At 44.6% G+C, this 144,179-nt stretch overlaps 2 protein-coding genes across 5 annotated transcripts; one reads left to right on the forward strand and one right to left on the reverse strand.

The window, feature by feature from the left end:
- Positions 1 to 22,048: 22,048 nt before the first annotated feature.
- Positions 22,049 to 97,984, reverse strand: ZCCHC17 (zinc finger CCHC-type containing 17). Of its 4 annotated transcripts, none has more exons than XM_040337924.1 (8): positions 97,960 to 97,984; positions 93,850 to 93,947; positions 89,854 to 89,911; positions 89,526 to 89,626; positions 69,247 to 69,338; positions 69,073 to 69,173; positions 48,340 to 48,461; positions 22,049 to 22,366 (listed from the first exon to the last, which is right to left on the reverse strand). In XM_040337924.1, exons 2-8 carry the CDS (start codon positions 93,889 to 93,891, stop codon positions 22,190 to 22,192), a joined length of 693 nt encoding a protein of 230 aa, XP_040193858.1. In that variant the 5' UTR covers positions 93,892 to 93,947; positions 97,960 to 97,984; the 3' UTR covers positions 22,049 to 22,189. The 4 variants fall into 4 exon arrangements, 3 of the variants coding, with proteins under 3 accessions (XP_040193858.1, XP_040193857.1, XP_040193859.1); XM_040337923.1 differs by lacking the exon at positions 97,960 to 97,984 and adding an exon at positions 97,847 to 97,952; XM_040337925.1 differs by lacking the exons at positions 22,049 to 22,366; positions 97,960 to 97,984 and adding exons at positions 34,585 to 35,161; positions 97,847 to 97,952.
- Positions 97,959 to 113,452, forward strand: SNRNP40 (small nuclear ribonucleoprotein U5 subunit 40). The gene is made up of 10 exons (XM_040337922.1): positions 97,959 to 98,235; positions 101,255 to 101,384; positions 102,151 to 102,244; positions 103,208 to 103,373; positions 105,348 to 105,470; positions 105,853 to 105,973; positions 109,412 to 109,494; positions 109,577 to 109,638; positions 109,757 to 109,860; positions 113,057 to 113,452. The coding sequence occupies exons 1-10, from the start codon at positions 98,152 to 98,154 to the stop codon at positions 113,104 to 113,106; spliced, it is 1,017 nt and encodes a 338-aa protein (XP_040193856.1). The 5' UTR covers positions 97,959 to 98,151; the 3' UTR covers positions 113,107 to 113,452.
- The last annotated feature ends 30,727 nt before the right edge of the window (positions 113,453 to 144,179 follow it).

A 144,179-nucleotide genomic window follows, 5' to 3' on the forward strand; every position in this document is an offset into this window, starting at 1 on the left:
ATTTTAAAATATACATAAAAATCAGCCAAATGGCTCCTTACATTGGGGGGTGCCCACCCGGCACTGAGGCTGCGGACCTGTCACCGCTCAAAGCGGTTTTTAAGTGGGATTCGCTGGAGAATGGAAGCCGCCGCTCACATGTATATCCAAACGATCTCTCCAACAGTCCAAAGCATGGGGGGTACGTCACGTGACCAGGCTGCCTCCGACGTACGTTTCGTTATGTTAACGTCATCAGGGGGCGTGCCTGGTCACAAAGCATGATGGTATATGTAGTCAAGAAAACACAATGATTGGTGGGCTGAAACTAATTGCGGATACAACCTCGGTGCCGTGTGTCATCAATAAAATATAACACCTTAAGTAAATTACATTACATTAATCGGGTTTAAACAAGAAATTTAGAGAGATATACAGAAATATAGAATGGCCAAATAACATGAGTTCAAAAGAATTCCACTGTTGAAATACATATTAAATAAAATACAGATCTCGCATCCCTCCGGACGTGCAGATTCAACAATAAGTGCCAAAAAACAATATGACTTAACTCCATAAAAATTCGATCGTGATCACTAAAAATGATTATTCATAAAAAATCAACTTAAATAAACCAAAAATAAATATATATAATTATAAAGAATGTATAAAAAATATACATATATAAAAAATGTTCTTTGTATATATAAAAACCGAATTCAAACAGGGTAGGAAGAAATTATCTCACAATAATTGGTGATATATCACAAATGTCACTGGATCCCTCCAGACATGTATTATGAATGAATGGAGATTGGAGAGTATTCAAATTGATTAGATCTAAACTCCAATTAGATATGGAGTATTTAAATATAATAATGGTCTCTACAAGAGGGGGATCACATTATTAGCTGGCCCCAACTAAATTCCAGCGTACAAAAATAAATTATATAAATAAAACCTGACAATCCTAAGTAGTCACTGACGACTATAGATAATTAGATAAGAATAAACATAATTAAAAAAATTATTACATAAATAAGGAAAAGGAAATGAATAAGAAGGGGTGAGGGCCTGTTAACTGAAAAGAGGAGAGAACACTCAATCATCCGTCAAAAAACAATTGAGGTCCAACTCCACGTTCAATCCTAAAGGTTGCATGGTACATAGTCTGTGTACCCATTTCATTTCGTTTTGGGAAACACTACGTAACATATGTGTACCTCGCCAATTTCTTTCTATTTTGTCTATGCCGTAGAACTTACATAAACTGGGGTCACTTCCATGGTAATTGGCAAAGTGTCTTGAGACACTATGGTTAGGGAAACTTTTTCTAATATTTGTTAAATGTTCATTAATGCGAATCTTAAGTTGGCGAGTAGTCCGGCCAACGTACTGTAAATGACATGGGCATTCGAGCACATAAGTAACATGGTCAGATCCACATGTGATTAGGGGTTTGATCTTAAAAGATTCGCCTGTTACATTAGAACTGAACTCAATTTTTTTCTTTTTATCACCAGGATTACGTGTAGTTCTGCACGCTTTGCACCTAGTGCAATGGTGAAAACCAGATCCATCCAAAAAGGTCACCAATTTCTTGGGTGGATCAGGAACATTGGGAGCAATTTTGTTCCTGAGGCCTGGAGCTCTCTTATAGATGAACTTTGGCACCTTTGGGATGGATGTGATCAGGTCTTTGTCCTTCCTCAAAATATGCCAATGTCGTTTAAACACAGATTCTACCTGTCGATATTGCCTATGAAATCCACTAATAAAAGGTACTTCATTTTTATACTCTTTTCTCGGTTTGGGGACCAATAGAGATTGTCTATCGAGAACTGCCACTTGGTTATACGCTTGGTTTAGTGTAGTTTCAGAGTAGCCTTTTTCTAAAAATCTGGTGGTTAGTATGTTAGCCTGAGTCTCAAAATCATTGTTATTATCACAGTTCCGTTTTAACCTCATATATTGCCCTTTCGGGACTGCTCCTATCCAGGAGGGATGGTGACAACTATGAGTGGGTACAAACCCATTCCGGTCCGTAGATTTAAAGTAGGTAAGTGTTTCAAATTTCAGGTCATTCTTTTTAATAGTAAGGTCCAAATAGTTTACCAGACTTTTGCTGGTTTCAGCTACAAAAGTAAGTCCATAATTGTTTGAATTCATTTGGGCGATGAATATCTCGAGAGATTCCTCAGAACCTTCCCAAAAAAGAATAATATCGTCGATGTAGCGTTTGTAAAAATGTAGAGATTCTGGTCTATTTGAAAAAATTGTCTCATGTTCCCACTTATTTAAAACAATATTTGCGACACTTGGAGCATATCTCGCTCCCATTGCTACACCGCCCACCTGATTAAAAAATTGATTGTTGGCCCAAAAGTAATTATTTTTCATTGCTAATTCAAGTCCCCTTATCAGGTAATTTATTTGTACCTTCTTTAGCTTAGAAAATTTACCTAACGCCCATCGAAGGGCCGTTAAGGCATCAGAATGTCTGATATTTGTATAGAGGGATTGGATATCCACAGTAGCCATAATGGTTACTCGAGTGGCTGGTAAAGTTTGAAGTGCCACAATCAGATCCCTACTATCTTTTAAATAAGATGGACTTACTGAAACCAGTGGTTTAAAAAAACCATCAAGGTACTCTCCTAGACGGGAAAAAAGGGAACCTATTCCACTAATTATCGGTCGACCAGGAGGGTTAACCTTGTCTTTATGGATCTTAGGTAGAGTATATAAAACTGGAATTTTGGGTGCATGTAAGACAATATAATCTGCCTCTTTGGGGTTAAGGATACCTCTTTCGAGTCCCTCATTAACCCAAACAATCAGCAGATTTTTCAGCTTAAGCGTGGGGTCACCCCCAAGAGGTTGGTAAGTATTACTATCATCAAGTTGATTTTTCATTTCACGATAATAATACTCTTTGGTGAGAATTACAAGGCCTCCGCCCTTATCGGCTGGTCTAACCACTATATTTCTATTGGTTTCTAAATTTTTTATTGCTTCCCGAAAATGTTTGGTGGATTTGGATGGAAGGACTGTCATTGCACGAATGTCATCCTGAACTAAGGTCCGAAAAACCTCAATATAGTGATTGGAACCATGCCGGGGGTTGAATACCGATTGGTTCCTCAATCCACTATGAACAAATTTATCAGGTTTTGGTGGTCCAGGTGTCTGCGTATTTCCTGCAAAATGTTTTTTTATGTTAAGTTTCCTAATATGTTTTTCTATATCAATAAAGACTTCAAATTTATTGATATCTTTATTGGGTGCAAACTTAAGGCCTTGTTGTAGAACCTCCAGTTCAGATTTAGAGAATTCTACTCCTGCCAAGTTAAAAATGCCCTCAGTTAATCCAACCTTTTTCTTTTTCTCTCTCCCTCTTCCTCGTCGTCCTCTCTTTCTAAATACTCCAGATGGTGGATAGGTGATTTTGGGGGGATACGGTATGTATCTTTCCACCCCCTCCCATCCCCCCCCCCCTGTTGTTGGTTATAGTGAGGTACCGGCCTACCTCGAAAATTCCCTCTGTGGCCACCCCGAGGTGGTCTGGGAGGGTAGGGTGGGCGATAGGGTTCATAATAATGATAATCCTGACTCCTATCATCCAAAGCCCCAAACCTATTGTAGGTTTCAATTGGCTGGGGATACCCATAAGTATTGGGTGGAGGATAAGTAGATGGTTTATAATAAGGAGTAGTATGTTTAGAATTTTTAATAGCAGATTTTTTAGGGGTACTCGATATTTGTACTGTTTTTTTCTTCTCAGCACTTTTGTTAGGCTGAGGAATATGGTCTCCATCTCTACTCGATTCCAAAGGTGCACCCTGTCTGAGAGTCTCTTGCCATTTGTAAACTTTGTTTTCTTCTAAATCCTGTGCATCTCTCTGATATTTCTTTAATTTTTTATTTTTAATTTCACTATCATATTTAAGTAGGTGTATCTGCAAAATTTTAGATTTATCCTTATATTCACTACTGGAACTAAATGGCTCCATCCGTTTTTTAAGGTCTGCAATTTTGGATTCCAGAAGTGTATTTTTTGTTTTCCGTCTCTGGACCATCAATTGCATAAGTTTCTGCTCACAGGCATTAAAAAATTGGTACCATTCTTCAATAGATTGTAAATTATCATTCCCATCATTGGGACTAATATCCCACCTGAGGTGCCTGGGGGTGAGATTTTTGCTTATATAGAGTTCAAATGAGGCAATATCCCACCACACTCTGATCTGTTTCTCCATATCAAATTGTAACTCTTTAAACCCTTTATCTAGATCAATGTTGGAACTTGGGGTTTCTTGAAAAATTTCATCTAAATTAATATGGCGTTCTCGCATATAGTTGAAAACATCCATGGCTGCGTGAAAATATGGTTCAAAAAGCAAAGGTTATTAAACCTAAAAATGTGTAAAGTGAAATTCCGCGCCTGACTAATATATATATAAAGAAAAATTAAAATTATATATAAATATTTGTAATTAAATACAGATATTGAAAATGTATATAAATAAATAATAAGCTGCTCCTCAATAACACAAGTAATATGTGGACATGATAAAATATAAATAGAGGGCGCTAGGCCCATATACAATAGGTATAGTGCCGTGTTCCAGTGTCTAGTTAACAATAAAATTGCAACATAAAAACACAAGAAATTTATATAAATGAGTCCCAACAATTGCAGCCAAAAGCTGCACTTGAAGCCACGCGAGTGAATTCAAATATGATCAAAAAATAATATATAAATCAAATAAAACAGTGAACAAAGTCCAATTGTAATGATGATTCTGTGAAAGAAGAAATGCCACCACCGCTTCAATATAATTATCTATTCCACCCAAGGTGCTTTGGATAAGGTTTGCTCTTACCAGAGCTCGTTGACCCCTTTAACGAAAAAGATGGTCAACTGAGCTTATGCAGGATTGTGCCTGCAACACATGGAGATATGGACAGACCACTTTGCAAATCCAGGAACCTCACACGGGATTGTATGTAAAAGAAGAGAGGCCAGACAGCCAAATAGCGTGATACCGTTTTAATTAAAATTTTAAAATATACATAAAAATCAGCCAAATGGCTCCTTACATTGGGGGGTGCCCACCCGGCACTGAGGCTGCGGACCTGTCACCGCTCAAAGCGGTTTTTAAGTGGGATTCGCTGGAGAATGGAAGCCGCCGCTCACATGTATATCCAAACGATCTCTCCAACAGTCCAAAGCACGGGGGGTACGTCACGTGACCAGGCTGCCTCCGACGTACGTTTCGTTATGTTAACGTCATCAGGGGGGCGTGCCTGGTCACAAAGCATGATGGTATATGTAGTCAAGAAAACACAATGATTGGTGGGCTGAAACTAATTGCGGATACAACCTCGGTGCCGTGTGTCATCAATAAAATATAACACCTTAAGTAAATTACATTACATTAATCGGGTTTAAACAAGAAATTTAGAGAGATATACAGAAATATAGAATTTTTTTATATATGTATATTTTTTATACATTCTTTATAATTATATATATTTATTTTTGGTTTATTTAAGTTGATTTTTTATGAATAATCATTTTTAGTGATCACGATCGAATTTTTATGGAGTTAAGTCATATTGTTTTTTGGCACTTATTGTTGAATCTGCACGTCCGGAGGGATGCGAGATCTGTATTTTATTTAATATGTATTTCAACAGTGGAATTCTTTTGAACTCATGTTATTTGGCCATTCTATATTTCTGTATATCTCTCTAAATTTCTTGTTTAAACCCGATTAATGTAATGTAATTTACTTAAGGTGTTATATTTTATTGATGACACACGGCACCGAGGTTGTATCCGCAATTAGTTTCAGCCCACCAATCATTGTGTTTTCTTGACTACATATACCATCATGCTTTGTGACCAGGCACGCCCCCCTGATGACGTTAACATAACGAAACGTACGTCGGAGGCAGCCTGGTCACGTGACGTACCCCCCGTGCTTTGGACTGTTGGAGAGATCGTTTGGATATACATGTGAGCGGCGGCTTCCATTCTCCAGCGAATCCCACTTAAAAACCGCTTTGAGCGGTGACAGGTCCGCAGCCTCAGTGCCGGGTGGGCACCCCCCAATGTAAGGAGCCATTTGGCTGATTTTTATGTATATTTTAAAATTTTAATTAAAACGGTATCACGCTATTTGGCTGTCTGGCCTCTCTTCTTTTACATACAATCCCGTGTGAGGTTCCTGGATTTGCAAAGTGGTCTGTCCATATCTCCATGTGTTGCAGGCACAATCCTGCATAAGCTCAGTTGACCATCTTTTTCGTTAAAGGGGTCAACGAGCTCTGGTAAGAGCAAACCTTATCCAAAGCACCTTGGGTGGAATAGATAATTATATTGAAGCGGTGGTGGCATTTCTTCTTTCACAGAATCATCATTACAATTGGACTTTGTTCACTGTTTTATTTGATTTATATATTATTTTTTGATCATATTTGAATTCACTCGCGTGGCTTCAAGTGCAGCTTTTGGCTGCAATTGTTGGGACTCATTTATATAAATTTCTTGTGTTTTTATGTTGCAATTTTATTGTTAACTAGACACTGGAACACGGCACTATACCTATTGTATATGGGCCTAGCGCCCTCTATTTATATTTTAACACACCAGGAGGAGCAGGAGGTACAAAGCCACCAACATGAGCTTCGACGAGATGGTAGAGATGGTGGCTGTTCTTAAAAAGGAGGACTACGACGGCAAAAAAGGGCCTTACAAGAACCCCAATAAACTCAAGGACCAGATCATGGAGAAGGTACGGAGGACTCTCCATGCAAAATTCGGGGTGCAGAGGTCCAGGGAGCATCTACGCAAGAGATGGTCTGATTTGAAAATCAGAGAGCCGGACCAGATGGAGAAAATTAAAAAAGTTTCAGAAGACGTAAGTAATTTTCATGTGTACTCTGAATATTTGTTTTTATTAATTTGCGTCATTTGCTTTTTCTTTCAGGTTGTGTATATATACAGTCCAAGAATAGATGTTTCAAGGTTCATGTTTGTGGGCATAATAATTGGTTGTTCATTCTATTTAAGATCTTTATATGTGAGACCAATTTTTTATTTAATGTAGATGTGTTATTAACTAGATTTAAATAATCCAACTTAAGTCAATATACAGTAAAAGGAGAGTATGCTCAGCACAGCAGTTGATTACACATATGGACTCAGTAGCACAATGGTTGGCATGGCCGATCCGCCCTATAGGCTTGCTATGCAAGCCGCTTAGGGCCCCGCAAAGCTGCGAAGGGCCCCCCAAATAACTAGAGGCCCCCGCCTAGTAAGAAGTCATTTTCGCCCCCTCACCCTGCTTCTCAACTCGCTGACTGCATGGGAGAAGAGGCAAGAAGTCAGCACCCCTTTCTTCTCAATTTAATGTAAAATGTCATTCCCGACAGAAGAACACCCCCTCCCCCCACTTCTCAACTTTCTTTAATGTGACATGTCACTGTCGTCAGCGCCCCCCGCTTCTCATTTTTAATGTGCCATGTCATTTTGCTTCGGGCCCCCAGGGAGGTCAGGATCGGCACTGAGTGTTGGTCACAAGAACAACCTAGTTAGCGTGTCACACAGAGATGATCCAGTGTATACTTGTTGTTTTTCCATGTAGGAAACATGTTCAAAGATAGAGAAATGCAGCAGCTTCGGTAATGGATAAAATCCTGTGTTAAGCTTAGAAGGATTGTAAAAGCAGACAATTGTAACACACTTTTTAAAAAGAATGATTGATATTCCTCTTTCAGGCCTCTAATCTTTTTGATTCATCTATCCCTTTTTTTACAATCTCATAGGCCGCAATCAAGCTGCAGAAGTGGAGCCGACCAACCCCACACAGTGCCAAGCCCCACCCTCGCCGGATGTGCAGGAAGTGCAAAATGCCATCAGGTCAGTGTCATACAGCACAGTTTCAGGAAATACATGTAGGCCTGCATAATTTTAATACATGTTTTTTTCCCAAATTTCAGGTGTACGAGCTGTTGGTGGCGGCTTAGACATCTACAGTGCCCAGGTGCTAACTGGGGAGATAATGTCCTGCAGGGCACAAATAGAGGACACAAACATCGCCCTCGAGAAGATCATAAAGAACAACAGAAAGGTGGACCAAAACCTCAAGAATATTATTGATGTTCTGGGGAGGGTTAAAAAAAATAGATGTAGACAAGTATTTAAAAGCAAAAATATAGTTATTCAAAAAATAAACAATTTCTATTAAGATATTTAAAAAAAAATGTAAATGACACATTTTAAGTGTGATACAATAAATATTTTTGGATACTCAACAATGTCTGGCTTATTATATCAATGCTGCTTAAAAGAACAAATCTAGATTTGTGGTGTTTACATTGACAAATGATGAGTATTTAGTAAAGGAAAATAAACATGACACTATGATAACGTAGGAGAAAGCTAGAATGAACTCAAATTAGAAAAGAATCAAACCAAGAAAATTACTAGAACAGGGGCAGAAAAATTGGGCCTTAGGCACTGGTGGCGGTGTCACAACACTGCAACCCCTCACATATACTGTAATTGGAGCTCAGCAAAGAGCCACATGCAAAGTATTGCATTAAAATTGTTATTAGACGCCTCTGTTCAACAGGGGCAGAAACATTGTGCCTTAGGCACAACACAACACTGCAACCCCTCAGATACTGTAATTGGAGCGCAGAAAAGAGCCACATGCAAAGTATTGCATTACAAATTGATATTAGACGCCCCTGTTAAACAGGGGCAGAAAAATTGGGCCTTAGGCACTGGTGGTGGAGCCCAGAAACAACAATTTTCTTACTAGCTATCAGCAAGATCAGTGAGGAGGAAAAGGATATTCAGTCAGCAGCATAACAGGACAGTCACTCAGCATGAGGGATCTGTCATTTTAAAAAAATTATTCAGTTACATCTGCATCAGGTGCTTGGTAGCTGGTGTTGATCCAAGCCTGATTCATTTTTATAAATGTCAGTTGATCAATGGAGTCGGTGGAGAGGCGCACCCTGTGATCGGTCACAAAGCCTCCAGCAGCACTGAATGTGCGTTCTGAAAGAACGATGAATGCAGGGCAAGCCAGTAGCTCAATAGCGTACTGTGCAAGCTCTGGCCAGTGATCCACCCTCAAGACCCAGTATGCCAGAGGATTTTCGGTGGGGAAGGTGTCCAAGTCTGATCTTGCCCCTAGGTATTCACGCACCATGCAAATCAAACGCTGGCGATGGTTGCTGGAACCGGTCAGACCTTGGGGCTGTGGACTAAAAAATTGTCTGAACGCATCGGTCAGACAGCCACCTTCTCCACCGCTCCTTCTGTGACTCACCGAAGCCACAGCAACACGTTGTCCAGGAACAGGATTTGGTAATCCCCCAGGTTCTGGGAACGCGTTGCACAGAGCCTTCTGCAAGGCCTCCCGAAGATGTTTCATCTTCTGCTCCCTCTGCGACAGCAAGGTAAGCTCCGCAACCTTACTCTTGTAACGTGGATCAAGGAGAGTTGCCAGCCAGTAATGATCCCTCTCCTTGATACCACGAACACAAGGATCCTTACGCAGGCTTTGCAGGATCAGGGAGGCCATGCAGTGTAGGTTTGCTGAGGCATTCAGGGCACAGTCCTCTGGGTCACTGAGGACGACAGGATCCGCAGCCACCTCATCCTAGCCACGTAAAAGTCCACGGGTTCCTTGGGACTGTAAGTTATCCCTTGAAGACTGCTCCTGCTGAGTGCTAGGCTCCACCTCCATGCTGCCGATACAATCCTCCTCCTCCTCTTCCTGTGTGGTAGGCGGGCATGCAGGACCACTGTCTGGATAATGGGGGCCTTGAGAGGTAAGGAAGTCCTCCTATTCCTCCCTCTGTTCTGCCTCAAGGGCCCTGTCCATTATTCCATAGAGTGTGCTCCAACAGGTGAATAAGAGGGACAGTCTCACTGATGCATGCACTGTCACTGCTCACCATCCTTGTGGCCTCAAATGGTGACAGGACAGTGCATGCATCCCTGATCAAGGCCCATTGGCGTGGGGAAAAAACCCAAGCTTCCCTGACCCACTTCTGCTGCCATATTGGCACAGGTACTCATTGATGGCCCTCTGCTGCGTGTGCAGCCGCTGCAGCATGGCCAATGTAGAATTCCATCTGGTGGGCATGTCACAGATTAGGCGGTTCTTGGGCAGGTTGTATTCCCTTTGTCCCTTTGTCTGTCAGCCGAGCAGTGGCATTGTATGACCTTTGGAAATGCACACAGACTTTCCTGGCCTGCTTCAGGACATCCTGTAAGCCCAGGTACCTGCCCAAGAACCGCTGCACCACCAAATTGAGGACATAAGCAAAACAGGGCACATGGGTCAGTTTTCCCTGTCGCAGGGCAGAGAGGAGGTTGGTGCCATTGTCGCTAACCACCATTCCTGGCTTAAGCTGGCGTGGCGTCAACCACCTCTGAGCCTGCACCTGTAGAGCTGAAAGAACCTCTACCCCAGTGTGGCTCCTGTCTCCCAAGCACACCAGCTCTAGCACCGCATGGCATCTCTTGGCCTGCATTCCTGCGTAGCCCCTCGTACGCCTATGGAGCACGGCTGGTTCAGAGGAAACATCAGCACAGGAAGAGGCCACAGAGGAAGAAGAGGAGGGGGTGGAGGAGAGAGGTGTGTCACAACCAGTAGTAGTGTTTTGGAGGCGTGGTGGCGGAACAACCTCCAACACTACTGTACCTTGCCCTGCGTCCTTCCAAGCTGCCAGCAGTCACCCAATGCGCCGTGAAAGAGAGGTAACGTCCCTGTCCATGCCTGCTGGACCATGAGTCAGCGGTAAGATGCACCTTACCACTGACCGCCCTGTCCAGCGAGGCATGGACATTGCCTTGCACATGCTGGTAGAGAGCGGGAATCGCCTTCCGTGAGAAAAAGTGGCGTTTGGGTACTTGCCACTGAGGTACCGCACATTGCACAAACTCACGGAAGGGGGCAGAATGAAGTGCTAGCAATTGAAGTGAAGTGCTAGCAATTGAAGTGAAGTGCTAGCAATTTCGCTAAGCTAGCATTCAACCGCTGGGCATGTGGATGGCTGGGAGAGTACTTCTTTCGGCGCTGCAGCAGCTGGGGCAGGGAAATTTGTCTGCTACCATCAGTAGATTTTCCGCATGTACTACTAGGTTGTGACACACCTATTTCTACACCTTCAGTCCTATCAGTGCAGGCTTCAGAGAGGACTAGGGGGCTTGTGGGGTTGGAGCTCCCAGCTGATGAGGGGCAAGGGGAGGTCCGCTTTGTTCTTTGGTGTGGGTCTTTCTGGTATGCTTGCCAACAAACTAAATGGCAGGTCGACATATGTCTGGTCAAGCATGTGGTGCCCAAGCGGGTGATGTTTTGGCCACGCGAGATACGCTTGAGACATATGTTGCAAATAGCAATGGTGCGATCTGATGCACGTCTCAAAAAAGGCCCACACCAAAGAACTTTTGCAATACTGTTGAGACGCAGCAGCGCCCTGCACAGGCGTAGCTCTGTGATGTAATGCAGTTGGTGTGCTGCCCTTAAGCTGTCCCCTGGAGGGCATCCTGCCTCTTTGGAGTTGTGCCTGTGCCTCATCCTCCTCCTCTCAGGCACCCAAGTAGTCAGTTACCTCATCATCCCCTCCCTCCTCATCACTGTCGAAAACCTGGCAGTATGCTGCAGCTGGGGGAACATGACTGCCAGATTGCTGTCCCGCTCGGGCACCCACTCTCTCTGGGCTCACATCAATGCCTTCCTCTATCTGTGTTCCGTCATCGGAGCCTTCAAAACGCTGCGCATCTTCATGTAGCATGTACCCAATACTGTGTTGAAACAGTTTGGGGGACTCCTCAGGAGGACATGGTGGGACTAGGGAAGGATTGTGTGATGCCATTGTACAAAAGGAAGAGGACGCCTTGGCAGCTGCTTTGCCAGATAAACTAAGCTCAGCCTGGGTGAGAGAGGATGAGGACGGCTTGGTCATACACTCTACTAATTTCTCTGCATGTTGAGGCTCAACACGGCCGGCTCCCGAAAAGGACGAGCGTGTCAGACGGCAACGTCCTGAAGAGGATGCATCGTGTCCACCACCAGCGTTGCCTCTAGATGCAGAGCCTGCTTGCCCTCGTGACTCTCTGCCTTTCTTTGTTTCCTTCCAGACATTTTAATAGCCTGCACAGGACAAAATCAGAAATAAACAGCACCTGTCCAGTAGGAGCAACTGCGTTTATGGGCAAAAACACAGAAAACGTGCAGTAAGATCAACTGTGTTTATGTGCAAAAACACAGCAAACGTGCAGTAAGATCGACTGTGTTTATAAGCAAAAACACAGCAAACGTGCAGTAAGATCGACTGCGTTTATGGGCAAAAACACAGCAAACGTATAGTAAAATCGACTGCGTTTATGGGCAAAAACAGAGCAAACGTGCAGTAAGATCGACTGCGTTTATGGGCAAACACACAGCAAACGTGCAATAAGATCGACTGTGTTGATGGGCAAAAACACAGCAAACGTGCAGTAAGAACGACTGCGTTTATGGGCAAAAACACAGCAAGCGTATAGTAAGATCGACTGAGTTTATGGGCAAAAACACAGCAAACGTGCAGTAAGATCGACTGCGTTTATGGGCAAAAACACAGCAAACGTGCAGCAAGATTGACTGCGTTTATGGGCTAAAACACAGCAAACAGGCAGTAAGATCGACTGCGTTTATAGGCAAACACAAAGCAAACGTGCAATAAGATCGACTGTGTTCATGGGCAAAAACACAGCAAACGTATAGTAAGATCGACTGCGTTTATGGGGGAAAAAAGCAAACGTGCAGTAAGATCGACTGCATTTATGGCCAAAAACACAGCAAACGTGCATTAACAGCGACTGCGTTTATGTGCAAATAAATAGCACACGTGCAGTAACAGCTAATGGCCCAGATTCAAGAAGCACTTGCGCGGGAGCAAGTGTGATTTGCGCCGCGCAAGTACTGATTTGCTCCCAGGCAAATTTGCGGCTGATTCTGTAAACCAGCTAAGCCTGAAATTCTGCCTTTTTCCCGTGCACGCAGCCTCGCTGCTCCGGCGCAATTATTGCGCAATTTTGCGCGGGGTGTAACTTGCGCATTCATGTTATTCCCTCAGCTAATATGCAAATTAGGTACTGCCGATGATTCTGAAACATGCGCGTGTGATGCGCATCTTGCGCTGGAAGCGCGCAAGCTTTTTTCCCCACGCAAACTTGCTCCTTCTAAAAGCAGGGGCAAGTTAGCAAAAGATGGCCACATGTCAGCTGCAGGAGCGCGCAACTTCAGCAGCACCTAGACAGACGAGCTGAACAAGCAGAGCACCCACATTTTCGGGACCTCACATCTGTGCACCAACATGCCAGGGGCAGCTATGGTTCTTGATATTCTATTGACTGAGCCGACTCGTAGGAGGGCACTGGAAAGGATTTACAGAGGGCGCTACAACCTTTTTGATATGAGTGATAATGAGGTGTATCGCATGTTTCGCTTCAGCCCTGAAGTCATCCTTGAGTTGGTAACAATCCTGCAGGATGACATCAGCAGCCCGACCCGTCGGGGACAGGCAGTGCAGCCACTGGTGAAGGTAGTGGCAACCCTTAATTTTTTGGCAAGTGGCTCATTTCAGCGCACAGGTGGAATGGTGGCGGGGATGTCCCAATCCAGCATGAGCAGGTGTGTGCACCAAGTGATCCCTGCAATACTCAGACGCATGGGCACACAATTTATCAAACCAACCACGGCTGACCTGCGCAGATGGCAATCAGTGATTTTTATGAAATAGCCAGATTCCCACGCACTGTGGGTGCAATAGATTGTACCCATGTGGCACTAGGCCCCCCCGGCACCTCGAGCATATCTACTGCAACAGGAAGCATTGGCATTCGATAAATGTGCAGGTGATTGTGGATGCACATGGCCTCATATGGCATGTCCGTGCCAAACACCCAGGGTCAAGCCATGACAGTTTTATTTACCGACACAGCCCCATCCCAACCGAGTTTGACCAGAACATGTATGGAGACAGCTGGCTGATTGGTGAGTGACATGGGTGTCAGGTATGACTGCCCCCCCCCATGATGCAGACATCACAAGGGGCACATGCACGACTAACATCCTCCTGTCTTTTCCCTTCCAGGTCCCAAGCATATGCCCTGGGACCTCACATGATGACCCCATTTCATAACCCTCAAACACCAGGAGAGGAAAGATTTAACGAAGCCCATGCACGTACCCGTGCGGTGGTGGAGCGCACATTTGGCATCCTTAAATCTCGATTCAGATGTCTGGATAAATCGGGGGGGACCCTGTTGTATTCACCCAACTTTGTGTGCCAAATCATCGGGGCATGTTGTATTCTCCACAATTTTGCTGAGAGAAGGGGCATGCACATTGAGCTACGTAATGACCTTACCCCCGAACCACGCAATCCCCCCCCCCCAATAAACACTACCGGATCTTCTGAGGGAAGAGCAATCCGGAATGGTCTTGTGGAACGTCTCTTTGCACATTAAACACACCCTGATCTTGTCACAAGTATAATGCATGTATGCACACCACTGTGGTCCCTAGCACACACACGACACATGCACCCCAAATTGGATTAGACCCAACAATACCACATGGTATTAGGGAGCAGCAACGCCGCGTCAAGGCTCCAATTATGTTGCTGTCCATTCATACACCTTTCACATGGCAGAGGGTGACACCCCTTTTCCAGCAGGAGTGCCACCCCCCCCCATTCACACTGTAGTATACACTCCTCACCGTGTGTAGGGACTACAAATAAATATAAAAGCTCATATTCTGAGCATATATATTAAAAAAATAGCTCATATTCTGATCATATAATAAAATAAAATAGCTCATATTCTGAGCATATAATAAACAAAAATAGCTCATATTCTGAGCATATAATAATTGTTCAAAATTATATTATTTTTTTTATTTCTTCTTTGGGCCAAGGGTGCTCCGGCTCCTCAATCTCCGTGGTGCGGAGGAGGCATGGGGTGGGGATGGAGGGGGGGAGGAGCATCAACCCCTACTTCCAGACTCCTCGCAGGTGGTGGCTGCATGCCCTTCATGGCGTTGGCCAGGCGGGCGAGGATGGTGTTGGTCTGGGCCAACATCCGCATTTGGCGGGTGGTGGTGTTCCGCTGATGACGGCGGGTAACTCTCCCCTCCTCCCGCACTGCAGCGGTGTTGGCCTGCACAGCAGCGGTGTGGGCCTCCACCGCAGCTGCCATCCTGCTGACCTCAGCGGTTAATAAAGCGGGGGCGTTCTGCTAAACCACCAAGCAGGTAACTATGGCCTTGGAGTTGCCACTTATTTCATCCAGGCTCCGTGAGACATGTTTGTCCCGGTCTGCATGCAGGGTGAGGGCATGCTGCACAGAGGTGGAGGTGGATGCCATGCTGTCCACCATACATTTGACATCTCCCACCCCTGACGGAGCCTGGAGGGTATATCCCTGGTTTTGAACAGAGCCTTCCTGGGAGGAGAGGCTCGGGCACGGACAGAGGGAGAAGGGGAGGGGTCCACAATGGAGGGGCTTGCCCTGGAGGGTGATGACGTGCTGGCCGGGGGGGTGGTGGGTTGATCAGGGATGGTGGTATCCTCCTGGAGGGAGCCAGAGTCCTCCTGGATAATGAAAAAGGACTCCTCCTCCACCATACTTGGCCCCAGAAGGATCTCCTCCTGTACCAGCATTGCCATAATGTCCATGGGGCCTGACTAGACCCCTGGCTCAGGTATGGATGGCGTGGGTCGCCCCGCAGCCGAAGACGGCCCAGCTTCATCATCCTCATCACCACCTGTGGATGACACCAAAACTAAAAATGTTGCTGGTGCAACACACTGCTCACATGTTCACTTCTACCCCCTCCCATGATGCACAGCAGATATGAACCAAAAATAATAGTTCCATGTTCACTTCTACCAACAAATATGTTCACTTCTACCCCCTCCCATGATGCACAGCAGATATGAAACAAAAATAATAGTTCCATGTTCACTTCTACCCACAAATATGTTCACTTCTACCCCCTCCCATGATGCACAGCAGATATGAAACAAAAATAATAGTTCCATGTTCACTTCTACCCACAAATATGTTCACTTCTACCCCCTCCCATGAGCAGATATGAAACAAAATAACTTACCAGTCCCCAAGTTCCCAACAGTGGAGTCGTACCCTGCAAGTCCCTCCACCTGCTCCTGCACTAGAGTTTGGGCAATAATCTCCTCCTCCTGATTTAGTCGGATCTTACATCGTGGTCCACCTCCCGTGCCACCGGTATGTTTGCGGATAAGAGCCAGTTTCTCCCGGACCCTGCGCCTCATGTCATTTAGTTTTTTTCTGGATGTCATCCCAGGAACGCTCTTGATTACCCAGGGCATTGATGTCCAGGGTTATGGCTTCATAGATAGCCCTCCTTTGGGCAACGGTGGTGTTTGGCCGCTGGGCACCATATAGGACTTCTTTATGGCGCTGGAGTGCAGCAATTAGGATGTCCATCTCCGCAGCCACGAAGTTGGCCTTTCTTTTTTTAGTTCCTTTGGGAGGTGCCATCTCTTCAAAATGGGCTAAATTTCCTTGCTCAGGGGGGGTTGGAAAAAGCAGGATGAAATTCAGCAAAGAACCTGCGCAAGTCTGCTCCTATTTATTTGCTCAGTGCAAGCAGCTGAGCAGGATTTGCCCTGAAAGTATGATAGGCGCAGTTTGACGCATGCGCAGACGGAAGCACCATAACTGCGCATGCGCGCGCCCGGCGTAAACCTCTGCTGAGCGCGAAAAATGCTCATTTACATAGGGGCACACCCACTTTCACTTGCGCGGCCTTGCGCCCTCAGCTTTGCCTTAAACAGGAGCAAATTAACTGAACAAACGATTCCTGAATCAGGTGGCAATTTGGCTAAATTGCCCCAGCGCAGAGAAATTCAGCTGAGCAGCTCATGTGTAAGTAATGGGCAAATCTACCTGAATCTGGGCCAATGTGTTTATGTGCAATTATATAGCACGCATGCATTAACAGCGACTGCGTGTATGTGCAATTAAATAGCACACGTCCACTAACACCGAGTACTATGTTTAAGTTTAAACTAAACTGCATGCAGGCAATACAACACGTTAGGCAATTTCTTTGTGCTAGCTGCAGTGCTCCAACAATAGGAATAGGTGATCTAGCCAAGCTATACAGTGTATAAATATATGTACAACGCTAGGATGTATATATATCCTCTACACACTGCAAATTTAACTATACTGACTAGCCTTCCTGCTCTATCTATCAGGTAGAAAAGACAGTGGGCCAGATTCACAGAAAAAGTACGCCCGAGTATCTGCTGATACTCCGGCGTACTTTCAAATTTGCCGCGTCGTATCTTTATTTGTAATTCACAAACAAAGATAAGACGGCTTTTGGCTAAAATCCGGCAGGCGTACGGCTTCGTACGCCTTCGGATCTTGGTTGTAATTCTCCGGCGGCCGCTGGGTGGAGTTCGCGTAGTTTTCCAGCGTCGGGTATGCAAATTAGCTGATTACGGCGATCCACGAAGGTACGCGTGTTCGTCTCATTCTCTTACGTCGCTTTTTCCCGTCGTAAAGTTAAGAGTGCTATTTAGATGGTTTAAATTTACACCATCCATGTTAAAGTATGGCCGTCGTTCCCGTGTCGAATTTAAATTTTTTTTTTGCGTAAGACGTTCGGGAATACGAAATTACATTACGCACGTCGCCGTTCAAAAAACACGCTGGAGTGCCGTAATTTCGCGCAAAGCACGGCGGGAAAATTCCTAACGGAGCATGCGCAGAACGTTCAGCGCAGGAACACGCCTAATTTAGATGGTACACGCCCCATTTAAATTAGGCGGGCTTGCGCCGGACGGCTTTACGCTAAGCCGCCGAAAGTTTACACGCAAGTGCTTTGTGAATCAAGCACTTACGCTGAAAACTTGCGGCGGTGTAATGTAAACGGGTTACGTTACGCCGCCGGAAAAGTACCTGAATCTGGCCCAGTGTTTCTATCTATCTCTCTCTCTCTAACTGACTGTCTGACTTGTCTTTAACAAAGCCGGAACACACTACACGAGGCCGCCTTGCAGGCGGCCTTATATGGTGTGGGGCGTGTACTAAACCCCCTAAGCCATAATTGGCCAAAGCCACCCTAGCTTTGGCCAATTATTATTCTTAGTTTTTTGCGCCTTGTGATTGGCCAAGCATGCAGGGTCATGGTGCATGCTTGACCAATCATAAGCGCGCAACGCCGCAGTGAATTATGGGCCGACGCGCGTCACTCGAATTTGGCGCGAACGACACATTTTGTTCGAAATTCGTCGAACGTGCGAACAGACGATGTTAGAGTCGAACATACGTTCGAGTCGAACACAAAGCTCATCCCTACTAGGGATTATTGAAATGAATGTGATGTGGTTGAGAACTATGTATATGGCTCGCAAACTTATATTACAAAAATGCATATCAAACTACCCACCAACTATAGATCAATGCAATTAATCTTAATTTAAGATGAGAGGAACTGACATATAAACATAGGTGTCTTAAAAAAATTGAAAATATGGCATTGATGATTAATCTCCAACCTATTTGAGCAGTCAGCTGACTGCTGATACTGATTGATGATACTATGGAAAGTTAATGACACAGAATCTTGAAAGGAAAAAACTTCATATGAATATATGTACCATCTAGGACCAATAGTGTGATTGAGGGGTCTGAGAAATAATTGAAGCATAGTTTGGTGAGCGCAAACATGAAGGGTTTCTTTTGAGTGATAAGACCAAGATAAAATGTTTTTGGAACTGATGGCTTCAAAACTATGGCGTCACAAAGGTGAGGGGTACAAAGAAAAATGCATGGTACCTAGGGTGAAACATGGTAGTGGCAACACCCTTCTGTGGGGCTGCATTTCATTGATGGCATCATGAATTCACAGATGTACTGCTCTATATTGAAAGAAAAGATGCTACCATCACTCTGTGCCCTTGGTCATCGTGCACTTTTCCAACAGGAAACTATCCAAAACACACATCTAATGCCGCGTACACACACAATCGGAAATTCTGACAAAAAAAACTTGAATTTTATTGACGGAATGTTGGCTCAAACTTGTGTTGCATACACACGGTCACACAAAATTCCGACCATCAAGAATGCGGTGACATAAAACTCTACAATGAGAAAAATTAAGTTCAATGCTTCTGAGCATGCGTCAAATTGATTCTGAGCATGCATGTTTTTTGGGCGTCGGAATTGCATACAGACGATCAAAATTTCCGACAAGAACTGCTCTCAAATTTTTGCTGTTGGTAATTCCGACAGAAAAAGTCAGATGGAGCCTACACATGGACGAAATCTTCGACCAAAAGCTTACATTGAACTGTTCTTACCGTACCGTGTGTACGTGGCGTAAGCCCATAAGCTGCGGGAAGTAAGCCGTGCGAGTTTAGCTGAACTTGCACAATTTCACTCCCACGTCAGTCCCCAGTTCGGCCGCAATTTCAGAGACATCTGTACAGGTTTCTTCACAAAATGTCAATCGCAGCTCGAAATCACAAAATAGTAGTACAGAAAGCTACTTTTTGAAATCGTTGCAGCGCCACAGATGTGGCGTCGCACCGATTAGGACAGCGCCATTAATGGCAACTGCCGCCAATTTGACATGTCTACAAAGAAACTAAAACAAAAAAAAAGTTCATACATTAACGTTGTGTGATCAAATGGAATGGCACAGGGAAAAAGTATTGAACACGCAAACTGAAATTTATTGAAAACTTCATACAGAATCCTTTGTTGGTAATAACAGCTTCAAGACGCCTGTATGGAGAAATAAGATGCATTGCTCAGGTGTGATTTTGACCCATTTGGACAAACCGTCTTCAAATCTTGAAGGTTCTGTGGACCTCTTCTATGAACTCTGATCTTTAGTTCTTTTCATAGATTTTCTATTGGATGCAAGTCAGGTGGTTGGCTGGGCCATTCTAGCAGCTTTACATTTTTGTAAATGGCAGCAGATTTTTATCAAGACAAAATCATTTTTCCATTCATCCTTCCTTCAATGATATAAGATTTGAAAGCACTGTATTATGAAAAACAGCCCCACACCATGATGTTTCCACCTCAAAACTTCACTGTTGGTATCGGGGGGTGTTTTTGGGGTGACGTGCAGTGCCATTTGGCCTTCAAACATGGTGTGTATTATGGCATCCAAAGAGTTAAATTCATGTCTCAACTGACCAGACTATATTCTCTCAGTATTTCCCAGGCTTGTCTAAATGTTGTGCAGAAAACTTTAATCAAACTTCAACGTGCTTTTTCTTCAGCAATGGAGTCTTGCATTGGGAGCATGCATACAGGCCATGGCGGTTGAGGGCATTACATATGGTTTTGAAACAAATGTACCTGCTAATTCCAAGTCTTTCAGAAGCTCTCCACAACTGGTCATTTGCTCTTGGACAACTCTTCAGATAATGCTTTTCACTCCTTCGTCAGAAATTCTTTCTACTTCCTGATTATGGCCCCAACAGTGCTCACTGGAGCAATTAGAAGTTTAGACATCCTTCTGTAACCAATGCCATTAGTATGTTTTGCAACAATAAGATTGCAAAGGTCTTGAGAGTCCTTTGCTTTTACCCATCATGAGAGGTTTCTTGTGTGACACCTTGGGAATGAGACACTTTTATAGGCCATCAGTTGAGACTGAACCAGCCGATATTAATTTGCACTTAGCAATAGATTGCAGTTAGTGCCTTTGCTTTAAATGCATTTTTTTGCACCTCTCTTTCTTCAGGTGTGCAATACTTTTCCCTGTGTCATTTTAAATTGTATTACACATCATTACTGATTTTTTTTTTATGTCTTTGTATGGATTGTTATGCCGCGTACACACGATCGGTCCATCCGATGAGAACGGACCGATGGACCGTTTTCATCGGTTAACCGATGAAGCTGACTGATGGTCCGTGGCGCATACACACTATCAGTTAAAAAAAAAACGATCGTGTCAGAACGTGGTGACGTAAAACATAACGACGTGCTGAAAAAAAAATGAAGTTCAATGCTTCCAAGCATGCAACGACTTGATTCTGAAAATGCATGGATTTTTAACCGATGGTTGTGCCTACTAACGATCGTTTCTTTTCCCCCCATCGGTTAGGAATCCATCGGTTAAATTTAAAACAAGATTGCTTTTTTTAAGCTATGGATAAATAACCGATGGGGCCCACACACGATCGGTTTTGACCGATGAAAACGGTCCTCTGTTTAACCTATCGTGTGTATGAGGCCTTACTGACCACGTGGTGAAAATTTTTGATGTAAATAGCACCTTTATGCCAAGTCAAATTAAGATACGCTCACTGCATTCACTTAAAAACAAAAACATGCAAGGATTATTTAATTACAGAGCCGCAAAAACATGTCTTTTCAATCTACCTGTGTTCAGCTTTCATGAAAAAGTGTTTCTTATGATCATCAGCAAACATTGATTTGCACAAATATATCACATTACCAACTGGTAATAAAAAAAAAAAAGGGAAGTTCATTTTATTTAGAATATAACCTTGCATCACCACTATGGGAAATGATGGAATTTCACATCTACATCCAGCTTGTGTGAGGAATATATTCTTGTAGCTTTAGAGCCGGTTCACACTGGGGCGACACGACTTCCAGCGCGACTTTCAGAGGCGACTCCGACACGACTTGAACATGAACCACAGGGCGATCTGGGGCGATTTACAACACAACTTGAAGTCGTCTCCAGGACAGGAGACTTTCCAGTGGCCAATAAAACAACAATCAGCTCTGGGAGAGGGAGGGGGAGGGAGAGGTTTGCCTGAGAAATGTATGTTATCTTCCTGGAAAGTCGCTTCAGTTAAGACAGTGATCAGACTTGGAGGCGACTTCCATTGAAATCAATGGGTACAAATCGCCTACAAGTCGGATCGAAGTAGTATAGGAACCTTTTCTGAAGTCGGATCGCCTTGAGTCGTGTGTATTAACACCGCTCCCATTCACTTCCATTGTTTTTCTCTACAGCGTGACTTGAGGCGTCATGAAGTCGGATCGCAAGTCGCCCCAGTGTGAACCGCCTCTTACATAAAATGTTGCCACACAACAGAAGAACATAAATGTAAATAAACAGTGACCTCTTATTCAAGGTCTTCGTTTATGTTTTTTATTCTTCTTTTTCTTTGAGCTTTTTTTTGCCTTCTCTGTGTGTCGTTTTTTCTTTTTGGCAGGCTCAGAGTTGCTATCAGAGCTGGAAGTAGATGAGCTCTCAGATTCTGAGGTTTCCTTGTCCCTGCTGTGCTTTTTTCTCTTCTTTTCCTGCTGTGAAACAAAACGGAGGGATAGGTCATATGTCAAATACATCACACAGTCTCCGATGTTTCTGTGAACCAAACTAAAACCAGTACAAAGTCTTCAAAGTGCACACCAGGACAATTACATACATATAAATCCTCAATCCCAGGCAGGTGCTGGAAATGTGAAAATGAGGCAGAATAAGTATTCAGGACAGTAACCTGATGACACCCCCCATACAGGAAACACATACCTGAACATTTTAAAAACCCAACACCATATCCTTCAGCTTTTTTTCTCTACACTAATAGAATACTGTATTGGCATTTTCCCTCGTCATTTTTCCTGGACCGTAATGCCAACAATCTGCAGTCTCCACCACCCCTTCAAGCAGAGCAGTCACTTAATCACCTGCTGCTGGTAGGCTATAGAGAAGACACTGTGGGGTTGATATACTAAAAACTTGAGAGTTCAAAGTCTAGTGCAGCTCTGCATGGTAGCCAACCAGCTTCTACCTTCAGCTTGTCCCATTGAAAGGGAGTTCGTCTTTTATTTTCTAAATAGGTTCCTTTAAGCTAGTGCATTGTTGTTCACCTACCTTTTCCTTCGATTTCCCTTCTAAATGTTTTTTTTCTTTGTTTGAATTTCTCACTTCCAGTTTCTCCTCAGTAAGCTTTCCACCATCATCCAAGCGGTGGAAAGTCATTTAGAACAGCTTACTGAACACCTTACTGAGGAGGAACAGGAAGTGAGAAATTCAGACAAAGAAAAAAAAACATTTAGAAGGGAAATTGAAGGAAAAGGTAAGTGAACCAACAATGCACTAGCTTAAAGGAACCTATTTTGAAAATAAAAAACAAACCTTTACAACCCCTTTAAGCTAGTGTATTGTTGGTTCACTTACCCTTTCCTTCGATTTCCCTTCTAAATGTGTTTTTTCTGGTCTGAATTTCTCACTTCCCGTTTCGCCTCAGTAAGCTTGCCCCCATCATCCGAGCCGTTCTGGCTGAACAACTTATTGAGGAGGAACAGGAAGAGGAACAGGAAGTGAGAAATTCAGACAAAGAAAATATAGGAAAAAAAAAAACATTTAGAAGGGAAATTGAAGGAAAAGGTTAGTGAACCAACAATGCACTAGCTTAGAGGAACCCATTTAGAAAACTACACTGCAGAGTGCATGAGCATCATGGGAAATGTAGTTCCAAAACATCTGGGGTGCCAAGGCTCACCATCACTGCCATAGAGTAACATGACGGCAACACATCAATCATTCCTACTGTATGTGCCCGTGTAAAAGAGCTCTTTTTTTGTTAAATGAGTTAAAACGCATTTTTTTTTCCCTTTTCAAACGCTGTTTGGGGGGGGGGGGGTGAAATATTGAAATGAATCGCAGGACTCGCCATTATTTGTCTCTGCAGCCTCAGCATTGGTAACAGACTCCTGTTCCTTTATAACCTGAAGCACTCATTTATCAATGGATACAGGAGCAATCAGTACCAAATCGCTCAACGTGTCCATTCATAAAAGGAATGGGTTGGTAAATTACATATTTACTGGCCCCTTTCCCCCCGCTCTCAGTCCTGACAGCTGACACATCCCCCCATGTGCCTGCAGCGCCCGGCGGGAGAGGAAAGTTGGCAGCTCTGAGGGGGGCCCAGGCACACAAGGGATTATGATCAGATGTGGGCAGGACAGGGAGGAGGATCTGTGTGGCATGGTTGGTGGCAAATTACAGGAACTAGTTCTAGCAGCTAAAAGCCAGCAGGAGGAGAAACCAACTCTCAGTTTCTTCAGGGAGAACACCTCTGTCTGGGCCGCCCTGTGTGCCCAGGCCCCCCTACAGGAGGACTGATGCACCCCCCCCCCCCCCCCATCAGCAGCTCTGCTTGTACACACCATGTGCAGAGATGCCTGGATTTAGCATGTATGTTTCTGAAAAGACAAGGACACAAAGAAAACAACTGTTCTCCACGTGTCCTGTTCATGTGTTGAGGTCACATTTTGTTTTTTGTGTACTGCATACACTTTGCCGATTTCTGCACAGAAAAAAAATTTGCACCCTTGCAGAACACATGCAGAAAGTCTCATGTCTACACATGGTATGAACAAGGCCTAATAGAGAATTATTGGGGACCATGGAGACTAGGAAACATTATTACCTTTGTACAGGACTTTGGAAACAAAATTATAACCCAAAATTATAACCCAAGCTTTTTAACTCCACAAGAGACTGCTTTGCAAGTGGAATAAGTGTCTAGTATTGAAATCAGCATTGTGGTAGCTGGAAGCAATAGCATCAAAATGGAAAACAGCTTCTGCCTCTTAAAGTGAAGTCAAGGCTTTTCTGAACTATGCTTAACCCTTTCATGCCCAAGGCCATTTTTGACATTTGTTGCTTACAAGTTATAATCCGTATTTTTTGTTAGAAAAATTACTTAGAACCCCCAAACATTATTTATATATATACATACACACACACACACACACACATTATGTATGTATGTATGTATGTATGTATGTATGTATGTATATATATATGTATACATATATATATATATATACATATATACATATACATACATACATACATACACACACACATTATATATATATATATATATATATATATACACACACACATACATTATATATACATATATATATATATATATACACATATTATATATATATATATATATATATATATACACACACACACACACACACACACACACACATATACATATATATATATATATACATATACACAGTGGAACCTTGGACTACGAGCATAATCAGTTCCAGGAGAATGCTTGTAATCCAAAGCACTCGCATATAAAAGCGAGTTTCCCCATAGAAGTCAATGGAAACAAAAGATAATTTGTTCCACATTGACTTCTATGGAATACAATACCGCATAAGGCCAGAGGTGGGGGGGCAGGTGAGACTTGGAGACCGCTCGGCTGCACTCGAAATGTTCGGGAACCGAGTATTTCTGAGCGGCTTTGAGTGTCACTGGCGCCCCCGCTACTCTGGCCAAATACGGTACTACACACCGCAGAGGCTTGAATCCGGCTCGTGTTGCGAGACACTCGCAAACCGAGTCAGGATTTAAAATAAATTGCTTGTAATTTTTTTTTAACAGAGAATAAAATGGCGATCATTGCAATATTTTATGTCACACTGTATTCGCGCACCGGTCTTTCAAATGCAATTTTTTGGGAAAAAAGATACTTTCATGAATAAAAAAAAAAAACACACACACACTAAACAGTAACATTTTTTTGTATAATGTGAAAGATGTTACAAAGAGTAGATAAACATATCATGATTTGAAATTTGGCACACTTGTGGAATGGCAACAAACTACGGTACCTAAAAATCTCCATGGGCAGAGCTTTAAAAAAAATTAAAAAAAATTAACGGTTACCAGGTTAGAGTTTCAGAGGAAATGTAGTGCTATAAATATTCCTCTTGCTCTGACGATACCTCACATGTGTGATTTGAACACCGTTTACATATGCGGGCGCGACCTACGTGTGCTTTTTTTTTTTTTTTTAAAGTGACAATGTAAAAAAATTTAAATAAAGTAGTGACAATGGAAAAGCCTGAACTTCCACTTACAAAACTCAACCCCAGAATACATGAGACATACATTTGGCTGCAATGATTAACCACTAGCCGACCAGCCGCCGCAGTTTTACGGCGGCAGGTCGGCTCGGCTGTGCGAAATCACGTAATTTTGCATTTCAGCCAATAGGGGCGCGCGTGCCCGATCACCGCCGGGCACCCGCGATTGCTCGTTACAAAGTGTGAACCGGGAGCTGTGTGTGTAAACACACAGCTCCCAGTCCTGTCAGGGGGAGAAATGACCGATTGTCTGTTCATACAATGTATGAATTTAGGTAGTGCTACCAAAAAACAAGAATAAATGAATAAAAAGTGTTAAACCAAAAAATGAGCCACTACCTGTCGTGATTAGCTGTGGAATATATACAAAAGCTGAGTATATCAGTAACTGTCTGATAATGACCAAACGTATACACTTAAAATACAAAGAAATAACATTAACACAAATTACAATGTCAATGAGATAAAAAAAAGTCCATAGAACAATCCCAAGTGTATAAAAAAAGATTTGTGAGAGGTGAAATCCAAAAAGTCTTCTTATAGTGGGTATTATGATATATAGGAATGGCACCACCTTCCACCAAGTGTAAAAGATGTCTCCTTACCAGACACAATGACCACAATGAGGCGGTCAGACCAGGCACAGGGAATTTTAAAGTCACCCAATCGACTATAAGCTGAAGCTGGTTCTGGTTCGAATGCAAACAATCAGATGATGATGGATATCTCCTCTGCTGCTTCTTCCAGCAACGTCTTCTCTCTACTTCATCCCGACTCACCTCTCACTCACCGAGAGGTGAGTCGGGAAGAAGTAGAGAGAAGACGTTGCTGGAAGAAGCAGCAGAGGAGATATCCATTATCATCTGATTGATTGCATTCGAACCAGCTTCAGCTTATAGTCGATTGGGTGACTTTAAAATACCCTGTGCCTGGTCTGACCGCCTCATTGTGGTCATTGTGTCTGGTAAGGAGACATCTTTTACACTCGGGTGTACACTTGGTGGAAGGTGGTGCCATTCCTATATATCATATTACCCACTATAAGAAGACTTTTTGGATTTCACCTCTCGCAAATCTTTTTTATACACTTGGGATTGTTCTATGGACTTTTTTTTATCTCACTGATATTGTAATTTGTGTTAATGTTATTTCTTTGTATTTTAAGTGTATACGTTTGGTCATTCATTATCAGACGGTTACTGATATACTCAGCTTTTGTTTATATATATATATATATATATATATATATATATATATATATATATATATATATATATATAATCCACAGCTAATCACGACAGGTAGTGGCTCATTTTTTGGTTTAACACTTTTTATTCATTTATTCTTGTTTTTTTTTTTGGTAGCACTACCTAAATTCTCACATATATTGGTTTTGCGGTGTACCTCATCTTTCACCATATTTTCCAAAATATTTGTATCTACATTTTTTGGTACTGGCAGCATTTCCACATTTTTTGTTTAGCACAGTGTTTTATTTATTTTCTTTAGTCATACAATGTATGAACAGCAAAGGAAGGTTTGTAGAAATACCGTTAACGGTAAGTCTAACGTAGGTTTTTCTCCTATCACCTTCCAGGACGGCACACCTGAGAGGATAATAAAGGAACCAACATGCCTACTTTAGGGTGGGACCCTTGCCTGGAAAAATCAGTGATCGAGACCAAGAAAGGAAAAATGAACCGAGACCGAGCCGATTATGAAAGCGGCAATGTTTATACATGGAAAAAACCAAAAAAATCAATTCTTCACCAACCGGTCACGCAAACCTTCGGGTAAGCGGGTCAGCTTTTCAGATCAGGGGAGCGATGCGGCAAATGACACCATGGCCACCTCTGTTTCAGAGTCATCGCCCGACCGACCCTCAACATCTATGAACCGCACAGATGGAGGACGAGCCCCGGCACACCCTCGGAAATCCAGCATAAAATCAAAGAAGAAAAAATCCACTACAAAAAGACCCGAAGAGGAGGAAAAAGGAACCACAAATCCTATCTACACCTTACGGAAGAAGAAACAGTGAGCAACGTCCTTAATATCTCAAACATGGTTTTGAGTGTTGGCGAATCCAGATTACTCTCTAAAGGACTTAATTTCTGCCCCACTAAGCATTTTGATTTGTTTTCTACACTCTTGGACATCAACAAGTTTTCCCGCAGTCTCACACTTAAAAAATTCTACTTTGAATCTTCAGACAACTCCGGTGACAGTCTTTGTGAAGACACGGATGTGGGTGAGTCTCCTCTTTCTCCCATTTTATTTAGAGAAGTATGTGCTCTATATGATCTAACTGAACTTGCCATACAGTCAGATCCTAGCCCTGTGGACCCTACCAACACAGGTAACACTGTGTCTTTCAAACTCAGGTCCAACTTCTACCCGGTGGACTCCAGGGGTAAGGAACTAGACCTCTTTCAGAAATTGATAGAAAAAGATTTAACCCACCTTGCCCGTGACTGCCATAGGAGACCCTATCCCCACAACAATCTTACTGACATGGAAAGAAAAGCCTTGAATGACCTTGAATCAGACAGAGACATAGTCATCAAGAATGCGGATAAGGGGGGGACTGTGGTAATTTTAAATGCTGATGTCTATAAGAATGAGGCACTTCGCCAATTGTCTGACACAGACACATACCAGGCACTCAAATCAGACCCCACTGCAGCTTTCACCAAGGCCCTTACATGCCTTTTGGATAGAGGCACATCAGTTGGGATCTTTTCTGTTCATGAGAGAGATATTTTTATTCCAGATTGTCCCATCATGCCGGTATTCCATCACCTACCCAAGATCCACAAGGGGCTAGATCCCCTTTTGGGGAGACCCATTGTGGCTGGTATAGGCTCTCTTAACGAGCGTCTTGGGGAATGGCTTGATGGGCAACTACAACCATTAGTGGTGGATTTACCCGGTTACCTCAAGGACACAACACAGCTTCTGACCAAACTCAACCAATTTCAATGGCATGACAGCTATCGTTGGGTCAGCTGTGATGTGACACGTTTATACTCCAGCATTCCCCATCATCTTGGTATCAGAGCTGTGGCTACTTTCCTGAGGGAATCGGGTAAAATGTCCCTGGTACTTCAAGATTTCATTTTACTTGTTTTGGAATATTTACTTACCCACAATTTTTTCATGTTTGACGGGGGCTATTATCTCCAAAGATGCGGGGCCTCCATGGGAGCCAAGTTTTCTCCCTCGCTCGCCAACCTATTCATGGGCTGGTGGGAGAGGTCCCGCATCTTTGGACATGATAGCCCCCGCAGGACTGATACAGTGTTCTATGGTCGCTATATTGATGACCTCCTGTTTATCACTTCAGACAGCGAGGCAGATCTCACACTTTGGCTTGATTATTTCAACAATAACTCTCTGAATTTAAAGTTTACCGGTGAATTAAATTCCAAATCCATAAACTTTCTGGATGTTAAGTTGACAGGTGCGGGCAATACAGTAGTTACTAGCCTCTACAGAAAACCAACAGCGGGCAATGCCATTCTAAGAGCAGATTCTGCCCATCCGAGACACACCATCAGGGGGTCCCGTATGGCCAGTTCCTCAGACTCAGGAGACTTTGCAGTGCACCTGAAACCTTTAACGAGGAGGCCCATAATATGGCAAGCAGGTTTAAAGATAGAGGGTACCCTGAACACATCATTACTAAAGCCCTGCTGGCTGCCAGCTCTGTTCCCAGAGATAATTTGCTACAAAGTTCCAAGAGAACAGCTTCCAAATTCTCCAATAATACTCCAGTTTTCTCTACTCCATTCAGTCTAGAGTTTCAGAAAATTAAAAACACAGTGATGAAGTATCTGCCCATACTGTATAGTGACCCAGCCTATAGTGCCATACTACTCAAGGGCATTAAAACAGTGTCTCGAAGGGCACCCACGCTTGGAAGCTCCCTTTCACCCAGCCTATTTAATAGCAAAATTACCCATCATGGCTGGCTGAGCTTTAAGGGCACCTTCAAGTGTGGTATTAAAAGCTGCATCTATTGCGGCTTCATCAAAACAGGCCAACACGTCATTTCATGTAGCAATCATAGAGAATTTGAGATTAAGAGTTTCATGAATTGCAACACCAAACACATTGTGTATGTCATTTCTTGCACACTGTGTAATATACAGTATGTGGGACGTACAATTCGTAGGCTTAGAGATCGCCTCAGGGACCATCTTTATGATATCTCCACCAATAAAAACACCAATGTGGCACGACATTGGAACAACATACACTTTAAGGACATCACCAGTCTTGTTATACAGGGTGTAGAACAGGTCAAAACCCCCATCAGGGGAGGCGACAAGTTCCGGTCATTGTGCAAACGTGAAGTGTTCTGGATCTTTTCACTCCAAACCAGAATTCCGTCTGGAATGAATTTTGAGTGGGATGTGTCCCATTTTTATGACTGATCAGTATCAGTATCCAGTTTCACGTTTGCACCATTGTCCATTACTGCCACACTTACATATTACACAGCTTATCACATCTCCTTGGAGATTTTTCTCTGATTTTGTGTCTCCTAATTTCCCCCCCCCCCTTTTTTTTTTTTTTTTTACTCTAGACGTGTCCGGTTCTTGAGTGCACTATATATATATATACATACAGAACTATTTCGCTGATAACTGATATTTCTCCAACATGGATTTTACATTATACCATCTTCACGCTCTCCCATACATGTCTTCACAACACATGTGGTAGCTTTTTGGTTTTTGAAGCGTTCTAATTACACATTCAGATTATGTATATGTATATCTTATTCCTATTCCTATGTATCCCATCTCACTGTATATCTCACTCTAGGTATTTAAGAGGCTTATCATACTTCATTCTATATGAGCCCGGTCCTAAACATACATTAAGCTCCCTCGATCTGCCGGTTGTCCCTGCCCTATGTTTATTTTTACATTTACTTTTATCTTTTCTCATTTTCATTTCCAAAATAATAATTTTTTTTTTTTTTTCTCTCCACTTCCACCTTTTTTTTTTTTTTTTTTTTCCTCCACTTCCACCTTTTTTTTTTTCACTACCACCTTTTTTTTTTTTTTTTTCCCACTTCCACCTTTTTTTTCTCCACTTCCACTTCCACCTTTTTTTTTTCTCCACTTCCACTTCCACCTTTTATTTTTATTTTTTTTTTATTTATTTTTTACCACTTCCACCTTTTTTTTCCTCACTCTTCCTTGCGCACATTTTCCCATTTTTCTCCTTATTCCCTTCCCCCTCCCCCCCTCTCTTTTCATCTTGCCTTTTTTCCTAACCTTATTTTCTTACAAGCACCCTGGATGTTTTTTCCCCGATTTTTACAGGATCCATAAATACAGTATCTCCTTCTTTGTAAGAGGATTACAAAACACCTAGGCTCTTGGCACCCTTTTCAACAAGATCTCAGTATCCTATATACTCTCTTCTTTCTTTCTTTTTGGGTTTCATTAGAGAACCAACCAACATACATTGTAAGATATGTCCCACGATTACAGTTCTGCTGGCTTCCCAGCCATCCATACGATATTGCTCGTTATCTTAACATGTTTATCGGGACATTTCATATGCATATTGTGTGTTTTTTGTTCTTATTACTGTATTAACTGTTTTTTGTATATACAGCTGTCAACAGCAATGTTCGGCTTCTCCGTTTTATCGAATTTTATTTGTTCCTTGTAAATACACATTTAAGTATTTAATTCATGTAGATCGCACAGTCATCGCGACATGTATGGCGATGTCTTTGTTGTCGGCGAGATGTGGTGGCCTCAAATGTGGCTTTTTCTGTAATTGGATGTGTCAAGACAGAGAATCAGATAGTGTATTTTCGATTTCAACACATGTTTACCTACTGCCTAGGGAGTTTTTCATTAACCCTTCACTAACCTTTTGGTTTTACTTTTCCCTTTCCAGTCTAACATTAAAGCATTAAAATATTGTAATACCAATATATCGATTCCGCTATGCAACCTGACACACACTCCATGCCCATACCCTGATCGCTATCATTCTCTAGAGAGTTTCTCTATTTAGATTAAGGTTCACATGTTGGCAATTGTCCGCTAATAGCAGTTATTTTTCATTAGCCTCATATAGCCACAAGTGCCTCTTTTTTACTATCATTCCATACTACTCTGCATGTTTACTCATTTACTGATTTTTAGGATATTTTAGAACTCTTCTATAAACGGCCACACATGTTCACATCTTTTTGTTTTTGTCTTTGTATTAATGGTTCAGCTCACAATGAACGTTTAACCAGTCCAGATAGATGCCCGGTGTCTCAGTTATTATTTCAATAATGAGTGAGTACACAAACACATACAGGCAACAAAAATACAAAAAACAAAAATAATATAATAATAATCATAAAAATAATAAAAAACACAAGTTAATATACTATAAAACAAATAAGACCATTAGAATTAAGGTGCACCTTTACACTATGCTCAATCTTTAGGCATTTTTTGTTCACTACATTACACCATATTATTTTATGGTTTATGCATCGTCCTTTATATGGTTCACCGTCATATTCACCCCTATTTTTTCCTTTTTTTATTTTCCCCTTTTTCCCCCCCCTTTTTTCCCCTTTTTTCCCCATTTCACTTTTTATTTGTTTTCCTTTCTTCTTTTGTAATTAATTTCACTTTACTTTATCGCACTTCAATTCATATCATATTTTTTGTTTTCTTAATTTCATTTTATTTGTTACTTATACAAGTTATACATGTTTTACACATATCATTCCATTTCCTGTCCACTTTAATTCACTTCTCTTACACTCAAATATATTTCTTCACACTTACACATACTCCTACACTCTCTTTCACATTTTTCTGCACCCCACTTCTCTATTGGGTCAACACATCATTCTATCCAATGTTCACTATTCACCATGAATTTGCATGAGACATAGTCCACATGAGACACTCTCTGATTGTCTGTCGAGACACACCTAAACTTCACAGGGGACCCTGTTTAACTTAATTGTTTCCAGAGCCCCCTCCCACTCATTGGGTTGTAAGGTATATATTCACTTATTTTACGGTTTACACACTAGCTATGAAGAAGCACTAAGGCATAGTGCGAAACGTCAGCTTTTCTTTTGTTGTGCTGTTTTTTGCTGTGGCATGTATTTTGTGATTTTTAATTAAAGGAGGAGTTTTTTTGGAGTGCGGCTGTCCCAGCTTTTTTCCTTCATCCTAACCTATATATATATATATATATATATATATATATATATATATATATATATATATATATATATATATATATATATATATATAATCCACAGCTAATCACGACAGGTAGTGGCTCATTTTTTGGTTTAACACTTTTTATTCATTTATTCTTGTTTTTTTTTTTTGGTAGCACTACCTAAATTCTCACATATATTGGTTTTGCGGTGTACCTCATCTTTCACCATATTTTCCAAAATATTTGTATCTACATTTTTTGGTACTGGCAGCATTTCCACATTTTTTGTTTAGCACAGTGTTTTATTTATTTTCTTTAGTCATACAATGTATGAACAGCAAAGGAAGGTTTGTAGAAATACCGTTAACGGTAAGTCTAACGTAGGTTTTTCTCCTATCACCTTCCAGGACGGCACACCTGAGAGGATAATAAAGGAACCAACATGCCTACTTTAGGGTGGGACCCTTGCCTGCAAGGTCTTTCTGCTAAATGTCAGAGTCTGACTTAAAAAACATTTTTTTCCCAAAACCTTCACTCCCTAGTGTGTGATGAAGGTATCCTAGCTGGATCATGTAACTGACCTGCAGGTCTGCTCCACCTATGCCCCTATCTTCTCTTCACATACAGGATCTAGGTGGCATGTGCTCTTCAAGAAAAATTCTGAGAGCCTGTGAATTTTTTAAGATAGAAAGATTGACTGTGCCAATATTCTAGCAATCGTGGTCAATAATGTCTGCAACTGCTGCATAGGACCACCAAAAAGATTAATCAGAGATTTGTTCTGTGAAACAAGGAACTGCTTTGATCAACAAAGAAACATCTGGTTTTAAACCACTAGTCTGTTCAGGAGAATGGTTTAGAAAGAAAAAGGCCTCCTGACGGACAGTCCTTGTGGGTCCCCTTTTTGTTTGCCATAGCCATGGTGAAAAAGGAAAGAAACCCCACTTAAGGATACTAGATTAATGGGAAGCTTATTCCCTGGACTCAAATGACTGAACAGGTATGTAACCAAGCAGGGCGTTTGGTGTGCTCCTGCACCTTCAAGGAGGGGTGGCTCCCCTTCAGTCCACCTGCCCCCATCCATTCATCAGAATGCATGTGCCTCTATAGCGAGGACACTCATTGGTCAGTGTCAGGACCACAGGATGCCTTGGCGTGGCTCACTCATGCGCCCGGACAAAACCCCTGTCTCCAACGCACACTGCTAGACAGGTCAAAATGGCTGTTCTGCAAGCCGGTTGGCAAGTAGGTCCAATCTTCTCCTGGGCATTCCCAACTTCTGGTTTTCTTCCCATCTGAATGCCGACATGTCAGATGTGAAAGTGTTCTATATCCCCAGGCTCCTTATAGCCCTGTGGGTAGATGCATTAAAACTACGCAGAAAGGAGCCTGGTAAGAACTGCGAGTAACCACCGCATTTATTGGTATATAACAGAAAAACCAAAAGTGTCGGGGAAAGAAATTTTCCACAGCCCCCTGCGTATAACACGCAGGCACAGTTTACCCTACATTTTCAGGGTAAACACGTGAGTGTTATACACCAACAAAATACAGTATTTCGTAAATATCCGGTGTTTGAGATCATAATCCACTCCAGGCACCAATGAGTGTTAAGTTAAGCAGATCCCTACCACAAGGAATTAATTCTATAGTAGGAGTAAAAGACGAATATTGGTTAGTCACATCCAGTTCGTCCACCGGGGTGACATGAAGGATACATACCGAGCTGTAAACGCATCGAATTGGGTGAACTAGTCAGATAAGCTCTGATGCTGTATCTTCAAGCAAACAATTCCTAAGAGCGTAACCCTTTTCCTACTAAAAAAATCATGATAGGTGATTTTATGACCTTCTTCCGGTGTCCTATAACCCTACTGGGTTCAGGTCTAGGGAATGTCTCTGGCATGCCTAGATGTAAAGGACTGAATCTTTTGCAGTCAGAAATCCTGTTCCTTCCATGTGCATGGAAAATAAGGTCTGAAATAAAGTGACAAATATATAATTAATATCACAGATATACAGGTCATAAATCTTGTATTTCTGAAGGGTAGCAAGCTCCGACCTAATATGGAATACAAAACAGGAAGACACACCCAGCCTTCACTGTTGTATTTTCTGATATACAGTCACCTGTAGGACAGAGAAGACACAAACCAAGCTTAAAATGTTGTGTATTTCTAATATGTAATAAGATACCATATAACCTAAGCAAAGAGAAAGGACAGAAGCTTCAAATGTGTGCTTCTGATGCTTAATAGGTTAAGGTCCTACATCCAACAGAAAGGACACTAGCAAATATGGTGTTTTGTTTTGTTCCGAGTAATTAAACACAGAAGACACAGACACCTTCTACTGCTGTGTTTTTCTGATGTACAGCAAACTAAGGTAATAGATTCAAGACAGGAGGACAAGAACAACTTCAGTGTTGTGAATTCCTGATACCGACCGCAGTACGGTCATATAACCAACAGAAATAATACTAACACCTCTTGTGTATTTCTGATGATCACGAAAACCGGAGTTAGGCTTACCGGTAACTCTGTTTTCAGGAGTCTTCCAGGACAGCCCTGTAGATGTAGCTCCTCCCTCCGGGACAGGAAACACAATCACCCCCAATTATAAAAGGCGGTCCTCCAGGCCTTCGCCTCAGTTCATCCAAGAATTCCTGAAGGGCTCTGAAAAACATAATCTACCAACACATCGTTAGTACAAACTTCCATTTCCAGTTTAGAAATATAAACACCGGGTGGGAAGCCAGGCTGTCCTGGAAGACTCCTGAAAACAGAGTTACCGGTAAGCCTAACTCCGGTTTTACCCTTTCGTCTTCCAGGACAGCCCTGTAGATGATTGACAAGAAACTTACTTATCAGGGTGGGGTTACTGCTTGGAGGACCCTCCTACCAAATGCCTGATCCTTCTCAGACATCAAGTCCAGGCAATAGTGCTTGGCGAAAGTAGTGTAACTTGACCACGTTGCCGCCTTGCAAATCTCTTCTGGTGAGGCTCCGGCCCTCTCAGCCCATGAACTCGAAACTGCTCTGGTCGAGTGTGCTTTAACAAATGGGGCTTGTAGGCCCTCTAACTCATAAGCCTTACCTATTGCCATCCTGATCCATCTAGCAATGGAGGATTTAGATGCTTTATGTCCCTTTTTACTTCCTGAAAAATTAACAAAAAGGGAATCGCTCTTCCTAAACTCTTTGGAAGCTTCTAAGTAAACTAAAAGGCACCTCCTAACATCTAATACGTTTTGGGGTGCTCCCTCTGAGTCTGAGGTGGAACAAAAAGAAGGAAGGACAATGTCCTGTGTCCTATGGAACTTGGACACAACCTTAGGAAGAAAACTGGGGTCTGTTTTCAAAATAATCCTATCATCAAAAACTAACAAAAAAGGCTCCAAAATTGAAAGAGCCTGTAGCTCACTCACCCGTCTGGCTGAGGTCACTGCCACCAAGAGGACTGTTTTAAGTGTAACCCATTTCAGGATGGATTCCTCCAGAGGTTCAAAAGGTTTGCCTGAAAGTGCTCTGAGCACCAACGAAAGATCCCAAGAAGGACAGGTCGAAACCCTTACTGGCCTTGATCTTGATAAGGCCTTGAAAAACTCTTAACGAATGAATTCTGCTGAAGGGAACACTGCAAGAAGACACTCAGGGCTGCTACCTGTACCTTTAGGGTGCTAGGGGAGAGACCCAGATCTACCCCAGCCTGTAAAAAATCCAGAATAGCTGGAATCCCTGGATGATCCAACTTCTGTTCTTTCATCCAAGAACAAAATCTCTTCCAGAATTTGGCATAGATTGCTCTCGTAACTGGCTTTCTGCACTGTAATAGGGTGTTTATTACCTTCTCTGAGAAACCCTCTGCTCTCAATAACTGTTCCTCAGATACCACGCAGTTAGACTCAGTCTGTCTATCTGCGGGTGTAGGATTGGACCCTGCGAGATCAGATCCTTCCGGATTGGAAGGGGAAATGGAGGAAGAATGCATAGTTCCTTCAGGATTGCGAACCAGGGCCTCTTTGGCCAGCAGGGCGCGATCAAAATCAAGTCTGTCTCCTCCAACCGAAACTTCTGGAGTACTGCTGCTATCATCCTTACTGGGGGGAAGGCGTAGCAGATGTTGAACCTCCAAGGACTGGTAAATGCGTCTATCCTTAAGGCCTGGTCTCTGGGATGTATTGAGAAGAACTGGGTTACTTTCCTGTTCTTTTCTGAGGCAAAAAGATCTACTTCCGGAAGACCCCACCTCTGTGTTATCTGAGCGAATACCTCTTCGTTTAGGGACCATTCGTCCTGCTTCACTGGCTGGCGACTTAAGTAATCTGCCAGAGAGTTTTGAGTACCCTTTAGGTGGACTGCTGTCAGTGAAAACAAGTTGGTCTCCGCCCAGGAGAGGATTTTGTTGGATATTTCTTGCAGAGCCGGACTTCTTGTCCCGCCCTGCTTGTTCAAGTACGCGACAGCCGCCGCGTTGTCCGAGCGAACTTGCAGATGACGTCCTACCAACCTTTCCTGGAATGACTCTATTGTCCTTAGGATTGGCAACAGCTCTCTTTGGTTGGAAGAACCAGGCACTTGCGTCCGTTGTCACTATTACTTCTACCGGGAAGGACCAGTCTAGACCCTTGCTCAGATTGTGATGTTCTCGCCACCACCACAATTTCCTCTTTACTTTGGCTGAGATTGGAATCAGTGACTCTAAATCCTGACTTTGGCCACTCCAGAGACGGAGCATAAGTTCCTGTAATGGGCGTTGATGATGTCTTGCCCAAGGAACTGCAGGGAAACAGGATGTCATGAATCCCAGGACTCTCATTACCTCCCTGATTGAAATCCACTGATTGGACTGAAGCTGGGCTACCGCCTGACTTACTTTGGTAACCTTTTCCTCGGGGAGATAAATTTTTCTCTTTACCGAAGATATCTTGTACCCTAGGTATACCACCTCCTGGGATGGCACCAACTGGGATTTGTCCCGGTTGATTATCCACCCGAGTGAGGAGAGAAACTCCTGCGCAACCAGTAAATCCCTTTCTAACTGCTGAGCCGATCTTGCCACAAACAGTAGATCGTCCAGATATGGGATTACTGTGATCGCTTGGTCCCTGAGAGGGGCAAGAGCTTCTGCCAGAGGGCAGGGCTTGGAACTGGAAGTGTTGAATCCCTAGAGTTACCCTTACTGCTACCCTGAGAAATTTTTGGTAATCTGGATGTATAGGGATGTGCAGGTAAGCATCCCTGAGATCCAGGGTCGCCATGTAACACCCCGGGAACAGACATCTTGATACTGTAAAGATCGACTCCATTCTGAACCTTTTGTATTTTACAAATCTGTTCAGGGGCCGAAGGTTCAGGATCATCCTGAACTTCCCTGATGGTTTCTTTACTATGAAAACATGGGAATATACTCCCTGTCCCTGCTCCTCCAGGGGCACCGGAATTAGGACTCTCTGATCCAGTAATTCTCCTAGAGACAGCATGAGAGCTTCTGCCTTTGCCTTTTCCCTGGGTGGATGAGTCACCCTGAAGTTCCAGTGAGGCAGTGACGCAAACTCCAGCTTGTATCCGTTCTCTATTAGATTTAGAATGAACGGGCTTGAAGTTGCCTTGGTCCATTGTGGGAGGAACTGCCCCAACCTTCCTCCCACGGGGACACAGGAGTCATTGCGGTTTTGGGGCGGGTTGAGGAGGATTAAACAGGATTCCTCCTCTACCACGCCCCTTGTGACCTGCCCAGTGCTTCTTGGGTTGGCCTTCTTTCTTCTGGTTTTGCCAAAAGTTGGATCCCTTGAAGCCACGAAAAAAACTCTTTCCCTCAGACTTTTTCTTTTTCTCAGGAAAGGCTTTCTTCCTGTCCCGAGTACGTTCCAAAGCCTCTTGGAGGCCGGATCCAAAAAGGTGGTCTCCTGAAAACGGAAGACCACACAATTTTAATTTTGAGGCGGCATCGCCCGTCCAGATTTTCAGCCATACTGATCTTCTGGCTGCATTGACAAGGGCTGCTGACCTGGCAGCCAACTTTACTGACTCCTCTGAGGCGTCAGCTAGAAATCCCACTGCCTTGAACAAGAGTGGAAAAGATTTTAAAATCTCCTGTCTAGAGGTACCGGCCAAGATGTGTGCCTGTAACTGGGTGAGCCAACACTCCAAGTTCCTTGCTACGCAAGTAGCTGCTAGAGCTGGTTTTAAACTGATCGCAGAGGCTTCCCAAGCTCTTTTCAATAGTAGGTCCCCCCTTTTGTCCATTGGGTCCCTAAGGGAACCTAGGTCATCAAATGCCAAATCTGTCCTCCTGGAGACTTTGGCTAAAGGGGCATCCAGTCTAGGAACCTTGTTCCAAGGATGAGACACGTCTGATTCAAATGGAAACCTACGTTTGAGGCCGCCTGAAAAAAAAGGGTCTTCTTTCAGGTTGTTCCCACTCTCGCAGAATCATATCTGCTTTGAGAGCTGAACCTGTTCCTCTTGGATATCTAAAGTATCATAGATAGCATTTAGAAGATCCCCCACATCATCTAATGATAATTTGTATCTGGCCGCCCTGGAGGAATCCTCCTCTCCCTCTGATTCAGATGCTGAACCTGCCTGAGAGGAAACAACTGATCTGGGAGTTCTGTCTCTAACCTCCTCCTCTTCCTCTTGAACTGGTAAGGAAGGAGCACTAGAGGCCCTAGTTAGGGACGGGGCTGGGCCCTGCATCCTGTCTATCAGTCCTTTAAACGACTGAAATGTGGATGTCATTTCATCTTTAAAAGATAACATTTGGTTACAAGTGGTTAATGAACTTTCCTTAACCAAACTATTAACAGTCAGGACATAAAGGCTTATCCCAGTTAGAACTTAGCTTTATCCCACACACTGCACATTTCTTCCTAGGAGGCTGGTTCTTATCATGGGCCTTGACCTGTTAAAATAAACAACACAGTTGACCACATTACAACCAGCTAGACCTGCATTCACCCCTGTGAAAAGGTACCTAGAAGGTGCAAAAAACCCTCCACCAAACAGGTTCACCACCTAGGGGGGGTATCTGGGGTAACAATCCCCTACCTAACAGAGTAAGCCATGTGCCATCACCAGGCCTTACCTGAGAGGTACCGGTGCCTGTTGGACCAGGATCGGAAATAGCCGCTGCTGCATCCATGGTCCTGTGTTATTCGTTTCAGTCTGACTGAACAAACACTAGCGCCGGGATCCTTCGAGTCTCCTCCGCGCCCTTTTTTGAAGTAGGAACGATACTTCCGGGCGCCCCCTGATGACGCGCTTCCGCCGAGAATACACCTTCCTCTCTTTGGAACGCACGGAACCCGCCCCCTATCGAATACCGGAAGTGGTGAGCCGATTCGATGGCGTCTCTCACCCTCGCAGCCATACCATCCGGATGCTTCCGGGGACGGATCCCGCCGTCAACGGGGTCCGACTCTCGCCGAGCTCACGGCGGGGGAGACTCCAGCCACGCTCTCTACCCCTAGGGCCAGAGGAGTGCTGAAGGTCTGAGGTAGGTTCTCTCACACAAAAAAATACGTTCCCTGATTGTATCTCCTCCCGTCCGGCAGGAAACACAAAAACCTGAGGAGAAGGCCTGGAGGACCGCCTTTTATAATTGGGGGTGATTGTGTTTCCTGTCCCGGAGGGAGGAGCTACATCTACAGGGCTGTCCTGGAAGACGAAAGGGTAAAATGCAGTCGCATAGCCAGTATGACAACAAAAAAAGGACATATGCGACCTCAACTGTGTATTGCTGGTGCTAGACTACCTGCAGTCATAACCAGCAGAGAGTGGCACTAACACACTTCAGATAAACAACAGGGTATAGGACATAAGACAGAAATGTTACCAACAATAACATTGTGCATTTCTGATTAGCAACACTACACAGTCATATACCCGGCAGAAATGTCACTAGCAAAAACTCAATGCTGTGCGTTACTGAATAGCAACTGTATACCGTCACTGAACCCACAGAAGTGTCATTCCCAGTAATACAATGTTGTGCATTTTTTGATTAGAAAACTTGTACAGTTATATGACCAACAGAATGTTGCCGACAACTCAATGTGTTACTTAATGCAACCTTGTAGGGTCATCTAATCAACAGAAATTACACTAGAAAAAAGAATACTCAATGCAGTGCATATCTGAATAGCAACTGTGTAAAGTCACTTAACCTACATAAATATCACTACCAATAATACAATGTTGTGCGTTTCTGATTAGCAAAATTGTACAGTCATATAACCAGCAGAAATGTCGCTATCAGTAACTCAATGTCATGCGTTTCTGATAAGCAATAGTGTACAATCATGTATCCAACAGAAATTTCACCAACAGTAATTCAATGTTGTGTGTTTCTGAATAACAATAGTGTACAATTCAATGTTATGCGTTTGATAAGCAACAGTGTACCGTTACATAATCAATATTATGCATTTCTAGTGAGTCATAGGATATTTATATAACAGAAAAGACACAAGATAAACTCCCAATGTTGTGCATTTCTGATGTGCGGTCAGACCAACAATCTATCCTAGGCATAGCCTGAACTCCAGATACCAATCCTTCATCCACCAGTGAAGGAACATAGTTGTTCCGAATAATGTAAGTCTGAGGTGTGTGACTATACCACAATAGTGGTAGCTGCTATTCTACTATTGCCAGGGGAGGGCTGGCAGCCTTAGGCCTGGGGGGCAAGTCCAGTCAAGTGGCCCATATAACCGGTGGTGACAAAGTGATTGATCAGGGGAAAACAGTCTAAGGAATTCCATGATCACAAACAAGTCCCTGTATTAATCTCTTAGAGCTGAGGACCCCCCCCCCCCTGTAACTAGTGAAGGACTACAAGTCCAAGCATTAACCCCTGGGATCCAAGAATGGGACCACCCAACTAGTGACGGACTACAAGTCCCAGCATAAACCCCTGATATCTGAGGATGTTGCCCCTTTGATCTCACGGGTTCATGCTGTGACCTGTAGTCCTTCAATAGTTGGGGGGGGCACATCCTCAGCTCTGAGTGGTTCATGCTGTGACCTGTAGTCCCTCACTAGTTGAAGGGCCACAGGGACACAGCTCTGAGGGGTTTAAGCTGGGACAGTGGGACCTGTAGTCCTTCACTAGTTGGGGAGGGTGCACAGGGGTGTGTCACACATCCTAAATTCTGAGGAGTTCATGCTGGGACCTATAGTTCTTCACTTTTGGGGTGTCACATCCCAAAAAGTAAAGGACTAAGATTCCCAGCATGAACCCTGGCTGAGATTTAAGGATGCGATTTCCTCTGCGGCCAGCTAATGCTGCCATGACATACATGTCCACATTACACATACATTCTAATTCATTCACTGCTTCTGACCTCACCTCAGGCAGCTTGACTCTGGAAAGGTGCTTCTGGCACAGTCATCAGTGACAGTTCCCTTCCCTTAGGCAGGCTCCGAGGCACATGCCCCCGCACAGGGGACAACGGAGGGTGGAGGTGGATGGAGCAAAACAGTAAAAGGCGTAGATGAGGCAGAAGATCCTCCTCCGCTCTAAATGCGGTGGCCTCAGCCTTGTTTTCTTCGGGACTGGGACAGAGACATCGCTCCACATTTCCCTGCACAGAGAGACCCCACTCCACATTTCCCTGCACAGAGAGAAAGACCCCACTCCACATTTCCCTGCACAGAGAGACCGACCCCACTCCACATTTCCCTGCACAGAGAGACCGACCCCACTCCACATTTCCCTGCACAGAGAGACCGACCCCACTCCACATTTCCCTGCACAGAGAGACCGACCCCACTCCACATTTCCCTGCACAGAGAGACCGACCCCACTCCACATTTCCCTGCACAGAGAGACCGACCCCACTCCACATTTCCCTGCACAGAGAGACCCCGCTCCACATTTCCGAGAGAGAGAGAGAGAGAGAGAGAGAGAGAGAGAGAGAGAGAGAGAGAGAGAGAGAGAGAGAGAGAGAGAGAGAGAGAGAGAGAGAGAGAGAGAGAGAGAGAGAGACCCTGCTCCACATTTCCTAACAAAAAGAGAGAGAGAGAGAGAGAGAAAGACCGCTCCACATCTCCCTGCACAGAGAGAGACCGCTCCACAGTTCCCTGCACAGAGAGACCACGAGAGAGAGAGACCGCTCCACATTTCCCTACACAGAGAGAGAGAGACCGCTCCACATTTCCCTGCACAGAGAGAGACACCGCGCGAGAGATAGGCCGCTCCACATTTCCCTGCACAGAGAGAGAGACCCTGCTCCACATTTCCCTGCACAGAGAGAGAGAGAGACCGCTCCACATTTCCCTGCACACAGAGAGAGAGAGCGCCAGATAGAGAGAGACCGCTCCACATTTCCCTGCACAGAGAGAGACCGCTCCACATTTCCCTGCACAGAGCGAGAGACCGCGCCACATTTTTCTGCACAGAGCGAGAGACCGCTCCACATTTTTCTGCACAGAGAGAGAAAGAGACAGCTCCACATTTCCCTGAAGAGAGAGAGAGAGAGAGAGAGAGAGAGAGAGAGAGAGAGATAGAGAGAAAGAAAGAGAGAGAAAGAGAGAGAGAGAAAGAGAGAAAGAGAGAGAGAAAGAGAAAGGAGACCATTCCACATTTCTCTGCACAGAGAGAGACCGTGCGAGAGAGAGACCGCTCCACATTTCCTTGCACAGCAGTGGCGGTGCGTCCATAAAGGGCGCAGAAGCGCCGCCCCCTCTCGCTCCTGCACCGCCACTGAATACAATACATAGATTCATGCATTGCATAAATCTATGTATTGTTGCCGTCGCCCACTATTCAGATGGCCGGACCCCTGGTGAGCGCCGGCCATCTGAATAACGGCAGCTGGTTGGTGTTTGGAAGTGTATCAGAGCCAGCGGCTCTGGAAGGCTTTCTCATTACAGCCTGAGGGCTGTAATCGGGTTGCAAATAGTTAACCAGTGGACGCATGGGGGTGCATTCTCTGGATAACGCTGACAGGCATCTCAGCCAATCAGGTTCACCAGGTCTGGTTACCAGTAACCTGATTGTCTGAAGCGTCATCGAGGGCGGGAGAAGATATCAAGCGACGTGGAGGGAGGAAGTGCCGGGCTGGGGGGGCAATCTGGCAGCATGTTACAGGGCACAGTAGCGACAATTGATGGCACAGTGGCTGCGTTTGGCATAGTACAGTGGAAAAAAATGATGGGCACAGTGGTGACAATTGATGGGCACAGTGGTGACAATTGATGGGCACAGTGGCTGTGTTTGATGGCATGGCACAGTGGTGACAATTGATGGGCACAGTGGCGACAATTGATGGGCACAGTGGCGACAATTGATGGGCACAGTGAGGCTGCAATTGTTTTTTTTTTTTCGTTTGTTGCACAGAGAGAGAGACCGCTCCACATTTCCCTGCACAGAGAGATCACACCTCAAGAAAAATCGTTTGATTTCCGTATCAACATAGTGAAGCCTTGTTTTGTACACACCACTATTTTTATTTATTTTTTTCGCTCAACCTAGCGAGTTGAACAAAAAAAACTGATAGGTCCGGTTGGAGCCGCTAAGTACTAGCAAAAGTGACCCGAGCATGGATTCCTTTTCAGCAGAGTGGCAGTGTCTGCTGCAAGTGTGTACAAGTCTTTGCAGTGCTTATGTTCACAGTTTTGCTTAGCCGCAGTCCCATAGACTTTTTAGGTTGTGCATTTTTGCTGCAGTTTTTTTTAAAGGGCACCAAAGATGCAGCATGCAGACGTTTTTGTACACATTCAGAAATTGCAACAAAATGTGCAAACTAAAATAAGTCTATGGGACTGGGGGGGGTAACATGCAGAAAGACTGAAATCACCAACACTGCAGCCAGACTGTGACACACCAGTGTGACCCCACTTCATAGTACATAGGACCAGCCCAGGTAATGCACAAGCTGCTGATAGAAACCTCCTTAGCTACAGAGGGGGGGGGGGGGGTGGTGGTTAGGAAGAGGCCTGTCACAACTCACTCTCTCACAAACTTGGTAGGAAGGAGCCAGCACCAGCAGGAGTGTCACTGGCTCAGTCACCAGCCTCCATCCACAGCGTTCCAGGACCCCTTCCAGTTAGGACACTGACTGCTCAGTTTAAACATTCCCGCCCACACAGCCTATTCACAGATGCAACACTCGGGCTGCAAAGAGTGTGGGCGGGCACAGTGAGAGAGGGGGCTGGAGGGAGGCAGAGTGGATTCCATTCGGCTGTGCTCTGAAATGAAAGGACACGGACTCAGGTGCCAACAACAGCACTGTGATAAGGGCAGATGTCCTCTCACAGCACAAATGTTTCTGCACACTTCTGGGATGTTATCCAGCCCTGCCAGCCTCACTTGAGCAGTAACACTCACCAATCGGCAAACTACGGAACTGCACATGCGCAATTCCTAGCTTGCAGCAGATCAGCCTTTTTATCCAGAATCAGATCGGCCTGGGGGGAAAACGCATGCCTGTCCCCTGCCCCAGCCCGCCCCTGACTATTGCATAGGTCCGAGTAGGTGTAGCTGGTCCACACACAGGTGGGAGCGAGTCCAAGACTCTAAGGTCTTAACGAGCACAGACCCAGAAATCAATTAGGTGTCTCAGGAAGAGGTGATCACAATCTTAGGCTGGAGGCAATCAGACACCTGTAGGGCTTCACACTAAATACAGGCTAATTTACATAGCTTTAGCATAGAGGTTTGCACCAAAAAAAAAAAAAAAAAAAAAACTCAATTAAGGGTTGCAGGCTCGCTTTTTATGCTTCTCATACAGCCCTAAGTGGTTTGTTGCCCAAGCCACAAGAGGTTTCGATTAATGCTTACACACTGATAGATATAGCAGCACAAGGAGGAAATGATAGGTTGAAACTGGGGAAGATGTTGAAACTAATAAGCAACCCCCTCAAGGGTAATATATTCACTAGGACGTCCACCCTATGGGTAAAAGTTTAGGAGGCAGTTTTTGAGGTGCTAAAAAACCTCTAAAAAGCACCATCGTAAGCTGTCAGATTCATAGCAGCTGGCTCTGATCCTTTAGGGATTGATGGAGTGGAAAAACACCCTGGATTGAGCCTTGCTCAGCCCCCTATATGAAGTTATTCTAGGGCGGGGATATGCAATTAGCGGACCTCCAGCTGTTGCAGAACTACACTTCCCATGAGGCATAGCAAGACTCTGACAGCCACAAGCATGACACCCAGAGTCAGAGGCATGATGGGACTTGTAGTTTTGCAACAGCTGGAGGTCCGCTAATCGCATATCCCTGTTCTAGGGACTTCTATAATCTCCTCAGTGGCCTATATTGCCTGCAGGAGTCCATCCAGACCCTCTAGGGCAGTGGTCTCAAAGTACCAGCCCGCGGGCCATTTGCAGCCCGCGGACCAGTTATAAATGGCCCGCAGGCAGGGTGGAAGTGAGGCGAGCAAAAAAAAAAAAAAAAACATCTGGTAGTGAGCCGTTGGTATTACAAGTTATTACCACCAGATGTGAGCTGGCGCCATCTGGTGGTGGCCGTTGGTATTACAAGTTAAGCATTACAAGTTAAACAGCAATTCTAATGTCATTTTACACTATTTTCACAGCCATATTCTTCCCTCTAATTAGAACCCCCAAACATTATATATATTTTTTATCCTAACACCCCAGAGAATAAAATAGCGATCGTTGCAATACTTTCTGTTACGCCGTATTTGCGCAGCGGTCTTACAAGCGCACTTTTTTGGGAAAAAAATTACACTTGTCTTATTTTTTAATTAAAAAAACAGTAAAGTTATCCCCATTTTTTTTAATATTATGAAAGATAATGTTACGCCGAGTAAATTCATACCCAACATGTCACGCTTCAAAATTGTGTCCGCTTGTGGAATGCCGACAAACTTTTTTACCCTTTAAAATCTTCATAGGCGATGTTTAAAAAAATCTACAGGTTGCATGTTTTAAGTTAGAGGAGCTAGAATTATTGCTCTCACTCTACCAATCGCGGCGATACCTCACATGTGTGGTTTGAACACCATTTACATATGCGGGCGCTGCTCACGTATGTGTTCGCTTCTGCGCGCAAGCTCGTCGGGACTGGGTGCGTTTTCTGGCTCCTAACTTTTTGAGCTGGCTCCTAGATTCCAAGCAAATTTGTCAACCCCTGCCTTACACCAGTGCTGGTGGTAATAATGCGCTCGCTGACACCAGTGCTGGTGGTAATAATGCGCTCGCTGACACCAGTGCTGGGGGTTAATAATGTGTTCGCTGACACCAGTACTGTTGTTTTTGAAGTTTGAAAGTTTGCATGCGGCCCCCCATGGCATATGAAAACTTGTCTTGTGGCCCTCAGGTAATTTGAGTTTGAGACCCCTGCTCTAGGGTGAAGGGGCGTCCTGTTCTGCTTGGCTTTCCATATCCTCCCTGTCATCCTAAGCTTCCTCTACCTGGGCTAGAGGGAGTGACTGTGAAAGCGGGGGAAGGGCACTAGGTCCCATTCAGAAGATGCCTTCCTGGGAGGATGTGTCTTCTCTAGGGATAAGCTCCTCTATGTCAGACCTTAGGTTACTGACTGCCTGGTGGCTTCACGGAAAGTTGACTGTTGCCGGCCTTTCCGTCTGCATAGATGAGAGATACCTCATTATTGCAGGAGTCCCTTTCCCTGCTAAGTTATTAATGCATTCTTAGCAAAAGGGCTTTGAGTGGGAGTTTATCCTTACAGTACCCACATATTTAATTTTTAGAGGAGCTATGCCCTGTAGCGGCAGGAGGTTGTTTATTTGGGGCCTCCTGGGTTCCGCTGGGAGGATTCTGGAAGACAAGAGATACAACACATATGCATAACATTACTCTGTCTTCCCCTAATGCCGCGTACACACGGTGGTTTTTTGTGATGAAAAAAATGGTTGTTTACTGTCCCATTTTGATCTATGAGCTGCCAGATGTAATTAACTTATGTCTCCTTACATCAAGCTATCTATAATCCATCATGTTTTTCCTGAACCTGAATGAACTCTGAGGTAGCTGGATGTAAACAAACACACATCTGTTCACATCCGCCTGCCTATAGACTTGCATGGAGCTTATGATCAGGTCCGCCTACAATAACGTTAGTCAGACCTGATTGGAAAGTCTGTGTGAAAGAACCCTTAGATTATTAAATTATTTAAGTGGGTAGTCTTGCTAAAAGTTCTGTACCAATTTTGAACATCTACCTTCTTTTTCTTCTTAGCTGTCTTCTTAGATTTTGTTTCATCTTCCTTATCCTCATCCTCATCCGGTACCAAACTGTATTTTGTTCCTCCAGGTTGCACGAAACAGTCATTCGCAAAGTGCCCTAAAATAGAAAAAAAGTACACCATTATTTTTATATTATTTAATTGCAGGTATACAAAATCAGCCATTTTCAAATAAAATTATGAAAACTATATACATCTACATCTGTCAAACTAAAACACATGAGTTTTTGAAGGCATCACAGTCTGATGCTATATGTCAGGGGTCTCCAAAGGGCCAGTTTAATGTCCTTCTGACTCTCTGGGCCGGAATGTGGCAAGCGTGTGTAGAAAATAGGATTCTTGTACTCACCATAAAATCCCTTTCTCCGAAGTTCATTAATGGACACGGCAACTTAAATCTTGACCTTAGGGTTATATCCCCACCTTCAGGAGAGGACTAGGCGGAACATGTAAAAACAGCAAAACTGCACAGGGGGCGGTCCTACTGGCTATAACCCCTCACACTGCATCCAGCAGCTCAGTTTGTGAAAAAGCAGTAAAAACATAAAAAAGGAGGGGTGGGTGCTGTGTCCGTCGCGGAGTACAAAAATCCTATTTTCTCTTTCGTTCATTGACGGACACAGCAACTTAAATCTTGACCTTACGGACGTCCCCAAGCAGTATCAAAAAACGAGGGGTGGGAACAGCAAACAAACAAAACTCCACCCATAACAACCAGAGCTCCTCAACAGAGTTGCAACCTTAACCACTTAAGGACCGGCTCACGTACATATACGTCGGCACTTTAAAGATGGATATTTCGGTAAAGGCAGCAGCTGCTGCCACAACCGAGATATCCCATCTTTTCCGTGGCCGATCCTGTAAACGATAACGGTGGTCTCCGCGGCGGATTCGCCGGCGAGATCACCGTTAACAGCTGCGGGAGAGGGCGGAGGCAATTGGGTCTCTCTCCCTCTGTGTCATGGATACGAGTGAGGGCAAGATGGCCCCCACCCATCTCCATAGCATAGCAGGGCAGAAGCGACCTTAAAACGTCACTTCTTTCCACAAGTCTTAAAAGGCAAATTTTTTTTGGTCTCATTTCTTCAAAATTACAATTTATTTTTTTATTTATTTTTTATTTTTTTATTATTGCATTTTGGTCTAAATATGAGATCTGAGGTCTTTTTGACCCAAGAGCTCATATTTAAGAGGACCTGTCATGCTTTTTTCTAAAAGGAATAAAAGTGACCCATTTTTTTGTTAAAACAGTGTAAAAATAAATAAAATCAAGAATAAATAAGAAAACAAAAAAAAAAATATGTTTTTTTAAAGCGCCCCATCCTGACGAGCTCACGCATAGAAGCGAACGAATATGTGAAAACAGTGTTCAAACTGCACAAGTGAGGTATCGCCGCAATCGTTCGAGTGAGAGCAATAATTCTAGTCCTAGAAACTCTAGTCCTCTAACTCGAAAGATGCAACCTATAGAATTTTTTAAACGTTGCCTATGGAGATTTTTAAGGGTAAAAGTTTGACGCCATTCCACGAGCGGGCGCAATTTTGAAACGTGACATGTTGGGTATAATTTTTTTTTTTTTGTTCAATATTTTTTTATTAGAGAAGACATGGCAATTAACAAACACAAATCAAGAAGATCAGCATGACCACACGTCATATATCCAAGATACATACACACATCAAATTAGTAATACCGCTCAAAAACTGAGCATACCAATTGGGAACGGCAACGGTTCCGGGAACCCCCGGATCCCACCACTCCCAGCTCCTTGACGGACTGAGTGATCTGGGCGGCTGATCCTCAACACACGCCTCTCAAACATATGGAAACAAACTCGCTCATGGGAAGCGTGATAAATAATAATCATTATAAATAACGAAAAATACCAAAGAAAAACGGAGAAAGAGCAAAAAAGTAAAGAAAAAAAAAAGGAAGGGGTAGTGGAAAGAGAAAAATACGGAGTAAGAGAAAGAAGATAAGGGGGGGGGGGGGGGGAAATCCTCTGCCTCCGTCTGCCGACCTGTATCGGAAATACAAAAGAAAAACGACAAGCAGACCTACTGGCTACTAATAAACATGGCATGTCAATTGAAATGAAAGGCTACATGAGACTTACTACGTGAAACCCCACATAACATAATTACAGATTTTACACACTTTGAGACATTAAATCAGCATATGCTGAGGTGTACTTGAACGCAAACCAACCGGACCATATTTTCCGAAAAATTTCGGATTTGTTCCTTAATGAGTAGGTAAGATCTTCCATATGATAGATACGGTCTACCTCCACCAGCCACTGGTGTAATGTAGGGACTGTAGTCAGTTTCCAGAATCTTGGAATGAGAGACTTTGCCGCATTCAGCAAGTGAGGCGTTAGAGATTTTTTATAGGAGCCGATTGGTTCAGTTGTACAATGCAATAAAATTACCCATGGATCTTCAGCAGTTTCGTATCCCTGAATCTCTTTCATCCAATGCAAAACCGCCACCCAAAATGGGCGAATGTGTGTGCAATGCCACCAGATATGTGCGTGATTCGCATTGTCCCCGCATCCACGCCAGCAAAGCGGCGAGGTCAGGGGGAAAACTGCGTGGAGAACCACCGGGGTGTACGTTTAGATGAGATGGATGAAGTATGAGCAAAAAATAAAATGGAGTACCTTTGGGATGGCGACAGGTCCCTTTGCAGTTCCTTCTCCCATTTAAGTAGAAATTTCGGGGTACCCCTTTCGGACATGTTATACAGTGCTTTGTAAAAAAATGAGAGGCCTCTCTTCTTGCTGATCCTCAACAAAGGCGTATTCTATTAAATTTAGGTAATGTCAGCTCCCTACCGAAACCCCTGAGGGGCTTAGGTAGGGAGCTGACAAACGCCACTAACTGACGATACTTCCATTGCATCATAGGGGTAACGAGGGATGGGTTCACGAGGTCTGTTAGAGGGACGATGCCCAAGGGAGATAATACGTGGTGAAGCAGCGTAGCGGAACCCAGGGGTTGGGTATCATTTTACTTGGTGTAACATTGTCTTTCACAATATAAAAAATAAAAATAAAAAACTTGGGCTAACTTTACTGTTGTATTTTTTTATTTAATAAAAAAAAGTATTTTTTTTTCCAAAAAAAGTGCGCTTGTAAGACCGCCACGCAAATACGGTGTGACAAAAAGTATTGCAATTATAGCCGTTTTATTCTCTAGGGTGTTAAAAAAAACAAAAACAAAAAACTATAAATTATATATATATATATATATATATATATATATATATATATATATATATATATATATATATATATATATATACACACACACACACACACACACATACATATTTGGGGGTTCCAAGTAATTTTCTAGCAAAAAAAAAAAAAAAAACCTGTTTTAAACTTGTAAAACAGGCTCGGTCCTTAAGTGGTTAAACAGCCGCCTGCAAAACCTTGTAGCCGAAGGAAGCATCCGCAGATGCGCTCACATCAACCTTTTACATTTTAGTGAAGGTGTGAACGGACGTCCAGGTCGTCACCTTACACACCTGTGAGACAGACGCTTGATGTCGGAAGGCCCAGGAGGCACCTATTAACCTGGTCGAATGCGTCGTGACAGGGAAAGGAGGCGCCCGCCCTTTTAGGGCATAAACCTGAATTACGACCTGTCTGATCCACTGAGAAATGGTGGCCGACGAGATCGCCAGGCCTTTCTTTGGACCAGCTACCGATACAAACAGTGAGTCTGACCGAAATGGAGCCGTAGCAGACAGATAGACCCGCAGAGCCCGGACCAAGTCCAAAGAATGCAAAGCAACCTCCTTCAAGTGCGACGGCCGAGGACACAAGGACGGAAGCACAATGTCCCGATTTAGATGAAATGCCGAAACAACCTTAGGAAGAAATGAACGCTGCGGGTGCAGTGCCGCCTTATCCATGTGGAGTTCCAAGTAGGGAGACTTGCAAGACAAGGCCACCAACTCAGAAACCCTCCTGGCAGATGTGATAGCCACCAGAAAGGCTACCTTCTGAGAGTGTGTCAAGGCTGAAATCTGTCCCTTAATAGTGCTTAAGGCAAGTTTTTGATCCACTCCCTGCTGCAAAAATAGCAGGATCCTGGAAACCGAATATGTACACAGACGCCATCCCATCTCCTCAGACATAGAGATGTAGGCCTTCCACGTGCGATGAGAAATCTTCCGAGAAGATGACTTCCACGCCCTCAGCATGGTGGAGATTACTGAATGTGACAGGCCTGGGTCCCTTAGCACCTGACCTTCAACAGGCATGTCGTTAAAGGCAGCGACTGTAGAGCAGGATGAAGTATTGGATCTTGCAACAGAAGGTCCTCTCACATCGGCAGTCGCCAAGGAACATCCGCCACCATCCAAACTATGTCGGCGTACCAGGGACGCCGAGGCCAATCTGGTGCAATTAGAATCACCGGAATCCCCTCGGTGTCCACTATGCGAAGCAGACGATGGAGAAGTTTTAGTGGGGGGGGCATAAATCAGCCGACAATGCCCCCATGGAGCTACCAATGTGCGTCCGCCCAGAGATCTTTGGACCTGCTCACAAACCCCAATAACTTCCGATTGAGTCGAGAAGCGGCGCGTGCCGGCTCTGCCCACCGCAGGATGTGAACGACCACCAAAGCTGCAGCTGAACCCCTCGTTCCTCTTTGATGGTTGACATACGCCACTGCCGTGGCGTTGTCCGACTGGATCCTGACTGGGCGCCCCTGCAGCCTCCGTGACCAAGTGGAGAGGCACCGCCTGATCGCCCGAAGTTTCAGCACATTAATCGGCAGGCGGGATTCTTCCTGCGTCCAGCGACCCTGTGCCGACTGAACGCCTCAAACACACCCCCCCCAGCCCGTCAGGCTGGCGTCTGTCGTGATCACCGTCATGATCACCGTCCAATGAAAAGGAAGGAACGACCTCCCGGACTGAAGGGCCAGAGACCTCAGCCACCAGACCAGGGATTCTCTGACTAGATGGCTCACCCGAATCGGACAATCCAGAGACAACGGAGACTTGTCCCATTTGGACAAGATCTCCTTTTGCAAGACTCGAGTGTGAAATTAAGCATACGGTACCGCCTCGAAAGTGGTCACCATAAGACCCAGGACTCGCATGCAAAAGCACAGTGACGACCACTTGTGGGATGCCAACAGCTTCACCACAGCCTGAAGAATTAGAATTAACACAGTCAATCAGCCTTGCAATTTACAGCACCTCTCACCCACAGGCACGGCTCCACTGGCAGAGGGGGGGGGGCGTGTGAAGCCCAGAGGCAGCACGTCTGTGCTGTGACAGTCTTACCTTGTCCAAGAGAGACGGATGGCCAAGTGGTAACGGTGAGATAAAAAGGACCGGAGCTGAGGAGGGCTCCACGGTGTACCTATGGCATCTATGGTATGGTGTAGCTCCACTCACGTGTGCACCGGCAACTTCCTGATCGGGACGTCTCGCCGAATCAGGACAGTGGAGCAGGAACGAGGCTTGGAGACAGCGGAGGGGGTTGGCAGTTGCCGACCAATGGGAGAGCCTGTGCTGGCAGGTTTGACCTGATGAAGGGCCAAGTCCCCATACATGTTGTCTAGACTGTAACCCGACAGACTCTGTTCCAGCCACCTCCGTCCAGCCATCCAGCGTGATCGTGGTTCAGCAGTCCTGCACACCGCCAGCACAGGCTCTCCCATTGGTCGGCAACTGCCAACCCCCTCCACTGTCCACTGGCAGTTATACCATTCATAACACGGAGGATTGCTGGAATTTTTTTAAGTGTTTATGGCAATAAATATTACTTTTATTTCATCATTGCTTGGACATAAATGGCTCATTGATTTAGCGCTTGATACATGGATTTTTGTTCTGCTCACCATTTTCACATCACTCCTGATGTGCCACACCATTTAGCTGCTTATTAATGCCTGGCAGAATCTTCTATTCATTGCAGCCAACCATCGATTTATTTTCTAAATTTTCAATTTTATAATTACTTATGCAGTCATTGGTGCCAAAATGGTTTGGTTGTTTGTCAGAATCAAGCCCAGGTACTCCAGGCGTGGAGTTGGCACCAACACCGACTTTTGAAGGTTTAGTACCCAACCAAACTCCCGAAGAGTCTGACTGGTGATCGACAACATCCTCTAATTCTGAGCCAGAAGCTGCTCTCAGAAGGAGGTCATCCAGGTAGCCCACGATCGCGATTCCTCTCTGTCTCAGCAAGGCCAGGATCAGGGCGAGCACCTTGGTGCCGACACCAGGCCAAAGGGGAGAGTCACAAATTGGTAGTGGTCGTCCCCGACCACAAAGCGCAGAAACTTCTGATGCCTGACACATATGGGGACATGCAAGTATGCGTCCTTGATGTCCAAGGACGCCAGAAAATCCCCCGGATGGAGTGCAGCGACCACAGAGCGAACCGATTCCATCCTGAACCTTTGTACCTTTACAAAGGTCCAGGACCGGACGGATCCTGTCCTTCTTTGGGACTACAAACAGATTGGAATAGAATCCCTGAAACCTTTCCGGCGGTGGTACAGGTACTATCACCCCGTGCCTCAGCAGGTCTTGCACTGCCCCAAACAGGGCGTCTCGGGGCACCAGAAGAAGATAAAGCTTGGGAGGGAAAAAAACTGTTTTGCGTACAAGAAAAACTCTATCTTGATCCCCATCACACCAGTTCGCAAACCCACTGGTCGGAAAGGAGGGAGGTCCATCGAGCTGCAAACTCCCGAAGGCGACCCCACACCCAAGAGTCGTGCAGGGGCAAACCTTCGTGTAGGATTTGCTCGCAGGCTTGCGAAACCAGGGATGATTCTGTCCCTCAGCTGGCGCCTTGTCGGCCTGGGAACACTTATCTGCAGACCTGGCCGGGCGAAAAAAAAATGCTTCCGAGTGGAAAAGGAGGGCCCTGACCTACGGCGTGGATCCTTACCTTTTCTGGATTGTGAGAGCAGCGTACGCTTACCCCCAGTAACATTCTTAATAATGTCGTCCAGTGAGGCTCCAAATAGCCTCTCTCCCTGGAAGGGTAAATCTGCCAGAGCCTTCTTAGATGCCTGGTCCGCAGACCAGCATTTTAGCCAAATCAGGCGACAGAGCACCACAGCAGATACTGAGGCTCTAGAAAGCAAAGGAGCCGTATCCAATTCCGCATCGCATACATAGTTAAAGGGGTTGTAAAGGTAATTATTTTTTTCCCCTAAATAGCTTCCTTTACCTTAGTGCAGTCCTCCTTCACTTGCCTCATCCTTCGATTTTGCTTTTAAAATGTCCTTATTTCTTCTGAAAAATCCTCACTTCCTGTTCTTCTGTCTGTACACCACCGTAATGCAAGGCGTTCTCCCTGGTGTGGAGAAAGCCTCTTGAGGGGGCGAGCAGGAGTGTCAGGACGCCCACTAACACACAGCTCCTTTCTCCATCTGCAAAGTAGAGTGTCCTGACACTCCTGCTTGCCCCCCTCCCCCCTCAAGAGGCTTTCTTCACACAGGGAGAAAGCCTTGCTTTACGGTGTGTAGTTACAGACGGAAGAACAGGAAGTGAGGATTTCTCAGAAGAAATAAGGACATTTAAAAGCAAAATGGAAGGGGCGTGTCCTGGCTATGGAGGAGTGAGGACGTGTGTCTCTTCAGCTCCGTCCCACCACCGCACTGCATCGTAGCTAAGGGGGAGAATCTTACCCCATCCGCCTCAGCTGCCAAACGATTCTCCAGCACCATCCCCAGGGTCGGTGAGTGATTCGATCCCCCCGACCTCCCCAGGCTCCCCTGTGATTAGGAAAGATGATGCAGCAGCACCTGACACACGGTCGTTCCAAACCGATGAGAATGGTCCAACGGGCCATTTCCATCGGTTCACCGCTGAAGTGGCCTGATGGTCTGAAGTGCGTACACACCATCGTTCCAAAAACCGATCGGGTCAGAACGCGGTGACGTCAAACACACGACGTGCTGAATAAAACGAAGTTCAATGCTTCCAAGCATGCGTCGACTTGATTCTGAGCATGCGCAGGCTTTGAACTGATGCTTTCTGTACTAACCATCGGTTTGGACCGATCGGGCAGCGGGCCATCGGTTCGATTTTGAACCGAAGGACAACAGACCGATGGGCTATACACACGGTCGGTTTGGACCGATGAAACTGAACCTCGGTCCACTCTCATCGGTTTTGTCCGACCGTGTCTACGCGGCCTTAGAAGACATGGACATTAGATTCCATATTTGGTCTCTCCCCACCAAAGCCGATTTGGAACGCTTTGCAGACAGGGTGGAGAAAGCCCTTAAAAGAGGACATTGCACAGCTTAAAGCTGACACAATACACCTGGGGGGGGGGTGGCATCCCTGGAGCAGAGGTTTGAGGAAGCCCTCCCTGTCATTTCCATGCTCCAAGACAAATGCATTGCACAGGACCATCAGATTGAAGCCTTGCTCTGTTAGTTAGATGATATGGAGAACCGCAGCCGTAGGGCCAACATAAGGGTCCGAGGCCTACCTGAGGCCACAGGTGCAAAGGTCATTATGCCTACTTTGGAGGGTGTCTTTAAATAAATACTGGGGCTACCGGCGACGGCCGTCATTGACAGATTGGGCGCACAGGGCCTTGAAACCCCCTTCCCAAGATGTGAACAACCCCAGGGATATCATTTGCAAGCTCCAAGTACACACTTAAAGATCGCATAATGCAGAAGATGCGTGGAAAACCCTATTTTGACTTTGATGGCGCACACCTGGCCTTCTATCAAGACATTTCCAGATGCACTCTTATGCAGCGTAGAGCACTGCGCCCCCTCCTGACAGCTATTCAGGATGCAGGCCTGACGTACCGCTGGGGATTCCCCTTCTTTCTTCAAGTCACTAAAGATGGCAGAACTGTGACACTCCGCACTAAAGATGACCTCCCGCACTTCTTATCCTCCCTGGCTCTGGATCCGGTAGACTTTACCGATTGAAGAAGTTCGCCTGACCTCCCCGCGGCCAGGCTGCCACAACCCCAGCCGTGGCAATCGTCCACACGCAGGAACCGCAGACAAGACCGTGGACGCCAACCTACCGAACCCTCCGCAGACCCGGTCCTTTAAGAGACTGACAGTATAACCTTTCTACGTTGATGGCTCACTATTCAGTGTGCCGTTCCTTTAGTTGCTGTGCTGTAGACTCTATTTTATTGCATTGGAGCTGCATATGCTCTGACCCCCCACATCCATCCAGCCACCTTGACTGGCCTTAACTGCTTCTCTATATGGCAATGTGGGGGGGGGACATCTGTCCGCTGGCCTGGTTTTGACCGCTACCAATAATGAGCCTTACTACCCCTTCACCTACAAGCTGGTAACCCCTGCTGATAACTCCTCTGTTCCCTCTCCCACCGCACCATGTTAGATGTGGTGGGCAGGGTTGGGAGTCCCCCTGCCTTATCCCCATGTTGGCTCACATACCACCAGTAGGCCACCCTTTTATAGGAGACAATCCCCACTGGGATCACGGGCTGAGGCTCAGGTCCCCCCCCCCCCATATAGGGGATGGGGCCCTGTGCACGGCCCTTAGATGTTAAGGCTCTGATGGCCTCGGCCATACTGTTTTACTTGATGTATGTTTTATACTTGTCTCATGTGTCTTTTTCTCCCCTTTTTTCAACCCTCTCCCCTTCTCTCTTCTTGTGCCCTCCCCTTCTCCTTACACCCAGGTGTGCCCTGCTGTCTGGATGCCCGCGCCGAGCACGTCACCAACTTGCGGACCTCGTCCATCCCCAACCTTCCCATGGCCACGCTTCAGGTAAGCACGTACAATGTCAGGGGACTTTGCTCCCCCCACACCTAAATCCCTGACACCTAAATCTAAAGGGACGGCTATCGCAATACACAAATCTTGCCCCATCCAGCCCTCAGGCAATGAAATAGACCCCCGAGGTAGATATGTATTCCTCAAGGGCAGTATTGCTGGCCAGACGTATACGTTTGCGACGATTTATGCCCCGAACACAGACCAACTCACCTTGATTGATTCAACTCTAGAACGACTAGCAGAATTTAGAGAAGGCCTCCTGATCCTGGGGGGGGACTTCAACGTCAGTCCCGATTCTCTACTTAACACGTCCCACGTGAGACCCTCGCACTCTTATACTTTTCTCAAGCATTTCCGTAAGACGTTTCAGTCCCACCTCCTCACTGACTGTTGGCGAACGCTACACCCCACGGATCGCGACTTCAGCTATTATTCCAAAGTACATGATGTCTATACTCGTATAGATCACATATATGTAGATCTTAAAACCCTGGAACTCCTCCAGACTCCGACCATCGGCAACATCTCCATTTCAGACCATGCCCCGGTCACGATTGCCCTCACCCTGCCGTTGGGCTCACAAAAGGCCTGGAGGTGGAGGTTGAATGACAATCTCTTAGATGATTTAGGAGTGGTAAAGGGGGTGTCGGACACTTTGTCCCACTACTTTAACGAGAATTCGGTTGATGGTATGTTGGACGGCCAGATATGGGAAGCCCATAAGGCAGTGGTCCGAGGGGAACTGATATCTCAAGGAGCTAGACTTAAAAAGGGAACACAGAGCAGACTTTCTTAGGGTGCATGCCGCCCTGGGGAAGGCTGAGATTCAGCATAGGGCGAATGGGACTCCAGAGGCCCTGAAGGAACTGACCGAGCTGTTCTTACATGTACTAGACCGCCAAAACCGTAAACAATTCCGTTATATGGTCCACAAATATTATGAACACGGGAACAAATGCGGACGGATGCTTGCGCGGGACCTTAGGAAACAACATGCCCAGTCGTATGTACAAAAACTACGTTCCTCCTCGGGGGACCTGACGGTACACTCTTCTAAGATCGCCGCGGGGTTCCGAGACTACTATGCTACTCTCTATAATCTGAGCTCTGACCTCCCCCTAATACAAGATGCTATACTACACGCAATCCGGGAATACCTTGACTTAGCTGGCCTCCCCCCCTTGCAGATGACCAATCTGCGGCGTTCGAGCTCCCGATCACTACAACTGAACTTGGGGCCACGGTAGAGTCCTTGCCCAACGGGAAGAGCCCTGGCCCTGATGGGTTTTACCAAGGCATATTACAAGACCTTCCTCTCTCACTTGGCGGCTCCCATGTGCAAATATTTTAACTCTTTGGCAGGGGGCAAAAACATCCCCCCGGAAGCCCTCTTAGCTCATATCACCGTGATCCCTAAGGAGGGCAAGGACCCCACTGTTCCTCAGAGCTATCGCCCCACCTCCCTCCTCAATTTGGACATAAAACTCCTAGCGAAAATTCTAGTGAACAGGCTCAAATACCTACTACCAGAGATTGTACACCCTGACCAAACGTGCTTCATAGTGGGCAGGGAAGCCAGAGACAACTCCCTCAGAGCTGTCCAGCTCATTCATTGGGCCCGTACCCGTCCAAACCCACCGCCCTATATAATTCTTTCAACAGACGCGGAAAAGTCCTTCAACCGCATAGACTGGCCCTACTTAATAGCGGTACTGCGATCAATTGGGTTAGGCCCGCGAATGATGGCGTCGATCCTGGCCCTGTACTCCACACCTTGCGCTCAGGTCAAGGTGAATGGAACCCTTTCATCTAGATTCCCCATCAGGAATGGCACGAGGCAGGGGTGTCCCGTCACCCCTTTTGTTTGCTCTGGTGTTGGAGCCTTTGCTTCGTACTGTGAGAGCCAGTCAAGATATTAAGGGCTTGAGGGTCGGAAACACGCAACACAAGCTTTCGGCGTATGCCGACGATGTCCTGTTCCACCTATTGGACCCACTGCTCTCACTGCCCAACCTGATGAAGGAATTGAAGCTCTTTGGAACCCTCTCCAACATCAAGATAAACCTCACGAAGTCGGAGATTCTCCCCATCTGCCTTCCTACCCGTTTAGCCGCTAATCTTAAGGCCAACTTCCCCTTTGCCTGGACTACGTCATCCCTGCGCTATTTGGGAGTACAACTCACTGACAAATTTGACACCGTTTATGCTGCAAACTACCCCTCACTACTGGCCGCGGTTAAGAGAGACCTCTTGCAATGGACACGCACTGCTTTCACATGGTTGGGTCGGGTGAATATCATAAAAATGACCGTTCTACCACGCATACTTTTTTACTACAAATGCTCCCGATCCCCCTACCCAAACTATTTGACCGTCTATCCAGCATGCTGTCCGCTTTCATCTGGAACGCACGTAAACCCAGAATAGCTCTTAGGGTGCTGCGACGCCCGAAACGCGGAGGAGGCCTGGGGGTCCCAAACGTTAGACAATACTACCGAGCGATAGCTCTACAGAGGATTCTTAATTGGCATTTCCATGCCCACTCAAAAATCTGGGTTTCCCTAGAAAAAAGCCTGGCAGGTAGAAACTTGTCTTATGCGCCATGGTTATCACGGGAACATGGGGGGGCTATCCGAAACGACTTCCCCTCTGACGTCCCATGTGCTGTCAGTTTGGGACAAGATTAATACTGAGCTAAATTTAGCCCCTCCTATTTCCCCGTTGGCTCCCTTGGGCGGATTCCAGTGGTTCCCCCCTGGTGAACAAATGGCCTTTTTTGAGTCATGGGTCGATGGAGACGCTAGCTGTGGAAAACTCATGAAAGATGGCAAACTCCTGAAGTATGAAGCCCTCCCAGCTGGCCGTCAAGGCTCACACATGAATTTTTGGAAATACAGACAAATACACCACTTCTTTGAGATACAGTCGTACGATTAGAGACCCCCTCATCCCTCACCCTGTTTGAGCGCCTGTTCATAGACAGAACCCCCACCCCCCACCTGGTGTCGGAACTGTACAGACTTCTTAGCTCGGCTGCGCCGCCAACTAAACCCGCTTACATTCGACGATGGGAAAATGACCTAGAGTCGGAGTTCACAGATGCGCAACTAACTCACCTCTACCATCTAACCCACTCGTCCTCTATTGACTCTAGGACACAGGAAACAAATTTTAAAATCCCATCCTGTTGGTACCGGTTGCCAGCAAACATGGCCCGTATTTACCCCTCTGCGTCTTGCTGGCGTGGTTGTGGGCTCCGAGGTACACTTGTACATATATGGTGGGATTGCCCCTTAGTTAGGCCCTTCTGGGAGGATGTGTGTGAGCAAATTAAACTAGTGACCCGGATAGAAGTCCCTTTCTCTCAGAAGCATTTCCTGCTGAATGTCCCCCCGATCCCTCTCCGCCAATATAAGGACGAGTGTGCTGCCTCACCTGCTTAACGCGGCCAGGCTTGCTCTCAATTCACTGAAAAAATTCCAGAATCCCTACTCGGGAGGAGTGGATCGATGGGGTGAATGCGGTCAGAGAAGCCGAGGATTGGATAGCGACTTGTCGGAACACTAGAGACCGGTTCACCGGCATCTGGACACCCTGGTCTGAATATGTTTCTGATCCTACCTTTGTCCCGTCCAGTCACCGCCCTACTAGAACTGTCAGACTCCTCCCTTAAGGCTCGCAGACTGCTGGAGACCTAGGAGATAGAGCCATGCCCCTATAGTCAGCTACATATGCAAGATTTAGCCACCTGAACGAACTACCCCTGGCATGCTGTGCTCGGCGCGGACGAGAGCGGAGTTCTTTACTGGATCTAAAATACAAAAAAGGTACAGCGCTAAAAATATTGAGTGATAATAACCAAATAAGTGAAAAATAGTGACAAATTCAAAAGAATGTGAATAAGATAAGATGATATAAAATAAATGTTTGAAACCAATATTATATCAATGTAAAAGTCCCAAGTAGTGAAGTGGTTAATAATTTGAAAAAAGGAGGTGCACTGAAAAAATCTTCCACCAAAAAGGGACACCCAGGTAGTGAGATGTAGTCTCCTTACCGAATCCACTGACCGCCATCAGCGGTCAGTAAGGCACAGGGATGATTATAGTCTTCCCAATCAGACTTTCTCCGGCAGGTGAATGGAAAGGGCAGATCCTCAGCAACAGTCCCCAACACATGGAATAATATGGCTCATATATATTGGAAAAATTAACAAAAACACTCCATAGTGAAGTACTGCAAAGATCGCGGGTTTAATAAAGGTTGGGTTGCACTTACAGTTAAGATGAATTAAAACCCACGATCTTTGCAGTACTTCACTATGGAGTGTTTTTGTTAATTTTTCCAATATATATATGAGCCATATTATTCCATGTGTTGGGGACTGTTGCTGAGGATCTGCCCTTTCCATTCACCTGCCGGAGAAAGTCTGATTGGGAAGACTATAATCATCCCTGTGCCTTACTGACCGCTGATATAGTAGTCAGTGGATTCGGTAAGGAGACTATCTCTCACTACCTGGGTGTCCCTTTTTGGTGGAAGAAGATTTTTTCAGTGCACCTCCTTTCTTTTTTCAAATTATTAACCACTTCACTACTTGGGACTTTTACATTGATATAATATTGGTTTCAAACATTTTATATCTTATTCACATTCTTTTGAATTTGTCACTATTTTTCCACTTATTTGGTTATTATCACTCAATATTTTTAGCGCTGTACCTTTTTTGTATTTTATGTCTTTTTTACTTTAGGTATCTTGAGTAATAGGTACTGGCGACTTCTTTAATTAGGTTAATATATATTTATTCACGCATTAGCGCAGTGTTTTTTCCCTAGGGAAAGAATCTCTTATATACCTTCTTTACTGGATCGCAGGTACACCTAGACTTTGTCCCTTTTTCTTCATCCCCCCCTTTTCCCCCCTTTTTTTTTTTTCACTTCCACCACTGCTCTCCTTTTTTCTCCACTGTCTCTGATTACATGTTTTTTTGTTATTCTTGCTACTACGTGGTAACCGATCGGGAGACCAAATGAATGGTCAAGGGTTGAAGTAGCTACATAGAGCCTTAAGGCTCACGGGACAGTCCCCTGGTTTTATAGGGGCACTGGTAGTCCCAAGCGAAAGTAATAGTTGCCACCTTTGGTGCCCTTGGTGTGCGGAGGGGAGTAGGGGGTGGTTTGATGGAGGCCGCTGTGCCCCCCCCCCCCTGCGGGCCACGGGCCCATGTGTTCCAACAGTCTCGGTGGGTGGATTCCCGATCCATTTTTGGGGACGGAGCCGTTCCCCGGAAGACCTAAATGCTGCATACTTTGCCTACACCCCCATGGCTGTTTTCCATGACATTAACCCTAAGTTTCTGTACACCCCCCGATCCGGTGTAAATTCTGGGCTCCCCGTTTGGTGCTCACCAAGAAAAGCACTGTTTGTTTCTGTTATGTCTGTTCAACTGGCTTTTTTGAGATGTTATTGCTTACCCGACCCTGCGAGGTCGAGGTTATCTTTTGTCTATACCATTGCTGTTGGACATGTCTTGTTAACAATAAAGCTGATTATACAAAAAAAAAAAAAAAATGCAAAATGGAAGGATGAGGTAAGTGAAGGAGGACTGCACTAAGGTAAAGGAAGCTATTTAGGGAAAAAATAAATAATAATTTACCTTTACAACCCCTTTAAGGCCATGCACCAACTGGTCCGCCAGTTCCACGCAGACCGGGAAAGCCTGTTGCTTTTCCAACGCTCGGTGCAACATTTTTGCCTATTCAGTGAGCGTCAGGGCCATGGTCAATACTGGCCGCAATGCTGACCCCCACCACCATGAACAGGGAGCGGGCGACCGCCTCGGTCCTCCTATCGGCGGGGTCCTTAAAAGCCAGGGTCCCCTCCACCGGAATCGTGGTCACCTTATTTAACCTGGAGACCGGGGGGGGGGGGGGGGTCCACAGCTGGGGGAGATGTCCGTTTTTTTCAGGAAACTCTCCTCAAAGGGGTAACTTACCTCCATGCCTTTTGGGACCGAAAAGGCCCGCTGCGGTCTTTCTCATTCTTTGTAAATAAACTTATAGTAAGTTAAGTAGGGAAACACCTTAGCCGTGCTGACCAGCTTGTGGGACCCAAAAGGGACCGACATCTTTGTAGACCCCAGATGATGCCTTATTAGGACAAAAGCGTCGGGAAGGGCTCCGCTTATGCCACTGCGTTACTTTGATTTTATTTGCTTTATTTGTCTTCTCAAATGTCAGTGACCATTTTATATTTTTAATAAATGTTCTCATTTTGAAACGGAATTATACTATGTGGCCCAATCTTTTTCCTTTTACTATATATGTTACATTGGGAGGATTTATATGTGAAGTACTGCTGCTCCATCCATGGTCTATATTCATTCATGTCAACTCTGATATATCTCTGCCTGGTTCCATTGGAAGTCGTACTTGTTTAATTCTTCCTGAGTGAGATACACCAACAAGCCTGTTTGACTCATCAGGCGTAAGCCTCGCTTGGTCCAACTCGTTTGGTAAGCCTTCAATCTTCACGGTGGTGGATTACCTACAGACAACTGATTATATGGTAATTTTTCATTTCAGTGGAATTTTTTGGACTTTATACTCACTTGTTTACCAACACACTTGGTTTATTGTCACTTTGGTATTTACTAATACAATCACCTTGATGTTCAATATAGATATTTATCTATCTCTTTGTATATCTATACACTTTTTGTTTTTTATGTTTTATGCACTATTAAATTGTGGTTGTTTTATTAATATTCATTACCTTCTGTGTGTATATTGAAATAAGCACATTAGTGCAGTCTAATGGTTCAATTCATATAGATAGCACCCTCTTATTCATCTATTTATATATTTTTTGATCACATCAAAATCATCATTTTCAGCGCCACACTTTACCATTTCCATCTTTGTATCCCCCACTGTATCCTCTATCTTTAGGGTATCCTGCACCGCTGTGATAAGTGCTCCTACAAGCGCAATTTCCTGCGCTGACCCGGACACAGAGTCATCCTCACTGTCCGAATGGTCCTGGTCCACATCCTCTGACACGTCAGAACAGGGGCCGTGTGCCACAGCCAGGCCCGAGTCTGAATCAGAGCTTTCCCCAGAAGACGGTGGGGGGCGTTTTTTTTACCCCCCCCCCCTGCACTTGCACGCTGCTTCCACCCTGACAACGAAAGACTCCAGAACTGCCGACAAAGTGTCTATAGGCACCGCAGGTGCAGGGGAACCGATTGCCACCACAGGTATGTCTGGGAAAGAAGTGCCAGCTTCTGACGCCATGCTGACCCACACTCGCCAGACAGCGGTAGGAACCACAGGCCAGTTACACCAAAAGTCCAACCTCGTAGCCGCCACAGACTGAGGGGCCCCCTGCAGGACACACCATCCCGGGCCCAGGTACTGCGCTGTGCTGCACTGTGCCATTGCCGTCTGCTCTCCCTCACGAGGTGTTCTATGCAATTCGCGCTGTTCCAGAAGGATAAACCAGTGCTAGAGGCCAAAACCAAGGTGAAAACTACAAGAAAATGGCTGCCGCAGCAAGAAAATGCCTGAGGGCTCCTGAAAGATGGCCGCCGGACTGTTAGACTAAAACTACAGGAAAAATGGCCGCCGAACCTCCTGAAAAATGCTACAGGAAAACAGCGCAACCACGCTGCCCGTCCACGCGGAGGCCTCCCACAATGTGCACACTAAAAACACCAGGAAGAGACAGCGGGCCCCCAGCACAGCCCCCACCAGATACGGAGCCCCCCATTCAGCAGCGCAGCGGCCCAATCATGGGGAGGAGGGAAAGGACAGGGAGAGGAGAAGAGGAGAATGAGAGACCCCCAATTCAACCTCCCAGGGAATGCCCAGCTGCTCCGTCCTGCCGAGACAGGTGGAACCATAATTACCCCCCCTGTGGGGACTGCTGGACACATTCCAGGCAGACCAATCACCCGAGCGGTACGAGGTGGCTGTCAGCCATGGCACACTGACACCGACAGCAGTAGCCTGGTCATATGTTCCCCCCCCCCCCCCCCCCGAAGCATATAGCTCGCCAGCTACCTCTGGATCAGACGGGCATTACGTGGCCAACTGAGCACATAGCTAGGGCCTGCTCACGCTCGATGGCCGGGCTGGGGAGACTACCAGAATCTATATTATCCAGCCTGTCACCCAGCCCGGCTGTAAATAGATCACAGGAATCAAAAATCTGAAAAAACAAAAAAATCTCCAGAACCAATGGTCCCCCCCAGGAGCCAGGTCCTTCTCCTACACTAGGCAGAAGAAGAAAAAAAAAAGAAGAAGAAGAAGAAAAAAAAAGAAAAAGAAAAAAAAAAACTGAGCTGCTAGATGCGGTGTGAGGGGATATAGCCAGTAGAACCGCCCCCTGGGCAGTACTGTGCAGTTTTGCCGTTTTAACATGTTCTGCCTGGTCCTCTCCTGAAGGTGGCGATATAACCCCAAGGTCAAGATTTAAGTTGCTGTGTCCGTCAAAGAATGAAAGAGAAAATGCTTTGGCATCAATAGTATACAATGCTTCATTGGTATTAGTGGGAGAAATAGTACCAATTGTTGGCATCAGGCAGAAGGATCAATGCTCTATCATTGGTGTAAGTGGGAAGAATGGTGCTCCATTGTTGACGTCAATCTGAGGAATAGTCTCTTGTATTAGGAGGAAAAATAGGGCACATTGTTGATATCAGGGGAAGGAATAGTGCTCATCATTGGTGTCAGAAGGAATGGTGCCACTTTTGTTGGTCCCCCAAGGGCCAGATAAAGGCAAGCAAGGAGCTGCATCTGGCCCCCGGGCCGCAGATTGGAGCCAACTGAACTGCTATAGGTGCTTCTGTACCCTGGGAATGGTTATGCAGCTTGTGAATCTGAGTTCTATAACCTTGAATTAAATGTTAATATTTCTGACAAGAGTTAAACCTATATTTCACTTCCAGGGGTGCTACAGGAGAAACCTGCAACATTCAGACCTTTAAAATCCCAATGGGTGTAATGCCGCGTACACACGATCATTTTTCAGCATGAAAGAAAACTTCATTTTTCAGCATGTCCAAAAAACGATGTTTTTCCAACTTCATCATTAAAAACGACGTTGCCCACACACCATCATTTAAAAAAAATGATGAACAAAGCGCGGTGACGTACAACGGCACTATAAAGGGGAAGTTCTATTCGCCTTTGGGCTGCTTTAGCCAATTCCTTGTTAGTAAAAGACGATTCACGCTTTTTTGTCTGTTACAGGGTGATGAATGTGCTTACTCCATTATGAACGGTAGTTTTACCAGAACGAGTGCTCCCATCTCATAACTTGCTTCTGAGCATGCGCGGGTTTAAAACGCCGTGTTAGCCCACACACGATCATTTTTTACAACCCGAAAAACGACATTTTTTAAAACTACGTTAAAAAATGCAGCATGTTCGAAATGTTTTGTCATTTTTCAGAAACTGAAAAACGATGTGCACACAATCATTTAAATGACTTTTTTTAAAACAACGTTTTTTTCCATGCTGAAAAATTATAGTGTGTATGCGGCATTAGAGTTGTTAAGGGGGTCAAACATGTATTTACAGTGGAACTTTAGTGAGAAAAATCAAGTCCTGCTAGATCACTTAAGGCTGGCCCCTTTTGCAAGTATAGCTATATTTAGCTGTAAACTATAAGTGCCTATACTGTATAAAATCCAGTAATACTCTGTCTCACCCTGCTCTACACATGCTCAGTTGCGTTTCAAATTTAGGCACTGACTGAATTTGTAGAGGTTGATCTGTTCACAGTCGTAAAGCGGAATTGAACCCTCCTATCCTTTACAGCCACAGCCTTCACAGGAACGGCACACATTGACCGTTCCTTCAGAGCGCATGTGTTGGTGATGTCACTGGCTGCATGCACCTGAAAAATATCCTAAAAACTGTACAAGTTTATGGAGATATTTTCAATACCTATTACGCAATTATAGGCTTACCTATAGGTAAAAGTTTGCAGAGGAAGTCTACTTCCTCTTTAAAATTTGTTTAATTTTAACAGACAAATATGAAACCTTGCATATGATTTTTTCAGATTTACCATTTGCAGTCCAGATTTCTCAGCCATTCTGAACTTTGTTTAGTAACGGAATAGTATTTCCAACATGCTCCTTTTTACCAGGCTCTGCAGCTTCACATTTCACTTGCTGTGCCACTTTATTGTGGAGCTTGAACATTTTTCTTTTTGGTGAGCAAATAGGAACTATACTGAAATATTAAAAAGGGGTTTGGCACATAAAGCTCAAGTATTGAATTTAAAAACGCAAGTTGAAATAGATTTACATTCAGTTGTGTAAAAGGGCAGAAAAAAAAAAAAAAAAAAAACACACCACACTTTTTTTTTTATAGGTTTTCCCAATGTAGATTTGCATTCTCTATGTTCTTGAGAATAAAGGGATATGTGACAAAAATGCTGTTGATATTTCAGTGCCTCCCAATATTACCAAAATCACACAGAAGTTTGGGAGTAGGCCAGGTCTACCAGGTAAGCAAAAACCTCTAGCTGTAAACCCTTTTTGAAGCCAATTAGAGCCTCTGGCTCTAATCATGTGCTTCGGGGGAAAATAAATAATAATAATTTCCCCTTTGGAATCCATGTGTCCGGTGCCCTGCATGTAGATTAGGGGAGTGGCGCCCCTGCTTTTAAGCTGAAAAATGCATTTCCCACATGGATGAAGCTGGTTTAAAAAAAATTAATTATACATACACACACAATATATATATATATATATATATATATATATATATATATATATATATATATATATATATATATATATATATATATATATATATATAAATAAAATTATTATAATAATAATATTTTTATATACACACACACACACACGTATTAGAATTGTTGTTGTAGATAATGAGTTTGAAACAACCAACCTTTACATCCACACTTTTTACACACAGTGTTCAGTACAGCCTCCAGTATTATCTTCTGCTTGCTGTAGTCCTTAAACTCTCGTCTCTTTCGTGCATCCTGCCTAACAAAACAGAAAATGTAGTAAATACCTTCCATTTCAGTAAATCCGTTTGTTGAGCAATTCCCTCACTTACTCCAAAACCACATTGTTTGGATCAATATCGTTCCCTGTTCCTTGGTTGACAACCTTCATGGATAAGGAGATTTTCTGCTTCCCATCTTTTATCTGAAATAAAAAAAAACAGTGAGATTTATCCAGCCGTCAACTACAACCGCCATTATAAATCAACTAATTCTAACCCAAAAGTTGCCTGGAAACAGTCAGCAGACCTTGGAATTTGTTTGTTTTTATATATAATATATATATATATATATATATATATATATATATATATATATATATATATATATATATATATATATATATATATATATATATATATATATATATATATATATATATATATATATATATATATATATATACACATACATATACACATACACACACACACACACACACACACACACACACACTGTATTTGCTGGTGTATAAGACTACCTTTTACACTTAAAAACTGGCCAAAAAGCAGGGGTCGTCTTATACACCGGGTCAGCTTTGGCTACATACAGTATATACCGCTTAGCCAATCCCGGTGAGTGATGTATTCAAATGAATACAGAGCTTGCTCAGATTGGAGTAACAACCTCTGCCAATCCAAGCAGGCTACATATAGCACGAATTGGCTTTGAGAGTTCAGCTGAACTCGCACGATTTCATTTCCGCATGCCAGTCCCGATTTCAGGAGACATCTGTGTGGATTTCTGCACAAATGTCAATAGAAATCGCATCCCGAAAAATCACCAAAGGTAGTACAGAAACTACTTTTGGAAAACGATGCACGCCGCACCGATTAGGACTGTGCCATTGCTGGCAATTGCTGCCGATTTGGCATGTCAAAATGCACAAATGTTAACCAGGGTTTAAGAGCATATTTATGAAGCATTTAAACTGATGTTCACTGCAGGTGAATCTTCGCCAAGCAGGCGTTTTATAGGACAGTAAGTGATTCACCAATAGGGAATGTTTGTTGGGACTTAGAAGTCACCTTCACTGCTTTAAAAAAAAAAAAATAATCTCTTTTTACACTGCCCTGGTCCTTTTGTACCATGTGTTCAATGCTATTCATTGTACATGCGGTTGCACATGTGAGCATCTTCTTTTTTTTTTTTTTTTTTTTTCTTTTGCAGCTCTGTTTTTAAAAAAAAAAAAAAAAAAAAAAGGAACTAATTGTTTTTACAGTTCTTGGTTGACTGCAAAGCGTACTAAAACTGTCAGAATACTGCACAATTTAGAGAAACTTTTTTTTGTGGTATAAGAAAAAAAGAGATTTTTAATACAGCTTACCTGTAAAATCTTTTTCTTGGAGTACATCACGGGACACAGAGCGGCATTCATTACTATATGGGTTATATGGAGTACCTTCAGGTGTAGACACTGGCAATCTCAAACAGGAAATGCCCCTCCCTATATAACCCCCTCCCATAGGAGGAGTACCTCAGTTTTGTAGCAAGCAGTATGCCTCCCAAAATGGTCCTCAAAAAAGAGGGGTGGGAGCTCTGTGTCCCGTGATGTACTCCAAGAAAAAGATTTTACAGGTAAGCTGTATTAAAAATCTCTTTTCTTTATCGTACATCACGGGACACAGAGCGGCATTCATTACTATATGGGATGTCCCAAAGCAATGCTTACAATGAGGGGAGGGAGAACATCTCCAAGACAAAAGGATTTAATTTAGAGATATACTCAAATCATAATAAATCCAACTTAGTTGAGAAAAATAAAATTTTTAAATTTAACTCGAACAAGAGGAGCCCCCGGAATCCGAGGGTCTCAAACTGCAGCCTGCAGCACTGCCTGCCCGAAGGCAGTATCAGTATTCCTTCTTACGTCCAACTTGTAGAATTTTGTAAACGTGTGGACAGAAGACCAGGTTGCCGCCTTGCAAACTTGAGCCATAGAGATCTGGTGGTGTGCTGCCCAGGAGGCGCCCATGGCTCTAGTAGAATGAGCCTTTAATGATACTGGAGGAGGCAACCCTTTCAAGCCGTAGGCCTGAGTGATTAATTGCTTAATCCACCTAGAAATGGTGGACTTTGCAGCTGCCTGCCCCTTCTTGGGCCCATCCGGTAGAATGAACAGCACATCTGTCTTCCGGATCTTCTTTGTAGCTTTAAGATAGGCCTTCATGGCCCTGACAATATCCAAGGTATGCAGCAACCCTTCCTTTCTGGAAGTAGGTTTAGGGAAGAAGGATGGTAATACCAAATCCTGGTTCAAATGAAAACTGGATATGACCTTCGGAAGGAAGGAAGGATGAGGGCAGAGAACGACCCTGTCCTTATGAAAAACAAGATATGGTTCCTTACAGGATAAGGCTGCCAGCTCCGAAACTCTTCTTGCGGAAACTATGGCAACCAAAAATACTAACTTCCTTGTCAGTAGAACCAAAGGAATATCAGCCAACGGCTCAAACGGTTGTTTCTGTAAACTTGACAGAACAAGATTTAAATCCCACGGACAAAGCGGGGATTTAACTGGAGGTCTAATACGTAAGACCCCTTGAAGGAAGGTCTTAACCAGCGAGTGGGTGGCCAGCGGCCGCTGAAACCACACTGACAGAGCAGAAATCTGTCCTTTGATTGTGCTTAATGCCAATCCTTTATCCACTCCTAGCTGGAGAAAACTTAATACTCTATCGATGGTAAATTTGCGAGAAAGCCATCGCTTGGACTCACACCAGCCTACATAGGCCTTCCAGACCCTGTAATAAATCACCCTAGAGACCGGTTTCCTGGCTCTGATTAGGGTAGAGATTACTTTCTGAGACAGACCTCTACCCCTGAGAATCAGGGATTCAGCTTCCAGGCCGTCAAATTTAGATGCCGTAAGGCAGGGTGGAGGATCGGACCTTGCGATAGCAGGTCTGGCCGTAGAGGAAGAGTCCAAGGGTCTCCCACTACCATCCTTAAGATTAGTGAGTACCATGCCCTTCTGGGCCATGCTGGAGCTACCAGGATGACTGGTATGTGCTCCACCCGGATCCTGCGCAGCAGGCGGGGTAGTAACTGGAGCGGGGGAAACGCATAAAGAAGTTTGAACTGATGCAAAGGGCAAACCAACGCATCGGTTCCGCAGGCCATCGGATCCCTTGAGCGGGACATGAACCTGTCTAGTTTCTTGTCGAGTCTCGATGCCATGATATCCACGTCCGGCACTCCCCATCTTTGGCAGAGTGCTTGAAAGACTAGTGGATGCAGAGACCATTCCCCCGGCCATAGAGTCTGGCGGCTTAAGAAGTCCGCCTGAAAGTTGTCCACTCCTGGAATGAATATTGCCGATATGCAGGACACATGAGCCTCTGCCCATAGAAGAATCAAGCTCACCTCTCTCTGAGCGGCTTGACTCCTGGTTCCCCCTTGGTGATTTATGTGTGCCACGGCCGTGGCATTGTCTGATTGAATTCTCACCGGGAACCCCTGCAATTTTGACGTCCAAGCCCTGAGGGCTAGTCGAGCAGCTCTGAGCTCCAAGATGTTGATGGGCAACTGCTTCTCTGGCTTTGCCCAAGTACCTTGGCGAGTGCAACCATCCAAAATTGCTCCCCAGCCCGTCAGGCTGGCGTCTGTGGTCACTATCTTCCAAGCCACTGGGCTGAAAGACCTCCCCTTCAGTAGATTCTGAGGGTCTAACCACCAACACAGACTTTGTCGGACTCTTGATGAGAGCGGCAACGGGATATCCAAGGCCTGTGGCCTTCTGCTCCATGCTGACAGGATGGCTGCCTGTAGGATGCGAGTGTGGCTCTGGGCGTATGGTACCGCCTCGAATGTGGCCACCATCTTGCCTAGTAACCTCATACATAGGCGAATAGTCGGTTCTTTCTTGCTTAGAACCAGTAGGATTAATTCCTTGATGGCTTTTACCTTCCTCAGAGGTAGGAACACTCCTTGTTGTTCTGTGTCTAATCTCATGCCGAGATATTCCAACTGCTTTGTGGGCTGGAAAGCTGACTTTTCTCGATTTAGGACCCAGCCGAACCTCTCGAGGTATTGGACCGTGAGGGCCACTGCTCGCTCCAAGCCGGGAGACGAGTGATCTATGACTAGGAGGTCGTCCAGGTATGCTAGGATCGTGACCCCTTGGATCCTTAGTTTGGCTAGGATTGGAGCTAGGACCTTCGTGAACACCCGGGGGGCCGTAGCCAACCCGAAGGGAAGCGCCACGAATTGGAAGTGACGCGAAGCCACCATGAAGCGTAGATATCTTTGATGTGGCTGATAAATTGGAACATGAAGGTAGGCATCCTTTATGTCTATGGACGCCATGAAGTCGTCCTTCTGGAGTGTGGCAGCTGCTGACCGCACGGATTCCATCCGAAATGAGCGGATCTTTAGATATGCATTTACCATCTTTAGGTCCAAAATTGGCCTGACATCTCCATTGGATTTTGGGATGATGAATAGGTTGGAGTAGAAACCCAGCCCCTGTTCCAGGACTGGTACCTCTACTATTACTTCCTGGGAAAGTAGATGATCTAATGCCGATCTTAATGCGGCTCCCTTTTCCGGATCGTTTGGAATCCTCGACTTCTGGAAATGAGGAGGAGGAAACCTTAGGAAATCTAATTTGTAGCCTGTGGCCACGGAAGACCGTACCCACTCGTCGGGAATGCTGGCTTCCCAAATCTCTGAAAAGAGTCGCAGCCTTCCCCCCACCTTCGTGGGTGGGGGCGCCCCTTCATAAGGTTGGCTTGGGGGCTGGTTTTGCGAAACCACTGCCTTTTGCCTCTAACAGCCTGTCCTTGTGATCTGCTGTTGAAGCCGAAGTTTGCTTTTGCAGGAGGCCGTCGATACTGCTTGGCATTAGAGGGCCCCTGCCCAGGGGAATACTGTCGTTTAAACGCAGGTCCCTGAACCTTCTTCTTAGTTGGCAAGAGAGTACTCTTGCCGTTTGAAATGGTCTGAATGTATTTATCTAGGTCTTCTCCGAAGAGTCGTCCTCCATGGAAGGGGAACCCTACCAGGAGCTTCTTGCATGGGGGCTCAGCCTCCCAGCTTTTTAACCATAAGTCTTCTCTTATGGATAAGGGATAACGATAAACGTGACGCTTGCTGGATAGAATCCTTGATTGCGTCTACCGTAAAACATATGGCCTTAGGGACATCCGAAAATCTTTCTGCCTGCTGGGCCGGAATAAGTTTAAGCATCTGCTTAAATTGATCCGATAATGCTTGAGCGACCCCAATCGCAGCCACAGCTGGCTGTACTACTGCCCCTGCAGTAGTGAAGGAGTTCTTAAGTAGTGCTTCCAAGCGCTTATCAACTGGATCCTTGAACACCTGTATGTTTTCTACAGGGCATGTTAACGATCTGTTAACACATGAGATGGCTGCGTCCACTGCAGGAGTAGCCCATCTTTTGGAAAAATTTTCTTCCATAGGATATAGGACAGAGAACCTTTTAGGTGGTAAGAAGATCTTATCTGGCTTGTTCCAATCTTGGAACAAAATTCCCTCTAATAGAGGATGGATCGGAAACACAGCATTGCTTTGAGGCGCCCTCAGTGAGCCCAAAGCTGAAACCGTCGATACCTGGAGATCTGGTACTGGCAAGTTGAATGTCCTATGGACCAAGTCCGACAATCCTTGAATCCACCAGCTCTCCCTCAGGGAGACTGCCCCAGACTCCTCTGTATCCGGGTCTTCGATCCCTGAACCTACTTGGTCCGTGTCCAAGAGGTCGTCCAATTCCCCTGAGGAAAGGACCTCCTCTTCTGAGGGTCCGCGCTCGGGCGACGGAGATCTATTCCGCTTACTGCCCCGCATAGCTGCGGATATCATTTTTCCCATGCTTTTCTGCATCTCTTTTAAAGAGGTGAGTAATACCTCCTCCGTAACCATCTTAGGGTTGGACTGACCCGCGTCAGCTCCAGCCCCAGATCCCGATGGCCCCAAGGCTCCCTGTAGGGAAAACAGCGGCATACCATGGTACAATACCGAGGTACACCTGCTACCTATTGGTATTTGGAACTATAAAAGTTAATTGTCCAAACACCTGTTTGGGGGATAAAAAAATGCTTCCTCTCCCCTAGATGACTTTTTTTTTTTTTTTTTTTCGTTTTTGTTTCAAATCCAGGAAAGAAAAAACATTCTGTCCCCCTGAGTAGTATTGCAAAGAAAAACTATGAGATGGAAAAGAAACAGCCTATTTCTAGGCTTGACAAAACAGTCCTCTGAAGACTGCAATATCCTTTCTGGCCACTGTGTGTCCTCGGCGCCCCGTGCTGCCGCTCTGGTCTTTCTCCTCAGTTCCAAAGTATTGAATGGAACAAACAAACAAGGAAGGGCCGCCCCTTCCTTTAAGCCACTGACCCGCCCTTCCCCCCCAGCAATCTCAAACAGGAAATGCCCCTCCCGACAGGGGGAGGGGGGGGGGATTTTGGGAGGAAGGGACCTCTCTGTTCCAGCAAACTGCAGCCTGCAGCCTGGAACCATGAGGAGGTCAGCGTTTTGCCTGCTTGCAGGCTCTGAGGAGGAAGACTGAATGGAGCATCGCCTGGAGGCCTGCAGGTAAGCAAAGCTCTCTGACACACACATATATTTTTATATAACACAGGCCCCACTCAATGCTTTTCCAACACTACAAGGGAGGTCACATCTTATGGGGAATAATACATAAATGGTCCAATGTTATCAGTGGTGTACCCCAAGGTTCAGTGCTGGGACCCTTACTTTTCAATATATTTATAAATGATATTGGGTCTGAGATCAAAAGTAACATTTCTGTCTTTGCAGATGACACCAAGCTATGCAGTGGAATAACGTCCTTGCAGGATGTCTCCAATTTACAAGCCGACCTCAATGCTCTGTCTAATTGGGCGACTGAGTGGCAGATGAGGTTTAATGTTGATAAATGTAAAGTTATGCACTTGGGGGCTAAGAATATGCATGCATTATACATACTAGGGGGAGTACAACTGGGGGGGATCTGTAGTGGAGAAGGATCTGGGGGTTTTAGTTGATCATAAGCTCAATAATGGCATGCAATGCCAAGCTGCGGTTTCCAAAGCGAGCAAAGTCCTTTCTTGTATTAAGAGAGGTATGGACTCCAGAGACAGAGATATAATTTTGCCCCTGTACAAATCATTAGTAAGACCTCATCTGGAATATGCAGTTCAGTTTTGGGCACCAGTTCTCAAAAAGGATATCGGAGAACTGGAGAAAGTGCAGAGAAGAGCAACCAAACTGATAAGAGGCATGGAGGAGCTCAGCTATGAGGAAAGATTAGAGGAACTAAATTTATTCACTCTTGAGAAGAGGAGAATAAGGGGGGATATGATCAACATGTACAAATATATAAGAGGTCCATACAGTGAACTTGGTGTTGAGTTATTCACTTTACGGTCAACACTGAGGACAAGGGGGCACTCTTTACGTCTAGAGGAAAAGAGATTTCACCTCCAAATACGGAAAGGTTTCTTCACAGTAAGAGCTGTGAAAATGTGGAACAGACTCCCTCCAGAGGTGGTTCTGGCCAGCTCAGTAGATTGCTTTAAGAAAGGCCTGGATTCTTTCCTAAATGTACAGAATATAACTTGAGTATTAAGATTTGTAGGTAAAGTTGATCCAGGGTAAATCCGATTGCCTCTCGGGGGATCAGGAAGGAATTTTTTCCCCTGCTGTAGCAAATTGGATCATGCTCTGCTGGGGTTTTTTGCCTTCCTCTGGATCAACTGTGGGAATGGAGTTGGGTGTATAGGATTTTACTGTGTTTTTTATTTTTGTTTTTTTATTTTTTGTGGTTGAACTGGATGGACTTGTGTCTTTTTTCAACCTGACTAACTATGTAACTATGTAACTATGTAACTATAGAGAGCCATCCTATCTTTATGATATGTGACTAGTTTGCCAGATGCAGTGCATAACTTTAGGCATGTCCCCTGTGACCCCCCAGAAAAAACCTGCTAAGAACCAAGTTCCGCAAGTTTTCCCCTCACTTACCTGCTCCATGCCGCAGGACTTTGCCAAGCAAGAGGCCCAATCTTCCCCCATCTCCGTGGGGATGTCTAGACCTTCAGGCCCTGGGTTCCTATGAAGGATCCACTGTCCTGGGCCCATATAGCACCCTGGCAACAGAAAACTTTAGGTACCCAAAGGTTTCTAAGTTCTGGGCCCAGGGTCCAGCTCTCTAAAAAGAAAAGCATTATGGGCTATACCCCAAGGGTTTGGGGTCCGGTTACTGACCACTTTAGCGCTGAGGCTTTTTTGGACAGAACCGGTAGCTCACCTAATCCCAAGGATGCGGAGGCAAGCTAAACCATGACTAACACCTAAGACACTGGCGTAAAAACTGAGGTACTCCTCCTATGGGAGGGGGTTATATAGGGAGGGGCATTTCCTGTTTGAGATTGCCAGTGTCTACACCTGAAGGTACTCCATATAACCCATATAGTAATGAATGCCGCTCTGTGTCCCGTGATGTACGATAAAGAAAAGGTAACAAAATGTCTACATCACTGAAGGTCAAATTCTTCCCATCACATTTCATTCCTGGCATATTTTCATGTCAGCAACTTTTCCTCTGTGCCCCAAAGGACCACCCCTAACTTAACTAATAAAATAAAGATCCCAGCTGCATTCTTTCACCAGAACACAAAAAAAATTTAGGATTGTATGCCATCCAAAAAATAAAATAAAAAATATAATTATAAGGAAGATTTACAAAAACAGGATAGTGCAAAAATCTGGTGCAGCTCTGCTTAGAAACCAATCAGCTTTCAGATTTTATCGTCAAAGCTCAATTAACCACTTTCCAACTGCGCCATAGCCAAATGGTGACTACAACACGGCTGGCTATTTCTGGGAAGCCCTCTATTGACATCGTCCCTTGGGCATGCATTTGGAAATGTCCCTGACCGCTGGGTCCTCGGGAGCCAACACATAATGGATTGGAGTAAAGGACCAATCACATATGCCCTTTACCACATGATCGCTGCGCCCAATGATGAAGCAATCACTGTCAACAAACCAGCGTCATGTCCAGTTTAGCCCTCTCCTCTCACCAATTGACCCTTTACAAAATGGGGTCATTTTGTGTGTGTTTCTATTGTCCTAGTGCTCCAGGGCCTGCAAAAGTGTAATAGGTAGTCAAGACATTTGATTTGTAATGGATGTCCCTTTATGCCTCTGTATGTGGCCAGGCTGTGTAGAAGCCCAAAAAAACGAAAACAAAACACAAACTCACCATGCCCCTTACTAAATACCTTGGAATATCTACTTTCCAAAAAAAAAAAAAAAAAAAAAAAAGGGGGTCATTTGGGGGGTATTTGTTTTGTCCTGGCTTGTTCGTGTCTTAAGAAATGAGACAGGCCGCTAGTACATCAGGTGTGATTAATTTTCAACGATAGAGTCCACAAGCTATGGTGCCAATAATCAAAATCTGTGTATATTATTTAGTCTTTGTGAAGGTTATTTTTATCAATATGTAGAAGTATAACTTGTGGCCAAACGTTATGAAAAAATAAAATAAAAAAAAAAGTTTTTTTTTATAATTATATAAACACACATTTATATACACACGCACACAATTTGCAACATTTTATAACAGAAAAAAAAGAAGGGGCATTTTTTTTTTAAACAAGATTTTCAGGCTTTATTTATAGCACACAAAAAAAAAACCCAGTGATGATAGAATACCACCAAAAGAAAGCTCCATTTGTGTAAAAAAAAAAAAAAATAAAAAAAAAAAAAATGGTTCAGTTGTATTTCATCATCGGATTTCCTGCCAAATAATTTTTCCACATTAAAAAGGGAATCAAGCACAAAACTAGGTTTGGAACCTGGGCCCACTGCACACAGTGCCACCAGTCCGCAAGGCCCTCTTAGTGATTAATTGAGCCATGAGACAAGAATAAAAGACGCACCATATCCACAAAGTCATATGCCACCATAAGCTGTGTCGACGCCAACACAGTTTTGACATTACTGGTCCAATTACGTAAATCTTACTGAATTAAAGTGCCACAATTGGCCTATAGGCCAAGCCTGCCACCGAGTAAATCTCCTTTAAACTGTGGTCCACCCTTTTATCCCTTAAGGAAATGGAATTCTCCAAGGGCTCAGTGATGCGATTAATCTCCGGTGGAGAACCCCACGTTGCAAAGTCCTCAGACTTCAGATACAGCTTGTGAAATTTGTTCAGAATTTCTCATTCTATGGCCCACTTACATAGGTGGCTGCTGGCAATTCTAACCGGCGAGGAAACGAACATGCATACATGTGTGCGAACAGCCATGGCAATCATCGGGACACCTAGATTTGTACCCTATACAAATCAATGGCTTGCGCCACAGCGGTTCACATTCAAACTGCTCATTTGAGCAGTTATATTTCATTTAGGACTTTGCCTGGCCCTGGACGCAAACAGATTCTGTTCTGGTACAGTGGTTCTGGCTGCACACAAACTTTTATTCAGCCAATCATCCAGTTTGTGTATGCAGCCATAGCGCAAAGTCCTGGCTGCATCTGAATACTGATGTTCAGAAGTCTTTTGCCATCTGAGTGAATTAGGACACAGACTGCTGCTGTCCTTAAATTAACTCCTTGAATTCCAGCATTATGGGAAAGAAGCCTTTTTTTCCCAGATCAGTATAAAATGTTTATGCACCTTCACTTGCTGCGATTTTACTTCTTCACACTCAATCGTCTCCTCTACTGCAGCCACGTAGGGTGTCACTATGGAAAAGTCAAATGTCAAGGCTCTGACTGCTGATCATCGTTGTCCAAACACAGTGGTCTCTAAACTTTAAAGCGGTTGTATACCCGCTAACACTTTTTTTTTTGGTACACCTGTAAAGGCAAAAGGCATAATGAGCTAGTATGCACCGCATATTTGCTCATTATAAAATACTTACCTTGGAACGAGGTGGTCCATGCCGAGGGAGATGACATTTTGACTCGGCGTGTCTTCCGGGTATCGCGGCTCCAGCGATATCTTTCCGGCATTGCAAGGGGAATATCTCCTAAACCGTACAGGTAAGCCTTATAGGCAAAAAGTTAAAAAATTTACTATACAAACACTTTAAACAAAAGGGCCAGTTCACAATCCTTCAGAGACTTTAGGGTGGCCAGTCTGTGGTTAGTGGGAACACAAAAAAAACACCCACATAGTGCCTGTGGTCAATAGGATGAGGAATTGCACCCCATCGTTGGTGGCAGTGGGAGGAGTGCCCATCGTCCGTGAAAGAAGAACCAATTTAGTCTTACCAGTAACCCTGTTTCCAGTAGTCTTCCAGGGCAGCCCTTGAGAGATAGAGTTCCTCCCTCCAAACAGGAAACACATTGCCAATTAGTCTTTTAAAAAGGTAGTCTCTCAGGTCCCTGGTCCAAGAGAACCGAAGCCCGGAATCTGAAAGCACAACCCAACAAGGTTAAACATTAGGGTGGCATTGTGCTGTCCTGTGAGACTACTGGAAACAGAGTTACCGGTAAGACCAACTCAGTTTCTCTCCCCCCCCCCCATTCGTCTTCCAGGTCAGCCCTTGAGAGGATAACTAAGTACTCACCAGGCTAGGGTGGAACAATGAAAAAGAAAAAGTGCAGCGCTAAGTAATATATGATGTGAAAGCATATATGTGCGATGTTATGGTGTAACACGAGTGCTCACAATCAAGTGAAAATAATTAAATCAAAATAGATAATAGTATCCAAATATCTGAAGATATATAGTACCAATGAGTGCCACGAGGGTGCTCTCACACTAGTGAGTCCAATTCCTAGAGGAACAAGATTTATGTGTGAGCATCCATGGAGATAAATGACATCAATGATGAATGTAAATGTCAAGGAAGGCCACAAACAGAATATATATAGTAAAACAAAAGTCCAATGTTAGTACAAGAGATCAGTCCTGGTACGGTGAATCCAAAGTGGGAAAATAAAAACCCACAATGAAGTAGACTGAACTACAACAAATGAAGAAAGTCTTTCTCAGAGTGGAAAATAGATATAAAATCCATTGCATGCTCCACTTGGTGGTTAGGGCACAAAATGGTGACTATGCCAAGGTATCACTCTCAGGAACAATAGAAACATCCAACAGGCAAATAAAACAGGATGGATACCCTTACCGGATGCAGTGGACACCCTCGTCAGCGACGGGGTGGCAATCAGGCATGCACGAACTCCTTGAGGCGATGATGATGTTGGGATAGCTGATGGAACCGCAAACAATCACCTTCAGAAGCCGGATGTATCCAATACGAGGTCAGTCATTAGAGGAATCCTCATAGATGGGGGCAAGTGGGCATGTTTGATCATAGAAACATGAAAATGAAGAAAAAACAGCTCCACATGGTGTGGTTAATCCCAATAAAACGAGCCTTTATTAGGCATGGATAAAAACAGTAAGAAACGATCAAAAAAAAGTTATGCCCCAGTTGAAGAGCTCTCAGCTCGAAACATGTCGGGTACATAGCCTATACGCTACCTGCCTACCACGCTGCAATCTTTCTTATTTCTGTGATCACCTGTATTGGTCTTTCCAAGGACTCATACCTTTTATCTACTTGTTTTTGATCGTTTACCGTTTTTATCCATGCCTAATAAAGGCTCGTTTTATTGGGGTTAACCACACCATGTGGAGCTGTTTTTTCTTCATTTTCATGTTTCTATGATCAAACATGCCCACTTGCCCCCATCTATGAGGATTCCTCTAATGACTGACCTCGTATTGGATACATCCAGCTTCTGAAGGTAAATTTTTTGCGGTTCCATCAGCTATCCCAACATCATCATCGCCTCAAGGAGTTCGTGCATGCCTGATTGACCCCCCGTCGCCGACGAGGGTGTCCACTGCATCCGGTAAGGGTATCCAACCTGTTTTATTTGCCTGTTGGAGGTTTCTATTGTTCCCGAGAGTGATACCTTGGCATAGTCACCATTTTGTGCCCTAACCACCAAGTGGAGCACGCAACAGATTTTATATCTGTTTTCCACTCTGAGAAAGACTTTCTTCATTTGTTGTAGTCCAGTCTACTTCATTGTGGGTTATTTTCTCACTTTGGATTCACCGTACCAGGACTGATCTCTTGTACCAACATTGGACTTTTGTTTTACTATATATATTCTTTTTGTGGCCTTCCTTGACATTTACATTCATCATTGATGTCATTTATCTCCATGGATGCTCACACATAAATCTTGTTCCTCTAGGAATTGGACTCACTAGTGTGAGAGCACCCTCGTGGCACTCATTGGTACTATATATCTTCAGATATTTGGATACTATTATCTATTTTGATTTAATTATTTTCACTTGATTGTGAGCACTCGTGTTACACCATAACATCGCACATATATGCTTTCACATCATATATTACTTAGCGCTGCACTTTTTATTTTTCATTTCTGTACACAACGTTGTTCTATTGTTGGTGTCAGCTGCTATACCATACAGTTGTATTCAAAATTATTCAACCCCCACTGAAATTGATTGTGTTGGCCAGTTTGACATTGATTTTGATCATTCAGTCATCCTGCTTACAATTAAATCAAAGAGGCACGTGTAGGTCAGACAAATATAACATAACATTTATAATGAAATAAGCACAAATGTATTTTCTGTGCTCACATCATTATCAGTTTTATTCAACCCCCAAGTGACATTCAATCTTAGTACAACATCCTTTTACAGTTATAACAGCTTTTAAACGTGAAGCATAGCTTGACACAAGTGTCTTGCAGCGATCTACGGGTATCTTCGCCCATTCGTCATGGGCAAAAGCCTCCAGTTCAGTCACATTCTTAGGCTTGCGCACTGCAACTGCTTTCTTTAAGTCTCACCAGAGGTTCTCAATCGGATTTAAGTCTGGTGACTGCGATGGCCACTCCAAAATGTTCCAGCCTTTAATCTGCAACCATGCTCTAGTGGACTTGGAGGTATGCTTGGGATCATTGTCCTGTTGAAAGGTCCAACATCTCCCAAGCCTCAGGTTTGTGACGGACTGCATCACATTGTCATCCAATATACTGAAGAGAATTCATGGTGCCACTGCCTTGCACACGCTGAAGCTTCCCTGTACCTGCAGAAGCAAAACAGCCCCAAAGCATGATTGACCCCCCCGCCATGCTTCACAGTAGGCAAGGTGTTCTTTTCATCATAGGCCTTGTTCTTCCTCCTCCAAACATAGCGTTGATCCATGGGCCCAAACAGTTCTAATTTTGTTTCATCAGTCCACAGAACACAATCCCAAAACTTTTGTGGTTTGTCCACATGACTTTTGGCATACTGCAGTCGACTCTTCTTATTCTTTGGAGACCGCAAGGGGGTGCGCCTGGTAGTTCTGGCATGGAGGCCTTCATTACGCAGTGTGCGCCTTATTGTCCGAGCAGAAACTTCAGTACCCACATCTGACAAATCTTTTCTCAGTTCCTCAGCAGTCACACAGGGACTTTTCTCCACTCTACGCTTCAGGAAGTCAGCATCTTCTTTCTGCCACGACCAGGTAGCGCTTCAACAGTGCCCTTTGCCTTAAATTTACACCTATGGTGTCTCTTGGTATGTTTAACATCTTTGCAATCTTCTTATAGCCATTGCCCTTCCTGTGAAGAGTAATGGACCATTCTCTTGACTTCACCATGTTTGTAACCACACCAGTAAATGTCTAGAAGGAGCCGAGTATCACAGTCATTTTAAAGCTGCCTAATTGGTGCTTATTAGGCTTTATTGCTGCTCCCTGACATCCACAGGTGTTATCAATACCTGATTGAAAACACTTCAATGAACCTCTGTTCTTCAGAGTGGTAGTCTTTAAGGGGTTGAATAATTGTGTAAATGAAGAATTTATTACTATATTACAAAACCAATTGATGTCATTTTAGTTGCATATGGTTCTTTAAGAAGTCCTTGTAGGATTTCATTCTGAATACAATTACAAATGTACACTAAATTCCCTAAAACCCTTTACAGCATTGGGGGGTTGAATAATTTTGAACACAACTGTACATTGATTCTTTCACGTGATTAGCGCAATTTTTTTCCCATATATCTTAGGGTGGGACAATGGCTTGGAGGACTTTCTTACCAAAAGCCTGGTTCTGAATGATATCAGATCCAGTTTGTAATGTTAAACAAAAGGTAGAGAATCCTGACCAAGTTGCTGCCCTGCAAATTTGCTACGGGGTGGCTTACGCCTTCTCCGCCCACGAGGCTGCTGAAGCCCTTGTAGAATAAGCTCTTAAATTTGTTGCCGACGTTACATGCATAACTCCGTAGCATTCCAGTATAGTCGACTTGATCCATATGGCTAGCGTTTTCTTGGACGCTTGTTTACCTTTTTGGTTTCCTGCATACAGGACGAATAGTGTTTGAGGCTCTGAACTCATTTGTAACCTCAAGGTACTGCAGTAGGCATCTTCTTACATCCAATAAGCTTAGTTCTTGTTCTTTACTATTTGGTGAACTACAAAATGAAGGAAGTATTATATCCTGGGAATTTGTGGAACATTGACGTCACTTTCAGTGTAAATCCAGGGTCCGTTTAAAGAACGATTCTGTCATCATGAATTCTGAGAAAAGGCTCAGACAGACAGAGCCTGGAGTTCTCCTATTCTACGTGCTGTAGTGATAACCACGAGGAAGAGTTTTGAATGTCAGCAGGTGTAAAGATGTCTCTTGTAGAGGCTCAAAGGGGCCTTTGATGATCCCCCTAAGCACCACCGAAAGATGCCATGTGGGACATTTCAGTGTTTTGGGTAGTCTGTATTTAGCCAACGCTCTGCAAAGTTCAGATACCAATGCGTCTTCTTGTAGCGTCCATTCTAGGTACACCTGAAGCGCTGCTATCTGAACCTTCAGCGTACTAAGGGCTAGACCTTTATCAGCACCCTGCTGTAGGAATTCTAAGATAGCTGGTGTATTCATTTTTTGTCTGTTATTCTCAGCATACCAGCCGTTACATTTTTCCAGGTCTTTCTGTAGATGGCCCTGGTGTTAAGCTTCCTGTCACACAGAAGCGTTGCCACCACTTTATCCGAGTGTCGTTTTGATCTCAGAATGTTTTCCTCAGTAACCAGGCTGCCCACTTGAAGTTTTCTTGCTTGAGGCCTGTTAGGGATCCTTAACATATCGGGTAGTCCCTGAGAGGAAGTAGCCAAGGCTCATCTGCTGAGAGACTGAGGAGCTGAGAGAACCAGGCTCTCTTGAGCCAATACGGTGCCATCAGGCAACCTGTCTCCTCCAGATGGAGGAAACACCAAGACTGGCCAGGAACCTCCTTAACCACTTCCATACAGGGCAGTTATACACACATCCATACCAGGCCTATTCTGGCACTTCTTTCCTACATGTACAAATCATATTTTTTTTGCTAGAAAATTACACAGAACCCCCAAACATTATATATGTTTTTTTAGCAGACACCCTAGGGAATAAAACGACGGTCATTGAAACGTTTTATCTTGCACGCCATTTGCGCATTAATTTTTCAAACGCCTTTTTTTTGGAAAAAAATTGTTTCATGAATTAAAAAAAATAACAAAACAGTAAAGTTAGCCCAATTTTTTTGTAAAATATGAAAGATGATGTTACACCGAGTAAATAGATACCCAACATGTCACGCTTTAAAATTGCGCACACTCATGGAATGGCGCCAAACTTCGGTACTTAAAAATCTCCATAGGCAACGCTTTTAAATTTTTTACAGGTTACCAGTTTAGATTTACAGAGGTCTAGTGCTAGAATTGTTGCTGGCACTCTAACGCACGCGGCGATACCTCACATATGTGGTTTTAACGGCGTTTACATATGTCGGCGGGACTTGCGTGTGCGTTCGCTTCTGCGCGCAAGCTACTGGGGACAGGGGCGTTAAAAAAAAATATTTTTTATTTCTTTTTTTTTTTTTTTACATATTTATTTATTTATTTTTTACACTTTTTTTTTTTATTTTTTTTATTATCACTTTTATTCCTATTACAAGGAATGTAAACATCCCTTGTAATAGGAATGTGTGTGACAGGTCCTCTTTATGGAGAGATGCGGGGTCAATAAGACCGCACATCTCTCCTCCAGGCTGGAAAGCATGAAATCGGTGAAAAAAAAATTCACCGATCTCATGCTTACTGTTGCTTAGCAGCCGCAATTGCGGCTTTGTTTACTTACGGGGACCCGGGCATGACGTCATCACATCGCGCCCGGGTCCTCCGACGGTCATAGAGATGACTGGTGACCATCTGGTCACCAGTCATCTCTATGCTTCCTGCCAGCGCCGGACGATTCTTTCTCCGGGCCCCCGATGGCACGGGAGAGCCCGGAGAAGCACCGGATGGCGGCGGGAGGGGGGGATGTCCCCTCCCGCCGCCTGTAAGAACGATCTAGCGGCGGAATCGCCGCTATGATCGTTTTTATGTTGTGCAGAATCGCCGGCAGGAGAGAAGGATATCTGAATGATGCCTCTAGCTGCAGGCATCATTCAGATATCCACCCGCAAAGCCCAGGACGTCATATGACGTCCTCCTGGATCGAGGAGGGGTTCCTGCCGCCGTCATTTCACAATGACGCGGTAAGGAAGTGGTTAAAAGACCAATTGGCAACGAGTTTCCTGTTTGGAGGGAGGAACTCCATCTCTCAAGGGCTGACCTGGAAGACGACTGGGGGAAATAATGTTTCAACATTTATATCAGTGGGAGTAATAGAATTTTAGATCTGTGGGAGGAATTCCCAAGGGCCAGAAAAAAGGGCCAACATAGTCACACTGGCGAAGGAGGCCGTTCTGCTTGTACTGGGCCTGACATGGCCACTGGCTTTGTGGATGTAGATTTGTTGTCTCATATGTTTGCATATTTTCCTCCACTGCTAGAATGCATAAGCACAAGTCTGATTCTTCATCTTGAATGATTTAAGGCAGGGGTGCCCAACCAGTGGCCCGGGGGACACATGTGGCCCACAGAGCCCTCTGATGTGGCCCGCGACCTCCTGCTCTGGGATGGAATACAATAGAATAGAATACGGTTATTAAAGGTGAGTTTATTACTAAAATCACAGGCCCGGATTCACAAAGCACTTGCGCCAACGTATCTCGAGATACGCCGCAAATATGCGCCGTCGTATCTATGCGCCGGCCTCAGAAACTAAGATACGCCTGAAAATAGGCTTCATCCGACCGACGTAAATTGCCTACGCCGGCGTAGAGTGGGCGCATATTTACACTGGTCGTATTTGGCGCTCCCATTGATTTTCTATTCACATATGCAAATGAGGGAGATACGCCTATTCACGAACGTACGTGCACCCGACGCAGTGCGCGTAAAGTCATACGTCCGGCGTAAAGTTATGCCCCATAAAGGAGGTGTAACTCAGCAGAATCCATGCAAAGGGCTGCACCAGGGAACACAAACCAACGTATATTACGTATTTTACGTAGGACGTGAATATGACTAGGCATAGGTTACGTTCACGCCATAGGCAGTGATCCGACGTATCATAGGCAGTTGTTCCGACGCGATTGTGAGCATGCGCACTGAGATGCGCCTACGGGACAGCGCATGCGCAGTTGGCGATACGCATCTATCTGGTGCTCGGCCCATCATTTGCATGGGGTCACGCCTCATTAGCATAGCTCATGCCCACTTCCACTTACGCCGACTTACGCCTGAGAAACCCAGCGCAGATTTGGGAGGAAGTGCTTTGTGAATTCAGTGCTTGCCTCTCTGCGCTGCGTCGGCGTAGCGTAAAGGAGATACGCTACGGCGGCATAAATATGCGCCAGTGTCTGAATCCGGGCCATAGTGTACATATGGGCATTTCTGTTCTGCAGTGGTAACTGGATGCTTTAAAACTGATTACCTGCACTGAGCCATAGACTTCTATTGCCTGTGAGTTTGGTGTGATTTCTGAAAGTGCACCACACCTACAGGATATAATAGAAGTCTTTGGTAAAGTGCAGCTAACCTGCAGGAAAGCCACTGTGCTGCACTCATGGTGTGGGTAAACAACCATGCATCATTGTGAAAGCAGCCTTAGGGCCCTTTCACATGGTCAGTCCGACCCAATCAGACTCACCATTTACCTCTAAGGAGTGACTGATGCAAATGGACTACCTCCAATCTGATCCGCAAAAAGAAAAAAAGTAGAGTAGAGTGGACTGCCATCCACCCGCTCCGTTCATTGTGGCCCGAGATCAGTTACCAAGCCGCTTAAGTGGCCCTCTTTCTTCAAAAGGTTGGGCACCCCTGATTTAAGGCATAGTTGACACGTCATGTTTCCAGGCAAAGAAGGCACACCATATGCCCAGCATGTTCCCCTTTTTAATAACATGAGCAGCGATAGCGATACCTTGATCACGTCTGCGAGAGGCTACCAAAGCAACCCTAGAAAAGAACGACTGTGATGTAGAGAGGAAGAGCATCCTTTAGGTGAGAACGTCTGGAGGCTGGATTTTTTACTCGCAGTAACACAAAGCATAAACGGCCTACAGAAGCTCAGACTAATAGCGTGGAGGCTGGGTCCACCATTACAAAGCAATGGACTGCTCCTCATTTGTGTCAACATAAAAAAGGGGAGGTCGTGTTTGGGAAAAGCATTCAGGGAGAACTCGGCCATTAATGCTAAACAGGCCCAGTTCATAACAGCTGGAGCATAAATTAAGCCATAGCAAAAACGGGCATGCATCGCACATGGCCAATAGCCATTCACCAACCACTGAACCTTACCGTCTCCCTGCCATGGAAGAAACGTTTTTTTTTTTCTATGAAATTCATTAGATATGAAGCACTAACATATAGCGCTCAGAACAAATATAAATTCCATTTTGACACATACTCAAACACTGCTGCACTGACAAACACATTATGCTGGATGGATAAACAATTGCATATAACCCTGACACGAGTACTACAGCATTTTCATTCTACCAGCTCTGCAAAAGATGTTCCATTAAAAAAGCCAAGCAAAAAATATAATTGTGCCTTCCAGGGTCATATTGAGAGTTTACCTCACTTAGTGACTTTGCTAAAATGCAAAAAGGTAAATTTTGCAAAGTGCCCAGTTTTAATTAAAGGATACATGATGAAAGAATGTCATAGAGAGACTGATCTAAACCTATTCCAGTTAGAATACACAGAAGCACTCTGTATGTTCAAATGTGAGAGATTATATATATATATATATATATATATATATATATATATATATATATATATATATATATATATATATATATATATATATATATATATATAGTCCCGTCATTATGGTAAATGATATGCTTGTTTATTTTTGTCCATTTTGTGAGGCCATGAATATTTATAGTAACAGAATAAACTTTGCATGCCAACAAAAATTTAAATGTAGTACCTCGTTACCAATAACCTTCACCCACACTTTCTCACCAATGTCTACTACTTCTGAAGGATGGTCAACATGAGAAGATGACATGTGTGTTTTGTGGACAAGACCTGGTAAGTAAGCAAAAAAAATAAAATAAAGTTTTACTTTATTTGTACACACACACACACACACACACACACACACACACACACACACACACACACACACACACACACACACACACACACACACACACACACACACACACACACACACACACACACACACACACACACACACACACACACACACACACACACACACACACACACGTATTCTTAGCAGTGGGCCTCACCTTGCTTTGTGCAACCTGGAATTTTGATAAATGCTCCATAATCTGTGACATTTGCAACCTACAGAAAATAGAATGGTTTAACTACATTAAAACTATTAGCATACTATAAATATGAAATATTGCATACAATTTTTTTTTTTTTGTAAAATGTATGTATATATATATATATATATATATATATATATATATATATATATATATATATATATATATATACACATACATATATATACACATACATACATACATACATACATACATACATATACACAAACATATACACACACACACACCAGGTGAAGCTTCAAATTCCCATTTACAGGTTTTACAGTTTTTACCAATCCCTGCTTAAAAAGAATTTAAAAAAAATAGAGCTCAACAGTTCAAGCTAAATGTACACAAACATATGGGATGGAGTCAGGGTAGTGGTGCATATCTTTCTATCACACTCCCATCAGCTATGGCCAGTGTTTCAATCAAAGGCAGAGTCATAGTAACCAATCAGCTTCTTACCTCAGCTTGTTCAACCAAGATTGACAATTGAACCAAGAAGCTGACTGGTTACCATACACGGCTGCACCAGATTCTGTGTGCACCAGTTTTAACCAATCTTCCTATAGTGCAGCCCTCAAAATTTCCACTAGCCTACTAGCATTTGGCGAGTGGATTTAAGCTGGGGGCGAGTGATGACAGGGCTGCATGACCAATCTCCCTCCAATCTGTGCCTACACTTATGCCGGGTACAGATGAGAGGATTGATCCGCGGATACGGTCCGCCGGACCGTATCCGCGGATAAATCCTCTCGAGGATTTCTGCGGATTTGGATCCGATGGAGTGTACTCACCATCGGATCGAAATCCGCGCCAAAATCCCATCGCGATGACGTGTCGCGCCGTCGCCGCGATAAGGACGGATCGATCCGGTGAGTCTGTACAGACCACCGGATCGATCCGCTGAAGCCGATTCCAGCGGATAGATTTCTTAGCATGCTAAGAAATTTTTATCTGCTGGAAATCGGTCGGCCCGAAAAAAAAATCAGCGGAAAAAGATCCGCTGGGATGTACACACCAGCGGATCTATCCGCTGGAACTGATCCGCAGATCAGTTCCAGCGGATAGATCCTCTCGTGTGTACGGGGCCTTAGAGTCCCGATGAGATTGGCGGCCGAAGAGGAAAGGTGCATGCTCGGGAAAAGTAGTCTGGTGAGCTGCGCACAGGCAGAGCAGTACACAGGTGCTCTACTTACAATTCTCATTAAGCCATGGGACCCAACAGTATGACCTCTCTGAGCCTGCCCCCCTCCCCCGGGCCCCGACCAATGTAGCTGGAGAGCAGAAAGTAATGAGTGAGGTGGAGGATTGCAAAAATGACCACTCCGGTGCAGCGCTCACTGAAAGTTGCCCTGACATGAGAGCGGCAGCCTTCTAGTTTATGCAGTTTTCTTCTACTTCTTGTGCTCTATGTAAGTGTCCAACAGTTTAGCCTGAGCACTGTGAACAGACTGGTCTCAATGTGTGCTGTGCGCTGTCAGTGTGCGCTGTGCTATGGTGTCAATGAAAAGAAAACCCTAATTTTGTGTGCATCAAGCGTAAGGTGATAATACGGATGCACCGGTATTAGGTGTGCCACCGCCCCGATAATGTAGAATTGAACTAAGGACTAGTAAATTGGGCTTTGAAGGCACACGATACACAAATTCTAGAAAAGATTTATTATAGGTACAGAAATATCATAGAAACCGTTATAAATAAAAAATCACGAAGTGAAATTCAATTGACAACTGGTTTACCACACACGGTTCATATTCATTGTATAGTTCTAACATAAAAAGCTTAAGATAAAAAGCATAATTATAAAAACGTTGTATCACAAGTAACCAGATGGTTGTCCAGAGGACTAGGAGGATTTGCTCGACATGTTGCGCGCTTATGGAATTAGCGCTTCCTCAGGAGCATAGATATTTCGTTAAGGGGTATCCCGCGTTGGTGGTAATCAACGAACGGTCTCGTATTGGCCTATCACTGGTTGTAATTCACAGAGAAATTTATCTCAACCAGATAGGGGAGTGTAATCATCAAAATGCAAGACTAAATTGCATGCGGTGGTATAGCAGTTGATTGCTGGTAAGCAATGAACAATGAACCTAATCCAGGTATATGTTAACGCACTCAGCTAATACATACAGTGTATTGAACCGGACATGGAAGAACAGATGGGTAAATCTGTCTAAATAATCGCCCACCTAACGGACCTTAGTCCATGGGTATGGAAAGGATAATAGGTGAAGGCGTTCGAGTCCTTAGTATTGCAGTAAAGTGTATAGCCGAGTGTGTCCCTGGTATCAGAGTAGCACCAGCACTGGTGCTACTCTGATACCGGGGACACACTCAGCTATACACTTTACTGCAATACTAAGGACTCGAACGCCTTCACCTATTAGGTGAGAATGGGGAAGAGACCCAGTTCTAGTGCCCTTTCCCTCTGGTCTGCCCCCAGTGCCCTGTCCCTCTGGTCTGCCCCCAGTGCCCTGTCCCTCTGGTCTGCCCCCAGTGCCCTGTCCCATTTTGTTAAAGTTGTTGTTGGTAATATTTAATTTTGTAACTTGATTCTGCATAAAACATTGTCATTCCATGAGATAATCTACGAGGGCGTGTTTACGGGTGCAATTAGGCGCAGGGCAGTGTATGAATTAGGTGGGGCAACTGGTGGCGAGTAACTCTTGAGGCCTGGCTAGTAGCTCAGGACTTGAAATTTTGAGCCCTGCTATAGTGTCATGTGTAGCCGGCATTGAGCCCTGGTTCACAGTGGTGCGATTTGACATGTCAAACCGCATGTCAAATCGGTGGCATTTGCCGGCAATGGCACCGTCCTAAACAGTGTGACGCTGCAGCTGAACTGGCACGTCTTCATTCCCGTAACCCAGTGTGAACCAGGGCTTAATGTTACAACCACATATACACCAATATAGTAAATCACAAAACAAATGATCGCAAAGTGGCTTCAGCTGGCTCTCCACCTATCAGGAATGTCCCCTCTAACTTGTTTCACCTGTATATAATGATTCCCACTTTTATAGACACACACACACACTTAACCGAAAACCATTATAGTCCCCCCTCCCCTTCATCATGCAGTGTACAATGCATTAAAAATGATGCACTAACTGTGGGGTAGCTATGAAGTACCGGAAAAAGATGCCTTATGATGTATGCATGATCATTGCAGATATAAAAAATAAAAATAAAAAAAAATAAACTGCATAAGTAACACATTCTAAGTCAGGGTGTACAAAAAGTACTTTAAATGACTTTGTCCTAGCTATTTGGATGCAGCACAACTATGCAGGTTCAAAACACATATGAGGTTGAATAGTCCTACTTAAAGGGAGAATTAAACCCAAGAACAATGCAATATATTACAGCTCAGTGCTTAGTTGAGGTGGTTGCATTAGCTTTCTTTTTTTACATGCCAACATTTTCAGCAAATACCAGTTAATCTAAAGAAATGCAGTGTCCTTGCCACCTCCTGAAGATTAACCTCCTTCCTAACCATCTTCAGTAATGTACCAAAATGCCCCCCCCCCCCCCATGTAATAGAGTGAAAGAGATACAGAGATGGCTACTTCCATAGATACAGTGGAAGGGTGATGTAGCCATATAGGGACATGACATGTTATTTGCAGGATTACTAAGAGAGGAATTCATTCATTCATTCTATATATATATAATGCTTGGGGGAAACAAAAAAAAAAAATGAATGCAGCCACCACACAAACCACTAGTGATCTGCAATACATTACATTTTTGGGTTTAGATACACTTTAAAGTGGTTCTAAAGGCTCAAGTTTTTTTTTTTACCTTGTGTGCAGTAGCTCCCTTTAATATTTACCTGAGCCCCATCGCGATCCAGTGATGTGCACAAGAGCCTAGGACATGTTTGTTATTTAAAAGACTTTAATATCACTTTCATTATTTTGGTAACTTTAATATGCTTACCTCTCCTTTGAAGATTTCATATAACTCTGGCACATTATCCATTGCTTTTTTGAGTGATGTACAAAACTGATGGCTCACAAGAATGATGGTGTAATCATCTGCAAGATAAAAAATTAAACAGTTTGTCGCTTCTGAAATCATTCTCAATTTACTGACAGGTGCACTTGACCTGCAGTGGCCCGATTCGAAATTCTGGAGGAAAAGAAATAAAATAATTAGTACCAATCTGCCCAATGTACACTTTTGATTAGTAAATGCAAGAGACAATACCATTTGTATGGTTTTAATACCTTGTCCTTCAGATTAAACTTTATTCCTTGGTTAATTTTTGAATGAATGCAATTCCAAAGTCAAAAGTTTTTTTTTACCTTAATGCAACCAGTGACACACCTGTACACCATTCTGGTACCTAGAGTTGACGGTCCGCTCTCTTGTAAAAGCAATACTAGTGGCCAGGGCTCAAGTCCTGCGGGAACGCGTGGGAACGGAGTTCCTGCACTTTTTTCACAGCAGGATTGCAGTTACCTTTGCAGGACGAGAGCAGCCGAGCCGCCCGAGCCAATCCTTCACTAAGCGGCGATGCCCAACTCGAGTCACTGTCAGGAGCAGGCGAACCTTAGTAATCCTTTATGTAACTGGCCGCTTCCTGTATATGGATTTATCAGGTAGTGTGCGGATATTCCGTCACTTCCTTGATGCCGCAATGTCTCCTGGAAGCTTTTGTCATTGTTCCCAGAAGACATTGCGGAGGTCTGCCACGAGTTATCGCGGGATTTAGAAAGAATCTGATCGGAAAAAAAAAAAAAACATGCGGTTTAGTAATTAGGCATATGAGCGTATCATTTTTTTTTTTTTTTTTTGGGGGGGGGGGGGGGGGAGTGGATCTTGGGTGGGAGTTCCCACACTTTTTTCCCCCAGGACTTGACCCCTGCTAGTGGCCAAACTCGCTGCTGGATTGCTTTTACAAGCAGTGAGAGGGGACACCCACCCACAGCTTCACTGGCAGGAAGTAAAAAAAAACAGCACATTGCTTAGTAAAAGCAGCATACACAGCAAAACATGTTGGCCACACATTTAACCCCTGATCACCATAGATGTTAATCCCTTCCCAGCCAGTGTCATTAGTACAGTGACAGTGCATATTTTTAGCACCGAAGACTAATTTTTTTTTCACCGCAAGTCACTGATTGGCACCATTACTAGTAAAATTATATATACATTATATATATATATATATATATATATATATATATATATATTCTGCACACAGAATCTGGTGCAGCTGTGTACTAGTCAGCTTCTTGGTTCAATTGTCAATCCTAGTCAAGCTAAGGTAAGAAGCTGATTGGTTACTATGCACAGGGGCACTAATATATGTGACAACACTGAAGAAATGACACTTTGCTACAATGTAAAGTATTGAGTGTACAGCTTGTATAACAATGTAAATTTGCTGTCCCCTCAAAATAACTCAACACAGCCATTAATGTCTAAACCACTGGCAACAAAAGAGAGTACACCCCTAGGTGAAAATTTCCAAATTGGGCCAAAGTGTCAATATTTTGTGTGGCCACTATTATTTTCCAGCACTGCCTTAACCCTCTTGGGCATGGAGTTCACCAGAGCATCACAGGTTGCCACTGGAGTCCTCTTCTACTCCTCCATGATGACATCACAGAGCTGGTGGATGTTAGATACCTTGCACTCCTCCACCTTCCATTTGTCTGTCTATTTTTGTTTATGGCGCACAAAAGAAAAAACCGCAGAGTTGAAGTTGATTAAATAGCACCAAATAGAAGTTCTATTTGTGGGGGGGGGGGGGGGACATCTTATTATATTTGCATACAGTGTTGCAGAACCACACAGCTGTCAGTAAGGCCCCTTTCACACTAGACGGACTCCGTCTCAGCGAAGTCCACCAGCTCAGCAGGAGATCTCTCCGCAGATCTCCGCTGAGCTGGTGGATGACAAGTCCCTCTCTGCTCACTGAGTGGGAAGAGGCTTGTCGGGCACCGCGGTCTCCTATGGAGAGATCTGATGAAAATGGACAGCATGTCCATTTTCATCAGATCTCACCTGATCCGATATGGACGGATGGCGACATATCGCCATCCGTCTGATTTTAGCGGATCGGGTGTCAGCGGACATGTCTCCGCTGACATCCGATGCTCCATAGAGATGTATTGAGCGGCAGTTCAGGTCCGCCGACAAATATGACAGGCAGACCTGAATGGTCCGGTCCGACCGCGTTGAAGGGGCCTTACAGTAACGCAGTGCCGTATCGCAAAAAAAATGGCCTTGTCACAAAAGGGGTGGGGGAACCTTCTTGAGCTGAAGTGGTTAAAGGGGTTGTAAAGGAAAAAAATGTTTTCCCTAAATAGCTTCCTTTACCTCAGTGCAGTCCTCCTTCACTTACCTCATCCTTCGATTTTGCTTTTAAATGTCCTTATTTCTTCTGAGAAATCCTCACTTCCTGTTCTTCTGTCTGTAACTACACACAGCAATGAGAGGCTTTCTTCCTGGTGTGAAAAAAAGCCTCTTGAGGGGAGAGGGGCGAGCAGGAGTGTCAGGATGCCCACTAACACACAGCTCCTTTCTCTATCTGCAAAGTAGAGTGTCCTGACTTGTCTGCTCGCCCCCTCCCCCCTCAAGAGGCTTTCTCCACACCAGGGAAAAAGCCTTGCATTACTGTGTGTGGTTACAGACAGAAGAACAGGAAGTGAGGATTTCTCAGAAGAAATAAGGACATTTAAAAGCAAAATCGAAGGATGAGGTAAGTGAAGGAGGACTGCACTAAGGTAAAGGAAGCTATTTAGGGAAAAGATAAATCCTTTACAACCCCTTTAATCATACATGTTTCTGTATTCAGCCATCTTCATTGGCCAGGATAGCACAACTAGCATTGCTATTAGTGTCACAATCAGGGCTGTGGAGTCGGAGTCGAGAAGTCGGAGTCGGGGGAAATTTTGGGTACCTGGAGTCGGAGTCGGCAAACAATGCACCGACTCCGACTCCTACTAAATTTAGATTGGAATAAAAAAAAAAAAAAAAAGCAAGTTTAAATGTCCCAATTCACAAAAAGTTATAATTAATGACTTCTCTACTGTAAGAATAAAGACCAATGCATGCAGTGCCTCACGTAACCGCAAAACGAACACGTTAAGTGACCGTGAAGAAGCATGCTTTTCATGTGCTTCACTATATGGCACGCAACGCACAATTAGGAGCTGCAATACTTATACTTTCCATAGTGTTGTGTTCTGCTTTTACAGGGAACGCAGCGCCCATGTGTAACCTAGCCTCTCACTGATAAGGGATTAAATAAATATGTTTTTTGCAGGACTAGAGAGTGAGACACTTGTATAAGTGAAGGGAATGGAGGGCCAATAGTTCAAGACTGAAGCTGTAAACCATTGGAAAAACTGCTGTCATTTAGCTAAGGCTATAAAAACTTGTAAACTCCGATTGTTAGCTTAAACTTTAAACATGACTATGGGAAAAAAAAATTAATAAAACTTTGTTTTCATTGTGTTTGTCTTTTGCTTAAACTGTGCAATACAGTAGACTGTTGGCTTCCCAGCCAGTAGTCCTGTGGTAGGTTGCGTTTCTTTCCCTCAAGAAATGTATAAAATACATTCACATATTAATACAGAGGAGTCGGAGTCGGGGAGTCGCAGTCAGAGGTACATAAAACTGAGGAGTCGGAGTCGGAACATTTATCTACCGACTCCACAGCCCTGGTCACAATGCACGTACACTTACTCCCAGCATAGTACAGAAGTTGGGATTGTACACCGAGCTGCACATGCATGGCTGTCCATGTGAACAAAATAAAGACAGCAAGCGGGAGGAACATTTTTAAAGGCACATCTATATGTATTTAGCTGCATGGTGACTGAGTGTACATACACAATACAACCTAATGCTAGGACCTGATAGAGTAGTAAATCTTCCTGCACTTCACTGAAAACCAATAATCTTTCCAGAACTTCCTTACCTTGTACACGCCGCCATGCCAGCGCTTGCCGCACTCACAACCCGCCCCCCGGAGATATATAACCCCGCCTATTTCCGGGTTCACCACCAATAACAAACACACCCCACTCTCACCTCCCTTGTGCGCTCAGGTTTGCGGACCACGTGATCCGAGTCACAGCAGTGCCAGGAACTCGGCAGTCGGAGTCTGATGACGTAAAAACCAGGCGCCGGAAAAGTGTTGTTCGGTTGTATGTAGAGCGCCTGTGGTTTGCTTCACTTGTTTATCCACCGGTAATACACAATACGTAAGAGGAAGACGGGAAAATGATCGAACAGAACAAGAGGAAAGGGATGGAGCTGGTCGCTGCGGCGGCGGCTAAAAAGCCGAGAACTGAGATGGTGGCATCGGTGAGTGATGGAGCGGGATGAATGACCTGCTCTCTATAAATAGAGAACCTTCATGGTGTTGGTGAGCGAGGCTTGTTCGCTGCAGATGATTAAAGTAGAACTTGAGGCAAAACTGTTTTCACTTGGAGGGGTTAGAAACTCTCTTAGGGTTTTTTTTGTTTGCCATCTGTGTCCCCATTGGGTACATTTCCTGTCTGATAGCCAAAGCAAGAAGTGAGAGGAAATCCCTCCAAAGTGAGGGAATTTAACCACTTGCCTACCAACCCTTCCTGCCCAGGCCAATTTTAAGCTTTCAGCATTGTCAAACTTTGAATGACAATTTAGTCATGCAACACTGTACCCAAACACAATTTTTATCCGATGGGCCTGCATGGATAAGGAGACGCTGATAATCGGGGAACTCATAATCTGTAAAAACGATGTCTTGACAGGTTTGCTGATTGCTTTCCTTTCTCCCCCGAAGGCACAGCGTGGGAAGAAAAGTGCTGATAACCAACTGACAAGTCTGTTTATATGTGATTGGACATGGCTGTTCAGATGGTAAAGGCCTGCTGAGATTGGCCCTTTACCCCAATCTGTGATCAGCTGTGTCTGAAGGACACAGGGGTCGCAGAGTGCGCCTGATGTGTGCCACAGTTGGTGTCCTGGCTGTCTTTCAGCTATAGCGCGGTTGACAAGTAGTTAAAGCGGAGTTCCTGCCTTTTTTATGTTTATTAAAAGTCAGCAGCTACAAAAAGTGTAGCTGCTGGCTTTTAATAAGCGGACACTTACCTGCTCCACTGTCCAGCGATGCGACCGCCCGGAGCGTCGCTCCTCTTCCCCCCACCCCCCTCCGCCAGCGGCTCCATTCAGACTGTGGGCACCCAGCTGTGACAGCTTTCAGCTTCATGGCCGGGCACTCACTGTGCATGCGTGAACCGCACTGCGCTCTAGGAGTGGACAGGCGATCGCCTACAGCAGTGGTTCTCAACCTGGGGGTCGGGACCCCCTCAGGGGTCGATTGATGATTTGCCAGGGGTCACCGAATCCTGGGCTGTTCCTGAAGCCTGCACCGCTCTCCTAACCTTTTTGCGGCCACATAGCAGGACTGTCCCTGGGGCCTGTGGCCGCCCAGCTGGGCTGTTCCTGAGGCCCGTGGCCGTCCACTCAGCTTTTTTGCAGCCGCCCATTCCATTCACGGCATGGCTGGGGGGGGCAGAGACTAATGGTCAGCTGACTGGTGAGGAATGTGAAGTGGGAGGGTCTGGAAGAGACCCTATCTCCTGATTTCGGCATTGATGTCACTGCTACGAGATACCACAAAGTCCGAGACATAGTGAAGCCAGAGACACAGTGAGTAACACCACCTGTGATTATAGTTTCCATTAAAAGTCCCCACTACAGTTCTCAGATCAGCAAATGACCCTGATCAAGAGCTTCTAAGTTGGCTGATCAGAACTTCCCCCAGCACTGCCACTGATTCCACCCCCCACCAGCACTGCCACTCATCCCAACTCCCTGCCAGCACTGCCACTCATCCCATTCAATTCCCCCCACCAGCACTGCCACTCATCCCATTTGTCCCCCCCCCCCCCCACAAAGAAGTAAGAGAAGGAATACAAATAGAAATAGAAAATACATGGAAGGGAGAGGAAAAGAGGGGGAGGAAGAATAAGAGAAAGAACAAGAAAGACAGCTAGAGAGAGGGATGAAGAAAAAAAAAGAAAAAGAAATGAGGAAAGAGAGAGATAAAAGGGAAAGAAAGGAGAACAAAGAGAGAGTGGTACATCCTAAAATGTACCACAGGGGGTTTTAATACTGCACAAGTGGAAGGGACTCAGGGAGCGCTAAATGTCCATGGGTTAGGGGCACAAATTACTTGTCTTGCCTTGGGTGCGGACAACCCACACTACGAAAATAATTTTACTGTTAGGGGTCCCCACAACTTGGGAAATTTTTTCAAGGGGTCACGGTACTAGAAAGGTTGAGAACCACTGGCCTACAGGGAGGGGCTGCCTAAGGCCGTCCTATTCATTCAGTGTGTTGTTTTTTTAATATGTATTTTTTTTTTTTTACAATTAATTATTTTTATTATTTATTGCTATATTTTATTTTTCTTAGCCCTGTTGGGGGGCTTTGGTGAGATATTAGGGGTCTTAACAGACCTCTGACATCTCCGCTTTGAAAGGGACTAAGGACACAGATTCCCCAGTCCCTTTCTCAGCTGCACTGAAAATGAATGGACAGGAGACAGGGGCTCCTATCTATTCATAAACTGAAGCATCGTAAACACAGGTTACGATGTTTCAGTTATATGAATGAACAGTCAGTGATCACTGACTCTGTTAATTCGGAAAAGTTAGGAGCCGGGTTTAGCGGCTCCTACCGCTGCTCTCCATCCTGAAAAAGGGGGGCAAGGAGGACATGGAGGGGGGGAAAGCAGCAGCATGGGGGGGGGGGGGCACGGAGAATGGAGGGGGAGAGCAGAACAGAGGAGGCCAGCAGCAGCACGGAGGGGGAGAGCAGAAGCGAGGAGGATAGCAGCGGCACAGAGGGGGGACACGGAGCATTGAGGGGGAGAGCAGAACCGAGGAGAATGGCAGCATGGAGGGGGGACACGGAGCATGGAGGGGGAGAGCAGAAGCGAGGAGGATAGCAGCGGCACAGAGGGGGGACACGGAGCGTGGAGGGGGAGAGCAGAACCGAGAAGGATAGCAGCAGCAGCATGGAGGAGGAAAATAGCAGCGGCACGGAGGGGGGACACGGAGCGTAGAGGGGGAGAGCAGAACAGATGGTGGAACTGGAGGAAGATACAGGGAAAGTCTGGTATTGGGTGAAGTATCGGAGCATTTTCCCCAAGTACTCGGGGAAATGCTTGGTATCGGTACCGATACTAGTATCGGTATCAGGACAACCCTAGTTACTATGCTGCCATCGATTGGCACCTGGAAAGAAAATTTACAGTCAGTGTAAAAAACAATTTTCCATTGTTAATAAAAAAGTGTAGTTCAAACCTTTTTTTTTTTTTTTTTTTTTCCAGGGACCTCCAAGATCATCCAGTCTCCAAGCACCTATTATGCTGTTGTCTGGACACGAGGGGGAAGTTTACTGCTGCAAATTTCATCCCAATGGGCTTACACTGGCTTCGTCAGGATTCGACAGATTAATCCGTAAGCATAAATAATGACTGTTCTTTTTCCAAAACCTAAAGCTTTCTTTACTACCATAAATTAAAATATTAAAGCAGAAGTCCAACCTGAGCTTTTTAGGCTGGGATTCTCCTATGGGTCACAGTTAATTTTGCACTCCTGTGACCCGTTTTTAGCGGCGAGCGTTCTGAAGTCTGATCTCCAATGCCGTCATTGCCATCAGTCGGGGCAGTGTGTCATCCCGACTTCCAGGTCGTGATCCTTCAGCTGCCCTGACTGATGGCAGTCTCAGCTAGTTGCTGAAACAGCCTCTCCCCACCCCTACACTGCTCAGCGCTCCAATGAGCGCGGAGAAGTAGAGCAGAAGCGATGCTCGTGGAGGAGTGAGAACCGAGCCATCGGCAGTGTTTGGTGGCTCGGTTCTCAGTGCAGAGATGCCAGGGGACAGCTGTAGAATTAGTCTGATGCTGCATTCACCGAGGTAAGTATGACTAGGGAATAAAAAAATAAATGGACTGTAGCATAACAGGGTCAAAGAGGAACTCGACAAACTGTTTTAGAAATTACATACTGTAGAAAGAGCAACATTTATTGTAGAAAAGCAAGCTGCTGAAGTTGGGGAAACCTGAGGGGAGGATTGGAACTCTCGCATGATTACTGGAGGCGTTTACTATGTTTGAGGTTGATATAACGCACTTGCCTTCAGGAACTACTGCAACGTTTAAGTGATAATTGTTTGAGCCAGCCAGAAAAAAACAGTTTAAAAAAAGGTTTAATTTTTTTGCAGTTCTGTGGAATGTGTATGGCGACTGTGACAACTATGCAACCCTGAAGGGTCATAGTGGAGCTGTGATGGAATTGCATTACAATACAGATGGCAGGTAAGTCGGCTATACTCGCAACACTCATGTTCTGCTATAAGGTATCTATGGCAGAGATTGGTATCAGTATGTGTTTTTTTTTTTTTTTTTATTTGAACTTTTAGAAAAGCAGCTGTTGCTGTTCTTGGCTACTTGGTGGCGCATAAATGGGGTATACAGAAGCTATAGGTAAACTGCTAAAGTAACAAGATAATTTGCTGGCTTGAAGACTATCTATCTTGACAATCCAATCCACACCATGGTAAAGAAAAAAGTGTTGGATTCTATACAGAAGGTCTATTTCTGTTCTTCAGTCTTCAACCTCTCCTCCTATTCTGTAAATCATCATTGAGTTAAGGACCATCTTGAATCAAGTTTTATTTATGCTTGGTAGTTTAGAATTTACAATACAGAAAGTAGTGCTGTTCTATATTCTCTGTGGAAGCGGATCTGGAATCAAGTTTGAGATGAGGGGCCTGTGATGTGCACGGGAGGCTCAGATGTGGAGTCATATCACCAATATGACACTTGGACCTCCACTAAAACAAAACGTTTTGTGACCGGACCCCCGTGAATTTTAATTCACTACCCCTGATGTAATAGTTCAATTTCCCTATCTTGTACAACTGTGAACTTACAAAACATCTAACTGTAGTGATCTAATTTAATTAGATCACTACACTAACTTTATATTAAAACAACCTCTTCAGATGGGGGGGAGAGAGAGGACAGAAAAACCCTTAGGGCCAGTTCACACCAGATTCAGTTCCCTTTTTTATACAGTCAGTTTCTGCACTGGTGTGAACTAGAGCCACTGGAATACATGGAAAACACTGTGCATGCATTTTTAGTGCATAAAAAAAGCACACAGAACTGCATCTGGTGTGAACTGGCACTTGCCCTGGAATGCATGTTTATATCATCACTTTTCTCTCTGAACAGAATTTTAACCAATTTTTTTTTTAATTGTGCTTCTCTGTACAGCTTGCTGTTCTCTGCATCAACGGACAAAACCGTTGCAATTTGGGATTGTGAAACTGGAGAGAGAGTGAAAAGGCTAAAAGGACACACGTCATTTGTAAATTCCTGTTATCCTGCCAGGAGAGGTCCACAGCTCATCTGTACGGGCAGTGATGATGGGACAGTGAAGGTGAATGCAGCTGCACACAATTGCTACAGCCAAACACTTAATTTTTTATCTTTATTTTTTTGTGTGCTGTGCTCCTGTGTAATGTATTTTGAAATGGTAGACTGAAACAGGTTAATTTTCTGCTTGAAGCATGCATTGCTTTAATACACGTGTGTTTGCTGTAAACATGTAGAATACATGTTGGAACCTGTTATTAAACAGCTCAACGTCTAACTCTGCATTATACAGAGTCTTCAACCATGTTTTGACCTTCGTATAGTTAGAACCCCTAGGCGCACCTATTACTAACTTCCTAATAATACAACGTGCCTGGCTGTCTTTTGATGTATTCATTTGAGTCACTGTCCTTGAACAAGTGCTTGGATGAGGGAGTCAAGCATGAAGTCGGAACCCCTGAAGAAATGTAATTATTTTTTCAGAAGCTGCAATACACCCTTTTTTGTAGGGTGTATTTAAAGAGGAGGTCCGGGGAAAATAAATAAAATTAAAAGGCAGCAGCTACACATACTGCATCTGCTGGCTTTTAATAAATGGACACTTACCTGTCCTGGAGTCCAGCGATGTCGGCAGTAGGGTTCCCGGTGTGAAGCCGAAAAGCTACACTCCTGCTGCCGCCATTGCGCGTACGGGAACTCGGCAGTGTAGCCTTTCAGCTTCACGCCAGGAACCCTACTGCGCATGCGCAAGGCCCAGCTCCTCTCTCCTATTAGCCCGATGGCCAGGGGAGGAGGAGGGAGCCCTGCGGTGACATCGCAGCCGGACTCCTGGAAGTGGTAAAGGATACCTGTCAAAGACAGGTATCCTGTCCCCCCCAAAAGGTACCAATTGTGGCACCGGAGGTGGGGAGGAATCCAATGAGCGAAAGTTCACTTTAGGGTGGAGCTCCACTTTAAGGTAGTTTACTATCTTTAGTGTTCTTTGTATTCTTTCTCTTCCCTTGCACGCGACCCGGTCCGAAGCTGTGCGAGACCCGATCGCCGCCGGTGTCCCGCGATCGGTCCTCCGGAGCTGAAGAACGGGGAGAGGTGTGTGTGTGTGTGTGTGTAAACGCACCTTCCCTGTTCTTCGTTCTGGCAGTGTCATTGATCGTGTGTTCCCTGATATAGGGAAACACGATCAATGACGTCACACGTCCACCCCTGCCCCCCTACAGTTAGAAACACGTATGAGGTCACACTTAGCGCCCCCTAGTGGTTAACTCCCAAACTGCAATTGTCATTTTCACAGTAAACCGTGCATTTTTTTGCTGTGAAAATGACAATGGTCCCAAAACCATGGTCATGACATCACTACTGCTCCAGGCCACTTTTGGGTCTATTTGACTCCAGATCTCTCCATAAAGAGGACCTGTTGCCCTTATTTCTATTACAAGGGATGTTTACTTTTTTTTTTGTAATAGGAATAAAATCGATCAAAAAAAAAAGGGGGACATTTTGTAAAAATAAAGTTAAATAATAAGAAAAAAATGAAAGCCCTCCCATCCCTTTGTGCTCACGCACAGAAGCGGACACCTACATAAGTCTCGCCCGCATATGTAAACAGTGTTCGCACCACACATGTGGGGTATCGCTGTGAGCATTAGAGCAAGAGCAATAATTCTAGTACTAGACCTCCTCTGTAACTCAACGGGTAACCTGTAAAGATTAAGTAACGTAGTTTGTCGCCGTTCCACGAGTGCAATTTTTTTGAAAAAAAATAATATATATTGAAACTTGTAAATACAAATGGAACAAAGGCCTGTGTGAACTTTAAATGGGCAAAGGCAAAATACTGGACAAACGTAGCAGGTGGATAGACGTCTAAGGTTACCATATAAAGCTGTGAACCTAAGGCCTGGATGTTTGTTAATAAAAAAAATACATATTTGAGCTTAGGATGGGGGGGGGGGGGGGGCACTCTCAAGTATACCCTGTAAATGATTTTGCAGATTTATCTTTTTTTTTTTTTTTCATAGTTTAATCTTATTTATTACAGCTTTGGGACTTCAGGAAAAAGGCAGCAGTGCAGACTTTCCAAAATACATATCAAGTATTAGCTGTTACCTTCAATGACACCAGTGACCAGATTATCTCAGGAGGCATAGATAATGACATAAAGGTAAGGACCATTCTATCGGTTACTCAAATAATGGTGATAATCTCCAGCAAAGAATTAAGCTTTTTTTTAAATGTACATAAATGATTTATTCTATGAGCTATAGTGCAGAGGAGCTGACTAATTTTACAGCGGAGCCAAGGACATTGTAACGTTATGTCTTTTCTGAGATCAGCCACATTGGGAAGGACTAGTTGGAGTTACTGCCACAAATACCTTGTCAATATGCCACACCACCATATCACCTCTAGCTGATTTTATATGAAAGTTAATGCTTCACATGTCTGTTTTTTTTGCTTGGTGTGCCAAGGGACATATTTCATTGAACAACCCTCCCTGCTGTAAGATTGTTAATTGATTTTATTTGTTTTTCCATTTTTGATAGGTTTGGGATCTAAGACAGAACAAGCTGATGTATACAATGAGAGGTCATTGTGATTCTGTGACAGGCCTAAGTCTTAGTTCTGAAGGTTCTTACTTGCTCTCGAATGCAATGGATAATACAGGTATTACGAACGTTAAAAAATATGGGGAGATGTTGACAAGGGCAATGCTGGATAATGAATGTGTAGTATAAGTGTTATACTTTTTAAATCTACCAGTGAGACCTCTTTGGAGAGCAACTGATAAGCAAGTCTGATTGGGTTTCAGTTTGGTTCGTTCAATACAGGAACATCATCGGGAAAGGGCAGAAATCCTCCTCCTATTGCTGATATAAATCTAGAATTCATCAGGGCACCATTTGATTGCTTGGCAGCTTACAACATAAGCTACAAGCAATCTTTTGCTTTTTACTTGGTAGTAATGAGGAGGCTTGGTCACATTTTCTCACTCAAGGTAATGTTACAGTATCGGCAGCATTTATGTGTAGCTATGAAAATCTCTTTATATAAGCAACATGCACTCACCACCCACTTTATTTGGTACACCTGTACAATTGCTTGGTAACACAAATCACTAATCGGCCAATTGCATGGCAGCAGCTCAATCCAGTTGGGCATCTAGACGTGGTAAAGATGACTTGCTGAAGTTTAAAACAAGTCTCAAAATGGCAAAGGGGATTTAAGTGACTTTGGACGTGACATGGTATGAGTATATTTCTGTGATCTACTGGGATTTTCACACACAACCACCTCTAGGGTTTACAGAGACTGGTCCGGAAAAAAGAAAATATCCAGTGAACAGCTGTTGTGTGGACGAAAATGCCTTGCTGAGGTCAGAGGAGAATGGGTTTGAGATTATAGAAAGGGAACAGTAACTCAAATAACCACTTATTACAACCAAGGTATGCAGAATACTATCTCTAGACGCACAACACATTAAACCTTGCAGCAGAAGATCACACCGGGTGCCACTCCTGTCAGCTAAGAACAGAAAGCTCAGGCTACAATTTGCACAGGCTCACCAAAACTGGACAATAGATTGGAAAAGCATTGCCTGCTCTGAGTCTTGATTTCAGATGGTAGGGTCAGAATTTGGTGTAAACAATATGAAAGCATGGATCCATCCTACCTTGTATCAATTGTTCAGGCTGGTGGTGGTGGTGTAATGGTGTGGGGAATATTTTCTTGGCACACTTTGGGCCCCTTGGTACCAATTGAGTATCATTTTTAATGCCACGGCCTACCTAAAATATTGTTAACCATGTCCATCCCTTTATTACTACAGTGTACCCATCTTCTAATGGCTACTTTAACAGGGTAATGTCACAAAGCTAAAATCATCTCACCGCTTTTTTTTTATTATATATATATATATATATATATATATATGACAATGAGTTCACTGTATTCAAATGGCCTCCACAGTCACCAGATCTCAATCTAATAGAGCATCTTTGGGATGTGGTGAAACGGGAGATTTGAATCATGGATGTGCAGCTGACAAATCTGCAGCAACAACGTGATGTTATCATATCAATATGGACCAAAATCTCTGAGGAATGTTTCCAACTCCTTATGCCAGGTACTGACGAGCAAACATGTACGATGAAACCGGTCCGTCGGACCGTTTTCACCGTACATGTCTGCCCGGGGATTTCTGTATGGTGGCTGTACTCACCATCATACAGAAATCCGCACGTAAACAATACGCGGGGCGTGTCCGCACCGTCACCGCAACGTGGGCGGGCCTGCCAGTTAAATGCTTCCACGCATGCGTCGAAGTCATTCGATGCATGCGAGGGATGGCGGGCGCTCGGACATGTACGGTAGGTCTGTACAGACGACCGAACATGTCCGAGGGGACAGGATTCCAGCGGGCTGTTTTAAAACCAGCCCGGAAATATTTGCCCGCTGGGAAAAGGCCCGGCGGGCAAATGTTTGCTGGAATCCTGCCCGCTCGGGCCTACACACGACCGAACATGTATGCTGAAACTGGTCCGCGGACCAGTTTCAGCAGACATGTTCGGTCATCTGTACGGGGCCTTACAGAATCTATGCCACAAAGAATTAAGGAAGCTCTGAAGGAAAAAGGGGGGTCCAACCCAATACTAGCATGGTGTACTTAATAAAGTGGCTGGTGAGTGTAGCTAAAATAAGAGAAGCTTGTTCATAAAGTAGTCCAGTTGTACCACACTCAAAAGTAAATTCAGGAGCTTAAAGGATAATCTGACCTCCAGAGATCTATATACACCTATCGTAAACAACTCAAGGTTTCCAGATATCCATGTCCATCACTTCAATTTTGCCAAATATATCTACTTCTTATTACAGCAATTGAAGAGAAAAATGTATGATGTTTCGGGTCTCTACTTTCACACTGGAGCGGTGTGCTTGCAAGACTAACAAAAAAAAATGGCCCCTGCCATTGGAATCAATGGGTAACGCTGCCAAAGTGCTTCAGCAGTGGCATGTGCGGGCGGTTTTAACCCTTTAGTTGGCCACTAGCGGGGTTAAAAGAGCTAGCAGCTGAAAAGCACTGAAATAACAGCGGAAAAAAAGACATTAAAACTAGCGCCAACTTACCACTAACGCAGCCACAATAGCAGTGTGAAAGGGCTCTTATTCAACATGCATTAGTAGCATCTGACAAAGGCATACTTTTTTACTTAAAAAAAAGAAAAATTTAATTAAAATCGGCATACCTCGGTCATATCCAATGTCACCATTGCTTACCTGAAATATACTGAATTCTCAAAGTTGGAAATGTATTTGCTGCTTTTATTTTAAAAAACTTGAAAAATTACCTGCACAGTCAGAATATTTTTGTTTCCCCCTATGCTTTTGCTGAAAAAATGTAAACGCAAGAGATTTGATCTGGTGACACACAAGTGATGAGACCTGCCCAGTTGTCTTTTGCTATTAAAGAGTTTGTAAAGGAATTTTTTTTTTTTTTTTTTATCTTAATGGCTTCCTTTACCTGTAATGCAGTGCTGTTTCCATGTCCTCATTGTTCGTTTTTGCTCTCAAGTTGCTGTAATTCTTCTCTGATCTCCACACTTCCTGGTTGTCTGTTTCCTGATAACCACTGTACTGGGAGCTTTCTCTCTGTGGTCACTAACTTCAAGGAGGTGTGATTTACTGTGTGTCTAAAACCCCTCAGCACCCATCAGTTTAGTTTTCCAAACCATCACTGCCCTGTATTGGCTCTGTACAGCAGAGGCAGCACACAACATGCAAAAACAAAACTAGAAACTACAGGTACATTATATGATTGATTTGTATCTATTTTTAATTGTTTTTAAAAGGAATCGGTTAACTATGTCTCTATACCCTGTAAACAGTCATTTCAGCAAAAAAAAAGTTTTTTATTTACAACTCTTAAGTTTCTCACTGTCACTTCATCTCCACGGCACGGGGGAATGTTTTGTAGTAGAACTGGAGTGACAGAATTTAGGAAGGCCAATTGCATTCCTTGATATAACTCAGGAAGAGTGCATAGGACACATGTGAAAGTGAACCTCCTTTTTTTTTTTTTTCTTTTTTTTTTTTTTTTTTTAATAGTACGCATATGGGATGTTCGCCCGTTCGCCCCAAAAGAAAGATGTGTAAAAATATTTCAAGGAAATGTGCATAATTTTGAAAAGGTTAGTGACTTTCGTTGCTTCATTTACCCTTCTGTGATGTGACAAATGAAATGTATGGCTGACTTTTTTTATTTTTATTTAGAATCTGTTGCGTTGTTCCTGGTCTTCAGATGGCAGCAAAATAGCAGCTGGATCAGCAGACAGGTAAAGGACTTGTGTACCACTGCTTTTGTCTTTCGTGACTTTGCTCTTCTTTAAGCCAGAATTTTAGCTTGTTACCTGCCACCTTTTCCATAATCGCCTTTTCCTTGCTTTCATGCAGGTTTGTGTATGTTTGGGACACCACATCCCGCAGGATTGTATATAAGCTTCCAGGCCATGCAGGCTCTATCAATGAAATTGCTTTCCATCCTGAAGAGTCCATTGGTAAGTTGTGTGTGTGTGTGTGTGTGTGTGTGTGTGTGTGTGTGTGTGTGTGTGTGTGGTGTTTTTTTTTTTTTTTTTTTTTTTTTTACAGCCGATATTCCTACTGAGTACAGGGAATATACTGAGGAGGCACAGTGTTGGACCTGCATGGGTACATACTGTATAAGATAACCTACAACACTGTTATGCACTAAAAAATAGGGCGGCTGACTCACTGTACAAGCATGACTTGGAAATGTAGTCTTCTAATTGTTTCTCCCTGACCATGCATGCAAAGTCAGCAGAAGGAAATGACTATCTAAACACACCAGCCATTAGATTAACATTTACTGTTTTGGTATGTACAGGTATATCTCCGATCTAGCTAGAATCTATCGGTTATTTTAGCAACTATATGAAATCACTTAAGCCTTTTTTACTTTGTAATGCCTGAAAAGTGTTTACATATACAATGTACAACCATAAAAAGGCATAGAAAACCAGTGTTTTTCCTGGAAAGGTGAAATTACTGATCATGAAGTTTTGGACCACACACAATGGTGAAATGCTTATAGGACTTTTCAGCCTTAAAGCGGGGGTTCACCCTATATAAAAAAAAAAATTTTTTTTTTTTTCCCTCTAGCATTAAATTCGGCATAGTAGCGCGAGCTACAGTATGCCTGTCTGTATTTTTCTTTCCCCGTACTCACTGTTATATCGTACATAGAAGATTCCGGGGAATGGGCGTTCCTATGGACAGGGAAGGTGATTGACGGCCGGCCGTGGCACGTCACGCTTCTCCGGTAATAGCCGAAATAGGCTTGGCTCTTCACGGCGCCTGCGCATAGCCTGTGCGCAGGCGCCGTGAAGAGCTGAGACCTACTCCGGCTGTCTTCGGGGAGCGTGACGTGCCAGAGCCGGCCGTCAATCACCCTCCCTCTTGCTAGGAACGCCCATTCCCCGCGGCAGACGGAATCGTCTATGTACGATATAACCGTGAGTACGGGGATAAAAAAATTAAGACCGGCATAGTGTAGCTCGCGCTACTATGCCGGATTTTATGCTGAAATGTTGTTCAGCAGGGTGAACCACCGCTTTAAAGAAGAATTAATATATTTTGTTTTTTTATATTATTCTGATGGGGCAAAGTACATGTGGGACCTTGTCCTATCTCACTAAGTGCTCTGTTACACTAGCTGTGATGTGCAGCACAACCAAGGCCACGCAGCACTACAGCTAGCAAGGAGACGGCTGCATTGTTTTGTCCTGTCTGGAACTTTTAAAATGGAGTTCCACCACAAAAAAAAGTAATTCATGGGGGGGGGGGGGGGGACCCTCACCTTTTTAAATGGCTGTTGCTATGCGGTCCCTCAATCTTCCTCCTTCATCACCTAGCCTCCTTTCATCACTTCCCTCGTCGCCTCTGCTTGCTACTGCTGCTGGGAGATGTGTGTCTTTTCCCAGGAGTCGGTGGGCAGCGCCGAGGGCTAGGTTGCCATAACAGGGCGGGCACTTCCAGTGATGCCGCCCGTTGTTATGGCAACCTGTATACTTTACAGTGCCGTTATGGCGCATTACTGCACATGCGTGAGGACTGGGCGGTGCATGCTGGTAGCTCAGCTGCACCGTATCCCGGAAATAAATGCTTGTGGGCTCACATGCCCACAAGCAAAATGAAAACAGCCAGAACACCCTTTAACAAAGTTATTTTAACAGATGAAACCGGACATCGGGGGACAATTGTTACAGAAGAAGGGAGTGTTATAATGACATTTTAATGCTTGTGACAGGTTATACAAAACAAATTGTGATTGTAGTTGTAACTCCGCTTTAATAATGTGAAAAAATGTTGATAATTCTTTAAGGTTTTTAAGAAAGTTCTGCCCATCTTATTGTCTAGCGATCCCCAGAATGTTGTGTGAATTTTGTCCAGTCACCCTATCTAGCAAAAAAGATAGGACATAATGATAAAAGACACTAGCTTATTATTGAAGCCCAGATATCCATTGTTCTTCCCAAATAACCAGGCTGTTCAAAAGTTGCTTTGTCAGGCATTACTTAACCACTTAAGCCCCGGACCAATATGCTGCCAATTCGGCACTGCGTCGCTTTAACAGACAATTGCGCGCTCGTGCGATGTGGCTCCCTAACAAAATTGGCGTCCTTTTTTCCCCACAAGTAGAGCTTTCTTTTGGTGGTATTTGATCACCTCTGCGGTTTTTATTTTTTGCGCTATAAACAAAAATAAAGCGACAATTTTGAAAAAAATGCAATATTTTTTACTTTTTGCTGTAATAAATATCCCCCAAAAACATATATATAAAACATTTTTTTTTCCCTCAGTTTAGGCCGATATGTATTCTTCTACCTATTTTTGGTAAAAAAAAAAAATTGCAATAAGCGTTTATCGGTTGGTTTGCGCAAAATTTATAGCGTTTACAAAATAGGGGATAGTTTTATTGCATTTTTATAAAAAAAATTTTTTTTACTACTATTGGCGGCGATCAGCGTGTTTTTCGTGACTGCGACATTATGGCGGACACTTCGGACAATTTTGGGACCATTGTCATTTTCACAGCAAAAAATGCATTTAAATTGCATTGTTTATTGTGAAAATGACAGCTGCAGTTTGGGAGTTAACCACAGGGGGCGCTGTAGGAGTTAGGGTTTACCTAGTGTGTGTTTACAACTGTAGGGGGGTGTGGCTGTAGGACTGACGTCATCGATCGAGTCTCCCTATAAAAGGGATCACTCGATCGATGCAGCCGCCACAGTGAAGCACGGGGAAGCCGTGTTTACATACGGCTCTCCCTGTTCTTCAGCTCCGGGGAACGATCGCGACGGAGCAGCTATAAACGAATAGCCGCGCCGTCGTCCCGGATCGCTCCCCGCGGGAATCCGACCGCCGCATGTAGCGGGGGGGGGGGTCCCGATCGGACCCCCCACCCGCTAGAAGGCAAGGACCCATTTGCCTGTACGTGCCATTCTGTGGACGTACATATACATGCGGCGGTCGGGAAGTGGTTAAAGAGTGTGGGTTTTTTTTTTTTGTTTGTTTTTTTGGGGGGTCCCATAAAGTTGGTAGTTTTAGGGGAGGGTTGGGCTGTGATTGGTACAAGTAACATTTATTTTTCCTTCTATGTCTGTACTGTTATGAAACCAGCTTTAACTATCATTGCACAATTTTATTTGACTTTTTTTTTCTTTTACTTTACAGTTTTATCTGCTTCCAGTGATAAAAGACTATATATGGGAGAAATCCAATGATCAAGCAGCAATTCACAGATCCATTTGTTTAGCGTACTGTTCCACTTGTATAAACTGACCCAGGACTGTTTTAAAAGAGTTCATTGTTTCTTATTTGTTTTCAGATATTTGCTTATTATTATTTTGTACTTGGAACACTCTCTGTTCTTCCTACATCATGATTCATCAAGACATGATTCTTTGAGCCATCTACAAGTCATCGTCCCTATGTAAATAGAAATGCCCAGTTGCTGGGTACTGATGTCATTTCTTAGGGTCAACCAATGCAAATAGTGTTAACATAGGTATCCAACCTTTTTATTTTATTTTGTATGAAAAGCTTTTAATACAGTTATGTGAACTGATATGGTGTGTCTTTTATACTTTTACTATTGATATTTTATCACTTTTGCTACATACTTGGAGCATTAGTAAATAAATCGGAAGTATCAAATTAAAAACTGTGCTCCACCCATTGCTGAAAACTTGACATAAAGACGTCCTAGACTTTTTTGTACACAATCCATAGCCAACTGGGTCCGGTGTTGCAAAGTGTCCCACCACTGAATGTTTTCTCATGAGTGAGTTTTTAGTGTTCACTGCAGGCATGTTCACACTCGGGGCCAGCAAGTCCATAAACAGAAGCTCATTCAGTGGTGGGACTCTGCAACATAGGACACAGCAGCTACAACTTTGGAGGTAAATATCACTGTGGATCATGTACAAAAGTCTGATCCCTGTATATCATCATGTTTACAGCACTGGGAGGAGTGCAGCAAAATGAATGACTTTAATTGCTCTACTACTGGGCAATGGTTTTGCAGAGCAGCTCCGATCCTCCTCTCGCTTCTGTTTTGTGTCATACTAATATAAACATGAGAATGGTGGCACTGCTGGTCCAAGAAGGTTTAAAAGATTGTGAGTGTCCTTTCGTGGTGTTAAACACGTGTTAGGTAACCTGTGTAAGGGGTAAATCCAATGAATATGGATTCCCTATAGGCACACGCTACAGCAATAAAAGCGTGTATAGGTTGCCCTTTTTAATAGTGCTAGGTAAAACTCGTTGCCAAGTGCGTGATTAATTATTTGGACCTCCACTATAAATTGGTATCCAATGTGTTGGAAAAAAGTCAGAAAATATATAATTATGGTACTGGTGGGTGAGAAATATAACAAAAACCTTCCAATTGAGGTCAGGACCCTGTGCAGGCCAGTATTCAGGCCAAACCCTGTATATGCCTCCAATTGGTAAACAAAATGTGCTCAAATGTGACTCGGTCCTTAATGTCCTTTAGTTAAGATAATTTGCAAAGGGGCGTCAATAAAAGATTTATTTATTTATATATATATATATATATATATATATATTAGTGTGTATGTGTTAATCACAGTGCACAAACGATAACAAAAAAGTAAAAAAAGCCAACAGGTACCTATTGGCTATCAGTACAAGTGTATAGACTAAGGAGTAGTTGTGATTAGTGAAAGTTAATATTGGGTATGCAGTCAGGACACTGTGCAGGCCAGTGGACTGAGGTTTGAGTTATAGCCCAAGAGGAGAGCTAAAACAATAATAATTCCTCCAACGGGGTTCCTGCCGATTCCTGCGGCCTATGTAATATATGCAATCCACCAAATATCGCAGACAAAAAATGGCAGTAAAATCCAAAATAAGGTACGCAAGTCCCGCCGACATATGTTAACGCTGTTCAAACCACACGTGAGCAATTGCAGTGTGTGTTAGAGCACGAGCAACAACAGTGGTAGTCAACTTGAATATTATAGAGGGCCTTGAGTGTTGCTCCCGATGCTTCCAAAGGCCCACACAACAGCAGCGCATTTTCGCAACTCTGTGCACAAAAATCTATTTCTTTATCGTACATCACGGGACACAGAGTCTTAATCATTACTATGTGGGTTATATTTCACCTTCAGGTGCCGGACACTGGTGTAATCAATTGGAACAGGAAGTTCCCTCCCTATATAACCCCTTCCATACTGGGAGCACCTCCGTTTTTTCACCAGTGTCTAAGGTGTTGGTCACGAGTAAACATGTGCTCTAAGGAGCTCCACTGGAGGGATCCATGCTGGATTTAAAAAGCCTCCATAGAATCCGGATCCGTCCAAGGTGCTTCATAGCCAAAGTGGAAGGTACCCGGGCCTCGGTACGAAGAACAAGGTTTTGCCTATAATGCTTCTCTCTGAAAGCTGGACCCTGGGTTCCAGAACATTGGTTGATGCCAAAGACTTAATGTTTTTTCTGTTGCCAGGGTGCTATATAGGTCCAGGGGAGAGGTGACCTGCAATGGACCCCAGTCCCTGAAGGTCAGTGACAAAGCCCACAGTGAAGGCTGGGCCTCTTGCAATACCCTGCAGCGTGGACAGGTAAGGTCCTCCTTTAAGGGGACTATGGGTCTAGCCTGTATTATGCTGCTATGCATGGGCAACTTAACCACTATGTCTTCTGAGACAGGATGGCTCAGGCACCCATATACCTCCCCTAGTTGGTCCTAGTCCTCTGCTGAAGGGGCTATTGGGTCTTGCCTATAATGCAGGTGTGCCTGGGCAAAAAAAACACTATGTCTGTTGAGACAAGGTGACTGTAGTACCCATAGATCTCCCCTTCAGAAGGCGGGTACCCCTAAGTCCTATGCAAGGGATTGGCATGAGTATGTCTTATCTGTTTTCCACCACTTAAGGCAGTAAAAGGACATGCCAGGTGTTTCACTTACCATGCTTTCCAGGAACGGAAGCTCAAGGTTTGCTGATCTATGGTGTGGCTTACTTCCTCCGCTTCAGGCTCTGCCACGATGGTTGGGGGTCACTCGTAGTCCAGGTCCACGGTGCTCTTTGGGGGATCCCCGTCTCCACCATTCCCCTACGCTTCGCGTGCACCGAGGGGGGCCGCACTTTGTAGGCGGCGGGACGATGTGGTTGCCGCTGGCGCACGCGCGCTGGCTCATGGTGCAGACGCAGGGCGGCCCCTTAGAAAGGCCCAGGCGTCAGAGCTCTGTAAAGCCAGGGGGACACAGTAGCTTGGGCACGTAAGCACCTCGTGGAAGTTGGATACAGATTCATCTAAGACACCTACTCGGCATCTAGCTGTGCAGATTAGCAGGCATTATTTGCTAGACTAAGTTCAGCTGTTGATGCACCAAGGTTAAGTTCCTCTGCTTTTGGCTTAGGACTTTTTTGTCTCCCCGTAAAAGAGGGTTCAGGGGTAGGAAGGGGTATCTCCACCTGAATCTGGTGGCCCTTTATCATGCTTGCATGATACTATGCTCCCCTGTAGAGACTTAAGACAGCTCACATAATGAGCTATCAGCCCTGTCAGGCGTTGAGCCTCCCCCAACATTGCAGTCCCTCTGCATATGTTTCGTTGCATTGCATTTATGGGTCTATAAGAGGTTAACTGATATATTCACAGCATCCTCACAAGCAGAAAACAGGGTGTGTCCCTTTCCCTGCTCTAAATCTTCAAACAAGGGATTGAAAGACCTGAGGATGAAGGTTCACTGTCAGAGAACAGATAACAGGTGTCAGCCTAATGAGGAGAAAACTATCAGGAGCCCCACAAGCTCTGGTGCAGCTGCAGTCTTTTTTTCTGAGATTCAAGCTGCATATAACTTCCCTCAGCCCAGACGGCCAGAGCCTCTGTCTCTCTATAAAGTCATCATCCTGGTGTTGGCTTCAGGCTAACCGAATGCACAACGGGGGGGTGCACAGTTGCTGCTGTGCACATGGCTAACGTTGCAGGTTTGCGGAGACGCACATCTGCAGAGCCTAACTGCCTCTTTACCAGTCTGCATGTTTGCATGAAATACATGAGTTTGGAATGTTCAAAATGCATGTGGGGTAAAAACAGGCAACAAAGCATGTTTTATTGTTGATCACATAAATGTACATGTTTTTTTGTTTATATGATTTTACATTTTAAAGTGCATAAAGATGCGGGATCACACATGGTTACCTGATAACACAAGTCCTTGATTATCCAAGGATATTTGGTCACACAGAGAGGCTTGTTTTCCACAGGAATGCCTAAAATCGCATTAAAAATGCTCAAGGGCATAAAGATGCGGGATCACACATGATAACCCGAATCCTTGATTACCCAAGGATTTTTGGTCACACAGAGAGGCTGGTTTCCACATGAATGCCTAAAATCGCATAAAGATGCAGGATCACACATGGTTATCTTGTCACCCGAGTCCTGGATTACTCAGGCATATTTTGATCACACAGAGAGCTGCAGAAATGCAAAAAATCGCATTAAAATGCTTAATTGCATAAAAATGCTGGATCGCACAGGGGTGCTCGATCATACAAGAATCCTTGGTCACACAAGGGTACTTGTCCGTACAGGAGTGCTTAAGATGCATAGATGCTGAATCGCTTAAGGATGCATGTTTGCCTAGATTTTGTGTTCTGAGACATGTTAATTAGGTTTCCTTAATTATACAGGATTCCTTGGCCTTACATAGGAATACGTGTCTGCAGGGGTACGCGTTGCACAATGCTCATAACACGTTCATAGCGCATACTTGCTTGCAAGATGCTTGTTCACAGCTCATATGCTATATGTATGCGTGTATGCAGCACGCCCCCTGTTGTTTGTTTTTTGCTGAAAACATATTTGTATGAATTCACGCTTCCATGAACACACACTTCCATAGAGGCATATGGCTTTAAAGCTTGCCACATGCACTTATAGGGAGCTATTTGCATGTGTGTTTATTTACAAGGCTGCTAGGGCCCGCCTCTAGCAGGGCTAAAGGCCCAGGGTATAGCAGTAATGGCATACCGAGGCAAACTCCTGCTGACAGATCAGTCAGTAGCATGGCTGGGCCTAGGGGAGTCCAGCATGGTTAAATATCTGGAACTCCTGGGTTGGGATCCTAGTCTAGAGGGAATATGCCGGTTTCATTCAAACACAGTTCCCTATGCTCACTTTTATTCAAGGCTGATATAAACGTTATTCTGTCGGCCTGGAACGAGTGGATCCTAACCTAGCATTATCCTAGGAGTCTGGTCCCAGGGATATGCTGGAATTTCAGTTCATGGTTCTTAACTGAATGATTGGCAGAAGGGAATATCCTTCATACCCGTTACCTGGGAGCAGGTTGCGAGGGCTGGCCTCTAGGGAGAGTATCCAGGCCTGGAAGAGACCACGGCACAGGGAAGGTGGTCAAGCTCCAAGGGAGCCTTATCTGCTAGCTTTCTAGAGCTACGGATGGAGCATCTGGCTTAAGGGCCTGATTGTTTAGGTTACAGGGTTGCTCTGTCTGAATACAATCTGACTTGGCCTCTCTAGTGGTTTACTTTGTTTACCAGGGAGGAGCTTGTACCTTGCCTATTGACCATCGTCATTTCATGGAATGCTAGATTGTCAGGCGATTCGCTGGAGCCATCAACTATGGTGTCCGGGAGATTGGCCTCTACACCCCGACTTTTTTCTGACCAAATGTCACAGAAACGGTACCCTTTACATAAAGGGTGTTGACGTCCAGGTTCAACAAGATATTGAACAGCTTTGTGTCAAGGACAAAGGATCCACCTGCATGCGGGACAGATGTGTTAGTGATCCTGGGGGACCAGTTGTCGCTGGTTATGTGTTTTCTCCCCCCAGGGCTGCAACTTTCGTGGCCTCCATGCTACATCAGAAGAGAACGGAAGCTGGCCTAATTGCTTCGGCATAGCCCATACGACCTGACTGTGCAGGGACAGCAGAGGTGATTGTAGAGGAACCAGGGCCCCTTACAGCTTGTCCTGGCTTGCTTCGCAGGGTTACATCCTGTCTTGCATACATGGGTATTAATGGTCTGGCTGTTATAGCCCGCATTCTTGAGGATCGGGGCTTTCAGAATCAGCGGCAATTACCTTGATTCATACAGGAGAGCTGGCCTCCAGGACCAGATATCCTAGGATCTGGAAGGCCCATGTTCCTGGTGTGAAACCAAGGGGTGGCATCCTTGGTAGTATGTCATAGGTAAAATTCTTGCCTTCCTACATTGGAAAGGAGATGGAGCTAGCCTTAAGTTCCATCAAGGATCCGATCTCGGCCTTGTCAATATTTTCAAGGGTCGCTTGTGTCACACTCTTGATCCAGGCTGATATACAAGGTGTGACAGGTATAAGTCAGCCAGTTAAGGCGCCCTTGTGCTCGGAGGATTGGATCTAGTGTTGCTGGCTTACAGAGTCAGCACCTGAGGCTGATGCATCATAATTCCCTTCATCCTTCTAAAGAGGAAATTGGTGTTCTTGGTTGCGGCTGCCTCCGCAAGAGAGTATTGGCAACTTTCTTTGTATAGAGCCATACTTAATTATTTTTACAAGAAGGGTGATGTTAAATCCTCACCCAACCTTATTGGCTAGAAGGATCTAGTGTTCATTTGAATCAAGATATTCTTGCCTTCCTTTTCTTTTTTTCCAGGACCTTGGTCCACGGAAGGAGAGGTTATTGCTTTCTCTCAATAAAGATGAGAGCAGTTAAAGAGCTATCTGAAGGCTTCAGATATAAAAACCCAACGTTTTGTTTTGCTGCCAGAAGACCCTAGATGTGGGCGGGCAGTGTTTGGATCAGCTATTAAAATGGCTACACGCTCTCTCGTTATAGATAAAGAGGTCAAGACCTATCTGAAGCGACTGCTTGGATATAGAAGACTGATGTTGTTGCGCTACCAGGCTTATGGTTAAAGACAGGGCTTCCCCCTGTTTCTTTTGGGGTGCACCCTACCAGGATAGTAAGCTCTTCATGCGTGGGGAATTACCAAGCCTTTATGACTCAGATTTGCCAGGCCGCAACTTGGTTGTTTGTGCTTACGTTCACTAAATCCTATCAAGTGAACATAAGACGGCAGGAGGATGCAGCCTTTTTTGGCACGATATGCTGCAGGCAGCATTAGAGGTCCTCGTGTCTGATGGCAGTCTGCGTTGTTGGTGTCTCCCTCCCCTCAGTAGGCATTGCTTTAGGACGTCCCACATAGTAATGATTAAGACTCTGTGTCCCGTGATGTACGATAAAGAAAATAGGATTTTTTATAACAGCTTACCTGTAAAATCCTTTTCTTTGAGTACATCACGGGACACAGAGTTCCCACCCCTCTTGTTTGGGGATATTGGGACACTTATTGCTTTGCGACAAAAAACTGAGGTGCTCCCAGTATGGGAGGGGTTATATAGGGAGGGAACTTCCTGTTCTAATTGATTACACCAGTGTCCAGCACCTGAAGGTGGAATATAACCCACATAGTAATGATTAAGACTCTGTGTCCCGTGATGTACTCAAAGAAAAGGATTTTACAGGTAAGCTGTTATAAAAATCCTATTATTACTGCTGCATTTTTATTTTTAGTGTATCGCAATGCACATGAAATAACTTGAATTAACCCCCAGCATTGGTGTCAGTGAGTGGAAAAATATCCTCCTACTATTGGTGTCAATAGATACAATAATGGCCCTCAACACTGGTGTCAGTGAATGCAATAATAACCCTCAACATTGGTGTCAGTGGATGCAATAATAACCCCCAACATATTTGCCAGTGAATGCAATAATAACCCTCGACATTGGTGTCGGTGGATACAATAATAATCAGTGGATGCTATAATAGCCACCAGTCAGTGAGTGGCAAAGAAAGTTGACCGCCTCCCGCATTGATGGTCATGGCAGTGAACATTAACCCCCATACCCCCTGTATTAGTGGTCATGGCAGTAAGATTTATTGTATTGTATGCTTAGGTAAGTAAGGTGGTTTCCAAGATCTACAAGCTAGAATTCTGCTCTCAGCTCATGCCTTCCAGATAAGAGGAAGAGAAAGAGGGGAAGAAAGGGGGGGGGGGGAATGGGGGCGGAGGTGGAAAAGGGAACGGTGTAACATGGGGTATCTGGTCCACTAAAAGGTTTCCTATGCAGCTGCCAGGTTCGCCAAGAATATCATTTAGGGGCGTGGCCGATGATGGATGGCAGAAGACACACATTGCTGAGCTCTGTACCGTTCCAACGGTAACGGGCTGTTTCCTGACATTGCATACCCGCGATCCACATGTCTGCAAGCTCTCACTCTGCTGAGCTACAACGGGGCACCATGTAGTGCCACTTTCTCCACTCAGCTCCGCCTGATCCCAGGACCCCCAACAACAAGATGGCGCCCGGACTCGATCGATGACGTCAGTCCTACAGCCACACCCCCCTACAGTTGTAAACACACACTAGGTGAACCCTAACTCCTACAGCGTCCCCTGTGGTTAACTCCCAAACTGCAACTGTCATTTTCACAATAAACAATGCAATTTAAATGCATTTTTTGCTGTGAAAATGACAATGGTCCCAAAAATGTGTCAAAATTGTCCGAAGGGTCCGCCATAATGTCGCAGTCACAAAAAAAAACGCTGATCACCGCCATTAGTAGTAAAAAAAAAAAAAATAATAAAAATGCAATAAAACTATCCCCTATTTTGTAAACGCTATAAATTTTGCGCAAACCAATCGATAAACGCTTATTGCGATGTTTTTTTACCAAAAATATGTAGAAGAATATGTATCGGCCTAAACTGAGGAAAAACATTTTTTTATATATATATGTTTTTGGGGGATATTTATTACAGCAAAAAGTAAAAAAAAAAATTTTTCAAAATTGTCGCTCTATTTTTGTTTATAGCGCAAAAAATAAAAACCGCAGAGGTGATCAAATACCACCAAAAGAAAGCTCTATTTGTGGGGAAAAAAAGGACGCCAATTTTGTTTGGGAGCCACGTCGCACGACCGCACAATTGTCTGTTAAAGCGACGCAGTGCGGAATCGCAAAACCTGGCCTGGGCATTTAGCAACAAAATGGTCCGGGGCTTAAGTGGTTAAAGATGAGTTTCTTATGCCTCCTAGCGAATTGTTTCGGTACAATCAAATCGCATCATTTGTCAGATCTAAAGTTAATTTAATGGTGAGACCCCTTATGCTTACGACATTTGAATTATCTTGTCAGGGTAGGGGCTTCCAGAGGGGTCGGATATCTGCATTATATACTTCTATTACGGAAATTGATTCAAAACTTGCCTATATGGATCACTGGGAAAGGGATTTGAACCTTACCTTTGATTTAATCGAGTGGCAAGATATTGCTTATCAGTTATCCAAAATCTCCATCAATACTACTCTTCTAGAGGCCAATTACAAAACGCTCCTGCGTTGGTACCTAGTGCCAACTAGGGTAGCTAAGATGCATCCTTCCGCTTCACCAAATTGCTTTCGACGTTGTGGACAGCTAGGAACGATGCACCATATTTACCTTGGGAATACTTTACTGAACCTATCTTGAGCATAGACAGCATAGAAACCTTTATTGCTTGCTATCACATCTTATTGGATACAACTAACGAGCTCCTACATGTCGGTGAAGACCATCAGATCTGCAATGGGGACATTGCTGTCATGATTGCTACAAGGGCCCTTATACCATGACCATTAAGTTTGACCTCTCATTAGGGTTTAAGGTTTATAGGCTGGGCAAGGTTTCCCCTATTAGAAGTGTGTCAGTATAACCATTTAACCACTTGCCGCCCATGACATATTGACGTCGGCAAAGTGGTTGTAGAATCCTGACTGGACGTCATATGATGTCCTCAGGATTCTGAGCCGCTGCGCGCCCCCGGGGGCGCGCATCGCGGCGATCGTTGTTGCGGGGTGTCAGTCTGACACCCCGCAACACCGATCTCGGTAAAGAGTCTCTCACGGAGACTCTTTACCATGTGATCAGCCATGTCGAATCACGGCTGATCACGATGTAAACAGGAAGAGCCGTTGATGGCTCTTCCTCACTCGCGTCTGACTCGCAGCCCCCCCTCGGATCGCCACATGGACCACCAGGGAAGCCCACCCTGGACCACCAGGGAAGGGCAGATAAAAAAAAAAGGCTATAAAAAAAAAAAAGCATTTAAAAAAAAAAAGATGCCAATCAGTGCCCACAAATGGGCACTGACTGGCAACATAGGTAAATCAGTGTCGCCCCAGTGTCCATCAGTGCCACCCCACATTGTCCATCAGTGCCACTCTACAGTGTCCATCAGTGCCACCCCACAGTGCCCATCCATGCCCAGTGCCCAACTATCAGTGCCCATCTGCCACCCATAAGTAGCCATCAGTGCCACCCATAAGTGCCGCCCATGAGTGCCCATCTGTGCTGCCTATGAGTGCCCAGTGCCGCTCATGAGTGCCCATCAGTGCCGCCCATGAGTGCCCATCAGTGCCGCCCATGAGTGCCCATCAGTGCCACCTATGTGTGCCCATCAGTGCCGCATACAAGCGCCCACAATCAGTGCCACCTCATCTGTGCCCGTCAGTACTACCTCATCGAGGTCCATCAGTGCCATCTCATTGGTGCCCATCAGTGCCGCCATATCAGTGCCCGTAATTGAAAGAGAAAACTTACTTATTTACAAAAAAAATTAACAGAAAAAAATAAAAACGTATTTTTTTTTTTCAAAATTTTCAGTCTTTTTTTAGTTGTTGCGCAAAAAAAAAAAAATCGCAGAGGTGATCAAATACCACCAAAAGAAAGCTCTATTTGTGGGGAAAAAAGGACACCAATTTTGTTTGGGTACAGTGTAGCATGACCGCGCAATTGCCATTCAAAGTGCGACAGTGCTGAAAGCTGAAAATTGGCTTGGGCGGGAAGGTGTATACGTGCCCTGTATGGAAGTGGTTAACCTTGCGTATTCTTTCAGTTGCAAGCAGTAATCCACTGTACACGTGTTTTTAATAGACTGTTTACTTGCAAATATCTTGACTTGTGTTATTGGGAGGAATTCCTTTGCTGAGTTGGTGCTGTTTGCCTAAAACTCAACAGATCTATTACCTCCTCTTTGTGTCAATACTTTTTTTTGAACTGTCCTAGTAAACATTTTTAGAATATAAACACACAGAGTTGTCTGACTTACTGCTTTGAAGTGGTGCAAAGATGTCTGAACCCAGAGTAGGGTTGCCACCTGTCCGGGATTCACCCGGACAGTCCGGTTTTTACATCCTCTGCCCGGGTTTCTGACTGCCTGTCACCCGGACACCAGCCACCAGGGAACCCTCAAAAATTCTTATAACACCCCCATAAAAGCGTAATCAGAAATTAGGCTCCATAACATGTATCAGAATGTCACCTATATTTACATATATGCAACTGTCTGGGTGGAAACAGCCCTAATTACAAGGGACTTGTTTCTCTCTGTGGAGAAATACAGAACCTCCTGGCCGCATTTGCCGATGCTCTGCTTCTAGTCCCGGCTACTGGAACCCTGCCAGGACTGTTCACTCTGACAGAGATGCATCGGAGAGAGCTGTGTGTGTGGGCGGCAGGGCTGCCATCAGGGGGGTACAGGCAGTACACCTGTAAGGGGCCCGGAGGTCCCCAGGGGCCCGGATGGCAACCCCCTTTTTTTTTTAGGGGTCCGGAGGCCCACAGGGCCCCAGATGGCAACCCCCCTTATTACATACATACATACATACAGTACAGACCAAAAGTTTGGACACACCTTCTCATTCAAAGAGTTTTCTTTATTTTCATGACTAGGGATGAGCTGATCGTTTGACTCGAACATCATCTGTTCGTACGTTCGACGAATTTCGAACAAAACGGGTCGTTCGCGCCAAATTCAAGTGACGCGCGTCGGCCCATAATTCACTGCGGCGGTGCGCGCTGATGATTGGTCAAGCATGCACCATGACCCTGCATGCTTGGCCAATCACAGCGCGCAAAAAACGAAGAACCATAATTGGCCAAAGCCAGGGTGGCTTTGGCCAATTATGGCTCAGGGGGTTTAGTACACGCCCCACACTATATAAGGCGGGCTGTAAGGCGGCCGCGTGTAGTGTGTTCCAGCTTTGTTAAAGAGAAGTCAGTCAGACAGTTAGAAAGAGAGAGATAAATAGAGACACATGGCCAGATTCAGATAGGTCAGCGGATCTTTAGAGATCTGATTTACGCAAGTTTTTGAGGCAAGTGCTTTATTCAGAAAGCACTTGCCTGTAAAGTTGCGGCGGCGTATCGTAAATCCCCCGGCGGAATTCAAATTCCGCGGCTAGGGGGCGTGTAAAATTTAAATCAGGCGCGTCCCCGCGCCTAACGAACTGCGCATGCGCCGTCCGCAAAATTTCCCAGCGTACATTGCTCCAAATGACGTCGCAAGGACGTCATTGGTTTCGACGTTAACGTAAATTACGTCTGGCGTATTCGCGAATGACTTACGCAAACGATGTACAAATTTCAAAAATCGGCGCGGGAACGACAGCCATACTTAACATAGGATACGCCGCACATACCCCTCCTATAGCAGGGGTAACTTTCCGCCGGAAAAAGCCGAACGCAAACGACGTAAAAAAAATGCGCCGGGCGGTCGTTCGTTTCTGAATCGGCGTAAATGCTCATTTGCATATTCGACACGTAAAAAAAACGGAAGCGCCACCTAGCGGCCGGCCTGGAATTGCAGCCTAAGATCCGACGGTGTAAGTCACTTACACCTGTCGGATCTTAGGGCTATCTATGCGTAACTGATTCTCTGAATCAGTCGCATAGATACGACCGACCGGACTTAGAGATACGACGGCGTATCAGGAGATACGGCCCACAGTGTCTTTTCTACTACATAGATAGATAGATAGATAGATAGATAGATAGATAGATAGATAGATAGATAGAGCAGGAAGGCTAGTGAGTTTAGTTAAATTTACAGTGTGTAGAGGATATATATACATTCTAGCATTGTACATATATTTATACACTGTATAGCTTAACTAGATCAGCTATTCTTATTGTTAGGCAGTAGATTGTGCTAGATGCAGTGCTCTAACGTGTTGTGTTGCCTGCATAGTGTTTAGTTTCCACCTAAACATAGTACTCAGTGTTAGTAGACGTGTGCTATTTAATTGCACACATACATGCAGTTGCTGTTACTGTACGTGTGCTATTTGCACATAAACGCAGTCGCTCTTACTGCACGTGTGCTGTTTTTTAGCCCATAAACGCAGTCGCTGTTAGTGCACGTTTGCTGTTTTTTGGCCATAAACGCAGTCGCTCTTACTGCACGTTTGCTGTGTTTTTGGCCATAAACGCAGTCGATCTTATTGCACGTTTGCTGTGGTTTTGCCCATAAACGCAGTCGATCTTACTGCACGTTTGCTGTGTTTTTGGCCATAAACGCAGTCGATCTTACTGCACGTTTGCTGTGTTTTTGCCCATAAACACAGTCGATTTTACTGCACGTTTGCTGTGTTTTTGCCCATAAACGCAGTCGATCTTACTGCACGTTTGCTGTGTTTTTGCCCATAAACACAGTCGATCTTACTGCACATTTGCTGTGTTTTTGCCCATAAACACAGTCGATCTTACTGCACGTTTGCTGTGTTTTTGGCCATAAACGCAATCAATCTTACTGCACGTTTGCTGTGTTTTTGCCCATAAACACAGTCGATCTTACTGCACATTTGCTGTGTTTTTGACAATAAACGCAGTTGCTCTTACTGGACAGGTGCTGTTTATTTCTCATTTTGTCCTGTGCAGGCTATTAAAATATCTGGAAGGACAACAAAGAAAGGCAGAGAGTCACGAGGGCAAGCAGGCTCTGCATCTAGAGGCAACGCTGGTGGTGGACACGGTGCATCCTCTTCAGGACGTGGCCGTCTGACCGATGCGTTCAGACAATTTTTTAGTCCGCAGCCCCAAGGTATAGCCGGTTCCAGCAACCATCACCAGCGTTTGGTTTACATGGTGCGTGAATACCTAGGGGCAAGATCAGACTTGGACACCTTCCCCACCGAAAATCCTCTGGCTTACTGGGTCTTGAGGATGGATCACTGGCCAGAGCTTGCACAGTACGCAATTGAGCTACTGGCTTGCCCTTCATCCAGCGTTCTTTCAGAACGCACATTCAGTGCTGCTGGAGGCTTTGTGACCGATCACAGGGTGCGCCTCTCCACCGACTCAGTCGATCGACTGACCTTTATAAAAATGAATCAGGCTTGGATCAACACCAGCTACCAAGCACCTGATGCAGATGTAACTGAATATTTTTTTTTAAATGACAGATCCCTTGGAGACTGCCTATGCTGATGCTGAGTGACTGTCCTGTTATGCTGCTGACTGAATATCCTTTTCCTCCTCACTGATCTTGCTGATAGCTACTAAGAAAATGTTTGTTTCTGGGCTCCACCACCAGTGCCTAAGGACCATTTTTTCTGCCCCTGTTTAACAGGGGCGTCTAATAACAATTTTTAATGCAATACTTTGCATGTGGCTCTTTGCTGCGCTCCAATTACAGTATCTGTGAAGGGGTTGCAGTGTTGTGTTGTGCCTAAGGCCCAATGTTTCTGCCCCTGTTTAACAGGGGCGTCTAATAACAATTTTTAATGCAATACTTGGCATGTGGCTCTTTGCTGCGCTCCAATTACATTATCTGTGAGGGGTTGCAGTGTTGTGACACCGCCACCAGTGCCTAAGGCCCAATTTTTCTGCACCTGTTCTAGTACTTTTCTTTGTTTGATTTTTTTCTAATTAGAGTTCATTCTAGCTTTCTCCTATGTTATAGTGTCATGTTTATTTCCCTGTACTAAATACTCATCATTGTCAATGTAAACACCACAAATCTAGATTTGTCATTATATCAATGCTGCCTAAAAGAAGCCACACATTGTTGAGTATCCACAAATATTTATTGTATCACACTTAAAATGTGTCATTTTTATTTTTTCAAAAAATATCTTATTATAAATTCTTTAATTTTTTTTTGGTCAAGAAATATTTTTTGGATTTGAAATATTTGTCCCAGCACATCAATAAGATTCTTCATTTTTTGTTACAGCTTTCGCTTTTTATTTATAATATTCTCTAGGGTGAGGTTTGTTTCCTCTATTTTTGCCATGCAGTAATTGTCTCCCAATTAGTACATGGGCACTGTAGGTGTCCAATCCGCCCCCAAGCTCCGACACCTCCTGAAATTTGGAAAAAAAACATGTATTACAATTATGCAGGCCTACATGTATTACCTGAAGCTGTGCTGTATGACACTGACCTGATGTGGTGGCATTTTGCACTTCCTGCACATTCGTCGAGGGTGGGGCTTGGCTCTGTGTGGGGTTGGTCGGCCCCACTGCTGCAGCTTCATTGCGCCCTATGAGATTGTAAAAAAAGGGATAATTGAATCAAAAAGATTAAAGGCCTGAAAGAGGAATATCAATCATTCTTTTTAAAAAGTGTGGTACAATTGTCTGTTTTTACAATCCTTCTAAGCTTAACACAGGATTTTATCCATTACCAAAGCTGCTGCATTTCTCTATATTTGGCCAAGTTTCCTACATGGAAAAACAACAAGTATACACTGGATCACCTCTGTGTGACACCTTAACTAGGTTGTTCTTGTGACCAACACTCAGTGCCGATCCTGACCTCCCTGGGGCCCGAAGCAAAATGACATAGCACATTAAAAATGAGAAGCGGGGGGCACTGACGACAGTGACATGTGACATTAAATGAAGTTGAGAAGTGGGGGGAGGGGGTGTTCTGCTGTCGGAAATGACATCTTACATTAAATTGAGAAGCAAGAGATGCTGACTTCTTGCCTCTTCTCCATGCAGCCAGCGAGTTGAGAAGCGGGGTGAGGGAGTGAAAATGACGTCTTACCAGGCGGGCCTCTGGTTATTTGGGGGGGCCCTTCGCAGCTTTGCAGGGCCCTAAGCGGCTTGCATAGTGAGCCTATAAGGCGGATCGGCCATGCCAACCATTGTGCTACTGAGTCCATATGTGTAATCAACTGCTGTGCTGAGCATACTCTCCTTTTACTGTACGTTGACTTAAGTTGGATTATTTAAATCTAGTTACTAACACATCTACATTAAATAAAAAATTGGTCTCACATAAAATGATCATAAATAGAATGAACAACCGACTATTATGCCCACAAACATGAACCTTGAGACATCTATTCTTGAACTGTATATATACACAACCTGAAATAAAAAGCACATGCCGCAAAATAAAAACAAATACTCAGAGTACACATGAAAATTACTAACGTCTTATGAGGACTCTTCGAATCCTCTCCAGCTGCTCCGGGTCTCTTCTTTTCAAGTCTGACCACCTCTTCCTCAACTAATCCCTTGACCTCTGCACCTTGAATTTCTCATGGAGAGTCATCTGAACCTTCATTGGTCCTTTAGCTTCTTGGGTTTCTTGTAAGACCCTTTTAGACAATCATAGTCCTCCTCTTCAACAATGGCAACCATCTCAACCATCTCATCAAAGATCATTATGGTGGCTTGGTTCATGCTCCTGGTGTGTGCCTGGCCTCTCTCCTTACTTGTGGTTGCAGCTTCCTGTCTCTCCTGAGTCTCATCCATCATGTCTTCTTCAGTGAAGTGCATTGACCGACCGAAAAGGGACGTACCAATTACTAGAATGATCGTCATAGGCGGGGATACGTGCAGAGCTTCCCGCATGCGCAGTGTATAAAGGGATATTGCGTGAGTTAGAATGTCGTTCACAGTCGGTAGAAAACGACGGGAAAACGATCGTGCAGTACGATGATACGAAACTTGATTTTTGGACTTTATGATCAGTGGATGAGTTTGTGAAATAGATATGGGGAGAAAGCTAAGGCTTGACTGACATTTTTTTTGCTAAATTTTGACTTGCAGAAATAATGGAGGCCTTCAGAGAACAGGAGTTCTTCACAGAATTTGTTCAAAGGGGGCCCCGGATGGCAACCCCCCTTTTTTCTAGAATTTTTATTTCCCCAAAAAATAATTTATTGAGCCAAGATCTGGCATTGTAATGGCCCCCCCCACCGCTAAAATAATCGACATATTGTTGCCACACAGCACGTGCACTTTGGGGGGCCAAGCCTGTATGGACAGTCTCACGGGCCACCACCACTGGAACATCAGTGGCCTCATCGGGCACAAGTGTCATGTAGTTTGTTGAGGGTCTCTTTAGGAAATTGTGCAATATGCAGGAGCAAAGTATGACATGGTTCTGATTCTACTTAACCACTTAAGGACCGGACCAATATGCTGCCTAAAGACCCAAGGTGTTTTTACAGTTCGGGACTGCGTCGATTTAACAGACAATTGCGCGGTCGTGAGACATGGCTCCCAAACAAAATTGGCGTCCTTTTTTCCCACAAATAGAGCTTTCTTTTGGTGGTATTTGATCACCTCGGCGGTTTATATTTTTTGCGCTATAAACAAAAATAGAGCGACAATTTTGAAAAAAATTCAATATTTTTTACTTTTTGCTATAATAAATATCCCCCAAAAACATATATAATTTTTTTTTTCCTCAGTTTAGGCCGATATGTATTCTTGTACCTATTTTTGGTAAAAAAAATCGCAATAAGCGTTTATCGATTGGTTTGCGCAAAATTTATAGCGTTTACAAAATAGGGGATAGTTTTATTGCATTTTTATTGATTATTTTTTTTTTACTACTAATGGCGGCGATCAGCGATTTTTTTTGTGACTGCGACATTATGGCGGACACTTCGGACAATTTTGACACATTTTTGGGACCATTGTCATTTTCACAGCAAAAAATGCATTTAAATTGCATTCTTTATTGTGAAAATGACAGTTGCAGTTTGGGAGTTAACCACAGGTGGCGCTGTAGGATTTAGTGTACACTTAGTGTGTGTTTACAACTGTAGGGGGGTGTGGCTGTAGGAATGACGTCATCGATCAAGTCTCCCCTATAAAGGGGATCACTCGATCGATGCAGCGCCATAGTGAAGCACGGGGAAGCCGTGTTTACATACGGCTCTCCCCGTTCTTCAGCTCCGGGGAGCGATCGTGACGGAGCGGCTATAAACAAATAGCCGCGCCGTCGTCCCGGATCGCTCCCCGAGGGAACCCGACCGCCGCGTGTAGCGGGGGGGGGGGGGTCCCGATCGGACCCCCGACCCACGTCTAGGCAGGGACGTACAGGTACGCCAATGTGCCTGTACGTGCCATTCTGCCGACGTATATGTACATGCGGCGGTCGGGAAGTGGTTAAGAAACCTACAGTCCTTATCTTGTTTGCAACGCCTGTATACTGCTGTTCAAAGTATATAGGGCCAAAAGGTCTTGTCAGGGCCGATCCTCGCTATAGGCTCACTATGCAAGCTGCTTAGGGCCCCACAAAGCTGCAAAGGGCCCCCCAAATTACTAGAGGCCCCGCCTGGTGAGAAGTAATTTTCGCCCCCTCACCCCGCTTCTAAACTCGCTGGCTGAGTCATTTCCAACAGCAGAACACCCCCTCCCCCCGCTTCTCAACTTTCAACTTTGTGACATATGACTGTCGTCAGCGCCCCCCCGATTCTCATTTTTATTTGTGCCATGTCATTTTGCTTAGGGCCCCAGGGAGGTCAGGATCGGCACTGGGTCTTGTAATGACCTGGGGGGAGTGGTGGTGGGGAAACTCATGCTATTTTTTTCAATGATTTTTATCCATATTGCAGGGACCAAACATTACATTAAAGCTGCAAGCAGTAATAAATTACTCTTTTCTGAGTGTATTCTCATGTTGTGGAGGGACATTTCTAAACACATGCCACTACTATAGACACCCAGCAGGTACCATATTTAAAGGAAATAATTTTTTTTCACTTTAAGCATCATTAACCACTTAACGCCCGCCGCATGCCTATTTACGTCCACAGAATGGCACGTACAGGCAGATGGGCGTATATATATGTCCCTGCCTTCTAGCGGGTCGGGGGTCCGATCGAGACCCCCCCCCACTGTGTGCGGCGGGCGGCTTACCTCTGGGAGCGACCCGGGACGACCGTCGCGATCGCTCCCCGGAGCTGAAGAACGGGGAGAGCCGTATGTAAACACGGCTTCCCCGTGCTTCACTGTGGCGGCGTATCGATCGAGTGATCCCTTTTATAGGGAGACTCGATCGATGACGTCAGTCCTACAGCCACACCCCCCTACAGTTGTAAACACACACTAGGTGAACCCTAACTCCTACAGCGCCCCCTGTGGTTAACTCCCAAACTGCAACTGTCATTTTCACAATAAACAATGCAATTTAAATGCATTTTTTGCTGTGAAAATGACAATGGTTCCAAAAATGTGTCAAAATTGTCCGAAGTGTCCGCCATAATGTCGCAGTCACGAAAAAAAACGCTGATAGTAGTAAAAAAAAAAAAATTTATAAAAATGCCATAAAACGATCCCCTATTTTGTAGACGCTATAAATTTTGCGCAAACCAATCGATAAACACTTATTGAGATTTTTTTTACCAAAAATAGGTAGAAGAATACGTATCGGCCTAAACTGAGGAAAAAAAAATTGTATATATGTTTTTGGGGGATATTTATTATAGCAAAAAGTAAAAAATATTGCATTTTTTTCAAAATTGTCGCTCTATTTTTGTTTATAGCGCAAAAAATAAAAACCGCAGAGGTGATCAAATACCACCAAAAGAAAGCTCTATTTGTGGGGAAAAAAGGACGCCAATTTTGTTTGGGAGCCACGTCGCACGACCGCGCAATTGTCTGTTAAAGTGACACAGTGCCGAATCGAAAAACCTGGCCTGGGCATTTAGCAACAAAATGGTCCGGGGCTTAAGTGGTTAAAATCGCTGCTCAAGAAAAAACTACAGTTTTTAAATCTTTTTTTTCCATTGATACATGTTCCCTGGGGCAAGACACGGGTTCTCAAAGACGTTTTCCAACAACTTGCATATTGGGCTTTAAAATGAGCACTTTTGAATTCGAACGTTCGAGTCCCATAGACTTCAATGGGGTTCTAAATGTTTGCGTGAAAGATCGGTCTGTTCGAACGTTCTCGTGCAAACCGAACGCGGGTATGTTCAGCTCATCCCTATTCATGACTATGAAAATTGTAGATTCACACTGAAGGCATCAAAACTATGAATTAACACATGTGGAATTATACATAACAAAAAAGTGTGAAACAACTGAAAATATATTTCATATTCTAGGTTCTTCAAAGTAGCCACCTTTTACTTTGATTACTGCTTTGCACACTCTTGGCATTCTCTTGATGAGCTTCAAGAGGTAGTCACCTGGCGCAGCACCCCATCACTCTCCTTCTTGGTCAAATAGCCCTTGCACAGCCTGGAGGTGTGTTTGGGTTTATTGTCCTGATGGATGGAATAGCATGCCGCTGCAAGATGCTGTGGTAGCCATGCTGGTTCAGTATGCCTTCAATTTTGAATAAATCCCCAAAAGTGTCACCAGCAAAGCACCCCCACACCATCACACCTCCTCCTCCATGCTTCACGGTGGGAACCAGGCATGTAGAGTCCATCCGTTCACCTTTTCTGCGTTGCACAAAGACACGGGGGTTGGAACCAAAGATCTCAAGTTTGGACTCATCAGACCAAAGCACAGATTTCCACTGGTCTAATGTCCATTCATTGTGTTCTTTAGCCCAAACAAGTCTCTTCTGCTTGTTGCCTTTCTTTAGCAGTGGTTTCCTAGCAGATATTCTACCATGAAGGCCTGATTCACACAGTCTCCTCTTAACAGTTCTAGAGATGTGTCTGCTGCAAAAGGTGGCTACTTTGAAGAACCTAGAATATGAAATGTATTTTCAGTTGTTTCACACTTTTTTGTTATGTATAATTCCACATGTGTTAATTCATAGTTTTAATGCCTTCAGTGTGAATCTACAATTTCCATAGTCATGAAAATAAAGAAAACTCTTTGAAAGAGAAGGTGTGTCCAATTTTTTGGTCTGTACTGTATATATACAGTGAGGAAAATAAGTATTTGAACACCCTGCTATTTTGCAAGTTCTCCCACTTGGAAATAATGGAGGGGTCTGAAATTGTTATCGTAGGTGCATGTCCACTGTGAGAGACGTAATAAAAAAAAAAAAAATCCAGAAATCACAATGTATGATTTTTTAACTATTTATTTGTATGATACAGCTGCAAATAAGTATTTGAACACCTGAGAAAATCAATGTTAATATTTGGTACAGTAGCCTTTGTTTGCAATTACAGAGGTCAAACGTTTCTTGTAGTTTTTCACCAGGTTTGCACACACTGGAGGAGGGATTTTGGCCCACTCCTCCACACAGATCTTCTCTAGATCAGTCAGGTTTCTGGGCTGTCGCTGAGAAACACGGAGTTTGAGCTCCCTCCAAAGATTCTCTATTGGGTTTAGGTCTGGAGACTGGCTAGGCCACGCCAGAACCTTGATATGCTTCTTACAGAGCCACTCCTTGGTTATCCTGGCTGTGTGCTTCGGGTCATTGTCATGTTGGAAGACCCAGCCTCGACCCATCTTCAAAGCTCTAACTGAGGGAAGGAGGTTGTTGCCCAAAATCTTGCAATACATGGCCCCGGTCATCCTCTCCTTAATACAGTGCAGTCGCCCTGTCCCATGTGCAGAAAAACACCCCCAAAGCAGGATGCTACCACCCCCATGCTTCACAGTAGGGATGGTGTTCTTGGGATGGTACTCATCATTTTTCTTCCTCCAAACACAGTTAGTGGAATTATGACCAAAAAGTTCTATTTTGGTCTCATCTGACCACATGACTTTCTCCCATGACTCCTCTGGATCAGCCAAATGGTCATTGGCAAACTTAAGACGGGCCTTGACATGTGCTGGTTTAAGCAGGGGAACCTTCCGTGCCATGCATGATTTTAAACCATGACGTCTTAGTGTATTACCAACAGTAACCTTGGAAAGGGTGGTCCCAGCTCTTTTCAGGTCATTGACCAGCTCCTCCCGTGTAGTCCTGGGCTGATTTCTCACCTTTCTTAGGATCATTGAGACCCCACGAGGTGAGATTTTGCATGGAGCCCCAGTCCGAGGGAGATTGACAGTCATGTTTAGCTTCTTCCATTTTCTAATGATTGCTCCAACAGTGGACCTTTTTTCACCAAGCTGCTTGGCAATTTCCCCATAGCCCTTTCCAGCCTTGTGGAGGTGTACAATTTTGTCTCTAGTGTCTTTGGACAGCTCTTTGGTCTTGGCCATGTTAGTAGTTGGATTCTTACTGATTGTATGGGGTGGACAGGTGTCTTTATGCAGCTAATGACCTCAAACAGGTGCATCTAATTTAGGATAATAAATGGAGTGGAGGTGGACATTTTAAAGGCAGACTAACAGGTCTTTGAGGGTCAGAAGTCTAGCTGATAGACAGGTGTTCAAATACTTATTTGCAGCTGTATCATACAAATAAATAGTTAAAAAATCATAAATTGTGATTTCTGGATTTTTTTTTTTTGGATTATGTCTCTCACAGTGGACATGCACCTACGATGACAATTTCAGACCCCTCCATGATTTCCAAGTGGGAGAACTTGCAAAATAGCAGGGTGTTCAAATACTTATTTTCCTCACTGTATATATATATATATATATATATATATATATATCATTATTATTATTAAAGGGGTTAGCTCGGTAGCGGGGTGTGTGACCCCCTGGATGGGCAGTCGAAGACGGTTGAAAACAAAGATTTTGGTTTATTCTTCCATCTTGCTGAAAACAAGTACAAGCATCCAAACAGCATAAACAAAATCAAACATAAAATAAACCCTGGCCACTTGGGGCGTCTATCTTCACCACACAGGAACCTATCTATGGAGTCTGGCACAGCCTAGTGCTGGGCAGACACTGCTGATCATACAGCAGAAAAACAATAGTCTTTTGATTTTTATCACACAGAAAAATCAAACACCTCCTCACCTCCTCAGAAGACATTCAGTACTGCTCTCCTTCACTCAGAAAGTCTCAGGATGCAGAAAATCAGTGGTAATCCTCTGGATTACTTATAGAGGCCTTAATTGCCTCATTCTGAACAGCTGACGTTTTCCAAAACCCGTAAACCTTTTCTGGCTACTTTTGAAGCCGAAGCCTAATAACAATTGGTGTATTGTCTAAACAAGGCAAAAATGTATGTGACAACACCCACAGATTTACCTGACTTCCTGTCACAATATATTTTTTTTATTAAAGGGCCCAGAGGTCCCAGGGCCCTGGATGGCAACCCCCTTTTTTTTTATATATAAATGTATTTTTGAAATAAAATATACATATATTTTTTATTTATTTTTATTAAAGGGCCCAGAGGTCCCCAGGGCCCCTCTTTTTTATATATATATATATATAATTTTTTTTTTGTAAAGGGCCCCCGCTTCTCAATTCGCGACAGCACCCCCCCCCCGCTTCTCAGTTTCAGGCAGAAGCCCCCCCCCCCCGGTTCTCTGCTCCAGGAGGGCCCATGCCTGAAGCTGTGTAAGGGGCCCCATAATTCCTTGATGGCGGCCCTCGTGGGCAGGAAGAGGAAGGAGCTGCACGAGTGTGAGGGGACAGCAGGACAGAGAGGGAGGAGAGAAGCTGGCTGCCCATTACCAAACTGTTCATGTACAATAAGTTCAGTATTCCTCTCACACTATGTTGTGTCAAGTGTATTTATGCATGTTTGTTGTGTATCTGAGTGCATGTATGTATCTCAGTGCGTGTGTATATATGTTTGTGTATGTATATAATTGAGCATATGTACTGTATATATGTGAGTGTGCATATATATATCTGAGTGTATACAGATGTGTGTGTGTGTGTATATCTGAGTGTATATACCTGAGTGTTTATATAGGATTGTCTGCATGTTTCTTAGTAAATATAAATGTATATAAATGTGTATATATATATATATATATATATATATATATATATACACACAATCTCAGTGTTTCTTTACAGTATGTGTGTGTATGCATGTATCTTAGTATATATATTTAATATGTGCATGTACTGTATGTAGTTAAGCATATGTATATATCTAGGTGTGTATGTATATATCTCAGTATCTGTATACAGTAGGTGTTTGTGATATTGTGTTTTTAGCACGACAGCATCGCGCTGATTCTCGGCGACATGGTGCCGAGATCTCGCCGACATCTCGCACTCACTGGAATAGTGACAGCACATCCCAGCAAGCGCGTCATAGAAGCGACGGGAGATCCGACTTGGATTCCCGCCAATTCTACACGTGTGCGGCGTTTGTTATGAATCCTGAGGGGAGAAGTCCCCGCAGGATTTTAAATAAAAATCCGGCATGGGTTCCCCCCTCAGGAGCATACCGGGCCCTTAGGTCTGTTATGGGTTGTAAGGAGAGCCCCCCTACGCCGGAAAAAACGGCGTAGGGGGTCCCCCTACAATCCATACCAGACCCGTATCCAAAGCACGCTAACCGGCCGGCCAGGAAGGGAGTGGGGACGAGCGAGCGCCCCCCCCCTCCTGAGCCGTACCAGGCTGCATGCCCTCAACATGGGGGGGTTGGGTGCTCAGAGCACCCTGTCCCCATGTTGATGAGGACAGGGCCCCATCCCGACAACCCTGGCCGTTGGTTGTCGGGGTATGCGGGCGGGAGGCTTATCGGAATCTGGGAGCCCCCTTTAATAAGGGGGCCCCCAGATACCGGCCCCCCACCCTAAGTGAATGGATATGGGGTACATCGTACCCCTAACCATTCACCTGTAGGAAAAATGTCAAAGTTAATAAACACACCACACAAGGGTTTTTAAAATAATTTATTTTTCTGCTCCGGAGGCTCCCCTTGTCTTCTTTATTAGCTCTGTTTACCAGGGGGGGCTTCTTCTTTGACGTCTTCGGGTGGGTGGGGGCCGCCGTCTGGTTCTCTTCCACCGCCGGGGGGGGTCGCTTTTAAAAAAGCCCCCACCCCCCGGCGGGTTTCCTCCGGCGTCTTCGGCGGGGGGGCTTCTTCTTCCGCTATCCCGACGGGTCTTCTCCGCTATCCGGGGGGTCTTCTCAACTCTCCGGGGGTCTCCTTCTATGTTCGCCGCTCTCCGCTGTTGACTCGGCGCACCCCGGTTCTTCGTCTCGCTGTCCGGTGCCTTCTTCTTCCGTGCTGTACGTCTTCTTCTCCTTCCGTGCTGTGAGTTCTTCTTCCGTGCTGTGACGTCATGTTCTTCACTTCTCTTCTTCTCCCGATGTTGACACGTCGCCTTTCCTCTCTGCAATGACGGGTGCGCGGGTGCATCGGACCTATATAGGCCTCACAATCCCATCATGCTCTGTACCTACCCATGTGATACCTACCCACGTGGGTAGGTATCACATGGGTAGGTACCAGAGCATGATGGGATTGTGAGATCTATATAAATCCGATGCACCCGCGCACCCGTCATTGCAGCGAGGAAAGGCGACGTGTCAACATCGGGAGAAGAAGAGAAGTGAAGAACATGACGTCACAGCACGGAAGAAGAACTCACAGCACGGAAGGAGAAGAAGACGTACAGCATGGAAGAAGAAGGCACCGGACAGCGAGACGAAGAACCGGGGTGCGGCGAGTCAACAGCGGAGAGCGGCGAACATAGAAGGAGACCCCCGGAGAGTTGAGAAGACCCCCCGGATAGCGGAGAAGACCCGTCGGGATAGCGGAAGAAGAAGCCCCCCCGCCGAAGACGCCGGAGGAAACCCGCCGGGGGGTGGGGGCTTTTTTAAAAGCGACCCCCCCCCGGCGGTGGAAGAGAACCAGACGGCGGCCCCCACCCACCCGAAGACGTCAAAGAAGAAGCCCCCCTGGTAAACAGAGCTAATAAAGAAGACAGGGGGAGCCTCCGGAGCAGAAAAATAAATTATTTTAAAAACCCTTGTGTGGTGTGTTTATTAACTTTGACATTTTTCCTACAGGTGAATGGTTAGGGGTACGATGTACCCCATATCCATTCACTTAGGGTGGGGGGCCGGTATCTGGGGGCCCCCTTATTAAAGGGGGCTCCCAGATTCCGATAAGCCTCCCGCCCGCATACCCCGACAACCAATGGCCAGGGTAGTCGGGAAGGGGCCCTGTCCTCATCAACATGGGGACAGGGTGCTCTGAGGTGGGGGGGCCGCAGTGCGCCCCCCTGCCCCAGAGCACCCAACCCCCCCATGTTGAGGGCATGCAGCCTGGTACGGCTCAGGAGGGGGGGGGCGCTCGCTCGTCCCCACTCCCTTCCTGGCCGGCCGGGTAGCGTGCTTTGGATACGGGTCTGGTATGGATTGTAGGGGGACCCCCTACGCCGTTTTTTTCGGCGTAGGGGGGCTCTCCTTACAACCCATAACAGACCTAAGGGCCCGGTATGCTCCTGAGGGGGGAACCCATGCCGGATTTTTATTTAAAATCCGGCGGGGACTTCCCCCTCAGGATTCATAACAAACGCCGCACACGTGTAGAATTGGCGGGAATCCAAGTCGGATCTCCCGTCGCTTCTATGACGGCTCTGTCTCCATCGCGGCAAGCCAGCTCGGCGCTGGCTCCCGCGATGGGGCTCGTAGGTGCTCAATCTCCCCGAGAAAGGGAGCGAGATTGACACAATATCGCGTTCACCTACTGTACATTTAAATATGTATGCATGTTATTAAAGCTGCTTTCACACTGGGGCAGGAGCAGCGGTAAAGTCGTTTTTGCAGAGGTAGCTGCCAAAAAAGGGTTAAAACCTTGGCGGTTTTGTTCGAGCTGCCCATTCATTTCAATGGGCAGGAGTGGTGTACACACCGCTCCAAAGATGCCGCTTGCAGGAGTTTTTACAACATCCCACCAGCGCATTGCCTCAGTGTGAAAGCCCTCTGGCTTTCACACTGAGACTGCAGGGGAGCCGTTTTTCAGGTGCCTTTTTTTTTAGACCAAAAGCGCCTGAAAAACACTGCAGTGTGAAAGGGGTCTAACTGAACATATTTCTATATCTGAGTATGTAATTTACTATATATACAATATATATGGAATAGTGTGTTAATTGTTTTTAAGTTTATGTATATATGGGAAGAATTTTTAATTAAAGATTAATAGCCAGATACAGGAAACTTACGATCAGTAGATACGTCGTCGTAACTCAGAATCTGCGCCGTCGTACATTTCAGTGTATTCTCAAATTGAGATACGCTTAAATGTAGCTAAGATACGACTGCCGGCGCCGTCGTATCTTAGCTGTCTATTTACGCCGGCCGCTAGGGGCATGTACGCTGATTTACGCCTAGAATGCGTAAATCAGCGAGATACGCCTATTCACGAATGTACGCTTGCCCGTCGCAGTAAATATACGCCGTTTACGTAAGGCGTTTTCAGGCGTAAAGATATTCCACCAAAAAGATGGCGCAGCCATTGTTAAGTATGGACGTCGGTCCCGGGTCAAATTTTTAAATTTTTACGTCGTTTGCGTAAGTCGTCCGTGAATGGGGCTGGGCGTAATTTACGTTCACGTCAAAACTAATGAGTCTTTGCGGCGTAATTTGGAGCATGCGCACTGGGATACGTCGACGGACGGCGCATGCGCCGTTCGTTAAAAACGTCATTTACGTGGGGTCATGCTTTATTTACATAAAACACGCCCACCTTTTCGCAATTTTAATTAGGCGCGCTTACGCCGGCACATTTACGCTACGCCGCCGTAACTTAGGACGCAAGTGCTTTGTGAATACAGCACTTGCCTCTCTAACTTACGGCGGCGTAGCGTATATATGAGATACGCTACGCCTGCCTAACGTTAGGCAGGTCTACTTGAATCTGGCTATAAGTTCAACTTTTGGAGAAAAAATTACCAACAATGTGCAAATATATATATATATATATATATATATATATATTTTATAAGTAACCTCTGAATAAATGATGCAGCCTTGTGGGCACACACTGTCATTGGGGGGGATGCTGAACATGGTACGTGTATAACATGTAACTTATTCAGAAGGGTGAACTTAGCCATTCATTTTAGTGGCCAAGGGGTAGTAAAACCCGTGCTAAGGGAAGAGGGCTGTGCTGGGAGATGGAATTTGGTGGGGAAAGGGTTTGTGCTAGAAGGAGGAATTTGGGCTTAGAGGAAGGAGAAGATTTTTTTTAGAAGCCTTGTCCATCTCACTACCCCCCTGTCCACTCCCACTCTAAGGTCTTTAAAAATCCTATTGTCTATAGTGTATACTAAAAAAAAATGTTGTGCGCCAGTAAAGTGTTCAGGTTTGGCTTGAAGAAAAGGTGGCAACCCTAACCCAGAGTGTCAGGTACGTTGGAATGTTCATCAGGTCCTGGCAGTGCAGATGAGCAGGTAAATCCAAGCAGCCTCTTTGAGGGTCATGCTACAATTATATCAATAGTTTAAAATCGATTGTAGGCTTTTGTAAAATGTCCCTTGTGTTCAAGGACCAAAATAATGTTCCTTTCACACAGACAGACTGATCGGGTCCACCTGTCAGTTTTACAGGCAGACCCGATTAGACCATCCATGACTGCCGACACCTTCTGGTATTCAATTTGATCCTGTCCGCTAAAAACGGATGGATGGGGATCCTTCCCCATCCGTCCATCAGATCGGATGGCAGTTGGATGGAAACAGCCAGGTGGTCTGTTTCCATCCAATTACCCCAAAGGGAATAGTGGGCTGTGTCCATGTCCTCTCTGCATAGTGGAACGGACACAGACCGCTCATCCATCTGTTCAGTAGGAAATAGCAGAAAGATTGGATGGAGTCCACCCCTTCTGAAAGGGGCCCAAGGGAGTCCAAATGTTACATGATGCTTGAGAACTGCAGATTAGATGTAACATCAAAACTAAAGGAATGAAAATAAGACTAGCCATCTGATTAGATTGACTAAATGCCACAAAACAGACCTACATTGATAGTGCTAAGAAAGGAAAATCAATTGCCACTAGTATTTCTATTCTCCTGAAACTGTAAAGCCAAATTCCAGGCAAGCAGCTAAATATACAGATGAAATACATAAAAATTAGCTGCTTTATTTGTCAACAGATTTGTAATTGTGATTGAGACAACCTCACCAGACAGTATAGCCAGGTCACTGACCTAACTTTGATCTGCTGTAGCCAAGCAATACAGTTTGGTCACCAACCTGCCTCAAGCTTGTGATGGAACAGTAAAGGAGAAGCAGCACACTATGGGGTCATCACTCTACTTTCTCTCCCTACCCTGTTACTGCCAGAGAAGCAGCCCACCAGAACTGCTTTTCAGCTACTGTATGCAATCAACTTATGCTGTGTGTGATGAAAGGAGAGCAAGGATGCTGCTGATTTGTGAGAATTTTTAAGTTTCAAACAGAGGACTGATCACTCAACAATTGACTGGCTCAGAATGCTGCTGTACAGAGATTTATAACGTGCTGATACAAGGACAGATTTGTGTACTTATGCTAGTTCAGTGTAAAACTCCCTTAATCTATATATATAAAACTCAACATGTGTGTGTGTGTGTGTGTGTGTGTGTATGTATGTATGTTCCAGCATCACGTCCAAACGGCTAAAGATATTAACATGAAACTTGGCACACATGTTACTTATATGTCAGCAACAAACATAGGATAGGTGTTTTAACCCTTACCCACCCCCATTTGCCATGGTCGGGGTTTTTCTTTAAAGTCCCATTCAACTCTATGGGAAATACATGTTACTTCAGAACTTCCAAACGGCTGTACATATTTCGATAACACTTGGTCACATGTTACTTATATGTCCACTTAAACTATAGGATAGTTAATTTATCCCTTAACTACCCCCATTTGTGAGGGTCTGGGTTTTTGTTTAAAGTCCCATGCAAATCAATGGGAAATGTATGTTCCCACATAACTTCTGTACGCCTGGAGATATTTCAATAATACCTGGTACACATATTACTTATATGCCAAATACAAATATATGACAGTTAAATTAACCCTTACCTACCCCCTTATATAAAAGATGGGTATATTTATATTACTATGATTTTCCTCCCCAAAAGGTTAAGATAGGAAGACCGGGCAACGCCGGGTATTCAGCTAGTGATATTTAAAGAATACCTAACTAGGTTTAATGGTGTGTATATACACTATTAGCTAGATTCAGCAATATTGCCTTAACTCCAAGGCGGAGTAGCTTAGCGTGTTTAGGCTACGCCGCCGTAAGTTAGCGAGGCAAGTACTTGATTCTCAAAGTACTTGCCTGCTAAGTTACAGCGGCGTAGCCTAAAGCGGGCGGGCGTAAGGGCGCCTAATTCAAATTTGTCTGATGGGGCGTGTTTTATGATAATGAGGCTTGACCCGACGTGATTGACGTTTTTTTTTAACTGCGCATGAGCCGGACGTCTACATTTCCCAGTGTGCATTGCGTCCAAGTCCGCCGCACGGGCCTATTGATTTCGACGTGAACGTAAACGACGTAAATCCCTATTCGCGGACGACTTACGCAAACAACGTAAAAATTTCGAATTTCGAAGCGGGAACGGCGGCCATACTTTAACATTTCTATTCCATCTATTTGATGGAATAATTTTAGGCCTGCTAATGCGTTACGTAAACGGCGTAAATGTACTGCGGCGGCCGGGCGTACGTTCGTGAATAGGCGTATCTACTGATTTACAGATTCTACGCCGACCGCAATGGAAGCGCCACCTAGCGGCCAGCCTAAATATTGCAACCTAAGATAGGACGGCGCAAGCCGTTGTATCTTAGATATGTTTAAGCGTATCTCTGTTTGAGAATACACTTAAACATAGGTCGGCGCAGATTCTGAGTTAGGTCGGCGTATCTACTGATACGCCGACCTAACTCTACCTGAATCTAGCTATATATTGTCAAAAGTATTGGGACACCTGCCTTTACACTCACATTAACTTTAATGGCATCCCAGTCTTAGTCCGTAGGGTTCAATATTGAGTTGGCTCACCCTTACAGCTTCAACTCTTCTGGGAAGGCTGTCCGCAAGGTTTAGGAGTGTGTCTATGGGAATGTTTGACCATTCTTTCAGAAGTGCATTTGTGAGGTCAGGCACTGATGTTGGATGAGAAGGCCTGGCTCGCAGCCTCCGCTCTAATTCATCCCAACAGTGTTCTATCGAGTTGAGGTCAGGGCCAGTTAAGTTCCTCCACACCAAACTCGCTCATCCATGGCCTTATGGACCTTGCTTTGTGTACTGGTCCAAATAATTTGGTGGAGGGGGGATTATGGTGTGGGGTTGTTTTTCAGGGGTTGGGTTTCGCCCCTTTTGTTCCAGTGAAGGAAACTCTTAAGGCGTCAGCATACCAAGACATTTTGGTCAATTTCAAGCTCCCAACTTTGTGGTAACAGTTTGGAGATGGCCCCTCCTGTTCCAACATGACTGCGCACCA

This window comes from Rana temporaria, chromosome 2, assembly GCF_905171775.1.
Source record: "Rana temporaria chromosome 2, aRanTem1.1, whole genome shotgun sequence".
Classification (NCBI taxonomy): domain Eukaryota; kingdom Metazoa; phylum Chordata; class Amphibia; order Anura; family Ranidae; genus Rana; species Rana temporaria.

Bases quoted from the DNA above. Each gene is read 5' to 3' on its own strand.
- ZCCHC17 (XM_040337924.1), bottom strand. From the start codon at position 93,891: ATGGATAATGTGCCAGAGTTATATGAAATCTTCAAAGGAGAG. The intron at 69,339-89,525 runs GTACTACATTTA...TTTTTATTTCAG, and splicing joins TGAAGGTTATTGGTAACGAG to ATAAAAGATGGGAAGCAGAA. The intron at 48,462-69,072 runs GTTGGTTGTTTC...TTTCTATTTTAG, and splicing joins TAAAAAGTGTGGATGTAAAG to GGCACTTTGCGAATGACTGT.
- SNRNP40 (XM_040337922.1), top strand. From the start codon at position 98,152: ATGATCGAACAGAACAAGAGGAAAGGGATGGAGCTGGTCGCTGCGGCG. The intron at 101,385-102,150 runs GTAAGCATAAAT...ATTTTTTTGCAG, and splicing joins AGGATTCGACAGATTAATCC to TTCTGTGGAATGTGTATGGC. The intron at 103,374-105,347 runs GTGAATGCAGCT...TATTTATTACAG, and splicing joins GTGATGATGGGACAGTGAAG to CTTTGGGACTTCAGGAAAAA.